This window comes from Benincasa hispida, chromosome 4, assembly GCF_027475165.1.
Source record: "Benincasa hispida cultivar pf3 chromosome 4, pf3_genome.v1.1, whole genome shotgun sequence".
Taxonomy (NCBI): Eukaryota; Viridiplantae; Streptophyta; class Magnoliopsida; order Cucurbitales; family Cucurbitaceae; genus Benincasa; species Benincasa hispida.
In genome coordinates this window covers 17,487,199-17,631,377 of record NC_143481.1, presented here as the reverse complement: position 1 = coordinate 17,631,377, position 144,179 = coordinate 17,487,199, and the positions used below count along the sequence as shown (strand labels likewise).

Genomic DNA, 144,179 nt, shown 5'->3' with positions numbered 1-144,179 from the left:
CAACTTAATGCTTTTTTAACGCAATATTGTATATTTTTATCAAAGCAACCCTACATTTCTTTATAACTTAACACGGTAATAACGTGCATTTCTGCCCGTTATCACACCCCCAAATTTAAACAATGCTTGTCCTCAAGCATAAGCTAAATATTTCCTTTAGAAAGTCGACCGCAATCTCTTTTCTTAGATTTCTCAAGGATGCCTTATTCGAGTCCTATACACCAAAATTTCCTTATTCTTATCCAGGTCTCTTCTTAAAATATTTAGAATTTAGGGGCCGCAAGTTTAACCTTCAAAAAGACTTTACTAGATTCCAGGACATCGCATGATTTATTTCAAAAAAAAAAACTTTTTCACTGGGGTGTTAAATGATTTTTTTTATCCTTGCGTATTTTAGACATTATTATTTGTTTTTCTGACCTTGTGCTGATCCAAGTGCCTCGCCTTCGTTTTGGCTTGCCCCCACATGTGTCATGCGGACATCCAACTACGAGCAAGGCGCTCTTTCTCATACTAAGCTCATGCCCATTTGGCAGCGGAGTTGTGGTCATTTATTTATGTGTTGATCACGATTCATACCTTCGTTTTGGCTTGCCCCCACGTGTGTCATGCGAACATCGAACTACAAATAGGATCCAATCGCAACATTACGATTTTTTTTTTTTTTTTTGATAAGCAAGGCTAAGAATAGCAAGGTCGAAAATGAATACCGCACCCTCAAATTTAAAATGCGGCAATGTCCTCATTGTCAAAAGATTGAAAGAATTTATGCGATGTTCTTAGGAAGTTTCGTAAAAGGTCACTTTGAAAGAAAGCTAGCAGATCATTAACTTCTAGAAATATTTCATGAGGTGATTGTCCTAAAATTAAGTTGACTCTAGTGTATACGAAAAAATAGAAGCATGTGTTTCATCATTGAAATCATAATTGGCAAAGAGAAATAATACGGTGACTTACTAAATTGATCAATGTTAAATGATTGCGGTAACAAAAGAGGATGCGGTGATAAAATTTTCAAAATTAAAATGCGATGCGATAGTGCAAAATTTGGATTAAAGTCAAGGAAAGATACAACCCCCAAATTTGCATTGTCGCCCGCATTACTTGTTGATGCATCCTGCTTTGCGGCGATCTACTTTCTTTGGATTGCGGTGACGGAATAAAGTAGTTGCATCTTCGTGTAGTGCCTTCGCAATCATTTACCTCGATCATTTGCAAAAAAAAAAAAAAAAAAAAAAAAAAAAACATTGAGGGGGTCAAAGGATAACAAAAAAAACAAAGTTAACAAAAAAAAATTCTCTCTCTCTCATTTTTTTTGATATAAAATGAAGACAGATAAATGATATTTGAAATAACATCATAGTAGTGAGAGCTCATGAATCATAAGTAAGAAAAAGGATACTCCAGAAGACTTTGCGCCCCAGATGATTTTCTGTCACATGTCAGTACAGGGGCCACTCGATTTTCCGAATTTCTCAAGTCTACAGAGGTCTTTTCTCGATGAAAATCACCCCCGCAATATGTCTTGACTCTTTGCCCATTAACCTTGAATGTACGGGTCCCTTCCTCATTAATCAGCTCAACTACACCATGCGGGAATATTTCTTTAATTATAAAGGGTTCGAACCAGCGCGATTTTAATTTTTTGGGTAAGAGCCCTAACCGTGAATTGAAAAGTAAGACCTTTTGTCCGACGTGGAGATTTTTGCCGTATAGCCAGTTGTCATGCTAACGTTTTGCTCGTTCTTTGTAAATTTTAGCATTTCCATAAGCTTGCATTCTTCACTCATCAAGCTCGACCAGTTGTAGTTTTCTTGCTTACCCTCTTGCTTTTAAGTCGAAGTTAAGCTTCTTCACCTCCCACAGCGCTTTGTGCTCCAGCTCCAGTGGTAAATGACATGCCTTACCAAACACCAACATATACGGAGACATGCCTATCGGTGTTTCGTAGGTAGTCCTGTATGCCCACAGCACATTGTCCAACTTTGTTGCCCAAGCTTTTCGCTAAGGCTTTACCACCTTCTCCAATATCAGCTTGATTTTTCGGTTGGACACTTCAGCCTGACCATTCGTCTGTGGATGGTATGCAGTGGCCACTTTGTGGAGGATATTATATTTGCGCAGCAATTCTTTGACAGTGTGATTGACAAAGTGGGTGCCTTCATCACTTATTATGGCACGTGGGGCGTCATAACGAGTGAAAATATTCTTCTTCAGGAATTTGGAGACTATCGCCTCATCGCTTGCAGCGCATGCTACTGCTTCCACCCACTTGGACACGTAGTCGACGGCTAACAAAATGTAGTTTTGACCATTTGATTATGGGAATGGTCCCATGAAATCAATGCCGCAGACGTCGAACAACTCCAGCTCTAAAATGATGTTCATGGGCATCACATGTTTCCGTGAAATATTACCCGTGCATTAGCACCGATCACACTTCATCACATAGTCTATTGCATCCTTAAATAGTGTTGGCCAATAGTACCCACTTTGTAATACTTTCACTGCGGTGCACTGGCCTCCAAAGTGCCCACCATATGGTGAATCATGACATTGCGATAATATGCGTTGTTGAGCAACATTCGGTACCCACAGTCGCAGAATATGGTTTGACCCCCTCTTATACAGATTTGGCTCATCCCAATAATAATATCTGCATTCATGCCTGAGCCACCTCTTTTGTTGGTCGGTATAATCTTCAGGAAATTGCTCCCAAACCAGATAATTTACCACGTCTGCGTACCATGCCAATTCTTCAATCTAAAATAGCTGCTCGTCTGGGAACACTACGGTCACCTATAACTGATTGCGGTCACCCTCAGAATTTTCCAATCTGGATAAATGATCCGCAACTTGGTTCTCCATCCCCTTGCGATCAATTATTTCCATATCGAATTCCTGGAGAAGGAGAACCCATCTTATCAACCTCGACTTCGTGTCCTTCATTGTCATCAAATATTTTATCGTCGAGTGGTCAGTATGGATGAGTACTTTTGTTCCCAGCAAATATGCTCTGAATTTCTCCAACGCAAATATTACTGCAAGCAACTCTTTTTCTATGGGGGTTGATAACTTGTAGAATACAAGTTATTTATACTACTTTATTTAGATATTGCGGTTAAAAGAGAGGAAAGTTGTGTCGACTGTATGGAAATTAGCTAAGAAATACAATAATTATAAATTGTCATCAAATACACCCACTGACACCATCAATATGGTAGAAAAAGAATATTTCAAGTCTGTTTTGCAGGAAATCCAGTCACCGTATGCGTTCATAGCTCAAGAGAAAAATACTAACGCATCTACGTCACATTACGCCCATCATTCAGGAATGAATAGACGATCAACGCAATGACGGCACATGTGACAATCGATCCAGAGCTGAACTTCAATCACATGTGGTAATAAAAACAACACCGCATGCGGGCACACGATCGAAAGATGCAAATGAGCAACGCAATCGCGGAGGATTTTGACACGTGTACAACTAACCGTTGTGCCTTTTCAACGGACTGATTGCATAACAGAAGGAATATTTATTCCACCATTTCCGGAATTTCCATAACAATAAAGTGGGGACCACACAAGTCAGAGAGTCAAAGCTTTCATCTATAAATACCCTCAAAGAATTCACTGAAAGATATACTTGATACGGGGAATAATTGATACGAGGCTATTGAGAGAGAGGTTGATCTAAGTGCTGATCAGAGAAGATCCGAGAAGAAAAAAGGCAAGACCAAGAGGTGAGTCTCAGGGCAAATCATTCCAATTCCCTGTCGTAAAGCTCTGTACCTAGATCAACTCTATCGGTTGAGCAAGCCTGAGAGGGAAGTTCATCCTTCTGTTCACTCTATCTACGCCGGCAAGAAATCTCTCCATCTAGATCGGTTTTAAGATATGGCACTCTGCTGTATCTGTTTCTAACTCTTATTCATTAGTTGTACTTCATCTTCTTAGTCTAAATCATTCACAACTATGTATCAGACGCTTGATTTTATAATTAATTGTCATGATCATTCTCATTTCCACATTTCTGTCTATTTTCATTCCTCCATTAATCGCTTTCTCCACGATGTTTTCTTAATCTCTTGGTGATTAATATGAATTAAATAAGTAACTTAATCTGTGATAAAGAAATAAAGATGTTAAGCTAAAGCATGCTAGATGGCATCTTAACCTATGAGAGCAGAAGTGAAGATGCCATTCTGATCTGTCGAGAGAATGTTAGAAGAATGCGTTAACTAAAGCAAGAAGTACTTCCAAAGATGGAAGCAACCTTGCGTTCATTACGTTCATCCCTGTCTCACCACAGAGATGTGGGAACGTGATCGATCACCGAGAGGTGTACGCTAAGGGAAAGCGGAACTGTACTTATATCTTTAACACAATTAAGGAACTTGCGATGCTTATATTAATTATCCTTTCTCCTTCTGTTTCGCACATAAGCTTTGCCACTGCATAACACGATCTTTGTATAATCTTCACAGACAGTTTCAACCTCGGTATCTTGTATCATGTAACCTGTATCTTGTATCATCATAGCTTAGGTTTATTTTATCGCACTTTACTTTTACCGCAATTTACTTTATTATCGCATTTTTATAGCTTACCTTTACTTTATCGCATTTTTAAATACCTGTACACACAACCTTTTATTAAATTGAAAAAATCCCCGATCGCATATATCACAAATGTAACGCATGTAACCTAAAACAATTCCTGTGTTCGACCTCGGATCATATCGAGAAACTTGCGGTGGAACTATACTTGGTTCCAACACAAGGAAACTTGTGACAGCACACAGCTTACTACAAGAACATTCATTTATCACGCATATCTAAAAGTAGTGTCGCATAAAGAAAATAAAGTCATCATTCATCCATGAGTTGTATGGCATAAGATTAGAATACATTGCACGTCAACAAGCTTATGGCATTTTTATGTCTTTACAAGTTTATGGCATTGCATCGCATTTTAAGCCTATCAAGTTTATGGCGCCGTTGCCGAGGACATGGACTTAAATCATACATTACACATCATAATTTTATGTCATCAGTGGTGGAGTTAATTTGAGAAGGGTTTAAAGTCTTTCTCGCATACGCGATGGGATGCAGTATTATTTTTCTCTTCTGCGCTAGTACTGCTCCCATCACATACCCGCTCGCGTCGCACATTATTTCAAAGGGAAGTGTCCAATCTGGTGCGATCAACACGGGCGCGGTCATCAATGCGTTCTTCAAAATCAAGAATGCATTGCGGTAATTATCATCAAAGTCAAATTTTCTATCGGCCTCCATCAATGCACTCAGTGGTCGTACTATTTTTTAAAAGTCCTTGACAAAACGTCTGTAAAATCTGGTATGTCCCAAGAAACTCTTGACAGCCTTTACACTTGTTGGAGGTGGGAGCTTTTCAATTGCTTCAACTTTTGCCTTGTTCACCTCCAACCCGTCCCTAGATACCTTATGCCCCAGCACAATGCCCTCCTTCACCATAAAATGGCATTTCTCCCAATTAAGCACAAGGTTCATCTCCTCACATCTTTTCAATATCTTCTCCAAGTTGTCAAGACAGACTTCGTATGTGTGCCTATATATAGAGAAGCCATCCATGAATATTTCTACAGAGTCTTCGAGATATTCTAAAAAGATGGCCAACATGCACCTTTGGAAAGTGCTCGGCGCATTGTAGAGGCCGAATGGCATGCGAAAAAAAGAAAATGTTCTATACTGGTAGGTGAATGTGGTCTTTTCTTGATGTACGGAAGCAATCATGATCTGATTATAACCGGCATACCCATCCAAAAAGCAGTAGAAGTCATTTCCAGCTAGACGATCCAGCATTTGATCAATAAAGGGTAGAGGGAAATGATCTTTCTTTGTTGTTGCATTTAGTTTACGGTAGTCCATGAAAATACGCCATCCAGTGACGGCCTTTGTGGTATTAGCTCATTATTTGCATTAGGGACTACCGTCATCCCTTCTTTCTTCGGCACGCACTGCACGGGGCTGACCCACGTGCTGTCTGCTATTGGATAGATGATGCCCGCATCTAACCACTTGATTATCTCCTTCTTTACGACCTTCTTCATCACAGGGTTGAGTCTGTGCTTATGTTCAATCGATCCTTTGTGGTTTTCTTTGAGACGAATTCTATGCATACAGTATGCAGGGCTAATTCCTCGAATGTCTGCGAGCGTCCAGCCAATTGCTTTTACATATTTTCTCAGAATGCTCAGCAGCGCATCTTCTTGGTTTTCATTAAGTGCGGAGGAAATGATTATCGATAGCTTCTCATTCGACCCCAGAAACGCATACTTCAGGTGGTTAGGAAGGGTCTTCAGCTCTATTATTGTTGGTTGTTTTAAAGATGGTTGCATTGTTTTTCTTTCTTCATTCACTGTCGACTCAACTTCTTGGGTTGCGATCATCTCATCTTCTTTGTTTTTTTTTCTGTGATCGCATTGCATGCAACAATGGATGAGATCGCATCTTCATCTTTGTTTTCATCTTCAGGCTTCTCTTATTCATTCAAACTCTGTTCATCATCGAATTCATTAAGGTCTTCTTCGTCAGGATATTTCATGGCTCGAATAATGTCAAACTTGAGCTTCTGTCTATTTACGCTCAAGGTGATCTCTCCTTTGTGCACATCAATCTGGGCACGCTCGATTGATAAAAATGGCCGCCCCAAAATGATGGGCACATCTTTGTCTACTTCGTATTTCAAGATGAAGAAGTCTGCTGGCAATATAAATTTGCCGATTGTAACTAGCACGTCCTTCACCTTCCCCTCTGGATGTACCAGAGATCTATCGGCTAATTAGAGAGTCACTGTCGTGGGCGTAAGTTGCCTCACATTCAGCTGCTTGAAAATTGACAGAGGAACCAAGTTAATGTTGGCTCCAAGATCGCATAGCGCTTGCCCAATGTATACTTCTTCAATGGAGCAAGTTATAGTAAAACTCCCAGGATCACACATCTTTGGTGGGATTATAGATTTTGAGCTCTACGTCACAGCCACCGTGGCAAACTTACCAATGCCTCTCTTCTTTGTCACCAAATCCTTTAGAAACTTCGCATATGCGGGCATCTCCTCAATTGCTTCAATGAACGGAATATTAATATGCAATTTTTTTAACATATTCAAGAAGCGTTGGTACTGTAACTCATCATTTTTCTTCTTTCTGAGTCTCTATGGGAAAGGTGGCAACTGTACCCTTACGGTCCTCTGTTCCTTTGACTCTGACGTGGAAGCAAGTTCTGGCTCTATCGCCTCTTTTTCTCCTGTTTCTTCTCGAGTCACTGCAATCTCTGGTTCCAACACAATTGGAGTAGTCCAGCTAGGCTCCTTCTTCTCCTCTGTCAGAGTCTTTTCACTCCGCAACGTCACCATTTGACACTACTCTTTACCCGTACCCCATGGGTTGCGTGGGAGTTCCGTTGAACTCGGAAGGGCCCCTTGCAGTCTATTTTTTAGTTCGCTTGCAATCTGGCCTATCTATATTTCCGGGTTGCGAATAGACATCACTGATGGAAAAGTCGGCATGCGCAGCGGAAATAAGAATCGATTTTACTCTAATTGCCCAAATTAAACATGCAACCCTAAATGAATTAATTAGGGTTATTTTGAAATAATACCTTTGAAGCTCTCGAAACTCTTCTATCGCTGCTCGAACATGAACCGGAAAACCACTATAGTTGACCTACTATCCTCTAGACTCAGAATCGAGTTGTGGGCCTCGATGGATGAAGAACCCAAGAGAGAGAAAAAGAGATGGAAATAGTAGAGTGAATTTTTGGGTTGGGTTTAGGTTTTTCTAGCCCAAATTTTAAAAACCAATTTTTGCAAAATATCCAAAAGTTTTAAATCCAAAATCACAAGCCCATATTTATAGAAAAGGGCCATGCAAAATTGCATGAAATAACTTCATAAAATCCCAACACATAGAATCTACTATCTAAGTGGGCTTAATGTTTCCACTATAAGTCAACACCTAGCCCACTATTTTGTTAGTGGAATTATCCAACAAAAGTTTAGATTTTCCCACTAACTTGAGTCAAAGGGCAAAATAGTCATTTGGTCAAAGTCAAACTTTGACCAAAAAGTCAACATTTTGACTTTTTATGATTTTTCCGTGTTGACTAATTTTGACCTCCCGAGCATGAATCCGTATTCATTTTCTCAAAATTCAAATCACATTTGAATATAAAGTCGGTCAAAGTTTGACTTTTCAAAGTCAAAAGTCAACTCTTTGACTTTTTATATCTTTGACCATTTCCATTATTTCTGAGCTTCCGAATATGAACGTATTCATATTCTTGATATTTAAATCACATTTAAATATTAAAGTCACATCTCTAAATTGAAAAAACCGACCACTATATCACATATTCCTGTCGGTTTCTCTCTCTTCACCTAATTCGAACAATTCGAATTATTCTATCATACTGTTCTAAGTTTATTCCATATGAGCTAGTAGGGGAACCTAATGGACTTATAGATCATGGGCTTCAACAATCCAAGATTAGCTGGCTAAACTCTTTAGATGAAGCTAATCAACATTCGTTAACTCACGGGTCATTCCACTATAGTCCCGTAGTTGCACTCCCCTCACTATAGAAGTTCATATGATATAACCATGATTAGTAAGCTAATCCTTCACAGGTTGTTCGTAATCTCGGCTGGGTCATAAAAACCGTTTTACTCCCGACACTACATCTTATTCCTTAAGTTCCACTAATTCTCTAATGAACAATTGGTTTAAGGTCCAACCTATAAACTAAACCCCTTTCAGGCCAATGAGAGGGTGGGTCCCCTTGTTCAAGACCTGGATTCAGTACTAAAGGGAACAACCTATCTACTATCCCTATAATGGGTAGGAGTGAATTTCGTCTTGCACCCTATGTTCCCAGCTATCCACCTGATCTCTATATGAACGATTCAGGAACACATTGTTTGTATTAACTACAAAGTGGGCCGCATCTATAGTATCCCCAGAAAAAGGTGCCCAACCTTATTCATATACTATAGACCATTTTGGCTATATATTTGAACTTGATCCACATTTATGTCACTACATAAAGTTCAAACTACATTAAATAGCCTCAGGACCTTAGTTTATTGGATTTAAGATTACAATTTCAATAACAACTTTATCGAAAAACAAAACAGAATATGTTTACTAATTTAAAAACTACGAGTTTTAGGACATAAAATCCAACAAACTCCCATTTGGACTAAAACTCCTAATGGAGTATCACAATGTTGAATTTAAGTGAGAAACATATGAGTACAATAAACATATGAATACAATAAACTAGGGCATTCACGCTCAACATAATCTCCTACTTGTCCTAGTTTAGAAACACCGTAGACCTAAACTCTGTAGGTGACCCTAAAAAACTTTAGCCGTGAGGGTTTTTGTAAAAGAATCAGCAATGTTTTGCTCAGAAGGTATCTGGGTCACTACAATGTCACCACGGTGTACAACTTCCCGGATAAGGTGGTACTTGCGTTCGATGTGCTTTCCCCATTTATGGCTTCGAGGTTCTTTTTGAATTTGCAACTGCATCGCTGTTGTCACAATACAAGGTGAAGGGTAGATGCATATTTAGAACAACTTCCAAATTTGTCAAGAATTTCCTCAGCCATACTGCTTCTTCTGCTGCTTCGCAAGCAGCTACGTATTCAACTTCCATTGTGGAGTCAACTATACAAGTCTGTTTTACGCTTCTCCACACTACTGCTCCTCCGTTAAGAGTGAACACTGATCCAGATGTAGACTTTCTAATATCTTTATTAGTTTGGAAATCAGAGTCGGTGTATCCAGTAAGGATCAGATCCTTATCATTATGCACGAGCATGTACTCCTTAGTTCTCTTGAGATACTTTAAGATGTTCTTAATGGCAGTCCAATGATCACGTCCAAGATTAGACTGGTATCTATTGATGATCCCTACTGAGTAGCATATGTCAGGTCTAGTACATAACATTGCATACATCAGGCTTCCAACTGCGGAGGCATAGGGAATATTTCTCATATCCTCAACTTCTTGAGGTGTCTTAGGACATTGTCCTTTTGACAGATGAACTCCATGTCTAAAAGGCAATAGACCCTTTTTGGAATTCTGCATTTTATATCTAGACAACATTTTGTCTATATAAGATGCTTGAGACATGGCTAGTGTCCTATTCTTACTATTCTGAACAATTTGGATCCCAAGAATATACTGCGTATTTCCTAAATCTTTCATTTGGAACTGCGTTGCTAGCCATTTCTTGATGTCAATTAGGTAACCTACTTCATTCCCAATGAGTAGAATGTTGTCAACATATAAAACTAAGAATGCTATAGTAGAATTGACGATCTTCTTGTTAACACAAGGCTCGTCAACATTCTATTCAAAGCCATAAGATTTTATCGCAGTATCAAATCTTATATTCCAAGATCTAGAAGCTTGTTTCAACCCATAAATCGATTTTTGAAGCTTACAAACCTTTTGTTCTTGACCCTGTGCAATAAACCCCTTTGGTTGAGCCATATAGATACTCTTTTCAAGATCGCCGTTTAGAAAGGTTGTCTTGACATCCATCTGCCAAATTTCATAGTCATAAAAGGTGGCAATGGATAAGAGTATTCTAATCGACCTAAGCATGGCAACGGGAGAGAAAGTTTCTTCATATTCCACTTCTTCTCTCTGGGTATAACTCTTTGCCACAAGTCAAGCCTTAAAAGTCTATATTTTACCGGCTTGGTCTCGTTTTTTCTTATAGATCCACTTACAACCAATTGGTTTTACATTATTTCGTTGATTTACAAGTTTCTAGATAGAATTGAAGTACATAGACTCCATTTCGAGGTATATGGCTTTGACCCACTGATCACAGTCCACATCTTTCATCGCTTATTTATAGGTCGATGGATCCTCTATGCCGTCATCAGGTATGACGATTCGTGTTTCTATTAAACCCAAGTAACGGTTAGACTGTTGAACAACCCTCCCACTACGTCGAGGCATTCTCAACTCTTGAGAAGTATGTGACTAACCAGATGTACTAGTTTTATCTACTACTTTAGTAGATGAACTAGCTCTATCTATAGCGTCTTTGGAAATCTCATTCAATACTAGTTTACTGCAAGGTTGTCGACTTCTTATGTGGTCTTCCTCTAAGAATGTGGCATTTGTCGATACAAATACCTTATTCTCTTGAGGATGATAAAACAGACCACCCCTTGTTTCCTTTGGATAACCTATAAATAGGCATAATTTTGAACAATGTTCCAATTTCTTGGGATTTTGTACCAACACATATGCTAGGCAACCCCAAATTCTAAAGTGACATAAACTACTTTTACGCCCTTTCCATAGCTCATAAGGTGTTCCTGAAACACTTTTAGAGGGAACATTGTTCAAAATATGGATAGCAGATTAAAGTGTATATCCCCAAAAGGAATCAGGCAATTGAGCATAGCTCATCATAGAGCGAACCATATCTAATAAGGTTCGGTTTCTTCTTTCTGATACACCATTCTGCTGAGGTGTACAAGGTGCAGAAAGTTGTGACTGGATCCCGTTTTCTATCAAATAGTCTTGGAATCGTATGTCCATATACTCTCCACCCCGATCCGATCGAAGTGTCTTTATTGTTTTACTTAATTTATTCTCAACTCCAGCCTTATATTCTTTGAACTTTTCAAGAGAATCAGACTTGTGATGAACCAGATAAACATGACTATACCTTGAATAATCATCAATAAAACTGATGAAATATTCATACCCACCTCGAGCCTTGACATTCATTGGTACACAAAGGTCCGAATGTACGAGCTCTAAGGGTAATTCGGCTCTGAGACCATTTCCAGTAAAAGATCTCTTGGTCATCTTTCCTTTAAGACAGGATTCACATGGAAGTAAAGAGTTATCTTCTAACTGACTTAAAAGTCCACTATTGACTAATCTCCCAATCCTATTGAGATTTATGTGACCAAGTCTAAGGTGTCATAGATAGGCGTTGGAAAAAACCTTTTGTTTTTTATTCTGAGTTTCTAATGTTCTTAACATTTCAGTATTTAAAAAAAAAATTCTCTAGTTGGTCTTAACTTATATAAGTTGTCTTCAAGTGTAGCAGAACAAATTTGAATACCTTTACAAAAAATGAATGCTTCATTTATATCAAAATATATTGTATATAATTGTTCTATAATAAAAGCGATAGATATCAAATTCCTCTTCATAAGAGGTGCATATAAAACATTTTTAATACTAGATATCCATCTTCAGAAAACAACTTCAGATCACCCACTGCTTCAACTGAGACAACCTCTCATGTTCCAACTTTGAGGGTTATCTCACCTTCTTCAAGCTTTTTCCAAGAACTAGTTTCCTGAAATGACAAATATGATTAGTGGCTCCTAAATCTAGTATCCAGGTTGAACAAATATGATTAGTGGCTCCTGAATCTAGTATCCAGGTTGAAGTATCATATTCCACTAAACATGTTTCAACGACCAGTAAATCATATTTACCTTGTGCCCTTTTCTCAGCTTTCTTCTCTGCAAGGTAGGGACAATTTCTCTTCCAATGCCCGTTTTGGTTACAGTGGAAACATTTTTCTTTATCTGTATCCTTCTTTCCCTTCTTTATCTTGGGAGCCTGCCCTTTTCCCTTCTTTTTCATTTGAGCTTTAGAGGGTCTAGCTTTGTCTTTAGAGGACAATCCTCTTAAAAACTTTTTCATAGTGGTAGCAACATTTGCTTCCACTTCCTTCCCTTTACCTAAAGTAAGGTTTTGGAATCGCTGGAGCTCATTAAGAAGGGTAGTGAGGTTAAATTCTATCTTATTTAAAGACGCATTTGTCTCGAAAGGTATAAAACTCTTCGGAAGAGATTGTAAGATAAAGCTAACCTGGTTAGCCTCATCAATAGGTCTACCATTTACTTCAGCGATATTGAAGTACATCATCATGTCCAGGACATGTTCTCTAACAGAGGTCCCCTCCTTCATCTGCTTCGTGTAAATGTGTTTAATTGCCTCGTGTCTAAGGGACCATGATGGTTCCCCAAACATTTCTCTTAATGAATCTATCATCTCTTTAGCCGTAGCTAAGGATTCATGTTTCTTTGCCAAAACATCAGACATGCTGGTAAGAATGTAAACACGGGCCTTTTCATTGGCTTTGACCCATCGATCATATGCTTTTCGAATAGTTCGGTTAGCATTTGAGGCTAGGGCTTGAAGACATTCCTCAGTTAAGATGAATCTTAGATCCTCAACTACCAGTATTGTGTTTAGATTTGATTTCCATGCCGAATAATTATCGCCGTTTAGTTTCTCGGAAGCTAAGAGTTGAATTATTGAACTATTCATGCTGAAAAAGATAAACATATTCTTTTAGAAAAAACTATAATCACAAAGAAACCAATTTAATTTAGCAAAAACTAATAATGTACCCTTGATTATTATATTTTACAACGATATTTCAAAAGTTTAAAGTAACCTCTACCGAAGGGCTGTCGATTATTCCTCTTTTGAACCAAGACAATCTTGACTAGATGTTAACCCCAGAATAACTCTTTATTCCTATAGCACTTTAGTTATCGCCACTTTGGTCGAGAATATACTAACATCTTAGTAATTCTTGTAAGTGTAACCTTCCATTTTTGGATTTCATAAACCAGAATCAACATGCTCCCGAAAGTGGAAAGTCAATATGAAAACTGATCTAAGAGAGCCTATCCAGATTTGGAGTTCGCGGTGTTCTGAATCCTATAATACAATCCTCCGAAGGGAAAGGTCGCTCCAGGGCAGACATGCAGGCGCATTATAGGAATCTCACGGTGCGACTTAATGGAAGAGATCGTGGGATATGTTGTTACATAACCCTCACCCACTTACTATGAACTACTTCCCTTATTCAACTTGATATTGATCCATGCAAACACTCTCCGAAGGGAGTCCACTCCTAAGCACGGCCCAAAGCCCTGCATGGACTTCACAATGTGAACTCTTAGGGACGCTAGAGCTAAAAATATGCTACTTCTCTCTAGCTGAAGTGTTCTATAACGGTTTAGGGTATAAAAAAATACTTAGAGATATATTTCAGCTAAATTAAACATGTCCTAAGTCTAGGTGATATATCCATGTATAACTACTATACTGGATTTTAACCTATGATGTCTAGGTGATAAACAAATTTTATTACCTCACATTTCTCACGCATGCTCATTAAAACTAAGGTTATTTGACTTAGACGCCAGTTTGATCTCCAGGTAAGAGGTGTTCCGTAAACTGTCATCTTAAGAACCCCCAACCTTAGACAAGATCTCCTCGGGTAAGTAAATAACTCTTTGTTTAACAAGTAATCGACCTATTCTAACTCTTTAGAAAAGTCGATTGAAATTGCACCAATTTAATCCTAGGTGAGCATGCAACTTTTGCCTTTGTTATAGATTTTAAAGTTTAGGTTATTTTATAACAATTATAAAATAAAATTATAACCATTATAACCCTAGAATTATATATCTAAAACATACATTCATACTTAATGATCATGCTTTAATATAACACTTTATATTAAAAAAAAAACATAACATGCATACTATATACATTATAACAATTATAACATATATTAAATGCATGTACATGTTTACCTATGGTGGGATATTAAATCTATATGGCATACTATATGTACAATAAGATTCAAAATTTAATTAAAACATACATCAACATGCATAATTACTTAAACACCCTAAAATGGATTGGTTTTGGCTCTTAAATTAAGCTAACAACTAAATTATTCTAATAATAATTTGATGTAGTATAAAAAACCGCTCTCGAACCATCTTCAAACTCTCGAACCAGCCCAAAAAACTCCAAAAACCAGGTTGAACAAGTCAAACCAGCTCAATTGGACCGGTCTAGACCCTAAACCGAGACGTGGCGAGTCGACGGAGGCGGAGCGAGTCGTGGAGCAGGCGAGCAATGAACGGCCAAACGCGCGAGGCAGCTTCGAAGCAGGTCGGACCAGAGCGGGCGAAAGAACCAGGTCAGGTCACGGAACCAGTCGAATACCTTCAACAATAGCTGGCGCACGCGGGCTACTCCGAATCGGGTCGGGTCTTGGGCTGAGGTTTGGGTCTGGGAGCTTATTTTCGGGTCTGTAAGCAATTTTTCTCCAATTTTGTTGTTGTCCTCTCTCCCGGAATAAAGAAATTATAACCTAATTTCAACTCTAATGACTCCAACAAATTTACAGACCCTTTTTCACACATTAATGCTCATAAACACTTGAGCAATTACAAATTAATACTACAAAAAAAAAACTTAATTTAATTGCCAAAACCTAAAAACCATTTTAGTTTCCAATCTCAATTTTATCTAAAAAATTGATACCCACCACATGCAATTGAGTAAAATTAAAATATGCTCTGATACCACATGATGGAAAAGCTGGCATGCGCAGCGGAAATAAGAATCGATTTTACTCTAATTTCCCAAATTAAACATGCAACCCTAAATGAATTAATTAGGGTTATTTTGAAATAATACCTTTGAAGCTCTCGAAACTCCTCTATCGTTGCTCGAACACGAATCGGACAACTACTAGAGCTGACCTACTATCCTCTGGACTTAGAACCGAATTGTGGGACCCGATCAATGAAGAACTTGAGAGAGAGAAAAAGAGATGGAAATAGTAGAATGAATTTTTGGGTTGGGTTTAGGTTTTTTTAGCCCAAATTTTAAAAACCAATTTTTGCAAAATATCCAAAAGTTTTAAATCCAAAATCACAAGCCCATATTTATAGAAAAGGGCTATGCAAAATTGCATGAAATAACTTCATAAAATCCCAACACCTAGAAACCACTATCTAAGTGGGCTTAATCTCTCCACTATGAGCCAACACCTAGCCCACTATTTTTTTAGTGGAATTATCCAACAAAAGTTTGGATTTTTCCAATAACTTTAGTCAAAGGGCAAAATAGTCAATTAGTCAAAGTCAAACTTTGACCGAAATTCAACTTTTTGACTTTTTATGATTTTTTCCGTGTTGACTAATTTTGACCTCTCGAGCATGAATCCGCATTCATTTTCTCGAAATTCAAATCACATTTGAATATAAAGTCAGTCAAAGTTTGACTTTTCAAAGCCAAAAGTTAACTCTTTGACTTTTTACATCTTTGACCATTTCCATTATTTCCGAGCGTCCGAATATGAACGTATTCATATTCTTGATATTTAAATCACATTTAAATATTAAAGCCGCATCTCTAAACTGAAAAAACCGACCACTATATCACATATACCTGTCGGTTTCTCTCTCTTCATCTAATTCGAACAATTCAAATTATTCTATCATACTGTTCTAAGTTTATTCCATATGAGCTAGTAGGGGAACCTAATGGACCTATAGATCATGGGCTCCAACGATCCAAGATTAGCTGGCTAAACTCTTTAGATGAAGCTAATCAACATTCGTTAACTCACAGGTCATTCCACTATAGTCCCATAGTTGCACTCCCCTCACTATAGATATATTTGTGTCCATATGATATAACCATGATTAGTAAGCTAATCCTTCACAAGTTTTTCGTAATCTCGGTTGGGTCATAAAAATCGTTTTACCCTCGACACTACATCTTATTTCTTAAGTTCCACTAATTCTCTAATGAACAATTGGTTTAAGGTCCAACCTATAAACTGAACCCCTCTCAGGCCAATGAGAGGGTGGGGCCCCTTGTTTAAGACCTGGATTCAGTACTAAAGGGAACAACCTATCTACTATCCATATAATGGGTAGAAGTGAATTCTGTCTTGCACCCTATGTTCCCAACTATCCACCTGATCTTACCCCTAAAATGGGAGGCTTATTGGGCCAGCGATGATGAGCTGCCCTCACCTATGCAGATCTAAGGATAATTTCGAGTGAACATGAGTTCATAGTTAGCTCAGGATTAAGATTAAGTTACCTAGGTCATTAATTAACGAAATAGTAAGTTTTATACATAAAACGGCATTTAGAATGTAAAAAGTGACTATTTCATGGTTCAGTTCTTATGCAAACTCATTGCATAGGATGCCCCCACTCACATATCTCTATATGAACGATTTAGGATCACATTGTTTGTACTAACTACAAAGTGGGCCTCATCCATAGTGTCCCCAGAACAAGACGCCCAACCTCATTCATATACTATAGACCATTTTGGCTATATATTTGAACTTGATCCACATTTATGTCACTACATAAAATTCATACTACATTAAATAGCCTTAGGACCTTAGTTTATTGGATTTAAGATTATAATTTCAATAAGAACTTTATCGAAAAACAAAACAGAATGTGTTTATTAATTTACAAAATACGAGTTTTAAGACATAAAATCCAACTGTCGTTTGGTTTTGAAGCACAGTTTCGTTCTCCTCAATATATTGTTTCAACAAACTTTCCAAAGAGGAAGATTTCGGTGCCTGCGAACTGCTGGCTTGATTACTCGTCCGACCGTTGCTTCGCGGGAAAAATCCGGATGACCATTCTTTTTGCACCACTGATTGGAAATTTTACTACTGATTTTTCCATGCAAAGTTGGGGTGGTTTCTCCACCCAACGTTATACGTGTTAGAAAATGGGTTGTTCTTTACAAAATAAATTGACTGTGGGTTTTGCAGGCATTCCTCCATTGCGTGTCCTTCATCGCAAGTAACACACCTTGCGGTCGTCTGGTTGATTGCGTTCACTTGCCCACTATGCATTGTTGGGCTGTTGATTGCGATTCCCTGTATCAAGCTCATCATCGCAGTCATCTGACTCTGAAGTGATGCGATAGCACCATTGTTTGCGTCACTCTCCTTTATTCTCAATCTTTGATCGCTCTCTCTCCAATCCTCGTGATTTTTAGAGATCGATCAAGGATGTTCTTGGCCTCATCATACGTTTTATCTAGCAGACCTCTAGCGGCTACCGCATTGGCAGCAGTCTGGGAAGCAAGGTTTAATCTGTGATAAAAGATCTCCATTTGCAAGCAGTCTGGTAATCCGTTGTCTGGGCAGTCTCTTACTAGTCTCCTAAACCTCGCCCAAGAATCGTTGAGCGATTCGTCCACGTCCTATTCAAAATTGGTTATTAATTTCCTTCTCTTGGCATTCTGATGATGGAAATTTAGATTACCAAATCGTCAAGGACTTGATAACTAAAATTAAGTGAACGCAATATGCGATGCATGTTCTTAATGTATGCGTTGATTATCATGCGTTGGTGGTTATGCGTTGAAATGAACTATGCGTTAACGAATATATGTGATGACCATGCATTCTTGTCACAAGTTTTCTTACGTTCACGCTAAGTATAACGCGAACGCAAGTTTCTCGGGTGATCCGAGGTCGAACTCAGGGACTTGTAGCTAGATGTATACGGTACTGTGTATGTGGCGGTTGAATAAAAGAATGATGGAAGGGTTTTTATGCTAACACTACTCCTACTCCTAAGTAACAGACAATGCAATGAGAAGTATGCCTGAGAGGTAGAGACACAACAACTATTGATGGGAAATAAATGGATGGAAAAATAGATATAACGTGGAGATGTCTTCATCGCAACCCTTAAGAGTGACCGCAAGGGCAACCTCAGTCAACGCAAGCTATGCAATCATGCTACACACACTAAAAGCCTAAATCTAGGATGTATGCAGTGTGTATGCAAATTGTCGAGATGACCGCATACCACCACCAGCCATTGTCCTCTCCGTAGGGTGCATACGTTGTGTAATAGCAAACGGAGGTTATTCCTAAGATCCCCATTCTTGCTTATGCAAACCCAATCTAGCTCTCTCGAGTATCGATTCTAACCTAGCTCTCTCGAGCCTTAGGTTCTTTCTTTAGACTCTCTCCCAAGTAGCTCTAAAGGTGTGATGGACGCATACATAAGACAAGGTAACCACATAAACTTGGCTGACGCAAGATTATTCCTATCTCTAGTGAACAATAGCTTACATTGCTTAATGCGACCAACCACTTACCCTCTCGGGTAGTTAGTTGTTGCTGACTTTACTCATAGACAAGCATTGCGTCCGCCTATAGACAAGCATTGCTACAGCTTCACACCAAGCAAATAAGGTTTTCTCACACACTCATGCTTCATATCTCTAGTCCGCATGACTAAATATGCGATACTCTAGCAATCTCACTAAGTGATGCAATGAGTCCGCATGACTAAGTATGCGATACTCTAGCAATCTCACTAAGTGATGCAATGAAAGTTAAGGATACTAAGTAAAGAAAGATGGAGATGGAATCGAAGGAAACACATAAATGCATTAAACACATAATGTATTAATTCCTTAATCCCAAAATGTAATACAATGCAATATAAGAAAAGAAGAGAAAATGAAAGAACCAGCAGGAAGCAATGTCTTGCTTCCAGCGGATGTGTGTCAAGGCTATTGGTGGTGCCATGGATGGCGGTGGAGCTGACTCTCCCGAGATCTAGCTCCGGTCGAAGGCTTCGGTCATCACTCAGAATTGATGAAAGAAATGAAGAACTCTCAAGCTTATTTCTCACGCGTTAGTTTGGATCACAGGGATCTTCCCTAAAGCGAGCCTCAGGCGAAAGACCCTAGATAAGTTGAAATTCTACTCGGCGGCTTCTATTTATAGAGCTTGGATCACCGACAGTATTTATAGACTGCTCTAATTCTGAAATTCGCAGCGCGTTAGTTCTTTTTTGAATCTCCACTGCTAACAGCATGGTAGGTGAAATGTCAACATCATTTTTTGGTTTTCCCGAGATATGCGTTGATGCATTCATTCCACCAACCTTGTGTTGATCCATCTATTATGCAATATCATGTAGCCGTGAACGTGCAGTGATCACATTCACTTAATACTGCAACTTCACACGATGACCGCAATCGCTTGACGATCACAACTCTTATTCGATGGACGCATGCGGCTGATCACCGCAACACCGATGCGTTAATCGTTATTCGTTTGCCCTTTGCGATGGAGAGTTTCTCTGCATGCGGTCGTCTATGCAGTAGTTTGGCTTCCACATTTACGTCCACTTCCTGCGAGATTCTCAATGTTAGTCGAGATTCTCATTTGAATGTATAATAACGCATAATAATGGGTTAGCCGAGATTCTCAATGTTGAACGCTGCAAGCTCCTTTTCTAATGAATTCCTAACATAGCCGCATATTCTGCTTAACAGTCTTCATCATTCTAAATAAAAGGCCTAATATGACATGCATTTTTGCATGTCATCACATTCTCAGTTGGTGGGAAATATTTCTTCATAAACTTCTCTACTACTTGTTCCCAAGAAGTAATCTCCCCCAGTTTGAGAGAATACGCCAATTTTCGTGCCTGGTCACACAACGAAAAAGGGAACAAAGTTAGTCGAACTTCCTCGGTAGAGATATTCGAGAACACAAAGTGTTGCAAATTTCTATGAAGCTCCGGAGGTGGGCATGCAAGTCCTCGCCACGCCTTCCTCCAAACTGTCCAACAATCTGGATCATCTGCAGCATCACCAGTTTCAATTCGAATCGCGATCCATCAAGAGCGGGCCTCATGATTCCTAGGGAGAAATCATAAGGGTTAGGCGATGCATAGTCCCGAGTGGGCCTATTGTGATCGTTTGCCAATAGGAAAGGATTCGCCATGACATTGTTTTCATTTGGTGCTCCATTTCCAGGTTGTTTCGCCATATTATCTTTCTCTTGTGGTTGTTGTTGGCGGTTATCTCTCAATCTTCGTCGGAACGTTTTTTCAATCTTTGGGTCGTAATTTGCCAGAGATTGAAAGCTGCAAAGAAATCAGAAAAATTACCGTTAGCACACTGAATCGCCGAAGTCCCCGACAACGATGCCAAAAACTTGATGCGTTATTTTATGCAATAATATAATGAAGGGAAATTGCGGTGATGGGAAATACGTTAAACAAGTTTTCTCAATAGAACCCATGTATAAATTCTGCTGAGTTTCCTAGTAAGTGATAAATTCTAGAAATACAAGTTATTTATGCCACCTTATCTAGATATTGCGGCCAAAAGTTAGTAAATATGCGCCGATCGTATGAAGAATAGCTTAGAATTACAATAATTATAAATGATCGCAATTACACCCACTAACGCCATAAAGATGGAAGACAAGCCGAGTTTTACTTTGTTTTGCAAGAAACCAAGTCACCGCTTGCACTCAAGGCTCACGAGAAATTGATCAATGCATCTCTGTCACATTGCGCCCATCAATCAACAATGAAGAAACGATTACCACAATGACGGCGCAATGCGATAGTCGATCCAGAGCTGACTTTCAACCGCATGCGATAATAAAAACAACACCGTATGTGAACTCACGATCGAAAGATGCAGCTGAGCAACACAAAAGCGGAGGATTAAAACACGTGTACAACTAACAGTTGTGCAGAATTGACGGTCTGATTGCATAACAGAAGGAATAATATCCCTCCATCTTCAGAATTACCATAACAATCAGTGGGGACCACAAGGTCGGAGTCAAAGACCTGCACCTATAAATACCCCATAGATTTTAGAGAAAACTTATGCTACTTGATACGGGGCGAATTACTGCTAAAGTGTTAGAGAAAAGGCTGAGTTGAGTGCTTAATTGAAGATATCCGGGAAGAAGATGAGATAAGGCCAAGAGGTGAATCTCAGATCTATTCTACCAAATACCCGATCGGAAGCTTTGTGTAAAGATCTATGCTATCGATGGAGTAAGCCTGAGAGGGAAGCTCTTCCTACCATCAAATCCATCCTATCCGGCAAGCAGATCTCCATCAAATCAGTGCCAAGACATTGGCACTTGTTTGTATCTGTTCTATCTCTTTCATAGTTGTATTTAACTTTCTCCTTTTCTTTTCATTCACACACCATGTATCAAACTCTTAATAGATATATTAAATGTTTCGATAGCTTTCATATACCATTCTCTGTCTATTTCCGTTCCTCCATTAATCATTTTCTCCATGATGTCTTTTTAATCCCCTGATAGTTAATATGAATCAAACAAGTACTTAATCTGTGTTAAAGGTATAAAATGCGTTTAGCTAAGGCATGCTAGACGGCATCTTCACCTGTGAGAGCAGAAGTGAAGATGTCATTCTGATCTATTGAGAGAGGGTTAGAAGAATGCGTTAACTAAAGCGAGTAGTACTTCCAGACATGGAAGGAACCTTGCGTTCATTACGTTATTCTCTGTTTCACCACAGACATGTAGGAGCATGGCCGATCACTGAAAGGTGTACGCCAAGAGAAGAGCGGAACAGTATTTCTAGCTTCAATGCAATTGAGAACTTGCATTGTTTATATTATTAATTTTTCTCTTCTGTTCATAAGATTTTTTGCCACATTCCATGTCTTTGCATAACTTTCACAGCCAGCCTAGACCTTAGCATCTTGTAACATGAAGCCTGTATCTCGTATCATCTAGCTTAGGTTTATTGTATTTTATTTTATTATCGCATTTTTACTACTTTACTTTATTTTGTTGCAAATTATATACCTGTACAAACACATTTTTAAAGATTGAAAACCTGGTCGCATATATCATGAATATATCACAATAACATAAAATAGTCCCTGAGTTCGACCTCGGATCACACCGAGAAACTTGCGGTGGAATTACACTTGATTCCATCGTAAGGAAACTTGTGACAACGCATGGCATACTACGTGAATATCCATAATTAACACATATCTAGCAGTAGTATCGCATCATTTCGAGCATAGAACATCATCAATCATACCTATCAGTGAATTGTCAACAAGTTTATGGCGTTGTTGCCAGGGACTGGTTAACGGTTTATTGTTTGAGTGTGTTTTTGGTATTTTGCAGGACAGATCTCATTGTACTGGTTATTCAACGTGGAGAGCAGTCTGACGGTTTATGAGTCCTTGTGTTGAACCAGAATTTGAAGCTGACCCTGATATCGAGCGTACTTTCCACGCAAGGGAACGTCAGAACCGAATTAGGCGAAAGAAGGCGGCCAGCATGCGGACAACAATGATAATGCGGTACCGGTTGCAAACCAAGGGGATGTTCGACCAGCTCAGGATCCTATCTTTCTAGTGGCTGATCGCAACATCCCAATGCGTAATTATACGGCACCTAATTTGTATGATTTTTCACCTGGAATCTCAAGACCGACTGTGGAAGAGAATGTGCATTTCGAGATTAAGCTGGTCATGCTGCAAATGATTTCAAAACGCCGGACAATTTGGGGGTCTGCAAGGTGAAGACCCACACACCCATCTGACCAGTTTTGTCGAGATGTGCGGCAATTTTTCCTTACCTGGCATGACCCAGGAAAATATAAGACTGTATATGTTCCCTTACACCTTGAGGGACGAGGCTAAGAGGTGGGCTTACTCACTTGAGCCAAATGAAATCACTTCATGGGAACAACTGGTAGAGTGGTTCATGAAGAAGTTCTTCCCACCTACCGTCAACGTAAGGCAACGAAAGGATGTGTTGAACTTCAAACAGATGAAGAATGAGACCTTGAGCACCGCCTAGGTGCAATTTAGGAGACTGGTGAAAAACTGCCCGCATATCGGGATCCCGATTAAGTCTTGATGGAAACATTTTATAATGGCCTGAACAGAGCACCGCAGGCTGTTGCTAATGCCTCTGCGGCAGGAGGTTTTATGGAAAAGACATACACAGAGGCTAAAGTCATCCTTGAACGCATCTCGCGGAATATGGATGACTAGATCAACGATGGATATGGAGGTCGAGGTGCCGAGAGAAGGAAAAATGAAACAACCATTGTCCCTGCGGAGACAATGACCACGTTGGCCGCGTAAATGGCTGCAGTGACCTCGATCCTCCAGTCAATGGCAATCAACCAAGGAGCCATTGCTCCACAATCAGCATAACCCACTGCACAGACTCAAGTGGCCGCAATCAGTTGTGTCAATTATGGAGGGGCTCACGGAGCTCACATGTACCCATTGAACCTTCAGCAAGTGTGTGCTATCCAGAACAACCCCTTCAGCAATACCTATAATCTGGGCTGGAGGAGCCATCCTAACATCGGTTGGGGAGGCAATCCCAACCAAGGGGGGCCAGTTAATCATCAAGGGGGCAGTAGAGGGAATCCGCCTTTTCACCACAATCAAGGGCAATCAAGACTGCACAACCAGCAACCATCATCATCTAACACCTCGGGAAGCTCATTAGAGATGCTTCTGAAGTAATATATGGATAAAAAAACCGCAGTGATGCAAAAGCAAGCGTCTTCAATAAGGAATCAGGAGATCCAAGTGGGCCAGTTGGCCTCTGAGCTAAGAAGTCGAACACCGGGAACATTGCCCAGCAATTCAAAAGCCCCAAGATCTACAGGAAAGGAGCAATGTCCTTCAGACATTGAACAGGCAAGTCTGATCGCCTGTGGAGATGTGGATTGCGATCACTCATGACAATGCAATTTTCGATCCATATCTCAATACTATGTTTAATACTTTATTGAATTTCTGTCTCTTTGAATTTTGAAGTTTGTCTTCAATTCTTCATTTAATTTTGACTTTATGCATTTATTTCCTCATTTATTTCTTTGCATTTAATTTTGTCTTGTCTTTAATTCCTTGACTTTTTTTCTGTAATTAATGCGTTGAGCTTTAAATGGTGAATGATTGAGTAATAAAGAGAGAATTTATTACCGCAAGTTATATCACTTGCATTGATGAAAAATATATAATAGAAATAGTTGAACAATTAACAACAAGAAAGCAAGGCGATAATGGATGCATCTCAAACCAATAAGGAATGCTTTGCGTTCACCTAACTCAACTGTATTGAGTTGAGGGGTGTGTTGCGCTCGTATATGTCCTTTGCCCATCCTTAGCTGAATGCACTATGTTGAGATATCCTCCAGAAATGTGTTGGTTAAGGGGTGTGTTGCAGGGATATATGCGTTGTTGCCCGTCCTCTGCAAAAATGCAGTTGCATTGGTGAGCACAATGCGGTAATCTTTATCTTGCGTCCATTCAAATAAAATATTAAAGAAAAATTATTTTGGCAATTTGAGGGGGGAGTCCAATCGATCCGTATCCCTAAGCAATTATGACTTGGCAGACAAAAGGACAGCTTTATCTAAAATTCCATAAATGGGGGACGTGGAACGATGCATCTATTGAGCTGCTCGAGGCCTGTCGCCATAAAAAATCGCGTTGGGCCCCATCACAACCCAACCTATAAATACGGTCTCTTCCTTCATTGGAAACTCTTTACCTCACTTTGGCAAACCAGAAACCCTAAGCGTCTTACACCTAGACCTTTCTTTCTCCCCAGCAGCTCAAGTTTTTACCAGACCTTTCTAAGCTCGTATCCATGGCTGACCAAACTCCTACCCAATCTGTTTCACCTTCCACACCTGACCAAGTAGCCATGCGAGAGGCAGCATTCCTGGCTGCCAGTCACAGGCTTGCCGCCTAAGCCCACACTATCTCCAAACTCGCCGGGAGAGCCTGAAGAAACCCTCTAGCCATTAGGTAACCTTTGTTCAAGCGAGGAAGAAGCACCAAAAGCATACCTCGCCAACACTTGTCGTCTCAACTGAAAGTGAAAGTAAGAGACGCGATGATACGGAGGTGTTTGGCAACATCCTAAGTACCTTGGAGCAAGGAGGTGGACAGCCCGAAACAGGGGTTGTAAACCAACCTCTGCCTACGGAGGAGGAGGTGGTAGCAGTGAAGGATGGAGTAGTGGTGGTGGAAGAAGTGGTGGTTGAAGAAGAAGAAACGAGGAATGATGTTCTAGTCCCAGAGACTCAGAAGCCAACTGTCATCGCAGAAGTCTATGATGGACCTCCAAGAAGAGAAGAAGTAGCGATGGCGAGAAAGGAAAGAGAAGAAGAAGAGATTGCGATGGAGGAGGTCAAGAAAGGTGAGGTTGCATTGGAGACCCCTGCCATTGCATTAGAGGAGGTTGTAGGGGAGGCATAACCAGAAGTGGCTGAGAAGAAGAAGAAGAAGATCAAGGGAAAGAAGGCTAGGGAGGCTGAATCTTCTCATCATTGCAAAGAAAAGAAGAATAAAGAGAAAAAGAATGATGATGAAGATGAGGAGGCCAGGAAGGAAAGAAAGAAGAAGAAGAAAGAAGAAAGAAAATTGTGCCAGCGTGACGAGAGGCGCTTGAGAAAAGAAGAGGAAGCGAAATAAAGGGTTGCAAGCCCTGATGAAGAATCAACCTCCGTAAGGGAAGATAGAGGGAAATGGTACAGTTAATGGAATCGGCGCAACCCATACCAACGCAAATAGTTGCGACCGATGAAGGAGAAGAAGTAGAGGGAACCCCTCTAATGCGGCGTCGCAGGGAGAATGCGCCGCAAGGGTCCACAATTGACCCTAAAAAATTAATTTTGGCATTGAAAGAGAAGGAAAGAAAAAGAAAAGAAGAGAAAGAGAAGGAAGAAAAGATGGAGCGAGGCAAGCTCACCATCACAGAAGGGAATAGAAGAAGAAGATTGCAGTTTGAAGAAATGTAAAGCAACAATGAGCTTGCCATACTTGAAGGGATCCGGAAGCGCGAGGAGGAACAGTGTCTGTTGTTGACCTCTGAGCAATTCGAAGAAGAATTTGCGAGAGAAGAAAGAGAAGAAGAAGAAGAAGAGAGAAGGAAGAAGGAAGAAGAAGACAGATTGTTGTTGGAGGAGAAGAGGAAGAAGCGTGAAGCCAATAAGAAGCGCTTATATAAGAGCAAGGGCAAAGAACTCACTGAACGCGAGAAAGAGGACCAGCGCAAGGAACGGGAAAGGAAAGAAAGACAAGAAGCTCGCCTTGTGTTGGCAAAAGGCAAGGCTATAGCAAAAAGCAGCGGACCTGCGGCGGCCAAGAAGCACTCATCAAAGAAAAAGAAAAACGATCATATGTTGATCGAGATGGGCTTCTTTCCTGCGCTGAATCCACTACTTAACCTCATCACGAGCGTAATTAAGAAACATGGGTGGGACATATTCTGCCAGTGCCCATCCATCATCGTGCCTCAGGTAGTGCGAAGCTTTTACTGCGGGCATCTTCATGGAAATAGGGATGCGGTGACCTTTAAAGGAGAAACAGTATCAACGAAATTTATCAGATGAAGGACAGCCCTGATGCACCAGGGAACAAGATTATTGTTGATCCCACAGAAGAACATATGGATGATGCACTAAGGGTACTAATGCAACTGGGCACGAAGTGGTCGGTCTCGCTCAAAGGCATCCGTACCTTGGAGTCCAAGTTCTTGCTATTGAAAGGAAGGCTCTGGGTTTACTTGGTTAAGAAGCAGCTAATCCCAACAACACATGACAGAACTATATCAAGGGATCGAGTCATGGCTGCATACTATATAGCCCGCGGCATTTCTATCTACGTAGGGTAGTTGATCGCAAGGCAGATCAAAGCATTAGTGGGGCATGTTCGGGGGTAGTATTTCTTCCCGTGGATCATTTTAAATCTATGCCTGTCTACAGGTGTAGGCGTTGATGAGGAGCCCATGCCAGAAGTCCACAGCCTCATCAACATAAAAATCTTGAGGAGCTCCTCAAAGATTCTCCACACTGCCTCAAGCTGCCAACAAAGAGGCCTGCGATCGATTTGAATGTGCCTCAAGAACCAAGGCCCAAAAGACAGCGAAGAGAAGATACGGGAAAAGAGAAGGTCCAAGAATCACCAACGCAAAATTTGGAACCTATGGACCATCCTCCCTTAGTCATCCGACTTCAAGCCCTCCGAGCCCGCCAGCGTAACCCTCTTCCTCCTTACATGAGCATTTTACAAACCTTCTTTTTTTCCCCAACTCTCCTGTTGTTTACCCAGCAGCCTCACCCCCACCAACAGCTCCATCTCCGTAACCCATAATTCCATAGCTGCATGTTGATGACCCATACGATTTGGGTGAAGGCACCTCTGCCCAACCCCATAACGATGCTGGCGAGACATCACAGGCACAACCATCCTTTACTTCCATGGCTGCAGAGTTAGCTGAAATGAGAACCCTCTTCTCTCAACAGCAAGAGCTTGTCTCTCAACAGCACCACTTCTTCAATCAATGCTTTAAGGTAGTAATGGAGCGCATTGATGAGATTCAATGCAGTGCTACAACTTCAAGGGAGGTGCTCATCAATATGCAGTGCAGTATGCATAGGATCTTCGTGCACCAAAGACAGTTAGCGGAGCGTAATCAAGAGCATTTTAATTTTCTCACTGCATATTTGCATGGTCCGATGGTGCTTATGCATCTAAGGCAGCACTTATTATTTGACGACGCTTTCTCTGCACCACCTCAACAGCCTCTGCCAGATCCCCCTGCTCCTCAACCTTAATATTTACACTTTCTTCCAATATGATTTTTTTATGCGGCCATTCTTTATTTGTATTAAATTCATTTATTCTTTGTAAGTTAATCAAATTCTTTGACTCTTGTACAGGCAACAGAAAAATTTTTGTAATGCATTCAATTATACTTATTTGTACACTTTGTTAATATTCAATACAATTAGAGTACATGATTCATTATACTTTTTGCTGTGCCTTTTTCTTTATCTTCCTTTGTCAATTTTTGTAATATTCTTAATCTTTTGTTTTTATGATCTTCATTGCGTTGCTATGATGTATTATATGTTTATACTTAGAAACATTTCCCATACTTAGTAATTTCTAACTAACACTTAGTTAATTCTAGTTTGGCAGTACTTTACCTTTTATCTTTCAAAGTTCTGCTCAAACCTTCTTTTTGAAATTTTCTTCTAAGTGTTTGTCTAATCTCTCCAAACAATGCAATGAGAACCTTGCTCATCTTTAAATTTGGGGGTAGGGAAGGTCTGAGCAGATGAGATCAAGAATTATCGCAATTACACCCACTAAAACCATTAAGACGGTAGAAAAGGATATTTCAAGTCTGTTTTGTAGGAAACCAAGTCACCGCTTGCGATCAAGGCTCAGAGAGAAACTGAACAACGCATCTCCATCGCATTGCGCCCGTCAAATCAATACTGAAGAGATGATCAATGCAATGATGGCACAATATGTCAGTCGATCTAGAGCTGAATGTCAACCGCATGCAATAATAAAAACAATACCGCATGCGGACACACGATCGAAAGATGCAAATGAGCAACGCAAACGCGGAGGATTGTGACACGTGTACAACTAATTGTTGTGCATATTCGACGGACTAATTGCATAACAGAAGGAATATTTATTCCACCATTTTTGGACTTCCCATATAATGAAGTGGGGCCGCAATAAGTTGCGTTAATTGTGGAAGGGCCATGTAGCAGAAATGTACCCATCGAATGTCCAACAAGTATGCGCCATCCAAAACAACCCCTTCAGCAACACCTTCAATCTGGGTTAGAGAAACCATCCAAACTTCGGTTGGGAAGGGAATCCTAACCAAGGGGGGCCAAGCAACTATCAAAGTGTCAGTCAAGGGAATCCTCCCTTTCACCATAACTCGAATCAAGGGCAACTAAGGCAATCGCATAATCAGTAACCCTCATCTTTGAACACCTTTGGAAGCTCGTTGGAGGCCCTGCTAAAACAGTATATGGACAAAAATGACGTAGTAATGCAGGCGCGAGCGTCTTCAATTTGAAAATTAGAGATCCAAGTGGGCCAGTTGGCATCTGAGCTAAGAAATAGAACACCAGGTACGTTGCCCAGCAACTCTAAAGCCCCAGGGTCTAATGGAAAGGAGCAATGTCCCTAGGACATTGGGCAGGTAAGCTGAACCACCTGCAGAGGTGTGGATTGCGCTCATTCAAAGAAACGCATCTTCCGGTCCATATCTCACATCTATGTTAAAATGCTTTCTTTAATTCTTGTCTTTATGAATTTCTGAATTTTGTCATTTATTGCTTCGATTAATTTGTTCCATGATTTTATGAATTTAAGACTCGTTAAATTTTCTTGCATTGATTTCTATACTGTTTTTAATTCCTTTTACTTTTCTGTATTTAATGCATTATTCTTTAATTGGTGAATGATTGAGAAATGAGAAGAAATTGATTACCGCAAGTCATAGCACTTGCATTGATGAAAATATATATATATATTAAATAAATAAATAAAATAATTAATAAAAATAAAACAATCAACATCCAGTATGCATGGCAATCATGGACGCATCTTGAACCAACAAGCTCTGCTTTGCGTTCAGCCAACTCAATTGCGTTGAGCTAAGGGGTGTGTTGCGCGCGTATGTGTCCTTTGCCTGTCCTTAGCCAAATGCACTATGTTGAGGTAGTGTTGCACTGGTAGTAATACTGTGCGCTCGATCCTCCAGAAATGTGTTTAGTTAAGGGGTGTGTTGCGAGGATGCATGCGTTGTTGCCCGTCCTCTGCAAAGATGCATTTGCGTTGGTGAACACATTGCATTAATCTTTTCCTTACATCCATTCGAATAAAATATTAAAGATAATTCTTTTTGCAAAATTGAGAAGTCCAATCATTCCATATTCCAACGAAATGATGAAGTCTGCAGACAAAAAGGACGTTTTTCTAAAATTCCATAAATGAGGGAAGTTCGAATGACGGGCTTTTTGAGTGTCTCAAGGCCTGCCACCGCGAAAATCGTGTTGAGCCCACTAAGGCCCAACCTATAAATAGGAACTTCCCCCATCTGTAAAACTTTACCTCTTTTTGCAATCTGAAAAACTCTAGCGCCATTGCATCCAGAGCTTTCTTCTTCCTCAAAACCCAAGCAACCTTTCCAATTCCTTTCACCTTATCATTCATGGCCGACTAAGCTCCCCAACCCTCTGCTTCACCTTTAACCCCTTCCACTGACCAAATCTCCATGCGAGAGGCAGCATTCCTTGCTGCCAATCGCCGTCTTGCTGACCAACCCCACACTGTCCCCAGAATCGTCATTAGACCTCGGAGAAACCCTTTAACCGTTAGGACTCCTCAGTTCAAGAGGGGGCAAAGCATTGAAAGCACCCCACTCTGAACTCCAATCGTCACAACTGAAAGTGAAAGGAAGAGATGCGATGACAAGGAAATTTTTGGAAATATTCTGAGCAACTTGGAGGAAGGAAGAGGTCTGCCCGAGGCAGGGGTTATAAACCAACCACTGTCTATGGAGGAGGTGACGGTGGCAGTGACTGAGGAAGTGGCGATAGTAGAGGAAGTGGTGGAAGAGAAGACAAGAAGAAGCACTCTGGCTTTAGAAACTCCTAAGGAAACTACGCAAGTAGAATTCTATGAAGGACCCATCAGAGTTGCATTGGAAGAGGTTGCGACAGAGAAGCAACAAGAGGTTGAAAAGGAGAAAAAGAAGAAAAAGAAGAGCAAGGGGAAAAAGGCTGGAGAACATGGGCCATCTCATCATCGCAAAGAGAAAAATAATAAAGGAAAGGATGATGATGAAGATGAAGAAGCCAAGAAGAAGAAGAGGAAGGAGAAGGAAGAAAGAAGAGAGCGCCGGCGTGAGGAAAAGCACCTGAGAAAAGAAGAAGAAAAGAAGACGGTTGCGAGTCTAGAGAAGGATGGAGAATCAACCTCTGTAAGGGAGGACAAGAGGGAAATAGCGCATATAATGGAGCCGACGCAACTTGAAACAGCACAAGTTATTGCGACCGACGAAGGTGAAGAAGGAGAGGATACCCCCCCTGATGCGGTGTCACAGAGAGAATGCGTCGTAAGGGTCTACCGTTGACTCTTTATTTTCAATCAACGCATTAGAAGAAAAGAAAATGAGGAGAAAGGAAGAGGAAGAGAGACAAGAGAAAATGGAGCGGGCGAAACTCATCACTGCAGAAGGTGATAGAAGAAGAAGACTGCATGATGAGGAAGTTCGCCGCAATAATGAGATCTCAAGGCTTGAAGAAATAAGGCGGATCGAAGAGGAACAACACCTTTTGTTGGCCTCTAAGCAGTTTGTGGAAGAGTTTGAAAGAGAAGTGAGGGGAGAGGAAGAAGAAGAGAAGAAAAAAAGGCAGAAGAAAACAGGAGAATGAGAGAAGAGAAGGAGAGGAAGCGCGAAGACAACAGGCAGCGCGTAAATAAGAAGAAGGGCAAGGAACTTGCCGAGCGAGAGAAGGTGGAACAATGCAAGGAACGGGAAAGAAAACAAAGGCAACAATCTCGCCTTGCGTTGGCCAAAGGAAAGGGCAAAGCGGTCGCAGAAAGCAGCAAGCCCGTGTTGGCAAAGGCGCATCCATCAAGAAAGAAAGAAAATGACGACTTATTGATGGAGATGGGCTTTTACCCTGCGCCAACGCCACTACCAGACCTCGTCACAAGTGTGATCATGGAGCATGGTTGGGACACATTTTGCCAGTGCCCAGCCATTGTGGTTCTAAAGGTGGTGCATGACTTCTACCATGGACGGCTGCAAGGCACCAAGGATGTGGTGACCATAAAAGGGCGAGTGGTGTCTTTCAGCGCAAGGGACATCAATGAACTATACCAAATGAAGAATAACCTGAAGGCACCGGGCAATAAAATCATTGATGATCCCATGGAAGAATGGATGGAAGATATGCTGTGAGTATTAACGCAACCGGGCACGAAGTGGTCGATTTCTTTAAAAGGCATCAAGACCCTGGCGTCCAAGACTCTACTTCCGGAGGCAAGGCTTTGGGTTTATTTGGTTAAAAAGCAGTTGATCCCAACTTCCCATGACAAGACGATTTCAAGGGATCGAGTTATAGCCGCATATTGCATTGCGCGCAACATTCCAATCGATGTAGGTCGGTTAATCACAAGTCAAATTTGAGGCTTTGTGGGGCACATTTGAGGACAATACTTCTTTCCACGGACTATCTCAAGTATGTGCTTGTCAATGGGTGTAGGCATTGAGGAAGAGCCCATGCAAGAAGTCCACGGCCTCATCAATGTCAACATCCTAAGGTTGCTTCTCAAAGACTCCCCACATTTCCCAGAGTTACCTTTGAAGACAACCACAATTGATCTCAATGCATCGTAAGAACCCAGGCCAAAGAGACAGTGCAGAATCATAAGGGAAAAGAAAAGGTCCAGGAATTACCATCGCAAGAAATAGAAACTTTGGACCCTTTACCCTTAGTAATTTGCCCTCCAAGCCCTTCGAGCCCACCCATACAACCTTCTTCTCCACTCCATGAGCATTCTATCAACCTTCTCCTTACTCCAAATTTTCCAACCACATACCCACCAATCTACTCACCTGCAGCATCATCACTGCAACATTCCATTCCACCGCTGCATATTGATGACCCATACGATTTAGGTGAAGGCACCTCTGCCCAACCCCAAAACGAAGCTAGCGAGACATCGCAAGTGCAACCTTCCATCCCCTCCTTAGCTACTGAGTTAGCAGAAATGCGGTCCCTCTTCTCCCAACAACAACAACTCTTTGTTAACAACAAGCTTTCTTCAACAAGAGATTTAATGTGGTAATGGAGCAAATCGACGATATACAATGCAGTGCTGCTACGTCAAGGGAGACGTTGATCAATATTCAGCGTAATATTTATAAGGTCCATCGCCATCAAAGACAGATTGCGGAGCGAAACCATGAGTACTTTAATTTTCTCACAGCATATCTTCATGATCCCATGGTGCCTCCGCATCTCAGGCAACAATTGAATTTTGAAGAAGCTTCTTTAGTACCACCTCAAAACCCTTCTCCAGATCCTCCTGCTCCTCAACAATAATCTTTACATTTTTATGCGGCCATTCTATACTTTTATTCAATTCATTATTTTTTTAAGTTAACGAAATTCATTGATTCTTTGTATAGGCAACAATTTTTGTATTGCGTTAATTTTTAATTATTTGTATACTTTGTTAATATTCAATACAATTGAGTAAATATTCTCTACATTTGCCTGTGCCTTTTTCTTTATCATCTTTTGTCAATATTTGTGATATTCTTAATATTTTACTTTTGCGTTATTCATTGCGCTGCCATGATGTATAATGTGTATACTTAGAAACATTTCCCGTACTTTGTAAATTCTGACTAATACTTAGTTAATTTGTAGCTTAGCAGTACGTTACCTTTTATCTCTCAAAGTTCTGCTCAAACCTTCTTTTTGAAATTTTTTTTCTAAGCGTTTGTCTAGTCTATCCAGACAACACAATGAAGACCTTGCGCATCTCTAAATTTTGGGATGGGGAAGGTCTGAGCAGATGAGATCAAGAATATGCGGTCATTAAGAAAATGCGTTCATTTTCTATAAAAAAAATAAAAATAAATAAAAAATAAAATTTCAATAAATTCATACAAAACTCCAATGTCAACGCAAGGGAAAACCTCAAAAACATTCCCAACTTATATGAGTAAGTTGTGAAAGGAACCTACTCGTAGTTGGATGTTCGCATGATACCCATGGGAGCAAGCCAAAACGAAGGTGGGTCTCCAAGAACAACGCAGTATGAAAATGAAAAAGAAAAAAGAAGAAAAGAAAAATAAATTCAAGAGACAACTCCTCTAAATATCATGAGTTAAAGTTGAATTGGCACACAACCGTAGTTGGATGTTCGCATGACACCCGTGGGAACAAGCAAAACGAAGGGTGTAACCATGATCAACGATCTCTAATAAATGACGAAGGATTTGACCACCGCATATAGATATATCAAGTTGTTTTGACAAAGAAGAGGTAAACATTCTATTTTTAAAACAAGAAAAGCATTTTTTAGCAGAAATTTGTTATATAGAAGAATAAAGTAGGGCATGGTTAGGAATTAGCAAGGATAGGAGGAAATTGCGTTGTCAAGTAATGTGCCTAAATGTAACATTCGGAGCAACCAATCGACGCAAAAATATAGGATAGGAATTGAGCATTATTGCCTTAGTAGAAGATATGCTTAAGGACAAACATATATCAAAATTTGGGGGTGTGATAACTTATAGAACTACAAGTTATTTATGCTGCCTTATTCAGATATTGCGGCCAAAAGAGAGAAAATATGCGTCGATTGTATGAAAATTAGCTAAGAAATACAATAATTATAAATTATCACAATTACACCCACTAAAACCATTAAGACGGTAGAAAAGTATATTTCAAGTCTGTTTTGCAAGAAACCAAGTCACCGCTTGCGATCAAGGCTCAGAGAGAAACTGAACAACGCATCTTCGTCGCATTGCGCCTGTCAAATCAATACTGAAGAGATGATCAACGCAATGCGACAGTCAATCCAGAGCTAAACGTCAACCACATACGGTAATAAAAACAACACCGCATGCGGACACATGATCGAAAGATGCAAATGAGCAACGCAAACACGGAGGATTCTGACACATGTACAACTAACCGTTGTGCATATTCGACGGACTGATTGCATAACAGAAGGAATATTTATTCCACCACTTTCAGACTTCCCATAACAATGAAGTGGGGACCACAAGTCAGAGAGTCAAAGCCTTCAGCCTATAAATACCCTCAAAGAATTCACTGAAAGATATACTTGATACGAGGGATAATTGATACGAGGCTATTGAGAGAGAGCTGATCTGAGTGCTGATCGAAGGAAATCTAGGAAGAGAAAAAACAAGGCCGAGAGGTGAGTCTCAGTGTGATTTTGTCAAATCCCTGCCAAAAAGCTCTATACTTAGATGCCTTCTACCGGTTGAGCAAGCCTGAGAAGGAAGCTCATCCTTCCATTCACCCCATCGACATCGGCAAGCGATTCTCCATTCCAGATCCGTGCCAAGACGTTGGCGCTTATTTGTATTTGTTTCTAACTCTCATTCATCAATTGTATTTTTATCTTCTTAATCTCTTCATTCACAACCATGTATCAGACGTTAAATAATATTATTGAATGTTTTGATCATTTCCATTTCCACTTCTCTGTTTATTTCCGTTCCTTCATAAATCATTTTCTCCATGATGTTTTCTTAATCCCTTGATGATTAATACGAATTAAACAAGTAACTTAATCTGTGCTAAAGAAATAAAGATGTTTAGCTAAAGTATTCTAGACAGCATCTTCACCTGTGAGAGCAGAAGTGAAGATGCAATTCTGATCTGTCGAGAAAAGGTTAGAAGAATGCGTTAACTAAAGCGAGAAGTACTTCCAGAGATGGAAGCAACCTTGCGTTCACTATATTTGTCCCTGTTTCACCACAGAGATATGGGAACGCGGTCGATCACCGAGAGGTGTAAGCCAAGGGAAAAGCGGAACCGTACTTATGCCTTTAACGCAATTAAGGAACTTGCGATATTTGTACTAATTATCTTTTCTCTTTCTGCTTCACACATAAGACTTGCCACCGCATAACACGATTTTTGTATAATCTTCATAGACAGTCTCAATCTCAGTATCTTGTATCATAAATCTTGTATCTTGTATCATCATAGCTTAGGTTTATTTTACTACACTTTACTTTTACCGCAATTTACTTTATTATCGCATTTTATTGCTTACCTTTACTTTATCGCATTTTCAATTACCTGTACACACAACCTTTTTATAAATTGAAAAATCCCTGATTGCATATATCACAAATGTAACGCAATAACCTCAAACAGTCCTTGTGTTCGACCTCGGATCACACCGAGAAACTTGTGGTGGAAGTATACTTGGTTCCAACGCAAGGAAACTTGTGACAACGCATAGTATACTACAAGAATCTCATAAATAACGCATATCTAGAAGTAGTATCGCATACAGATAATAAAGTCATCATTCATTCATGCGTTGTATGGCGTAAGATTAGAATACATTGTATGTCTTTACAAGTTTATGGCAATGCATTTCGTATTCTATGCTTGAATCATTGTACATCTTATGCCCCCATCAGAACTAGTAGGTGAAAATAGACTATGAGTCAATTTTCCGCTAGTTACTATAATAGACTCTTTATGCATTATTTGCTTTATTGTTGCATATGAGATATGTAAACATGAATTAATTCTTTATGACAAGAAGTTTAATGCATCTACACAAATTAAGAAAATTTTCAAAGATTGAATTGCAAAAGGTTTGCAAAATTGTGATATTCATTTGAGAAATGAATTTCACAATTGGGATTTTGAGTAAAAGGATTTGATATAGTATGAAAAACCATGACTTTGAATAATGACAATGCTCTTGTATAAATAATAAAATAACAAGTGGATATTTATCTTTTATATTGATATTTACTAATTATGAATGAAGTACAAATCAGTATAAAAGTTTGACTATTTAACCAATTTCAAATAGTTGATTTGAAGTGTTTTTGTGTATTAAATGTCCACATAGAGATATTAAGGACATGGTGTTAAGTTTGTCTCATGCATCTTACATTTACAAAGTTGTTGTTGAATGTTTGATGAAATAGCTTTAGTGATAATGTATCATTCTATAGTGTATTATTCTATAGTGAAGTTAATATGTCTAAGGAAAAGTTTCCTAAGACAACTCAAGTATTAAAGGGATGTAAACCTTACATGAGATTTAATTAACGTTTAATATACAGTTGGTTAGTTATATCAGTTAAATCAATAGTATGACCATTGAGTTTGAAAACTAAACCTTATGAATAATGAGATGATGTGTATAAATTCTAAGATTTGATCTTTTATGGGATATATTGTCTCATACAGGGTTTAGAAAAATCTATGTTTTATCCTAAGGGGTGTAAATTAGACTACAAGACAATCTTTTTGCTTGTGAAGCAATAAATTGCATAGCCTTCGCATATCCTAAAATATTTGAAAGTTGTTTCATATATGAACTGGTCCATCCACTTTATTGAAGGATCTCTTACTGATGACGAGCAGAAATGCAAGTTATTGTAGGCCTTTTATTTAGAATTCTAAGGGCTGTTAAGTAGAATATGCGATGATTGTACTAAGAATTTATGAGAAAATGAGCTTGCATCAATCAGCAATGAGAATCACGGCTAATCCACTATTATGCATTATTTTGCATCCAATTCTCTATTTTTGTAGCTAACACAAGAATCGATTGCATGCGGTGAATCTCGCCATCACAAAGGCGTCGCATACACGATCGCATACATTCGACACAAGGATGTTGCGGCCATTAACCGCATGCGTCCATCACATAGAGGTTGCGGCTACGGAATAATAACCATAATAGAGGGATGAACGCAAGGGTGGTGGAATGCGTTGGTACTTCAGAAACCAAGCATGAACGCATACCTCGGGAGCATCAAAAGGCGATGTTGACATTTCATCTACCACGTCGTTAGCAGCAGAGATTTAGAGCAGGTCCATCACGTCGTTAGCTGCATAATTTCAGAGGAGGACCATTAATGCTGTCGACGATCGAGCTCTATAAATAAAAGCCTTAGAGCTTAACTTCAAGGATCCGAGCTTCTGCCTTAGGGCAGATCCTTGTGATCTAGACGAAAGCATGAGAAGATATTCTTGAGAGTTCTTCATTCCTTCAACCATTCCGAGTGACGATCAGAGCCTCGTCGGAGATAGATCTCGAGAAAGACTACTCCACTGCCCATCCATGGTACCACCGGCAGCCTTGACACACATCTGATGGACGCAAGACATTGCCCATCTGGCCCACCATATCTCTTCTACCTCTGTACTATATTACATTATGGCTTAAGAGATTAATACATTTTGTTATGTCTGAGGAAGGATCGTAGTTTGGTCACGGATGATGGTACCCTCCAATCTCTGATCACGGCCACCTTGCCCTCTTCCATACCAATCCGACCACACTCAATCACGTGGCCGAGGAAATTTATGCACTCTTGGGCAAAGGAGCATTTCTCTCTCTTTACATACAACTGATTTTTCCTCGGTTTTTCGAAGACTAGTTGGAGGTGATGTCGATGGTTCTCCAGCGAGGCACTATAGACCACAATGTCATCAAGATACACTACGACAAATTTGTTGAGGTATTCGTGAAACACTGGGTTCATTAAGGTACAGAAAGTTGCTGGAGTATTGGTGAGCCAAAAGGCATCACGAGGAATTCGAAGGCTCCATATCTCGTGACACAGGTCGTCTTAGGTTCGTCTCCTTCAGCAATTCGGACCTGATAATAACCCGACCGCAGGTCTAGCTTCGAGAAATACTTAGCACCGTAAAGCCGATCAAATAAGTCAATAATGATAGGAAGGGGATATTTGTTGCGGATTGTGAGCTTGTTCAAGGCCCGATAGTCGATGCATAACCGGAGGCTCCCATTCTTCTTCTTCTGAAACAGTACTGGGGATCCGTAAGGGGCCTTTGCCGGTCTGATAAATCCCGCATCTAACAGTTCATCTAACTGTTTTTGGAGTTTGGTCAATTCTGGCGGGGCCATCCGATATGCATTCTTGGCGGGCAACTTTGCCCCTGGTAACAACTCGATCTCATGGTCAATACCCCTTCGTGGGGGTAAGGACTTGGGCAAGATTTTAGGCATGACATCTCGATACTCTTCCAAGACAAATAGAACGTCTCGGGGCCTCCTCTTCTGTGGATTCAGTTGATTCTATCGGAATGGCCATGAACGTGGGTTTATCGTGGGCCAGGCTTTTCTTCAATTGGAGGGCTGAGATCATTCTCACCCCATTTGGCTGCTTGATATTGGCTTGAACTACGGTGGGTGTGGATCCAGTAATGACTAGACATTTTGCCAGGGGCATTGGTATAACTTTTTGTTCAAGTAGGAACTCCATCCCCAATACCACATCGAAATCATCCATCTTGACAATTACGAAGTCAACGAGGCCCTTCCAATCTCCTAACTTCACCGGAGTTCTCTTCGCTATCCCCGTAATCGATAAGGCTGCAGAATTCAAAGCTTTCACCTTCCCTGCATCTCTTTCTCAGGTCAAGTTCAGGCGGCGGGCTTCCGTTTCAGTCATGAAGTTATGGGTGGCCCCAGAGTCGACCATAGTGCTCTTGGCCGATCTTTGGTTGACCCAAGAGTCCACATACATGAGTCCTCTCTCTAATGGCTCCGTTGCCTTTCCCATTTTCTTCTGGAGCGTAGATAAGAATTTCAATCCCTCATCTTGGGATTCTCAATTTCTGCAGCTGGTTCGATTACAGTCTCCCCCAGTTCAGCCTTGTCTTCTGAGCTAGAGGCTAATGTGGCTTGAAAAGCATTGAACGTGGTCCGATTTGGATATTCGCCCGCCCTGTGTGGCCCTCTACATATGAAACAAGACAGGGGGCGATTGTAATTGTTATGCTATTGCGGCGGCCCCCGCCAGTTGTTTCCTGATCTCGGTTGGGATGGTTTATGGTCCCCCCTGTGTTCTTGTCTCCTCCCCCAGGTCTAGGAGGACTGGAACGACTGTTTCTATTTCCCCCATTTGAGGAAGTTGACTACTTCCTCACATCTTGTGAGTCAGTGCTAAGGTCGTATAGTCGTTCAGCTGCCGCATAGGTAGATGGGAGATCCTGTACTCTCTGTTCATATAATTTTGATTTCGCCCACGGTTTCAGCCCTTCGACAAAGCAAAAGACCTTGTCTTTCTCGGACATATCTCGTATGTCCAACATAAGTCCTGCAAACTGTTTTACGTAGTCTCTGATGTTACCTGTTTGCTTCAGCTCTCGGAGTTTTCGTCGAGCCAGGATCTCGACATTTTCAGGGAAGAACTGTGAGCGAAGTTCTTGTTTCAATTTATCCCAAGTATCAATTATGCATCGTCCTTCCTGTATGTCTGTAAATTGTGATCTCCACCATAGTTTTGCATCCTCAGCCAGATGCATCATTGCTAGTATGACTTTCGACTCTTCAGTCACCGTGTTCGTCGCCTTGAAGTATTGCTCAAGGTCGAAGATAAAGTTTTCCAAGGTTTTTGCTTCCCGCACCCCACAGAAGGGTTTCGGTTCTGGGATTTTTATTCTGCTTACTGCCATTGCTCCCCCAGATGGGGCTTGGTTCCCTACCGCTTAGATGGTGAGATTCACCCTTGTGCTCACATCCGCTATCTCGACTCTGACGACGTCAAGGGCCGACCGAAAGTCTTTAGAAAAATCGGTTACCATCTGAAGTGTTGCTTTTTGGGAGCCGTCCAACTCTTCGACGAGCTCCTCTATGTGGGCAACAGAGCCTAATGAGCTATCACCACGTTCAAAGCTGTCGGACCGTGCTGTTTTGGTCTCAAGGGTCTCTACCTTCATCATCAGTTCTCTGACGGGTAATCCGTCTAGGCGTCCCACTACCGCATCAATTCCATCGGCTTTCTCAGCAACTTCTTGTAGCCGAGTCTCTAGGAAACGGATACTATCCGGGACCTCTCTTAGGTAGAGCATTTGCTCTTCCATCTCTACCAACCTATCCATGTGGGACTTGTTCAGGTTCTTCGTCGTCGACATGATCACTGATCTTTCCCTCTATGAGCCGACTTGGCTCTAATACCAACTGTCACAATCGCTCTTTCAGGAGCTTCTCTTAGCGATTGTGCGGCACTTGTTCCCGCTCACGAACAAGTCAGCCAATTCGAATACGGACTGCCGGTGGCACACCGAATGCCTCTCACAACCTTCACCCCCGTTTTAGAGAAAACGATTTTAGAAAACGGGTTTGGAGAAAAGGTTTTCGTAAGCAGTTTTTGTGAGTGTGAATAAAGAAAGAAAGATTGTAGTAAACTAGAAAGCAATAAGCAACAACAACAACTTTATAGAGTACTACTCCGAGTATGGGGAAGTGATGGTTAGTCTTATCCCCATATAGTGCATTCTAAACAAAAAGCCAACTGGCACCCTTGCATATGCAAAAGGACGAGTGGTCACTTACAATGAAAATGTAAAGAAAGTAAGCTAACTAAGCTAATACAATACATGATATGAAAGTATGCTATAAGGGAGTTGGATCGGGCATGCGGCCATGGGCAACAGGCCCTGGACAAGCATGACTGTGACACATGGCATGGGTTGCGCGCTTGGCTGCAGGGCAGGGCACCTCGACGCACGGCATGGCTGCTCAAAAGGGTGCTCACCGCATGGGCGTGGCCACTTGATAGTGCGCTCAACACACGAGTGTGGCCACTCGGCAGTGTGCTCAACGCATGGGCATGGCTGCTCGGTAGTGCGCTCAACGCACGGGCGTATCCACTCAACGCATGCGTCCGATCGGGGCTGCTCGACGCATGGCCTGGGCACTGGCCGAGGCTGCTCGATGCATGGTTGTCTTTCCATGAATGCCTTGCCCACCCGTGTGTCTTCCAAGTATCATCTCCCTTTTTCCTTCTTCAGTCGCATGCCTTCACCAACCACTCTTCCAACGCATCAACACCACCCTTCCAACGCATCAACACACAAAATTTATACTTAGCCAAATTTCCAAATTTTTCTCAAAAGTTAAACCTCCAAATTTCCTCTTTTCTTCTAATCTCCACTTTTCCTCTACCATTCCACACTAGTTTCCACATCAACCTACTTATCACACTAGTCTTAGTAGGGAACATACTCAAGTAGAGAAATTAGGATTTTGGGGTTCACAACCAGGCTCTCTACCTTTATCTTCCATTGCTATTTTATATTCAAACTCATTTAAAAAAATGGAATTTACTTCTCTATATCTGTTCACTCTCTGTTATTTACGCATGAGTAGCTAAATATATTGAATGGGTTGAGAAGCACTTAGCTAGCTTAACTGAGGATATTCATTCTATGTGATCATCTTGTATTATGTATGCTTCATTTGTCCATTAGAGATACTCGGGAGGGTAGTCTAAGGATAGGATCTAGGCTTGGAAAAGTCAGGTTAGAATCTAGGCACAGGAGAGTCAGATTAGAACGTATAATCAAGAGATAGAAGCTTAGGAATAAGCACTGTTTGTTGTTAACGCATCGCATGCATCCTAGAGATAGGATATGATTGTGTGCGGTTATCTTACTTTTGTGCATCTTGCATCATCACATAGGAAAAGAGTAGAGACTTAGGAATAAGCTCTATGGACACTTTTGCATTCAACACCTGCGTCCTAGACTTAGGAGCACTGCATTTGCATTGGAAAATGACTTGTTGTGTATGGGTGTAGCATGATCGCATAGTCCGATGCATTCCCAAGTAACGCTAGTTAAAGACCTTCTCAACCCGTTCATCCTCATACTCAGTGCATCTACTTTTCTCAAATTCGCCGCATTTATTTATTTCATTACCGCAACAAACAAAACCAACAACTATTTGAGTTACTGGTTACCACAAGGTTTTCCTAAAAATTACCTCCACAACCTGTTTTCCCAAGCCCCTGAGTTCGACCCTGGACTTATCAGGAAACTCGGTGGGGTTTACACTTAGATTCCACTAAGAAAACTTGAGTGCTCAACGCATTTTCATCATCGCATTTCATCCATAACTCTACATCAGAAAATAACGCATCACATAGCATGATGCTTATCATTTAGGAAAAGCTACACGATCATGTAGGTTTTACTAAACGATCGTTTAGCAAAATCGGCACACTATACGATCGTTTAGTGAAGCTATGCGACCATGTAGGAACTAGTGTGCGATCGTTTAGGCGCAAGGTGGACAATCGTCTAAACGAATAGCGACTATCGCATAGTCTCTCGAAATGCTTAAGCGATCGTTTAGCTTTCACCAGCGCGATCTCTCTAATTTCTTTTGGACGACGATTCAACTATTCAAAAAATGAAAACAATTTTCATTTTAATTCATCGGTTACAATAACCGACTCATTCCCACTAACCTACATCCAAACATGATTTTTGGATTAATTATCATATAATTAACTAATTAATTAATAATAAATATAATCATATTATGTTTTTACCCTATAGTTTGATATCACATATCTACTATAGTATTTTCTCCTCTACTTGATATAAATCATATTTATATATAATTTTCTCCAAAATAATGTATCTCATTCATTTAGCCAATTATATCATATATAATTAACCAGTCCAATTATATCACATATAATCGAACTTCTTCTTGTCAATTTGAACATTTCAAATTAACCTAAACACTGGTTCTCAACTTTATCCAAGCTACCCAGGGGACCTAATGGACCTGTGGCTTGAAGCTCCAACGGTCCGTGAATAGCTGACTAAACTCTTTAGTCACGAGATCCACCATCCGTTAACTGTCAGGCATTCCACTAAAGATCAACAGCTGAACTCTTCTTACCATAGATATATTTTTGTGTCCATCGAATATAACCAATCATAAGTACAATGACCCTTCACAGATGCTCGTAAGTACAGCTGGGCCAAATTACCATTTTTTCCCTGTATTTACATTTCACTCCTTAAGTACCACTGATTCCTCTAATGAACAATACAACATAGTCCAACTATGTGTGAACACCTCTAGGATCAAGATAAGGTGTGTGGCACCACATTATTCAAGCCCCCGAATCGGCCCTTAAGGGAGCTATCTATCTACTTACCCCTGCCTCAAGGAATGAGTGAATTCCATCTTGTGTAGCTAAGTTTCCAAGTCTCAAATCAGACGAATCCCCAAAATGGTAGGTTTGAATCAGCGACCTGGCCACTCACACCCATACAAATCAAAGAACCACCCTCAATGGTAGCAGTTCCCAACTCACTCAGGATTAAAGTCATGTTACCTATGATCATCCTAGTGAAGTGAAGTCTCTGTCATGAATGGTGTTATATAATGAGATGTTAATACTTCGTGGTCAAGTCTTATACAAACTCTTTGTATAGGATGCCTCCACTCGCATGTCCCCAACAAGAATTATTAGGATCAGACCATCTGTGACAAGTCACAATACTTGTGACCATTCTACAAAGCGGGTCGCATCCGTGACATTATCAGAATAAGGTTTCCCTCCTATATCCATATACTACAGACCATTTTGGTTATCACTCAAGACATGATCCACTTATATGTCACCACATACATACTTGAGTCACATACAGGTAACCAGAGATTTTCTATTTATTGGTTTATGGTAAAGCAAATAAGCAAAAATACAAGATGTGAAGAAAATATCATATATTAACAACACACGCGTTCGTACAAACTGTTTACAAACTACAGGATACGAGACTTTAGGGCATCAACCCCAACATTTATGAGATATGTGGTGTAAAGACTAATTATGAGGATATTAATAAATACTAAGTTGTGGAAATAAAAATGAAATGAGAGAAACATTATGGTGGTGACCAAATGGAATTTATTGACATAACATTTTTTAATTATATAAAAAGATTCTTTAGATTAAAGTGTGTGATGATCTCCTAGAATGTCTAAGACTACAATACATGTCTCTAGTGTGCTAGGACAAGTGTAAAAGCATGTTAGGTATAGAGTATGCCTAAGATATATGTCTTATTGGTTTATGTCTCACTGGCTTTAGTGCAAGTGGGAGATTGTTGGGATGTATGCTCCAAAGTCTCGTAGTTAATATGTTATTTGAAATAATGGTTAATTATTTTATATGCTATTATCCATTAAAGAAAGATCCAATATTATTTTATGAAACTTGAACATTATGTGGTAGACATACAGGTGGATCGTGTTCAAGTAATAATCTAAATGGTTTGTAGTATATGAATAAGGTTGGATGCCTTATCCTCGTGACACTACGGATACAATCCACTTTGTAATTGTTGCAAGAATTGTAAAGTATTACAAATGATTTGATCCTAATATTCATGTGAAGACATGCGAGTGGAGGTATCCTATACAAAGAGTTTTGTATAAGACTGGATCGCAAAATGATTGATCTCTCTTTATAACACCATTGACTAAAAAGATTAACATTTCATAAGATGACCATAGGTAACTCGACCTCAATCCTAAATGAGTTATGAACTCATGTCTATGAGGGCAATCATTTGATTTGTATGGGTGAGAGTGGCTTGACTCTCGACTTAATAAGCTTACATTTTTTAGATTTGTCAGAGTAAGGAGCTAGGAACATAGCTACACAAGATGAAATTCATTCCTTCTCGTATTTAGGGTCAGTAGATGAATTGCTCCCTTAAGGGCTGATTCCAGGTCTTGAACATTGAGGCCCCACCCTCTCACTGGCTCGGGAAGAATTAGTTTATAGTTGGACTATAAACTCTTTGTTCATTAGAGGGATCATTGATACTTAAGGAGTTGGATGTCACTATAGGGGTAAAATGGTAATTTAACCCAAGTATATTTACGAGCAATTCACGAAGGGTCGACTTATTGTTGATTGGTTATATTCATGGACACAAAAATATATCTATAATGCGAATAGTGCAATTGTGAGCCTTTTGTGGAGTGACCCGCAATTAATGAATGTTGATTAATTTAATTAAAGAACTTGATTAATTAATATCGTATCATTAGAGCTTCTAATCTGTAGGTCTAAAAGGTCCTCTTGTTAGCTCACTAAGGTAAAGCAAGAATCAATTAATTTTGGATCAATCTGAATTGTTCAAGTTAAATAAGAGAACTAATTGTATAAGATAAAATTAATATAATGTATATGAATACATTATAATATAAAGTTGATTTTGAATAAGATTCAAAATATACTTTATAATATGTGAGAGATAAATATTCAATTAAGATTCAAATATTAATTATATGAATAAGATTCATATAATACTATAGGTTATAATTAATATGAATAAGATTCATATTAAAACTACAGGTTATAATTAATATGAATGAGTTTCATATTAAATCTATAGGTTATGTGAGAAGTTGTTATTTGAATACGATTCAAATTAAATTAAATATATGATATTTAATTTATTAATATATTGATTGTTAATTCATTAATATTTATTTAATTATATATATTAAATTTGATTTAGTATATAAATTATTTAAAATTAAATTTGAATTTAAGGAAATAACTCCCCTAGGAGTTATTCGTGAAGTGTGAAAGAGAGTTATAACTCCCTTTCCAACTACTTCATCTTCACTCATGAAAAGAGGATATTGTTTTTATGATGTTGATTCATTGGTACATATCACAAGAAAATAGAGAGTTTCTCTCTACAAAAAAATTCTTCTTTTCCCTCACAAAAATAAAATAAAATAAAAACTCTCTCACAAGAACTCTCCTTACCAAAATAAGGATCTCACAATCCTTGATCTTTGCCTGAAAACTAGCAAGGATAATGAGTGGTGGTGTCTTGCTATAGGTTTGTGTTCGTTCATGAGTTTGGAAATAAGTTTCGGTGTTCGTGAATTCGTGAAAAGGAGGAGGACTACATTGAAGAAGGTCTTCAAGATGTATTCTTCTCTTTCCCTTAAAAGTATTTTGAATGTGTATATGCTTATTCTGTACATGTTATATATTTTCTCTATTTTTCAAGTTTTCAAAATGAATAATAATGGCATGTGCATCTACATGCTTCCACCTTAGAATTTCATTCCTTCATATATATCCACTGTTGAGAGCTAATATGGAGCTTAGATTGATCAATTCATATAGATTAAAGATTGTTTCAATAATTAGACATTGTTAGGATTGAAAATGACTTAAAACAACAGCAAAACACACATGGAAATAGCTTAGTAATCGACTTGCTGTCAGAAAACTGCTCAATTGTCAATTTTCTGCTATCTTCTTTATGTGGTTGTTATTTTATGCAAACTGTGAATGACTACTGAATTCAAAATGCCCCTTTATTTGTTATACTGATATCAAAATATGTGTACCTATGAGTTTGGATGGTTTGACTTAAATGACTATGTTTTGATCATGAGTTCTTATATTGATTTCTATCAATTATTTCTGAAATCCTGATTTTACATTGGATTTATTAAACGAATGTTTTTCGAATATTGATGCATTATGTTTTGAAGATTTACGTTACGAAAAAGGATTTAACCTAAAATGTTACTTATGAAGTATGTGTGTTTGATGGCAATGGATTGTAAGTGATTTATGGAAAAGATGTGTTTGATGGAAACAATTGTCAAAGATTTATGGAAAGTGGTTTCAAGCCACTAGATCTTGTACTCAGGTTATGGTTACCCTTGTAACATGAATATGTTTCCGTGGCATCACCTAGATCATTAGAGGATCGTCAGAGCCAAAAGGGGCCAAATCTAGAATCTAAAGCTCGAGCCTCTGGTGAAGATGATATGATAGGACCTTGATGTTGGTTTTATGTCCTAAAAACTCACAGTTTGTAAAATGATAAACATTTTCTATTATCAATATACTTGTTATTGATCTCATAAATTGTATAAAAGTCTAAATCTAATAAACTAAGATCCATGACTATTGTATGGGTACTTGAACTTTATGTGGAGACATAAGGGTGGATCAGGTTTGAGTAAATAGTCAAAATGATCTATGGTACATGAATGAGGTTGGGTACCTTATTCTGGTAACACCATTAGATGTGGCCTACTCTGTAGTTATTACAAAGAGTTGTAAAGTGCTACATACAATATGATCCTAATTCATACTTGTTATGACATGAGAAGTGGGGGTGTCCTATGCAATGAGTTTGCATAAGATCAGGACCAAGAAATAAGTCACTCTTACTTTATAACGCCGTTTACTATTTAAGATGGACTATTTCACCTAGATGACCTAGGTAACTCAATCTTAATCTTGAGCTAACAATGAACTTCTGTTTATTCAGGATTGCCCTTAGATTTGCATAGTTGATGGTTGGCTCAACAGCGCCGGCTCAATAAGACTCCCATTTCAGGGGTAAGACCGGATAGATAGTTGAGGACATAGGGTACAAGACGAAGTTCATACCTACCTGATTAAGGGATAGGAGAAAGGTTGTTCTCTCAAGTATGTTCTCTCAAGTACTGAATCCAGGTCTTGAACAAGGGTCCCACCTTCTCACTTGGCTGAGAGAGTTTGGTTTGGTGATTGGATCATAAACTGGTTGTTCATTAGAGGATCAGTAGGGACTTGAGGAATAAGACGTAATATCGGGGATAAAACAGATATTTGACCCAACCGTTATTATGAACAACCTGTGAAGGGTCGACTTGTTGATTATGGTTAAATCATGTGGACATAATATATCTAGAGTGAGGGGAGTGCAACTATGAGCTTTACTGAAATGACCATTAGTTAACGAATGGAGATTAATTTGGTCTAATGAGTTTAGCCAATTAATCTCGGATCATTGGAGCCCATGATAGGAGGTCCGTGAGGTCCCCCTATTAACTCGTAACGGACTAGCTCTAGAATAATGTGATAAGTTAATTTTGAAACATTCAAATTAGAATTAAGAGAATTAGTAATTATATGAGATATAATTACGTTTAATTTTAGAATTAAAAGGAATAGGATAATTTATATATTTAAATATGATTTAAATATATAAAGATGGATATGTGTTAAAATTAATTAATATTTGATATTAAATTAATTAAGTTTTATTTTATAATGAATTTATAAAATTAATTAAATTTTAATTTTTAAAATCAAAATAGATTTACAAAATAAAAATTTGATTTTGAGATAAAACTGAAAAAGGAAAAACAAACAAAACACGAAATGGAAAAAAGGATTTTTCCATTATCCATCTTTTGAAGTAGCTCACACATATTGCATCTTCTTGCCTTTGTCTTCTCTAAGCATGAGCTACAACTCATACAAATCTTCTCTTTGCATGTTGATCTGCAATATAATGAAGAGATTGGAGTGAAAATCGGGCATGCAATCTATAGAGTTTTTGAGAGAAAAATTGGTTTGAAGAAAGGTTCTTCAACAAGGTTGCAGCAGTGAGTTTTTCTCCTTCATCCCTTGATTCAAGTTTGTTTTGAGTCCCACAACTCAATCTAGAGCACCAAGAGAATAGTGGGGAAGATCTTGAGGTGGTCTACAACAAGATATGGAGAAGATAGCAGCTGGAGATGGAGTTTTGAAGAAGTTCTACAAGAGGTATGTCTTGAAACTCACTTTTTCTACAAAAGCATGCTTTATATTTTGCCAAAATTAGTGAATTTGAATGCTTTGATGATCTTTGTGCTTCCACTGTTGTTGATACAATCCTACACTTGAGACCCACTGCAGTACACATATAGGCTATGGATCGTGTGTTAGGGTGCTTAGCCCTTTGGGGGTTGCGTGCACGTAGGACAAGGATATTAATGTTGATATATTGAGACTACTCTACGTCAACTAAGGCTTAATTATTGACATTGGTGTATTGAGATTACTCTACATCAATTAAGGCTTAATTATCGACGTTGGCATATTGAGATTTACTCTACATCAACTAAAGTTTGGATACAATTTGGTGAGGATTTGATGTACTTGTTTTGATGAGATTTTAGAATGATTTACTAAACTTTGATTCTCTGAATTATGTTGAGTTTATGAAATGACATGCTAAATTCTCATTTTATGAGCTATGTTATACCTTTCATGAAATAAAAGTTTCTTTTAGCATGTTTGATGATTTAAATTGAAATGTAAGGTATTTAAAAATGGTTAGTTATTAGGCTTCTAACTCATTCTTTTCTTTTGTTTTTTTTCATTCCCTGGGTAGCAAAAGAGTTTCAGGTGCCTACTGAAGTCGATGTTTGCCACGTCTTCAAAGATTGATTTCCTTGTAATTTCTCTGCATGTCCAAGGATCTTTGGATGGGCATGTAGTTTGTAATCACATAGAGTTAAGTTATGGGTTGAGTTAGGTTGTATACCTGTGTGTTTGAAGAAGGGAGTTGGGGTAAGTTAGTACATATTTGTTAGCTTGTATGGCTAAATGGTTAAAACGTGGTATTTATGATACACTACTCACTCAGTTTTACATGATTGTTAGTAAGTTAAATTTTTGGGTAATTATGATAAATTGTCATGAAAAGTAGGTACAGGTTGGGCGACAAGTGCCATTAAAGGCATGACACTTGTCGTTTTCACATCTCTTTCTAGGGTAAGAGGGTAATATGGGAAGGTTGTAACATATGGTGTATGGAACTCATATATCTGTAGAGTTTATATGTCTGTAGAGTTCATATGTCAGTGTATGAGGTGTTGAGTTCAGTTCACATATTAAGGGTATTTGGTGTAGTTTTTCATGACACAAATAATCTGTTTTTGTGGTGATTATTTTTGTTTGAGAACTTTTTTATTTAATAACTTTACACACACATTATTAAACCATGGATTACACTTTATTTTGTTTTTTTTTTAAGTACACATATATTGTTGAAAATTTTGAGAAATGAGGTTCACAGGTTACTTTTGCATCGCCGTTTCATTTTTTTTTTTTTAATTTAAACAATCATTTTATAAATTTGTGCATGTAATATTTATTGTCGAGTTGAACAAAATTATATTAGGTTCGTTGGAACGAAACAAATTTGGATTTATATTATAAAAGTGAAATATTCTTACAATATAATTATAGTATAATGACCCTAATAATGTCATGTTACATGGTTGATAACAAAAAAATGTAATAAAAGTCACATTCTCTGGCTCATATATGTGTGTGCGCAACAAAAGCCACATTCTTCGGCCCAGTTATATATATAACAAATGACCAAGTCCACACAAAAATTTACATAAACGTCCATCTAAATTCTCTATTCGATGGATATAGTCGACAACTTCCTTTTTACCTTCCAAATCCCACTTTATAATCATTTTGTCATGATACAAGCTTATGTCTGGATCAAATTGGAAAAAAATGTTTTTAAAAAAGTTCTTTTAATTTAAACACTTTTGATAAAAACTATTTAAAAAAAACACTCATAAGTTTGGCAACTCTAACTCAAAAGTGTTTTTATATATAAGTTTGTTTGGTTTGTTATATGTTAAAAACGATTTTATTAATGTCTAAGATACTATGAATTAATAATTTAAAATAATTATTATTAAGTTAAAGCAAGCTTGGTTCAAGGGTAATTAACACGACATTTCATTCTAGAGGTGGAAGGTTTGATCTCCATTCTTACAATTATTGTGTTAAAAAAATAAAGATTGTTGAAGTTGGTGGAGCTGGCCATCGAAGATGGTGGTCGGATGTAGGTAAAGTTGGCTGCGAAGCCTGATTGTGTGATGAGGACTAAATGCAGTGTAATTATATAACTATTTTTCATGGGCTAAAATGATCTTAACTCGAAAGGAAAAGGAAAAAAAAGGTTTATTTATTTTATTTTCAGATGACGCATGAAATTATAAGAAAATAAGCGAATCTTGCAAAGTTTTCCTCTTGGTTTATGGAATTTTGTTTTTCAGGACTTGCAAAACACAAATTTTACACTGATGCCAAGAGAGTAAATTTATTTGCACATTCTGATACCACTTCGAGACGCCATTTCATTTCTTGTGCTATTCGTAAAATTGTAAATTTCAATCAATCTCTCTTGAAGACGCTGTGAGAAGAGAACCAATCGAAGCTCCACAGCTTCGTCCATTCACGTTTCCAGTCCCAGAAGTCGCCGCCTCAATCTTCTGATTATCCTTGATTTTTTTTTTTTCAATCTCTGCGGCGATCTTCAGTCTCCTCTTTGAATCGATCGGTGTCCTTTGCTTCCATCCACTAGGAAGAAGAGGACAGTTCCTGCGCTTGTACATCGTTCTTTGTTCATCCTTGAAGTTGATACTTTGCTCCACAAGCTCGCCAACGTCTAGCTGGTGTGTTGTTGAGGATGATAACTTGATTCTATCTGTATATGGATATTCGGAATAACATCAACCAATATATCAGCTGTAAATTGAAATCAAACGTTGTAAGTTAAGAAGAAATCCTGAATCCGTACTCACTGTGCAAATCCTTCAATTCAGAAACCAACGTCAGGATAAGTGTATTTTTCTTGCCTGTCTCTGATTTTTATTTTTTCTAGTTCTGCCTTTACCTCGATGCACTGAGATTTGCGTTGCTCGCTTACAGCCAACTCTGCTGATTTCTCTTAACGAAGTGAGTTTTTTTTTTTTTCTTTAGTGGATGATTGAATGTGAAATGTGAAGATCTATGATGTTGTGACAAACTGAACTGCGTAGCATACCTGAAAATAACGCTGAGATATCAGTGATTGTTTGCTAATTCGTTCTTTCAGAATAAGAAGTGATGGAATTAGCTCAGTTAGAGGCATTGTGTGAAAGACTTTACAATTCTCAAGACTCAGTGGAGCGAGCCCATGCTGAAAACACTCTGAAATGCTTCTCCATGAATACTGATTACATTTCCCAATGCCAATACATTCTCGACCATGCATTGACTCCTTATGCATTGATGCTTGCGAGTTCCAGTTTGTTGAAACAAGTCACCGATCATAGCCTAGCTCTGCAACTCCGTTTAGACATTCGTATTTTTCGAGTCTCTTGACACCAACTTACTTTTTTATCAGCATGCTAATTTTTCTTTCTAAAGGGTAGTCATGAATGTTACTTGTAGGAGGCTATCTTATTAACTATTTGGCCACCAGAGGGCCTGATTTGCAGCCTTTTGTCAGTGCATCTTTAATTCAGCTACTATGCCGACTCACAAAGTTCGGTTGGTTTGACGATGACCGATTTCGAGACATTGTTAAAGAATCTACAAACTTCCTGGGGCAGGTGATGTGATCTTTAATAAAACCTATGTCTTAGCTCATATTTAGAGCGGGCATTGTGTCCACTTCCCATCTTTTCACTAGCACAAGTAAAAAAAAAAGCCATTAATTTTTAATCTAATTGGCTGTTGTAGTGGGAGAATGTCTCAGCCGGTTTAGGTTTAACGGAAATTTTCTGATCAATAAGAATAAAAGTCTGATATATGTCGTAATTGTAATTAGCCTTGAATGTTATTTTCCACTATGATTATTTGTTAGTTATTAATTGTTTTTGTTAGCTGGTGATTACTGTTAATGCAAGTCTCATGCAATCATCCATGTAGCATAGCAACTAGCAAATATCTTTTAGTCTACATGCAAGTCTCATTGCAAGTCTCATGCAATCATCCATGTAGCATAGCAACTAGCAAATATCTTTTAGTCTGCATTCAACATTTAGGTTGAACGAATTTCCTGTTAAACCACAATTATTAAACATAATTAGTATAACTGTGTAGAAGTATGCTGTGACAGTACAACTTGTACAAAAAACCGAGTTAAGAGGGGTTCCATTTGATTAGCAACCAGCCACCCTTAAAAAATTTGAACTGGAGATTGAATAAAGTTGTTAAACTGAAATTCATCCTGATTCCACCATTTAATATAATAAATATATACAAGCCCCATTTTATAGGATCGTAAAATCCTTGTACTTGTGAAAAATATTCTTGTAGTTGCTCATATTTTTTGAAATTATATTGTTTAAACTATCTTTTTTTGGCTAGTCCTCCACATGATGTCTTTTTGTTTGGGAGACTGGCTCATAAACCTCCTTTTTGCATGCAGGCAACATCAGAACATTATGCCATTGGTTTGAAGATATTGAACCAACTTGTATCTGAGATGAATCAGGTTGGTTTTCTAATTGCGATCCTTCTTTATTTGAAAATGAATATTCCATTTGGGAAAAGGGAGATTTAAATGTTGATTTTTCTTTAGCACGTACTTTTCTTGAAAATACTAAGTTGTTATCATAATGAATAATTTGTTGATGTCGTAGTCATTTATGGAAGGTTCACCATTACCCTGAGTTTGATACTTCTTTGGTGGTAAAATCATAAGAATGAATTTACCACATGTCAGTGTACTATTATAATCTCTTGTGGGTCATTTGATTGAATTAACGTGTGTGATTTTTAAGGAAAAATTTGTGCTCAGCAACACTCTTCCAATTTGGGAGTGTCGCTTCCTTACTTTCTAAAGTTTACTGCTCTTGATGGGCTATTCAAAATGACAATGAAATTTCCACTTCCGCACAGATATAGGAAACAGTCATAAACTAAAGTACAGATATAGGGAACCGTCTTAAACTAAAGTACCTCAACGTTTCCAATATACTTTTAGATAGCTTTGATTTTGTTCAATCTGCCTCAGAGTCAGTCCACTTCTTCTCCCGAAATCCTTTCCTCTAAAGCCTCCACTTAATGCTTGCTGTTAATGAATCATTCTATCCAAGGAATTCACAGGAACTTAACCAAAGCTATCAAGCTAACTCACTACATCATGTGATATTAAGTTTTCAAGCTTGGACTTTTGAGATATACATTAGATTGTTTGTTTTTCCTTTGCAAATTTTAGTGTTGTGTAGTTAGTGGTTTGGTGTTGTGTAGTTAGTGGCTCCAAGATTCTTGGAAGGTTTTTAGTTTTATTTGGTTGCAGGTCCTTCTCCTTAGTGGGAGGGAGACTTATTCTACCTTTCATGTTTTTTGACTATTAGGAGTAGGAAAAATTGTGAATTCTTGAGGAACTTGGGTGATAATTTGGACAGTGTGGATAAGAAACAAGAGGAGCAATTTATTATCATTATTATTTAGTGACATCTTTCATGCATTAACACGAGAATGGAGTCAACTGCTAATGGAAATTCTTGCATTGTGGATAAACACGTTTGTTCTTAGACTTTTGGTCTGTTATGGTTAGGCTGCAGATGGTAGGTGTGACAGTTTAGAAGAAATCTGGGCTCGATTTTTATTTATCTCCACTTTTTGTGATGTGTCAGTTGAATGAATTGATTACTTATTTGTGCTTGGTTGCTTTATATATGTATATAACATGTTAGTTGAATGAGTTGATTATTTATTTATGCTTAGCTGCTATCTGCGTACATGGAAGTGTGTATGTTGTTCTGAAGATTTGTTTTGAGCTGAGATTTTCCTAAATTCTTTCACAAGTTAGTTGTATATAGAATAGAAAAATTCCACAAATCATTTATAGTATATATTTTGTGGGGTGGGGGGGGTGTTCTTTTGTTTGTATCCTCTTTGGCATACATACATACATACATTACTCGTTTCTTATAAGAAAAAGTCGCCACTTTGTGCACAATCACTAAATATAGATGAAAAACCAAACTTTCATAAAGATACATAAAAAATAGAAGTGGGCAATACAAAAAAGAAAAAAAAAAAACGCACTATTACTAATGGTGACTATACAAAGGATCCTATTTAAAAAAATCACAAAAAAGGACTCCAATCAGCTCATGTATGTATTCCTTTTCATTAATGTTATTTGTCATTCAAGGATACGAATATGGTTCTTTCTACTTGCTTCTTTTGGTGCAAAATTAAGCATCCATTTGCCCATTATAGCTTATCTTATTTAACTTAGAAATTCTTGTTGTAATTCATCAATAGGCCTTTCGAGTTTTTGCTCCCCTATTTCATTTATCAATGCAATTGTTTTTATGTAAAAAAAAGAAAAATTTTCATTCAATGTTATGTTTGAATTTTTCTTTATAATTTTTCTACTTGTTGAAGTAGATGTGATGTAAAATAGCATGATTGCACAATTGTACACAGTAACTGCAAGTGTATTTATTTGTACATGCCTATTATATGAACGTGCTTTGCTTTTCCCCTTTTATTCTTTTGTTGGGGCTGGTATTTTAATTAGGTTAAAAGTATTAATCCGTGATTGTATTAGACAATGGCTGGCTGGATATATTTGTTTATTTAGTTGAATAGATTATATGGTTGGAAACAAAGAATTTGAAGACAAGTGCAAAAATTTCCGAGTTTTTAGATGGAGTAATAATTTTAGCTTCCATTTAGGTGTCTAATACTTTATATTTCTTCATTTGAAACATTCTATTTCTATTAAATTCATTTCTATGCTCCTTATGTCTACCATATAAAATGAACCCCTTTTGTATCTCCTTGGATATTTCATTCAATCAATAAAATTGTTTCTTATTCCCAAAAAAAAAAAAAAAAAAAAAAAAAAAAAAAAATCATTTCCATGCTCCCAAACTTTGTTTTTGTATTCTAGTTTTTTAGATAAGATTTTTTAAGCCTCATCTAAATTTTGGTATTTCATTTCTTCTAAATACAATGTAGGCTTTTATTTAAAACAAATGGCTTTGTGTGTAGGTACTAGTAATTGGCCTAGAGTAATTAGACTTGTTACTACTTATTGCTAGGATAGGAAGATTTCTATGTCGATAATTTTCCTACATGGTTTTGAGTTCACTCTAGATCATATTTGTGAGGATTAGAAACTAAACTTTTACTTGTTGATTGTAGGTGAAGACAATTTCAGAAGATTTTAGACAGTGGTTATGTTCAAATACTTGTTGGAGGAAAGCATGTTTATTGGCTTTTTGGGGGCTTTCGTGTATTTAGTTTTTAAATTTAAATTTTTATATTTATAGTGGTGTAATGTCACACACGCGGACTCTCTCTCCCTCCTCGGACCTCATAGAGGATCACTCATCCTCCACATCTTTTAGGTTGTAATGATTGACATTTGATTAATAAAAATTCTCATTTTGTATGAAACAGCAAGTTTGCATTCAGAATCAGTATACCTATTTTGCTGCTCATGTTATGTAGTTCTAATTGGTTGCCTGCAAGAATGTGGATTTATTTCTTTTTCTGCTTTTCAGGCACTTTTAAGTTGAATTTCATATTGCACATAATTATTATATACTTTGTTTAATTTTTTTGAGATCAGCAACTTGTTCTTCTATTGACTTGTTGAATTTTTAGCCTAATCAAGGATTCCCTTCAACAAATCATCGGAGAGTGGCTTGTTCCTTCAGGGACCAAGCGTTGTTCCAAATCTTCCAAATATCTTTAACATCCTTATGTCAGTTGAAGAACGATGGTAACGTGCTAATCTTGCTGAGTTGTCATCATGACAAAACCCAGTATTTTTGAATTCTTTGAACCTTCCTATCTTAGAAATTTAGCTTGTTAACTAATGGATTTTATTTTGTATGGCATACAGTAGCTGGTCGTTTGCAAGAATTAGCACTTTCTCTGTCGCTTAAGTGTTTATCTTTTGATTTTGTTGGGACCTCCATTGATGAAAGCTCAGAAGAGTTTGGTACTGTTCAGGTATTTAGTTTAGTTATCTACCATTTATCATTTAATATTGTTGTTGAAGATTGGAAGTCTTGGGAAGCATAACACCGGCAACAAATTCATGAAATAGACGCTACGTTTGTTCTTTTATGGTGTGCCCTTTATGAGAGTGATGTGAAGTTTCTTAGCGCTCGTTTTTCACTTATAAGTACTCTAGCAGTCTAGTTAAATTTGGTTTGTTTGCTTGCTTGCTTTTCTCCCCTTCCCTTTTTCCTTTTTTTTGAGTTAAGTTTGGTGAGTTGTTTCAGAGTTTTGGCCTTAGGTGGTGCAGACCTGGCAATTTCCTAGACATACTTTTTGCCAGGTTTAGAAGCGATGTGGACATCAATAAGGAAGATCATTTTGTTTGCAAAGTTAAGGCCTTGTGACATATTACTGTTATGGTTGTTTTTTTGTTCGTTTGTCTGTTTTTCCCCCTTCCCTCTCTCTTTTTTTAGTTAAATTTGGTGAGTTGTTTCAAAGTTTTGGCCTTAGGTGGCGCAGACCTGGCAATTTCCTAGACATTTGTTTGCTCAGGTTTATAAGCGATGTAGACATCAAAAAGGATGATCATTTTGTTAGCAAAGTTAAGGCCTTGCAACATATTACTGTTATGGTTGATAATTGAGGTTTGTGTTCAGAAAGGAACTTGACAATTTGAAGCTAAGAGTGGAGATGCCCGTGTACCATCGATCTAGTTTGTTGTTATGAGGTTCTCCAACAATATATATTTCCTGAGTAATGCTAACTGAAGCACATCTTTTCTAATCTCTCTTTTCTGAGGGTAGGAGGAGATCTAGTATCCTCCTCATTTTTCTTTTAACTGGTTGTTCACTGATGAAATGTTTCTTATGCAATAAATATAAAGAGATTGGGATGATCATGGATTATGTCCGGTGGCCTTGCAGATTCCATCTTCTTGGAAGCCAGTTTTGGAGGACCCTTCGACCCTACAGATATTCTTTGATTACTATGCCATTACCAAAGCGCCTCTTTCCAAGGAGGTTTGTACAGCTTCTTATTTATGTTTTTTTTTTTTTGGAGATATTGTGATACCTGATTTGAGATCAAATGAGATCTACTAACTTTTTGAAAATAAAGTTTTGGCATGAAAGTTATTCTTTGTAAATGTTTAGTGGGTACTAGTTTCATTTATTTAAACTTGGCTTAAAATAACTTGCCTTTAGATTAATGAGTGTGTTGTTTAAATACCTATGAACATCTTCAACACATATCATATCAGTTTTTTTTTGCCATTCCCTCACTCAGAGAGTTTACATCAATGAAACCATCAATGAAACGTTTCGTTTCTTGTTAAAAAAATCTTCAACTCATATCAGATGAGTTTGGTTTTGTCATTCAAGATTAATTGTTATTTTTTGAAAGGTATTAAAGAGTGGGGTGGGAGAATCGAACCTCAGACCTCAAGGTCGATAATATAAACTCTATGCCAGTTGAGCTACACTCTTGTTGGCTCAAGATTAATTGTTATCTTACACTAGATTTTGAGTTCCTCAAGTTAACGAAGTAACATTTTGTATTTTGTATATTGAGCATTGGTTTATGTTTTCATATCTTATTTTGCTATGTATCATTGTATATTGAGCGTTGGCTCTTTTCATTATATTAATGAAAAGTTTGTTTCCCTTTCAAAAAAAGTTAACGAAGTAACATTTTGAATTTTCTTATTGTATTCGTTTTAAAAAAAGGACATATATATATATATATATATATATATTTGCTATAGAAGGGCCCTTTTTTACCTCTTTGGATAGATCATTCAATCAAACAATGATATTGTTTCTTATAAAAAGAGTTATGGAGAGAAAAGCAGAGTAAGGAATCCAAGGTCAGAGAAGAAGAGGTTGATGATAAAAATGGGTTACTCCAGGGCCTCTGCTTTCGCTCAAGGAACAACTTGAGAAGGACAAGGATGATGAAAGCCTAAGAAGGTGGAAAGAAAAATTGCTTGGTTGCTTAGAAAGTGATCTGAGTGAACAAAGAGAACCTGAAGCCAAGTTACATTCCATTGAAATTATTTCTAATGAATTTGGGGAAATCAATACTCCATTGCCTCTAAATGAAAATAAAAGTGCTCGTGTTCTTTTCACTTTTCAAGAGGGACTTTGATATCAACTTAGCTTGACGTTTACGGTTATACATAATATTGTCCCAGGCCTGTCTTACTCAAACAAAATCTATAGAGGAGGATTGATAGTCGATCAGATGTAAGGAACTTTATATACTTTTGCTCCTCTCAACGCGAACCATATGTTGAAACCTTGGAGGAGGAAACCACTTCTTCTGGTGTACTTGCAAGGGGTATTTACTCTACAAAGCTGAAGTTAAAAGATGATGACAAACGGTGTTACAAAGATGTTTCTTAACTTTCTCTATGCAAAAAGCCTGATGCTACTTACCCACTTAACCCAGCCCAACATCACAACCCATTTTCCCACCCATTTGCTAACCACGTCAACCCAACTTTGAACTCATCTTCTCAACCAAATCCTTTCACTAACCCAGACCCATACAAACCCTATAATAAACCAAATTTAGCCCTTAATTCCCCCGATAAACAAACAATCTTCACAACAGGCACTAAACACTCCACCAATGATTCTCAACCCTGGACCTCGACTCTGACGAGGGTCTCTCCGACCCCTACCTTTCTACTCTAGTACCATCTTCCCCCTCCTCCACCCCTCACCCTCTTGCCCAATATAACCCCTCTTCTTTATAGGTGATTACAACACAGAACAACCAAGATGCCATCACAGAGGATTACTACATGGATCACTATAAGTGCCTAGATGCCGAACACCTCCTGTATGAACCAACCTCACATCCCTCTGAGTACCTAAAGGTGGTCATACCTTGGCTAAAATCTATGGGTTTTGGAATCCTTCCCCTTCTAGCAAAGCTAACCAAGCAAGCCAAGGAACTGAGAAAACAAAACAAGTGGATTAGAGAGATATCTAACCTTTCGTCGATTATCACATATGATAAGCCATCTTCCTCTTCACAACAAGGTGGGTTGAACACCTCTTTATGATTATTTTGTCTTGGAACGTAAGAGGATTGGAGTGTGCTGATAAAAGAGCTCTTATCAGAAGTTTTATTATCAAACACAATCCCACTATGGTCATTCTTCAAGAAACAAAGACAGACTCGATTGGCAAACTCTTCATAAAAGATCGATTTGGAGTGCTAGGAATGTGGGTTGGGCTAGCCTTGAATCAAATGGGTCATCTGGTGGCATCCTTATGTTATGGAATGAACCATCCTTCTTGATCTCCAATATAACAAAAGATTCTTTCTCCCTCTCCTTTCTTGTTACTTGTGCAGTTGGATTTTCCTTTTGGCTCACAGGTATACATGACCAACTAAAATAGAGGAGAAGCCCCTTTTCTGGGAGCTTAGAGGTTTGTCGCATCTATGCTACGGTGCTTGGTTTTTGGGAGGAGATTTTAATGTTATTTAATGGACTAAAGAAAAATCGAATTATAGAAGACCCACTAGAGAAATGCGACTTTTTAATGACTTCATCGATCAAGAATCTCTTGTGGAACTTCCTCCATCTAATGGTCTTTACACTTGGTCTGATTATAGAGAATCCCCCACTCACACTCTCATTGATATATTCCTTGCAAAGGAGGCTCTCCTTACAAAGTTTTCTAATGCCATGGTAAAATGCCTTGAAAGGGTCAAGTTCATACCATTTCCCCATTCAGCTCAGCATTGGCACAAACAAATGGAGACCGACACCTTTTAGATTCCAAAATGCTTGGCTGCAACACCCTGACTTCGTCCCTATCATTGAATATTGGTGGCTTAATACTCCTTTAAGGGGTCAAACCGGGACATGGGTTTATCCAAAAGCTTAAGGGGGCGTTTGGGGTAAGGGGTTATCATCAAAATATAATAACCACCTCTTGCTACAGTAAAAACTATTTCAAAATCTCCAATTAGCTACATCAATACTATTTCAAAATCCCCAATTGTTACAGTATTTACTATTTACTACAGTTTTTACTATTTTACCTTATTTTTTTATTATTTGCTATAGTGTTTACTATTTCCTTCTCAAACTAAAATAGTTTACACCTCAAACACATACTATTATAATCCAAACTAAAATAATCTACACCCCAAATGCAAACTATCATAATCCGACTATAATAACTTAGGATTATAATAACTAACTCATTGCTCCAAATGCCCTCCTAAGAGTCTTAAAAACATTATCGAAGAATGGAACAAAATCACTTATAGGAGTATTAGCAGCCAGAGGGATCAACTTATCGTGGAATTATCTATTTTAGACTCCATGGATGAATTTGGAACTTTACAGCCAGTTCAAGCTCTGTGGAGACAAAGTTGCAAGATAAAATGGCTGGAAGATTGTGATGTCAATACAAGTTTCTTTCACCGTGTGGCTGCTACCTGAAGAAGGAAAAGCTCCATCCATGAGATACTCTCAGCAGAGGGCAGAAGCTTAGTCATTGATTCTGAAATTGAAGGGGAATTCATACGATTCTACAAGGAATTATACATTAAAAAAGTGGATTGCAGGTACATTCCAACTAATCTTAATTGGGAGCCTATTTCCAATCAACGTGCTGAAGACCTCGAAAAGGAATTCACGAAGGCTAAAATCTTATAAGCTGTCCACGATTTGGGGACGAATAAAACACCAGGGCCAGATGGATTTACAGCAGAATTCTTTTAAAAGTCTTGGAACATCCTTAAATCCGAAATTATGAGTGTTCCAAGATTCTTTTAGGAGAAGTATCATCAATGCTAGCTTAAACGGGACTTATATTTGCCTCATCCTAAAGAAATTAGATGCTAGAATTGTTGGAGATTACCCGCCATATTAGTTTGATTTCCTGTATATACAAAATCATTGCTAGAGTTCTCTCAGAAAGACTCAAGGTCTTTCCATCCACCATCACAGAATAATAGTCCACTTTTGTGTCTGGTAGACAAATCCTTGATGCTTTCTTGATTGCTAACGAACTCATTGATGATTGGAATAGAAAAAAGAAGCAAGGGGTGATCATAAAACTTGACATTGAAAAAGCCTTTGATAAGGTCGATTTGGATTTCCTTGATGGAATCATGCTGAATAAGGGCTTTGGCCCTACATGGAGGAAATGGATTGGGGGATGTATTTTGTCTCCAAATTTTTCTATCATCGTCACTGGTCGTTTGAGAGGCAAAATCCGTGCTACTAGAGGCCTCCGTCAAGGGGACCCCCTGTCTTCCTTCCTATTTATCTTCGTTAAGGACTGCTTTAGTCGACTTATGGCTCACACTGCAAATAGGAATGTGATACAAGGCTTTTCCTTGGGAAAATCATCCTTAAACATACACCACCTATAGTTTGCCGATGACACTATTCTCTTCTCTGACTTAAAGATGAGCACAAGCTTGATGATTTGTTCAACATTGTTAGACTTTTTGAGATGGTTTCTGACCACAATATAAACCATTATCTGGAAAACGAGGAGGTGATCACTTTGGCCAACAAATTTGGTTGTAAAGTTGGTTCTTGGCCTACTGTTTATATTGGTCTTCCCTTAAATGGTAAGCCCAAAACCAAAGCATATTGGGAGCCTATGATTAAGAAGGTAGAAAGAAAGCTCCTCTCATGGAAAAACAATTACATTTCAAAGGGGGGAAGACACATTCATCCAAACAACCATCAAGAATCTTCCAACTTATTATATGTCCATCTACAGGATGCCAACTAAAGTGCCTAATATCATGGATAAACTGATCAGAAGCTATGGAAAGGCAACAAAGATGGCTCGGGTCTTCATCTTGTCAAATGGGAAAATCTCCTTCATTTCATGAAGGAAGGTGATCTTGGATTTTACAGTTTAAAAGACCGGAATAGAATCCTCCTTGCAAAATAGATTTGGTGATACCAATCTGAAAAATCGGCTCTTTGGAGGAAGGTTATTGATGCAAAATATGGAACCATCCCTCTCAACAACAATCCTGGAAGTTATCTCCCTTGGAACAGCTAGGGGTAATATCTCCTTTTGGAAGGACACATGGCTTGTAAATGCCCCCCTAAATAAAAAATTTCCCCTGATTTTCAATCTCTCTCAGAACAAAAATGGGGTAGTCAAGGAATTCTGGGATGCAGAGTCGGGATTTTGGAATTTAAGGTTGAGAAGACACAAGAGATTCAGAAATTGAGGAATTTGGAACTCTTATTCACTACTTGTCAACAGTCTCCCTTTCTCAAAATCCAAACAAAGGAATTTGGAAGCTCGATCGGAATGGCATCTTCTCCAATAGCTATCTTTTGCAAGATATTGCCACCCCCCCTCCCCCCAAAACCCACACAATCGTGCACACCCCTTGAAGCCACAAAAAACGACTCTTCTCTCCCCAAGGTGGATTGAGGAGGAACTCCTCAATCATAGCAACAACTCCCCTATGTCGAGCGAACGAAAAGCCCCTTATGGCATTGTCTCCTCATTGGTGCTTTATGTGCAAACAACATGCTGAATCTCAAGGACACCTTTTGGTCTCCTGTCCTTTTTGCTAGATCCTTTTGGAATCACATCCTTTCTACGTCCAATTGGGAAGCGGTCCTCACGAAAGACCCTAATCTTCTCTTTTCATATGCCCTTAGTGGACACCCCTTTAAAAAGGAGAAAAAGATGATTTGGAAGAATTTTATAAGAGCCTTTTGCTGGAATTTTTGGCAAGAACAAATAGTAGAATCTTTCAAGAAAAAGAAGTCCCTTTCCATAGATCTTTTGATGCTATAGTTAATACGGTTGTGAGTTGGTGCAAATGTTCCCCCTTATTTCACCGGTATAACTTTACTTTGCTCCTTTCCAATTGGAAAGGTCTTTTGTAACTCTCAACTTTGGTCAATCAACTTTCGCCGTTTGCTTAAGGAGGAGGAAATTTTTGAGTATCAGGGATTGCTTGGCCAAATTTCAGTTATGTGATAGAATACTTTGATAGAAGATCGTGGTCATTGGCAGAAAGTGGAATTTTTTCAATAAAATCTCTCTTGGCACATTTATCTCCCTCTTTCCCTTCGGACAAGTTGTCTTATAAGGCGTTATGGAAGTCCAATTGCCCAAGGTGCATCGACATTCTCGTGTGGATAATGGTTTTTGGTCACCTAAACGTTTCCTCAATAATGCAACATAAACTGCCTTCTAGTTGTTTATCCCCCTCCATTTTCCCTTTGCATAAACAGCACGGAGAAGATCTACAACACCTCTTCTTCACTTGCCCATATTCAGTGAACTGCTTGTGGAAATTATTCACTATCTTCAACATTTCATGGGCGATTAGTAATGATTTTAGAGGAAATGTACAACAGGTTTTAATAGGACCACATTTCAATAGAAATTCTCGACTGATCTGAATCAACGCGGTCAAGGAATTGCTGTCTGAGTTGTGGTTTGAGAGAAATCAATGGGCGTTTCACGATAAACCCCTTGGCTGGATGATCGATTTAAAGTTGCCCGTAAGAATGCCTCTTTGTGGTGCTCCATGTCCAAGCAATTTGAAGGCTATACCATTCAAGAATTTTGCTTAAATTGGCGATCATTTATTTTTACAGCATAATATTTGCTTCTTGTATCGGTTTAAGTCGTACTTCGGTTGCTCCATTTATGATTTTTTGTGGTGTTTTGTATTTTTTTCAACTGAATGTGGTCATCCTTGTATCTTTGTTCCTCCTTTGTAAGGGCTGTGTTTTAGCTATGTCCAGATGTGCCTCCTGATCCATAGGTCTTTTATTTTATACTCTTTGTATAATTCTCTTGTACTTTGAGCATTAGTCTCATTCAATTTTATTAATGAAGTGACTTGTTTCCTTTTAAAAAAAAAATCATTTGTATTTTCTTAATCAAAATATTTCTGCCTTTTATGAATCCTTGTCTCTCTCTCTCTCTCTCTTTTTTCCCTCTAAAAAATCTTTGTTTCCTGATGACTATGGCTTCCATTTGTTGAGAAACCAGGTGAAGCTCCTCAAGTTGATTTACCTATTAGTTTTGTATTATTGTTTCTCAATATGAAGGTATACATGTGGACCAGAAAAATGAAAAAGTTCAATTGAAGGAGGGTGCTTTTTGAAACGCCGTTTTTTTGTGGTTTGATGGAGTGTGTGCTGTGTTGTGAGATATTTGTGTGGGTGGGGGGAGGAATAACAGTGTTTAGAGGTGGGGACCCTACGAGGTTTTGGGCTTTTGGTATCCAAGCTTTTTTGTAATTATTCTCTTGGTAGCGTCTTACCTACTTGGAATCCCTTTCTTTAAAAGAGGTGTTTTGGTGGGTTTTTTTTTTTACTTTTTTTTTATTTTATTTTTTATTATGTGCTTGTATTTTGTCATTTTTTCTCAATGAAAGTTGTTGATTTCATTAAAAAAAATTTGGAGGGATGGTATACAATTTGGCAACTCCCCTGATTGGGTCTGGAACAGCCTTGGGGCTTCCTTGTTAACACATATGGTTAAGGTTACCCACCTCTCGCAGGTGGAGTTGTAATAGAAAGAAGAAAGAAGAACAAAAGAAAAAAAAAACCCACCACAAAATGTGCCTATAGGAAGGAACTTAACTACAAATTACAAAAAGGCTCCAGTTATTGAACATGAGAAGCAGCAGTTGAGTGGGCTTCTCTCTCCCACTTTTTGTCCTCTGTTTGCCTTCAAAATTCTCCCCATATATGGACCTGACCGCTATCTTCTTCGGGTTCCTTTACTTTTAATTCCTTTATGAATGATTTGGTGGGCATTGTTGATCCTCTTTTAAAGGACCTTTATACTGTGATTTGTGGAAGGATAAGTTTCCCAAGAAGATTAAAATTTTTCTTTGGGAGCTTAACCTTGGCTATCAATATGGCCGATCACTTACAAAGACGTATGCCTTCTATGGTTCTATCTCCTTCCTAGTGTATTATGTGTAGATCCTACGTGGAGACTTTCTGCCATCCTTTCATGTGTTGTTCGTTTGCTTCCCGTTTTTGGAATACCTTGTTGGATGCTTTTGGATGGTCTTTTCCTTTTTCTAATGATTCTTTCCGGTTTCTCTCCGCTACTTTGGTGGGTCACCCTTTATGTGATGTGTGTGTTTTTCCTTTAAAGAAACAAGAATGGATGAATTTTGCAGCAGTTATCAGAAAATGGATCATACTCAAATCTCAGAATGCATCAACCAGCAACCCCAGAAAAAACACTTGATGAATGTGTTGGTTTGGGATTTTGAATCAAAACTTCGGACTGAAAGAAGATCAGATTCATAGTAAAGTAAACTACTGAATTATTGTGAACATAAATCATTGTTCTCAATGAAATAAGTTAGATTTGACAGAAACAAACATACAAATAGTGGATGAAAGTAATAAGAAATTTTTATCTTACAGGGTTAGAAGAAGATCCTCTTTTTCTGAAGAGCAAGGAACCAACAATTTCTTCAACAAGCAAGGCCGATCTTCAGTCTCTTGGGAGGACACCCAAAAGGCTTTGTAATTGAATTCACTATCTTCTTTTCCGATTCCAAAATCGTCTTAATCCACCTGTTCTCCATTGCAATTCTGTTCATCTTCGCTTCTTTCATCATCTCCATCTTCAAACTCTCCATTCCCTCTAATCTATCTGTGAACAATCGAATCTCCGCCACCGATTTCGAGCACATCTCTTTCCCCTCGTCTGCCGTCTCTCTGGTCACATTCTCCTCTGGAGACCTAGAAACCCTAATGTTCCTTTCTTCTTCTTCTTCTTCTTCGTATTTGTCGTCATCTTCTTTGTCTTCGTCTTTGCTTGAATTTCTAGTTCTCCTTCATGAAGAGGATCCATCAACAACGATCGGCCACCGGAGTATGTTGCTAATGCTCTTTGATTTACTGTGATTATTCCTCTCCTCCTCCTCCTTGTAATCGAAGCTGTAATTATCAAATTTCTCAGCAATTTCGTAGTTATCAAATGGTATCGAAGACATCGGACAAGCAGACATTGGAAGCGGACTGCGTAATAGCTGCTCATAAGATCGACAATGCGATGAAGATTGGGTACAAATGGAGAGATGGTGTTTCTATAAAAAGGTTATTTGGCTTGCTTTTGGTCGAGCTTTTTTCTGGATTTTGTGGGGTGCTTGGAATGGTCAATTCTTTAGAGATGCTTCGTATACCTATGATCATTTTTTGGAACTTGTTTTTATCTAATGTTTTCCTTTGGTGTAAGAATAAGCACCCATTTACTCCTTATAATTCTTATTTAATCTCCAATAGGAGGCTATTTTTTACCGATTGGTGCTTGAAATTTTTCTCCATATTTCATTTATCAATGAAATTGTTTCTCTTTTCCAATGAAAATTCATCCACCACTATTGACAGCCCATCAACCTTTGATCTCACTCTTACCTTGGTTCCATTTGGCACAAGTAACATCATTTTGATTAAAAAAAATCCTTAGAGGTCTACAAGCTGAGGTTTCTGCTTACTGTGCTCTTGCTGCTTTCCAACTCAAGAAGGCCATTATGCACTGTGAAGACTCCGAACAAGCATTAAATATGGGTAAACACAAAGCTCGGTAGAAAATTGGCTCTTTCCAGTTTCTCTACTCTCCATGTGTAGCCACAAAGAATACCACATTGGCCAAGCTGTTCCTTCATATGGGGGATGGATCAAAGTTCATGGTCTCCCAACAGACAAATGGGATATGGAAACCTTTTATTTAATTGGAGATGCTTGTGGAGGCTTATTGGAAGTGGCTAAGAAAACTCTTTTTTGAATGAACATTATAGTAATCGGCTCTAATGTAAAAAGTAATCACCCGGGTTTCCTTCCAGCTAGGATCAATCTCCCTTCTTCACTTGTCACGGGTTGTTTTGTATGGATCGACCTCTTTTTTTTTTTTTTTTTTTTTTTTTTTTTAATAAAAAAATGTAGACTACCACATTGGTATCGTTAGGAAGCCCCTCCCAAACTGATGGTAGCTCCTTGAGAAATCTGAAGTTGTACCCTAGAGAAGTGCATCAGTCATTGTAGTCTATCAACATCTCCCAAACAGCAGTCGTATCTCCTGATTTTTCTTCCACCGATAAGTCCCCTCTTTGTACCTCAACTAATATAGTGATAGTTCCAACCCCGATGGGCCTCTCTTATAATTTGGCTTCCTCCTCCATAGCACCCACCCCTTTATCCATGGTTCATCCAACTTATGAAGCATTGACCAAACCTCCGTTTGTCACATTTGACCTACCAAACCCTTTTATCATTTCAAAAACTCACCCAAAAAGCTTATCATTAATCACAAGTAAACTAATTTCATCTCAGGTACCAAGCATTCTACAGTCATCATTTCTTTGACCATTGATGTTGCTATTGAAGCCTTCCTCTCCAGTCCTCTCCAAAGCGAACTAGATTCCGCTACTGCTCCGTGGTTTAATTATTACCCTCCTCCCCCATGTACCTTAGGCAAGTTTCCCTTTAACCCAATTCCACACCTGGTCATTTTGGTTCCTTGGTTTGATTAATACCCTCCTCCCCACGTTCCTTAGGCAAGTTTCCTTTTAACCCAATTCCCCACCTGATGTTTCTATTGAACTTCCTCTCCAGTCCTCTTTCATCTAGTTTGACCTATTGGAGAAGTCTTTTGTAACTCCTTTGGTTTGGGCATATGCACTTCTTTTGTAAATTTCATACATCGATGAATTTTTTTTTCTTATCAAAACTCTCAACCTCCTTGGAACACCCATGGAGAGTCATTTAGACATCTGACCTAGTTGTAGACCACACCTCTCTAAAAACTCTCAACCTCTAATAAATTATCTTATATCGCTCAAGCCAAATGTTCGATCAGCAAATACGGTGCCTACTAAAGACTTCCCGTTGGTGGAACTGTACCTTGAGAAATTTGGTTAATATTCCTGGTTTATCTTTTTCTTGTAGTCACGAATGGCATAGAGACGATGTTTCTTATATCCTTGATTGGAAACATACTAGTTATTCATCTATATTCTCGTAATTTCTGGATTCATTTGCTCATTTATTTTTCAGTTTAAACATACTTTCTTATGGATTTCCAAACTTTCTTCTAGGCACTGGAATGCTTGGTGCGACTAGCTTCTGTAAGACGTTCTTTGTTTACTAATGATGCTGCTCGTTCAAAATTTTTGGCTCATCTGATGACAGGAACTAAAGAAATCCTACAAACTGGGCAAGGTGTGTTTATTATTGCACCCTCTAATGTCAATATATGTATATGTTTGTGGTTCATTTTATAATTTTTTCCCTTTATTTTTTTATATTAAATTATTATATTTGGGAGGGGAATTATCCAAAAAAAAAAAAAAAAATTGGGAGGGGAATAGTTTGGTGGGGACAAACTAGAAATCATTGTCCAAGCATGACTTGCCTTTGGGCTCTTCATTAAAAAAAAAAAAAAAAAAAATTCTCGGCAAGGACAGTCTACTTATTTTTGTATGTATTTTTTCATTTTTGTGGGGGTGCCCTGCGACTGCGAGTTACTTGAGTTTTCAGTCACCTTTTGCAGTGTCCTTGTAGCATGGTTATTAGTATTAGTATTATTGTTATTATTTTTTTTCATGAAGAGGATACCACACTTTCCACCATCCACTAAGAGAATGAAAAGAGGCTAACCCTCAAGATTAACAAAAAAAAAAAAAAAAAAAAAAAAAGAACGAGGGTAACAAAAATGGTTTTGTTTTATACCCTTGTGTGGTTGGAGTTTGTACTACTGATGGTGCTTGAATTTCTGGCTATATACTGTCATTATTTACGTTAATAAATGGTGAAATTTGAAACTTGTGGAAATGATAAGATTATAAGAATTCTGTGTATAAAAGATGATTATTGTGCATGGCTAACCAGCTTTTAACTAGCTTAAGTATCATGATAAGTTTGCCTTTGTTAGCTTCATTCTAATTGTTGTAATCTTGAAAAGTTGTTTGCTCCTTTTAAACCTATTCTCTCTCTCTCTCTCTCTCTCTCTCTCTCTCTCTTCTTTTTATTTCTTTTTTGCTTTGGTTTATATTTCATTCATTCATTTTTTTTTTCAATTTATCTACTTTTTATTGAATTCTAATGGAATGTTTCTCATAAAAAAATCTACTTTTTATTTGTAATCTAGGTCTGGTTGATCATGATAATTACCATGAGTATTGTCGTCTTCTTGGACGTTTTAGAGTGAATTATCAGGTATTCTTGTTCTTCACATGCTCTGTAGCTACTTTAACTTGAAATATGTGCTTGTATACGAATATTTTTTTTCGAGATGGAAATTAATCTTTTCATTGAAGAAATGAAAAGAGACTAATGCTCAAAGTATATGGAAACAATAACAAATACATATGCTTCTGCCTCAGGAAAAAAAACCCGTACATATGCAAATACAAAAGAAATCTTAAGACATCATCCTTTAACTAAGTTGGAAAGACAAAAGAATTCCAATTTAAGCATAAATCTCGAATAAAAAAGATCTACGAAAAACTTTGAAAGGGAACACCAGGAAGAAGCATTGATCCTAGCAATTTGAAAACGATCCTCCATGCCAATGATAAGACTTTGATTTCTTTTGAACCAAATTTTCACGAGGATTTCTTTGACCACATTTTCTTTGAAAAAGGATAGTCTCTTCATTATAATAATGAAATGAGACAATGCTCATATACAATAAGGAAACAACGAGCAACAAAATCTAAGGACCAGGAGATGCATCCGGGTATTTCTACTAAGTTGTCACCCCTTAGCACCCTCATCATATCCAAAACAACCTTAAGATCAATCAAATGCCTTTGACCGCATTAGACTTTGGCTTTAAAGAAGGGCCAACCAAAATCTGAATAACATTTTCTTTCAAATCCTCACAAGACACCTCCTGAATATTAGAAGTGGAGAACAATCAGCCCCCAACAACAACATGATAATCTGCAATTGAAGAATAGATGTCGAAGATCTTCTCTATTCTCCATACAAAGAGGACAAATAGAAGACAGTAACCTCTGAGACAAAAGCTTTCTTTGAAGAGTGGATGAGCAATTCGAATATACATGTCTATTTTAGTTAGCTGATGTTATGATGGCTAATTCTGCAATATCTTGCATTTTTTGTGTCTGTTTTATTTAGGGGACTTATTATAGCAAAAAGTTCTCTTTTTTTCTTTGATTTCTTAGGGGCAGACAGTCTCATGAACAGACCCCCTGAACCTTTTGAAAATCTCTATGAATGCATTGATTACATTTGGGGCCAGTAGCTGATGGCTTAACAATTAGTATGGTTTTTATAGTTGGCTCCTCATATCTCAGTTCTGCATCTGCTCCCGCATGCAAGCATTAATTTGTCGTAATATGTCATGTGTTTGTATCTGGTTATGACATAAAGGAAAAGGGAAAAGAGAGTAGAAGGATTGGAGAGATCAAAGCAAAGTCATATAGTCTAACGGGGTTAGAGTAGGTAATGGTTTACTTCACCTAGAATGTGGCAAGAATGGTTGAGCTGTATGATATGCCACAATTGTGGCTACCATGCTGATGTAGGAAGAACTAAATTAATTAGGGTTATTCCTTGATTAACCCTCCTTTAATATCCTCGATAATTTGGGATTTGAAATCAGCTCTCTTGTTCCCTTTCCCTGCCCTCTCGTGTTATTTTTTATTTTGAATAAGAGGCAAAACGTTTCATTGATATAAGGTAAAGAGACTAATACTCAAAGGAAACGACCTCTATGAGGGAGTGAAATTAAAAAGAGCATTAAAAAACAGTCTCAAATGTAGTAGGTTGGTAGGGTGGAAAGGACTGATTTACAAAAAGTAGCTCTTCCACCCCTTGATAAATTATATCTTCTCCACTTGTCAAGTTTCTTATGCACTTTATCAATAACCAGCTGCCAAAAATCCACTTTTTCTGGATGCCCCCCAAGGGGAAGGCCCAAATATGAGAAGGGAAGGTGTGATAGTTGACAATTCAGCCGTGAAGCTACTGCCCTCAACTTGAAATCTTCAATATTAATCTCACAAATGGCAGATTTTTCCCAATTAACCTTCTGACCGGAACACCACTCAAAAAGTGCAATGGTTTTCTAAGAGTGTCTAGTATGTCATCGTCATACTTACAAAAAAGCAAAGTATCATCAACAAATTGAAGAATGGAAAGCTGTACCTTGTCTTTTCCAACCACAAAGCCTTCGAACAATCCTTTTTCCCGGGTTCTGTCAACCAAAACAGTCTCAAATGTTTACAATGGAACAATAAAAACATGCCAATGAAGACACATATCATGAAAAGGGAAATCAACAAAAATTTAAAGAGAACACTAAGAAGAAGTCTTTAAACGAGTTGATTCTAACCGATTTGACCAGTGGAGGAGCTTGTTCTTGAAGTTTTTTTGATTTCTTTGTAGCCATTACTTTATTAATTTTAGATTTTTGTACAGTATTGTTGCTTTTAGATTAAAATATTAGTCTTAGTTTGTGGGTTTTGATTTGGATCATTAGTTTGGCAATTGAGCACCCCCCGCCCCTGAAAAAGCTCTCTTGTCTCTCCTCCTCTCTTCCTTTCCTTGACCAAATTTTTTCCGTCCAGCTCCCCTCCTCTCTCCTCACTATCCAATAGCCTCCTACATCTTTGATCGCTCACCATGATTTTTATCTTCTTATTCTCCTAACAACTGAAGCTTCAACAAGACTGTATCATGGAGGTCAAAAGTTGTAAGGTAAAAGAAGCCCATTTCAGTGTACGGTTTAAAGCCGGAAAGTTTTTTGTTGAAGATGTGGAAGTCAGCAAGCATCTTATCCTCTCTAAATCGCAACTCAACTGGTTCGTGGATAACATCTCAGATTTGATTAAGAACCCAATCTCGAGTTTCTTTGTAAGGAATGGAAGAGATGAATCTGGTGCAACAAAATTATCCAAGATTAGCAACCCATCAGGTTGGTTAATGAGATGTGTAGTTTGGCCATCATCAGGAGGTAGATTTTTTATTCACACTCCAATGGGTGATTCAATTCAAGGTTGGCAATCCTTTGTAGATATGCTCAGAGACTTCTTGAAGCTTAAAACTAATTATCACTCGTTTCTGAATCAAAGAAAGGCATCATTTTGGTGTGCAAATACAGTCCAAGGATCCAACTAATTTCTGAATCAATAGTATTGAATCACAAGAATGTTAGACTCCAAGGAAACCCTAAATTGCTTCCTAACTATTTCAATGTTGTCCACTCTTCCCTCATTCCTACTCAACAAGCGCTTTTCCATCACTTCCTCAGGACAATCAAAGAACAGGACAACAGATGGCTTAATGCGTGTAACAACTTCAAATGCAGCACGATTTTCCTCATTACAAGGGAATCCATCAATAAGAAATTTTTCATTGCCACTTTCCTTTATTGCTCGTTAAGCTTTATGGTGACCTCAAAAGGAACAATTTTCCCTTCTTTAATCATGTTTTGAATCATCAGGCCATTCTCAGAACCAGATTTGATCTCTGCCCGGAGAGATCACTAGCACTGAGATGAGTGTACCCAAAGTGTTCGACGATATTTGAACATTGAGTACCCTTATCACTACCTAGTCTGCCCGAAACAAAGACAACTATAGGCTTCTTCTCAGCTAAGCTTCCATTAGTTTCCTTGATTGGAGCAGCATCAACGACAGTCCCCATGACACCGATTTTAAAGTGAACAAACTATAGTTGAAAATGGAGTGCGTGGAGGAGAGAGAGATTTGAAGAAGAGGAGGGGAAACACAAAAATAGTAGTAGTATTGTGGTTGCACGTAGGAATTACCATAGTCACAAAAGTGAGTGGTCCATCCAGGATGGGTGCAAGGCTCAAGCTCTCGATGACTAGGGTGACTCCTCAAGGCAGTGCTTGTTGGCATCGGGCTACTTTGCAGTTGCCTTTCAACCAACAGTCGAACAGATGAAACAAGATTATCAAGCATACTTCTGAGCTGAAAAATCTGCTTGGCCTCTTGTTCTCTCTTTGGTAGCTTGCCTTGCTCGCAATGCATAGTACATACTGTATATTCCATTAGCCATAGCAATCCTAACACAAGAAAAGAAAACAAATCAAAAGCAAAAGAATGCTCTAACAAGAAACTTAACATGACGAAACATAAATGGCGCACTCCTCGGCAACGACGCCATTTTGATCTTCCCTCCTTTTCGGTGTCGTTTTATTCCCAAAAAGGATTGCAAATCAAACAAAATTTAAAAATTACCGAATCTACTCCTATTACTAGAAAGACGTAGGAATAATGGTAAGTGGGATCATTAAGTTAATTTAATAGTTATAGCGTAAATGTGGGGGTTTGGTGTGGATAAGAAATAAAGCGTGCAAGAAAAGTCAAGATAAAGTGGGTGGGGAGTAAATTGAGTTCCTATGCAATTTCCTATCATTAGGCTATTTTGATTTAACTCATTTTCGTTCATGTGTTTCACAACAACATGCTTGACTTGACCTAAATAGCCTCTACAATGGCGGACAACTAGCTAAGACCGAACCATGCAAACGACCTAAGTAATCATTAAAACCCCAATGAAGGTCAATTAATCTAAATGTAATTAATCCTACAAAATCTTTAGCGGTCACGAAGAATCAATTAATATTTGCAGTACGCCTTAGGTTTCTATTGTGTGGTTAATTAATTGGAAAGCCCAACCTAATTAACCAGGTTTCTTTAATCTAATTGAATCATGTAATTTAAGACTCGAGATTAGACTACAAACCCTACTTATCGATTTAAGCCAGATGAAGAATGAAGACATCGTGCAAGCCTAAGATCTTTAGCATACAACATACATTCAAGGTAAAGAGCATCAATCTAACCAAGAACATACATCAAGAGATTAAACAAATTCAAAGATGCATAAATCAATATGGAGTTTATACAAAATAATCGTAGTTACATAGGTTTTACTCCGAAGAACAAGAAAACTTACCTCAACTTCTCCCTAGACAAAGAAAGAAGAGGGGAAGAGTTTCAATCCATGATTACAACCCAAAAACCCCAAGTTAATCCTAAGCTAAGATGCAAAAAGATAAAAGGGAAAAGAAGAAATTGAAGCTCCCCTTCAACCTCCATCAAATTTGACATAAAGAAAACCCTAAAGAAAAAGAAGAGATATAAATAGAGACTGAGGCAGTGCAGATGCATTACGATAGGAATGCAGTTGCGTTTTGGCTTTTTGTCCGAGCACAGCGCACAACGCTGCTGCCCTGAGGTGGGTGCTATTTGCGCTGTGGATGTCCATCAAAATCCTTCCAGTGTCCTCACCCTTCTCTGACGCTCAGTTTATTTCAATGGAGGTAAAACGTTGTTGCATACTCGATCATTTCTTTTGTATATTTTTTTTTGAACAAGAAATAAACCTCTTCATTAAGATAATGAAAGATGTTACAATGTGAATGAGAGGATACAAAAACAAAAGAACAAAAGAACGGATCAGCAAGTGCACCTGGATATCTCAACTAGGTTGACACCTCTATAGCACTCTCATCATATCCGAACTAAAAAGTAAAGCAGTGAGGATAACAACTGAATAAAAATCCTGAGTAAATCCATGTCTGGTACAAAGGCTTACACAAGAATGAAAGTCTGAAAAACAGAACCAATACATATAGCAAAAGAGCTAAAAAGATAAGAAAGGGGAAAAATGAAAGCGTTCCAATTGAGGCTGATGTCTCGAATGGAGAAATCTTCAAATTCTTTGGAAAGAGAGCACCAAGAAGAGGCATTAATGCGGGGGTTATCGAATTTATTGGACCAAAGAGAAGTTTTGTCATGAAACACTCTTTGATTCCTTTCAAACCATAATTCTGATAACAATGCCTTGACTGCGTTGACCCAAATTAATCTTGGCTTCTTTTTCAATTTAGGACCGATCAGAAGTTGAAGGACGTTTGCTTGAAATCATTATCAAATACCCAACTGGTATTGAAGCAATTGAGCAAACATAGCCGACATTTTTCTACAAAAACACACTGGAAGAACAAGTGTAAGAGAGTTTCAGAATTCGCCAAACAAAGAGAGCAAACTTGTGGTGAGATATAGTGGTTAGGGAGCTTCTTTTGCAGAATATCCGCGCAATTAAGCAAACCATTCAGCATTATCCAAATCAAAATGTTTATCCTCCTTGGGCACTTTGATTTCCACAAAGCCGACTCTAATTGATTTCCAATTGGAGAGGCGAGGGATAGGTGTATAACAAGGGATTTTATTGGAAAGGACCCATTTGATTCTAAGATCTATCTTCTTTTGTCAGGAAACCAACTAAGTTTGGAGGTGGAAAGCTTTTCAGTAAGGAGTTGGAAATTATCTGACTCTTCTTCCTTTAGTAGTCTTCGGAATTGGAAAGACCATGACTCTAGTGCCTCGTCCCAAAAATCATGTACAACACCATCGGGCTTGGTAGAAATGATGAAAAGACTAGGGAAGGAGGCTTTTAGGGGAATGATGTCCAGCCATGGATCGAGTCATAAAGCAACCCTTTTACCGTTGCCTACTTTTAAAACAACCAGAGATTCTACTTTTAACCAAGTTCTTGAAATGTTAACCCATGGGCTTCTTAGGCTGCTGTTAACTTTGCCATTAGTATGCCAGCCGAACATGCTTCTTCCGTAGATGCTTGTTATTACTTGTCTCCATAGGGAATTCTAATCGTTGATAAACCTCCACCCCTATTTAGCCAGAAGGCTTTGATTTTTAATTCTCAAACCTCCAGTGCCGAGCCCACCATCTTTTTGTAAACGAGAAACAAGATCTCATTTTACTAAGTGATTTAATTTACTTCCAGAGTGTCCTTCCCAGAAAAAGTTTCTCAAAAGCCTTTCTATAGCCCGAACCACCTTTTTTGGCATCAAGAAAATTGACATATAGTATAAAGGGATGTGAGAAAGTACAGACTTACAAAGGGTGGAACGTCCTCCTCTAGAGAGATAGTATCTCTTCCATTTATCCAATTTGCTTTGGATTTTATCAATCACTAGTTGCAAAAAAGCCAATTGTTTGGGATAGCCACCTAACGGAAGGACGAGGTACATGAAGAGGAGGTTGACAGCCGAACAATTCAGTCTGGATGCTTCTGTTTTTAGCTTGTTAATATCGATATTGATACCACTTAAAGCTGATTTGTCCCAATTAATCTTCAGCCCTGAACACCACTCAAAGAGTTTAATTGTTTTCTTTAGATTTTCAAGCTTCTCCTCATCATCTTTGCAGAATATTAACGTATCATCAACAAATTGCAATAAAGAGACATGAATTCTATCTTTGCCCGCTAGAAAGCCTTCAAACTTGCCTTTCTCATGAAGTCTGGTTAGTAGTGCACTTAGAACCTCACTGACTAAAAGAAAAAGAAAAGGCGAAAGAGGGTCGCCTTGCCTTATTCCTCTTGTAGCATGAATTCTACCTTGTGGTCTTCCATTTATAAAAATTGAGAATTTTAGGTTAGAAACACAGCCCATCATCCACATTATCCATCTTGAATCAAAGTTCTTTTCAACAAGGATTTTTTCAAGAAACTCCCAATCAACACGATCAAAAGCTTTTTCTAGGTCAAGTTTTAAGATCCACCCTTTTTTCTTCTTAGAACGATAGTCTTCAACCACTTTGTTGGCTATGAGGATTGGATCTAGGATTTGCCTTCCTTCAATGAAGGTACTTTGTGAAGAATCAATTATACTTGGCATTACCTTTTTGAGCCTCTCAGCTAGTACTTTAGTGACAACTTTATAAGTCAAAGTAGTTAAACTGATTGGTCTGAAATCACGTACCCGGACAACATCATTTTTCTTTTGAATCAGGCTGATGAAGTTCTCATTTATACATGAATTTAGCTTCCCATTACCATAAAAATCTTCGAAGAGTTTTAGGAATTTGTCTTAGAAAAAAATCCCAGAAATTGAGGAGGAATTTGGCTGTGAAGCCATCCGGGCCAGGGGCCTTGTTTTTGCCCAAAGAATTTAAAGCTAGTCTGATTTCAACTGTGGTAAATCTGACTGTTAGCATTGAATTCTCTGAACTAGAGACTTTAGACCATTGGAAGTTGATAGGGATGGATCTTGGGCCAGGAGACTTGGTGTACAAAGAGGAGTAAAAGTCTAATATTAGGCCTTCAATTTCGTTGAAAGAATGAGTTGCAACATCTTGGTCATTTAAAATTTCGGAGATAAGGTTCCTTCTCCTCTTTGAATCCAATAATCTATGGAAGAATTTAGTGTTTTCATCACCTAAGCTTAGCCAATTAAGTTTGCTCTTTTGCCCTAGGTTCCTTTCATCAATTCTGTAAAGGGAAAATAACTTAGCTATCGCCTATCAAAGAGGTTCTCATGCCCCTTTCTATTTCCAGAATACCGTGGTCTTCGGCTGGTAGGTCAAGCTTATCTATTTCTTTAAGTAGCACTTCCTCCCTTGTTTTTCTTTTTGTTTCAAAATCTGCATTCCAAGTTTTTAAGCAAATTTGACTTCCTTAACTTGGTGGAGATCACAAAACCAACCCAACCATGCTGATCTCCCGAGCTCAAGGTGTCTTTAATAACTCTGCAACTATCTTTGATGGATAACCAGCTGTTACAAAATTTGAAAGGGGATGGTCCCCATTCAAATGATCCTGCTTCAAGAAGTATGGGGAAATGATCTGAACATGTACGTGCTTGTCTTGCTGCTCTGGTGTTTGTAAAGGAATCATCCCAGCTATTAGAAATCAAGAATCTGTCAAGAAGCGAACGAGAAGCTGTGGGACCTTCTCTTGACCATGTGAATTGGCCATAAGGGGGATTTCCATTAGTTTTGCTAAGTCAATGAATTTGTTGAACTTTTTCATTCGTTTTGTTGATCTCCCTTCTGGAAACCGTTTTTGAATCCTTGTGATGTTAAAATCGCCACTTATACACCAAGATTCGTAGCAGTAACCTGATAGTGAATGTAATTCCGGCCATGTGTGTTTTCTTTCTTTGTAATCATTGGGGCCATACACATTCATAATCCAACAAGTTTTCTTACATATGGTGATGCATTTAACAGATAAGGAGTAGCCTCCTTTAAGAACCTCTAATACCGAGATTTTACTTTCATCCCACATGGTTAATATGCCACCTGATTTGCCCTGCGCTTCCACAAGCTCCCATCCGATGTCTTTGGAGCTCCAAAGTTCCTTTATAAGTCTAATATAAAAAAAGTCTTTCTTAGTTTCTTGAATTAGAACCAAATTTGGATTGATTTTCTTGATGCTTCTTCTTACAACCATTCTTTTGGAGGCATCACCCAGGCCCCTTGTGTTCCATGATAATATTTTCATGGTAATCAATCGGGATTAACCCAAGATCAAGTCACAATCTTCCACTATCGAGATAAGATTGTTAGGAATTTCCTTTTTGTCAATAGGCTTTATGAGTGGGAGGATGTTGCAAACTGTTTTGGGTTCTTCTTCTGATTGAAAGATGCATGGCAAAGCATTGTGATGATCCTTACCGAGATCTTCCTCTTCATGGAGCGATTTAGGGGCTAAGCTGTCTATTTCTTTACTACTGATGCTGAGTAAAGAATCTTCGTCAGAATCATAGTTTTGGTTAACTACTTGTTAAGACTTGGAGGTACCTCGCACAAAAGCCACATTTGAGCCTCCAACTTTGAAGTCAAGATAAGAAAAAGATCGAGGGGTATAGGGAGGATATTCTGATCTGTTAATAGAGCAGGTGGGAATTTGCACCTTGATACAACAACTTTCTAGCAAGTCTGCATTTATCATGGATGTCCAGCCATTTCGGAATGAAGTTTTCTTCCTTATGAAATGCTTTCGGTAAGGTTTTAGGAGGTGAGGCTTGCTTGTGGGATTTGATGGACGATCGGAGAGGGTTAAGGGAGAGATCTTGGCCTCCTGTTAATAATAAACCAAGACTTTGGAGTGGGGGAGCAGAAATGGGCCCTTGGACTTCCTTTAAGAATGATGATGATTTTGTCACAATGGGGCCCAAGAGCTTGAAAATGATCGGTATATCTGAAGGTGAAGGGTTTGTAGCAGTCGATTGAACTTCCTGCCCACCTATGATGTTTGAAACATCACTCTCGGCTCTTTTAGGCCGTTGGAATTCCACCGAATTAATGATATTAGCAAAGCTTTTATTTGAAGTGGTTTTAGTAGTAACCAAGGGTGCGGCTGTTGGACTTTCCCTGGGATTATTTAAAATCTCTATAGACTCACTCCTCATTAAAGACTCTTCCTTCTCTCTTCTTAATGAATTCTCGACATTCTCTTTCCGCAACGTGTTCACACCTAACCGGTTAGGACTTCCGAAAAGTTTGGCTTCTGTTTGAAACTTTCCGGCCTTTTCTTTCGACAAACTGACCCCCTTTTCTTCTGACAAACTGGCCCCTTGAACAAACTTTTCCGGCGGACTGTTATTTTTAGCATCCGATTGATCCATCAAGACCCTTGAAAACAGGGGATTTCTTGAGAAATTCGAGTGGTTTACTGCTGTTTCAAGGAAGGACCAATCTGGATTCTTACTTGAATAGTTCACCCCTTCATCTTTCATTACTTGGTTTAAACGAGCCAAGTCAACCGAATTGGAGAAGTCTTTTTCCCTAAGTTCCTTCTTAATTTTGCTTGGAGGATCCAAAAACTCTATATCTCCATAGTGTAGAAAAATGCTTCCCCTGTTTTCCTCTGAGATTTCTAAGGTTGCTGGCAAAAACCCATAAAGGTTCTTCTTAACTTGAATTTTGGCTTTAGCCACGTTAAGTAGGTTTAGTGTTTCAATTGCAATGGATTCTAACCCTCCGAAGTAGGCACCTATTGCTTCAAATGTCTGCTTACACCAATAATCCAATGGTAGGTTTTTAATGGATATCCATCTTCCATATCTTTTTATTGACCTTGGTCGGCTGTGTAATGATTTGTTCCACCTTTCGAATTTCAAGTGAAGATGTCCTACCCTTTGCCAAATTCCAGGTTGTTCTATTAGGTCTCCTAGATTCCCCTTTTCCAATTTTATTAGAGCGTTTTCCGTTGAGAGAGGATTGATGATAACTTTAGAATTGAACTATAGCTTTAGTTCCTTGGGGACTTCCTGCCAATTATTGAATTCAAATAGCCTTGTGACTACCCATAAATTACTGAAATCTTCCTTGAGGACTTCTTGTTTTTTTTTAATCCAAAACTCTGTCTTGCTTTGTTTTTTAGTAGCCAGAGCATGGAGGGGGCTTTGTTTTGAGTTGCTTTCCATATGTGTACTTTGAAACAGTGATTGTAAAGCCGGATTTGTTGTAGACTTTCTTCTCCTCACTATATCCACAAATCTATCTAAGAGCTTCGAGTGATTCTTTAGCGCGATGAGATCGTCTTTTAGCTTCAGGGAGCCACTTAACATGTTAACAAAAGAATTCCAACCTGAATTAAGGATACCCGATGGAACATGTATGAAGAATCTTCCTCCAGACGTTGGCCAAACAACACACCTTAAAAGCCACTTTGAAGAGATGCGAATCTTTGTTAGTTTTGTTACGCCGGAAATGTCTTGACCACTTTTGACAAAGAAACTTGAGGTTGGGAGCTTCATGAGAACTGAGATGTTCTCCACGAACCAGAGGAGTTGCGATTCAGACAAAAATAGGTGCTTCTTAGCTTCCACATCTTCTATGATGAATTTTCCTTCTTGGAGGTGAGCACAGAAATGAACTTCATTTATCCTACAGCTTATGATTTCCAAAGATGAACTGTTCTGCAAATCCGGGGATGGGTGTTAACTGCCTTGGGTAAGGGGGCTAGGAGGGAGTTTTTCTTGGCCATGTAGATTGGGTGTGGATGGAGGTATCAGGGAAGAAGAGAGGAAGAGGAAAGGGGCTAGTCGGAGCCTGATCGGAGGGGCAAATAGAGCGGAGCTATAGAGGGATGGGAGAGGAGAGAGGGGAGAGGAGAGAGGAGAGAGCATCCTCCACAATCGCATCGATCATTTCTTCTGTATATGGAAAGGCATCCACGGTTTTTGGGTGGAAGATATGAAAAGAGATCAGGAAATTTTCTTATCAAAGTTAATGGCTCAATGGTTGCACACTAGCTTAAAAAGGCTCTTGAGTGGTCTGACTTTTGAATTTTTCTTACTTAAGGAAAGAGTAGATCAAGGAGTTATTCATCTTGCTAAATTTCGTTATAAAGAAAGGTGGTTTATAGAGTGTGTGGTATGGCCTTCAATAGGTGGAAGAAAGAACATCCACATCCCTTATGGAAATGGCAAATCTAGTTGGCAAGAATTTGAGGAAATGGTGAGTTTTTGTATTAAAAATCTCCAGAAGAAAGCACCAGAAGCTTGATGCTCTATTCCAATGCACTAGGAACAAGGTGAGGAGAAGAAAGCCAATTTCAGCGCCCAATTTGCCCCTGTTTTAAAACCCGTCAAACAGAGCAAACATTCTTATTGGATTAGCAAAAATTCTGATGTTTTTAAGGCAGACTTTAACAACCTTTGGAGTTTTGCAAGATTATTTGAGTTTTACGAATGGCCAAAAATGGTTAAAACATTGAAGTTATATTTTGAAATGGATGTCATTATCAACCCCCTGTCGGCAGAACATGCTTTAATCAAGTTAGAACAGGGGAATTTGGAAGAGCTCTTAGATCATCCAGGGAAATGGCAGAGTTGTGCTCAATTTCATTTGAAATTAAGAAATGGAACAAACAAGTCCATGGTCGACCGAAGGTGATAAAGGGATATGGAGGTTGGATCTCGATAAAAAACTTACCATTAGATTACCGGAACAAGCAAACTAATGGGGCCTATTTTGGAGGTTTAGAAGCTATTGCAATTGAAACCTTAAATTTTTTAAATGTTACTGAAGATAAAATTCAAGTTAAAAGGAATCTACGTGGTTTTATGTCATCTACCATAAAAGTGGCAGAGGAGAATAAAGGAAGCATCTTCCTAAATTTTGGAGACAGAGAGCTTCTAGAACCTCCAATAAGGTCAAAGGAGCACTGTATGTTAAAAATTTTGCCAACCCAATTGACTTAGTTCGATTAAATCAAGCTATGAAGGATGAAGAAATAGTTGTAGATGAGTTGAATCAAGACTGGGCATTCCTAGCAGGTCCCTGTAACCCCATAACTTCTCAAGATATTCTTTTGCACCTTGTTCAAAGGAAAATCAAAAGTTTAAGGTGAAACAGAGCTTGCCGGAGAAGTTGCCGGAGTTCAGTCACAAGATTCCTCTGTCAAGTGGTTCCCATTCGCAGTTGGAAATTCCTCCCATCAGAAGCTCAATCCGGTTAGGTGTGAACAAAAATACAGTTTTATTGAGGAAAGAGAATTCAGGGGCGCCTCGAAGTCTAGAAGGAAGCCCAAGAGACACTTCTGGTATTAGCACGAACAAGCCTTTTCAAAAGTTACCCGTTGATGGCTCTGCAAAGGAAGTCCAAAAGGCCAAGACTTATGAGCACACAGCTGTACCTAACACCTATCATCCCCCGATCATTGAATCCATATCAAAAGTTACCTCGAAGGTAGCACAAAGTGACGTTTCTAATTCCACAACTGAAGTGGCCGTCTCCTGCAGTAAGAATGTGAAAGATAATACTCTCAGTTCCATCTTCTCTCAAGGACATCAAGAAGATGATACTCTCCAACGGAAGAAAAGTCCCTCCCTGGGTAAGAGAAAAACGATAGGCTTTGCGAACAAATCAATCTCGGACTCCAAAAACGAGCACATTGGCCGAAGCTATTTCCCAAACACTTTGCCAAGAAGAAGACCTCCTTTAACTCATGGACAACAATCACAAATTTTGATCTCCTCAAAGAATGTTGTACTAAAGTTCACATCGCCGACATGTTCACAAACAAGTTTGAAAGTTCTAATTTACATTAGTGTTCCTTTACTCTTTCATAACTTAAAATACTAGGCTCAGATTTATCATTCGTGCGAGGTTTTCCAAGCCAATCTTCATCCAAGTCAAGTCAGAAACAACAATATTATGATACAGAATCCATTGTAAGTGCAAGTAGTGAAGAGTTTGAGAATTCAGAGGTAGAAGAAACACAAGAGAATTCCAATGACTTGGATGAATATGGCAAGGAATTGATTCAGCTGTTCAATTTAGAGACAACACCCTCAGTGGCTAATTCTGAATTCTCCTCATTCCCTCCCCTCAGTAAGAAAGACATACCTCAGAACCTGCATTCCCTATTGGAAGACTGTGAAATCATCCTTGGATGATCATGTTCGTTCGGAAATGGCAGGGGCCTAGGATCTGCTGCCAAGCTAGCAGGGTGGCCTCGATGAAGATAGCTTCATTGAATACTTCATTGAATATAAGGGGAATAGGAGACAAGACAGAGAGTGACCGTTAAAAGATTTTTGAAGAAATTAAATCCGGAACTAGTGTTAATTCAAGAAACAAAGAGAGTTATGTTTGATAGGGCATTTATCAAAAGCATATGGAGCTCAAAGGAGGATGGATTCACATAGAAGCAATTGGTAGATCACGAGGTATCTTAACCATATGGGCCGAGGGGAAGATCTTAGTATTAGAGGTCATCAAAGGGGAATTGTCCTTATCAATCAAATGCCTGTCAATATGCAAAAAAGTGTTCTAGATAACAAATGTTTACGACCCAACGGATTATAGAGAAAGAAACAGGTTTCTGGCAGAATTATCATCATTAGCTAGTCACTGTGTAGAGCCATGGTGCATTGGAGGAGACTTTAACATGATCTGCCGTGTTCAAGAACGATTCCCTATTGGAAGAATGACTAGAGGAACGAGAAAATTCAATAAATTCATCGAGGATACAAACTTGGTGGAAAGTCCCCTTTCTAATGGAAGATTCACTTGGTTAAAAGAATGTTTGTTAGTTTCACGATCCCTTATTGATCGGTTCTTCATATCAAACAATTGGGATGAGGTCTTCGACAACTCATGAGTGGTTAGACAAGCAAGAATTCTATCTGATCACTTTCCCAGCAGGAGCATTCGAACGGGGTCCAGCCCCATTCCAATTTTGCAATAGTTGGTTAAGCTTAAAAGATTGTTGTCGTTTGATTGAAAGAAATCTGGGGGTAGACAGTCAGCAAGGTTGGGCTGGCTATGCTATTTCAGCTAACTATTGAAAAGCGCTTTGAAAAAATGGCACTCAGATTCATAGAAAAACAGGAAGAGCAAGGAAGAGTTCTTGCTAAAAGAAATTGAAAGAAGAGAAGTTGTAGGTGAAAGCACTGATTTTGATGAGCAGGAACAAAGCATCAGATTGGCAATAAAGGAAGATTTAATACATCTTTACCAAGTGGAAGAAAGAAACCTCCTACAAATAGCACTCAATCCACTTCCTTTAAAATGGATCAGCTTCCCGAATTTATTTCGAATAGCACTCAATCCAAATGGATCAGCTTTGGACCTTTGGGATTATTCCACTTCCTCTTGGTCCATCACATTCAAAAGGATTTTAAAAGAAGAAGAGATTATAGAGTTTCAGAATTTGTTGAGCATTCTCGGGGAAAGTACGGGATTGCCGAGATAAACGTTTGTGGTCTCTTGAAGCACATGGCTCTTTTTCAGTCAAATCATTAGTTACTCATCTCTTTGGTCTCCCCTCTTGATCATCATTTTAGAATGCATTGTGGAAGTCCAAGAGTCCTCGGAAAGTCAGTATTACAGTCTGGATCATGCTTTTTGGTCTCCTAAACTGCTCCTCTGTTTTGCAAAAGAAAATGCCTTCATACAGCTTATCTCCTAACTGGTCTGCTTTTTGCAAAGCTGATTGGGAAGATCTTCAACATCTATTCTTTGATTGCTGCTATGCTAGTAATTGTTGGTGAGCTCTTTCCACTTATTTTAACATTGGTTGGGTATTTGGAAAGGACTTTAGGGAGAACGCCTTGCAGATTTTAGTAGGGCCAAAACTCAAGAAAATTCCAAAACTTCTGTCGAACAAGGCAGCGAAAGTGGTGCTTGCTGATTTATGGTTTGAAAGAAATCAAAGAGTATTCCATGATAAGGAAACTTCTTGGTTTGCTCGCTTTGAGACAGCACGGTTGAATGCCTCCTTGTGGTGCTCTCTATCACAGGATTTTTCAGACTACTCCATTCAGGACATTAGTTTGAATTGGTGCCTTCATCTCCTCGGACCTTTAGTTGTTTGACACTGGCAGTTTTCAGTCTTCTGGTTTTTAGGCCTTTGTCTTGTTTTTACAGGCTGTAAACTGTAATTTGTAATCTTGCACGGGTGCTGTATGCTTCTGTTTGTTTTCTTTCAGTAGTTTTGTAAGTTCTTAATTTCCTCGTAATTGTTTGAGCCTTTGTTTGGCTGGGCTATTTTTGGGCCTTGTTGGGTCTGTCTTGGTTGTACTAGTTCTTTTTGGATATGATGAAGGTGCTAAGGGGTATCAACCTAGTTGAGATGTCCGGGTGCACTTGTTGATCCTCAACTTTTTCTTTTATTGGTATCACTTTGTACATTGAGCATTAGTCTAATTTCATTATCTTAATGAAAGGCTTGTTTCTTGTTTAAAAAAAAAAAAAATAAATAATAGTCCTTTATCCTTTTTTATATATCTTTTCCTTTCATAACTTGTTTCTTAGTTGGAATTCTCGTCTTATATTTACACATTATTTTGTCATATTTTTAAAATAATAAAAATAAATGTCTCCAAAACTAAAAAATAATATTGCATCGACTCTGTTAATCCTAATAAGGTGAAGAACATTTTACTCCTTTGGAAAACACATGGTCCATATTGAATATGGAGAACTCTCATGTATTCTTTACATGATTCATAACATAATAAAGGTTAGAGTTTAGACTTCTTGGAGAATTCTCTACTTAGAACACTTAGGCTACAGTGATTTGGTATCAAATCAACTGCCTGGTCCAACCATGGCTGCCGTTGGTGGAATCAAACAACACTTGGTGATGCCGATCCCAATAGGAAGCTTCGTGAGCTATGCTCTTTAAAGTAGAAAATTTCAAATAATCATCCAAAAATGGAGTACTATAATGCTAAAAGAATGTTCCAGACTAGGGTATTTTGGTTACAGAAAAAGACCAAGAAAGGCGAAAGCCTGTTCAGGAACACTTAATAATTATCCCTAATCCAATTCTGAGGCTAAAACACTTGAACACAATTTCTATAGAGGCTGATCCTTGGGTTTTATGCTTTATGCTCTTTGTACATATCTCTTATACTTTGAGCATTAGTTTCATTTAATTATATTAATAAAGAGGCGCTAAGGGGGTGTCAACCTAGTTGAGATGTCCGGGTGCACCTACCGATCCTTAGGTTTTATGCTTTATGCTCTTTGTACATATCTCTTGTACTTTGAGTATTAGTCTCATTTAATTATATTAATAAAGAAACTTATTTCCTTTTCTAAAAAAATTATATTAATAAAGAGACTTGTTTCCTTTTATTTAAAAAGAACACAATTTCTGTATCAATCCTAAAGCATTGGAGGAAATAAAAGGAGTGGTAAATGTCCAATGTATTTTGCGTAGAATTAATCAGAATTTGTATAGATTTTCAAGAAGACGACTAAATTTGGGCAGGCTAGAATTGCGAATATTCAAAGTAGCACTCATGAAATTCAAAAACCCTTTGAGATGCACTTTTGTACCAGAAAAAAAAAAAAAAAGGCTGAAAATGCTCTCTCCTCTCTCCTCCTCTTCTCCTTTCCCCCGCACCCCCCCTTCCGACCACCCCACCGGAGCCCACCATGCCTTCCTCAACCTTCCCTCCCTCTGACCGCCTCTCCCTCCCCTCCCCTTCTGTTCTCCCTCCGACCCCCTCCCTTCCCCTGACCTCCTTTCCTCCCCTGTTTCAACCCTGCTCTCCAGCCTTGGCTTTGCCATACCAAATCACGCTGGTATTTTAGCTCTTCAGTTAGTCCCAGACTCCATGGAGGTGAAGAGTTGCAAAATAGGTGTCCATTTCTTCTGTATGTGGAAAGTGAGCAATGGATTTTTCATAGAAGACTTGAAAAAAGGACAAAAAGTTCTCTTTTCTCCACTAATGGCGCAATGGCTAGAGGGTAACTTGAAGAGATTACTGTATGGCTCATCTTTCGAATTTTTTCTCCTTGAAGAAAGGGTTGATCAGTGTGTCATTCGCCTCTCCAATTCCGGGGAAGTAGGGGCTGGTTCATAGAATGTGCAGGCCCTCATCGGGTGGAAGGAAAAACATTCACATCCCTTTTGGGGATGACAACTCAGGCTGGCAAGAATTCAATGATATGGTCAGTGGCTGCCTTAAGAATTCCTCATCAAACTTGTGTTCTTTTGAGAACAAATCCCCCCCTTCAGTTGTAGACAAGCCATCACTGAGCCCCCCTCTTCAGCCACAGACTTCCCCAAGGAACCAGAGTTCCTCAGTCTCCCCTGTTTCGGTGGTCAAAAAACAGAATAGGCAGCATCAATGGGTGATCAAGCAAGCTGATGTGCTCCAACCTGATTTCTCTAACCTTTGGATTGTCTCACATCTTTTTGAATTTGATAATTGGCTTGACATTTGTAAGGCACTCAAAGACCACTTTCAATCTAATGTTATTATCAATCCTCTATTTGCAGAAAATGCCCTGGTAACAATGGACCGAGACTCATTAGATGAACTAGATAACTTCTCAGGCAAATGGCAGAAATTTGGCTCCTTCCATCTGAAATTCGAAAGATGGAACAACTCCTCCCATGGCAGATCAGCTTATGTCAGAGGTTATGGGGGTTGGATCTCTATCAAGAACTTACCCCTGGATTATTGGTGCAAACAGACCTTCGAGGCCATTGGGGGATTAAAAAGCATAGCTATGGAGACACTTAACTTGATCAATGTTTCAGAGGCCAAAATTAAAGTGAAGGAGAATCTTTATGGTTTTATCCCAGCAACAATTGAAATATCAAATGAAAAAGAGGATCAATCTACTTGAATTTTGGAGATATCTCATCATCCAGCCCTCCTAGTAAGGTAAGTGGTGACTTATTTGAATCTGACTTTACAAATCCTATTGATTTAATTCGGATTAATGAAGTTAAAAGTGATGAAGGCTTTTTTTTGATCCATTAAATTCAAAATTCAACTTCCTACTTCCCTCTAATTGCAACAACATTAAGTTCTCTAGAAGTCCATGAGTCTTTGTGGATAATAAAGAAAGCAAGATGAGAGAGATTGAATCCAAGGCCAAGAAGTTAAGAGGCCATTCGAAATCTGAGCCGCCCCCCATTCATGCCTCACGCCTTTGCCTTTTGATCTTCCCGAGCAACCACCTTCAGCGTCGTCTGCAGAGGACAAAGTCTTAATTAAAGAAAAAATTACAGAGGGGTGCAACCCTTCAACTTCCCTAAAAAAGGCGCCAAGAATGATCTATTGATTAAAAGTAAAACAGAGGGTCGTGACCCTTCAAATTCTTTTCACAAAGGCGCCAAAATTGACTTGGGAAAACCCGGTCCAACCCTTCCTAATCAGAATGCCGGTTCGTCTTCAACCAAGATTGAGAAGTCTGTTACTCAAGATTTTATCACAGAGAAGCCGAATGCCTTGGTCTCCATTCCTTCCTCCCATAGACGGATCCAAAAGGTGAAAAAGATTAAGACACTCAAGCATCACATTTCTGCAAAATCGAATTCATTTGGGTTGAGTCCTTTTCCCAGACACTTCATCAGAAAGCACACATCCTGTCAAAACCCTTGGTCAACCATCTCCAACCCGGATATTCTTGAAGTAAGTTGTGCTAACCTACAAGCCAACCCTCAAACTTTGAGGCCTGGTAGGGAGAGTCCTATCCAACCTTCTCTACATTGCACCTGAAGTGATAACATCTCTTCAGATAGCCAATTTCCCAGCCGTAACAAGTTTATTTTCCTCTCTTCATTCTCCCAAGACTCAGATGATGACTTGTTAGCTAGTGTGAGTAGTGAGGAACTGGATATTAATGATGATGAAGATAAAAAAGAACTTGATGACAATCAAGAAGGCATGGACTTCTCCCTAAGTCAACTCTTCCTTCCCCCGGATGAACATTCACAGGTTAGTGAAAGCATTTTCCCGACCTCCCCCCCTCCTCTAAATTTGTCACTTGTACCACAGAATCTACACTCCATCATAAAAAAGTGTGATTTCATTTTAGCTTGATCAAAAGGAAAAGTGTTGAAGAATCCTCGGTGAGCCTTAATGAAGATAGTTACTTGGAACACAAGAGGTTTAGGGGATTCATCAAAAAGACTACTTCTAAAAAGATTTCTGAAAAAAGTCAATCCAGATATTGTCTTTATCCAATAAACAAAAAAAGACAGAATTGAGGGCTCATTTATCAAAAGCCTTTGGAGCTCAAAAGAGGTAGGATGAGTCTTTGTGGAAGCTAAAGGAAAATCGGGAGGCATACTCACAATGTGGGATGAGAGCAAAATTCTAGTATCTGAAAGCTCAAAAGATGAATTCTCCCTTTCAATCAAATGTCAAACGTTAAACAAAAAGATCTGCTGGATAACAAATGTATATAGTCCTTGTGATTACCGTAAAAGGAGAAGATTGTGGGCAGAATTATCCTCTCTGGCAGAAAAATTTGATGATCCATGGTGTATTGGTGGAGACTTCAACAGCATTTGAAGAAGGCATGAGAGATATCCAGTTGGTAGAGCAATGAAAGACATGAATAACTTCAATAAGTTCATCAGATTAAACAACCTGCTGGAACTTCCACTCTCAAATGGACAATTCACTTAGTCAAGGGAAGGTAATGGTGCTTCAAGATCTCTCCTAGACCGTTTTCTTGTATTAAACACATGGGAAGAAGTTTTCGATAATTCAAGGGTTGCAAGACAAGCTAGAACCATGTCAGACCACTTTCCTCTTACCTTAGAAGCAGGAGCTTTTGAATGGGGGCCCTCACCATTTCGGTTTTGTAACAGTTGGCTGAGCAACAAGGATTGCTGTAAATTGATTGAAAAATCTCTGAAAATGAAGAAAAAACATAAATGGACAGGCATTACTCTCTCCACCAACTTCAGAGAAACAAAATCAGTCCTAAAGAAATGGTTTCATGACTATGAAAAAGAGAAGAAGATGAAAGAGGACAGCTTATTAACAGAAATTCATAGAAAAGACTCTCTAATAATGGGAGTATTCCCTCAAGTCAGTGATGAAGATGCAGCCTTTTCCTTGAAGGTAGATCTACTAGCCCTTTACCAATTAGAAGAAAGAAGCCTCATAAAAAATGCAAGTTAAAATGGTTAAAAGAAGGAGACGAGAACACTTCTTTCTTCCACAGATTCCTATCTGCCAGAAAAAGAAAAAACTTGATTGTAGAATTGCTTAATGATCAAGATATTCCAACCAAATCCACCTGGGATGTTGAAGACATTATTTTGGCCTTCTACTCATCTTTATACTCAAAAGATAATGATCCTAGAGTCATGCCTATCAACCTTGACTAGTCAAGAGTCTCAAGAAGTCAAAATGAGCAGCTGGTTGTAAGTTTTTCTGCTCTAGAAATCAAGCTAGCAGTGAAAGGGTTAGGAAAGAATAAGGCACCAGGGCCGGATGGCTTCACACCAGAATTCTTCATCCATTTTTGGCATCTTCTGAAAGACAACCTTATAAAAATGTTTGATGATTTCTACAGCAACGGTAAGCTCAATTCATGTATTAAAGAGAACTTTATTTGTCTAATTCCAAAAAATCTGATGCAGTGAAAGTCAAAGACTTCAGACCAATTAGTCTCACTACCCTGTTGTACAAAATAATAGCAAAAGTCCTAGTGGAGAGACTAAAAAGAATCATGCCAAGCAGAATTGCCCCCACTCAAAGTGCGTTTATTGAGGGAAGACAGATCCTAGACCCAATCCTAATTGCAAATGAAGCAATCGACTATAGATCGAAAGGGAAGAAAGGATGGCTTCTAAAGCTTGATTTGGAGAAAGCATTTGATAGAGTGGACTGGTCATTCCTTGAAGAAGTCCTAATTGGAAAGAATTTCAGCTCAAAATGGATATCTTGGATTTTGGGGTGCATCACCAATCCAAAATTCTCCATCTTTATCAATGAAAAGCCTCATGGAAGGATAGTTGCATCTAAAGGAATTAGGCAAGGAGATCCCCCTTCTCCTTTCCTCTTCATCCTTGTGGGAGAAGTCTTAAATGCCTTAATCAACCGGTTACATGAGAAAGATCGCTTTGAACGCTTTTTGGTTGGGAAGGATCAAGTCCACGTTTCAATTTTGCAATTTGCCAATGACACCCTTATCTTTTGCAAATATGATGATGATATGTTAGAATCTCTTCGAGCTACTCTTGACCTTTCTGAATGGTGTTCTGGACAGAAAATTAATTGGGAGAAATCATCTCTTTGTGGTATAAACATTGGCCAAGACATGCTGAAAAGTTCAATTGTAAAGTAGAACAACTTTCCCTTCTCTATTTAGGACTTCCTTTAGGAGGTTACCCGAAAAAGATTGATTTCTGGCAGTCTGTTATTGATAAACTTCATGGAATTCTTGATAAATGGAGAAGATACAACATTTCAAGAGGAGGAAGAGCAACCCTTTGTAAGTCGGTACTCTTAAACCTCCCCACTTACTACATGTCTTCCTTCTTGATTCCTAATAGAGTGTTGCATATCTTAGAAAGAATTTTGAGGAATTTCTTTTGGGAAGGCCACAAAGGGGGTAATCTAAATCATTTAGCCAAATGGGAACTTGTGTCCAAATCTTATGAAGAAGGTGGCCTCGGTTTGGGTGGATTAAAAGAGAAAAATCTAGCTCTTTTAGCAAAATGGGGTTGAAGATTCCAGCTTGAAAGCTCTTCCCTTTGGTGTAGAGTGGTCAAAAGTATACATGGCAGTAGCATTTTCAGGGGTCACTCCTCCGGTAAGGCAGTGGGCTGCCTTAGAAGCCCATGGATCAACATTTCAAGAGCTTGGTTGAAGGTGGAAAATCTGTCGGTGTTTTTCTTGGGCAATGGGCTTAATATTGACTTTTGGTTAGATACTTGGATGGACAATCTTCCCCTTTCATCCAGATTTTCCAGATTATTTAGATTGGCCACTCATCCAAATGGCTTTGTGAGATAGCATTGGGACCACACCACCAACTCTTGGAGCATCTCTTTTAGGAGGTACTTAAAAGATGAAGAGATTACTGAATTTCAAGATTTGTTAAGTCTCGTCTCTAGCCTAAAGGTGCAAGATCGCCCGGACTCAAAGGTTTGGTCTTTGGATCCCAATGGAGCCTTCTCGGTTAAATCTTTAACCAACTTCCTTCGCAAAGCCCCCCGAATTGATCCTCTACTTTATGAAGCTCTTTGGAAATCAAAAAGTCCAAGGAGAATAAACATAGTCCTTTGGATAATGGTTTTTGGGTCCCTAAACTGCTCAAGTGTGCTGCAAAAAAAGCTTGCCTCTCACTATCTCTCCCCCAATATGTGTGTGTTTTGTGTAAGAAGAATGGGGAAGACCAACCGCACCTATTTTTTAACTGCGTTTATGCACAAAGTTGCGGGATTTTGCTCTTCAATATCTTCAATTTGAGCTGGTCCTTTGGAGCAGAATTTAGCCTAAATGTGCAGCAGCTGTTGATAGGGTCGGCTGTCAAGAAATCGCACCAGATTCTGTGGGTCAATGCTGTCAAGGGTGTTTTATCTGAATTATGGTTTGAACGGAACCAAAGAGTCTTCCAAGACAAGGAAACCCCGTGGTTCTCAAGATTTGAAGCTGCCAAGTTGAAAGCATCTCTTTGGTGCTCCCTCTCAAAATCCTTTGGAGCATACTCTTGCCAGGAAATCAATCTAAATTGGCATTCTTTCCTTTTTCCAGCTTTCTGAAGTTCTCATTGCTTTGTTTTTAGTTGTCTTTGGTTGTCTTTTGTTATGATTTTCCAGTTTCTCTCTTTATCAGTTCAAGTATTGTTTCCCATTGTATCGTTTAATTTTAAGGCTTTTCTAGAGTTAGGATGTGATGAGGGGTGCTAAGGGGGTGTCAACCTAGTTGAGATGCCCGGGTGCACCTGCCCTTATGAATTCCTTGTAAATTGAGTATTAGTCTCACTTCATTTTCTTAATGAATAAAGAGACTCGTTTCCTTTTTTAAAAAAGGGGAAATTCAAAAACACTTTGAAGCTGTGAAACCATGCAAGAAACAAACCAAACGAAAAAGCAGTGAAGAAAAATTATGGAACGCACACAAAACACCAAGCAAAGAAGAAAACATGTTCAAAACTTTAAGCGAATGGGATGAAGATGGCGTGATAAAAGATGGAGGTGATGTGGGCAAAGAAAATGCGATTGAAGAAGAAGGAGAAGAAGTAAAACGTTTGGGCAAGGAAGATGAAGCGATCGAAAAAGGAAGTCAAAGTGTAACTAACAAATTGTCCTTGTACTGATGGATGATTGGAGGTGGAGGCCTAACAAACTGTTGGCAAGTAACTCTGTCCATTGGCTCAAAGTTTGGACGTTAGTTTTTCACAGCATATATGTTTCTTAGCCACTGAACTGCACTGTAATTCATATCTGTTCTTTTGCTTGCTCTTTGACATATTGGTATCAAGTTTTCCCGCAGGATTTGGTCATCTGCTTATCTGTTTTTTTTATTTTTCATGGATATTCTAAATTATCAAATTGCAAAGCTCCCCTATGACTGCAACTCACATTTGAACGATTGTTTTGCAGCTATCTGAGCTTGTCAATGTGGAGGGCTATAGTGATTGGATACGTTTAGTGGCAGAGTTTACTTTGAAGTCCTTGCATTCTTGGCAGGTCTATTGAAATAGTTGATTCTATATTGGAGTATTCTCTGAATAATCTGTATCTATCTTCCACTAATCGTATCTGTGTACATCCCTAATGAAAATAATGGCCTGTTGCCAGTGGGCTAGCAGCAGCGTTTACTATCTCTTAGGTCTATGGTCCAGATTGGTAGCATCTGTTCCATATTTGAAAGGCGATGCTCCGAGTTTGTTGGATGAGTTTGTGCCTAAAATAACTGAAGGTTTCATCACATCAAGGTTGAATTCTGTGCAGGTGAGTGACCTGTCTTTCTTTGTCGAGACTTGGTGTTTTTTGCTTGCGAAGGTAAGAAGTCTTTATAATGTGCAGGCTGGATTACAGGATGATCTTTCTGAGAATCCATTAGACAATGTCGAAGTCTTACAGGATCAACTGGATTGCTTTCCATACCTCTGCAGATTTCAGGTCCAAGCCGTCTTGTGTGTTTTTTCATTCTTTTGTCTTTTTTAATTGAAACAATAACTTTTATATCTTGTGCACTGGAATATATAAATTTAGCTTCAGCTTTACATGTTTTGATTTGGTGCCTTTTGCCTTTTGACCTTTTGCATTCACCTGAGTTGCAGTATGAAACCAGTAGTTTGTGCATCATAAATATCATGGAGCCCACATTACGAACATACACGGTAAGGTTATTGATGGGAATGGCTTTGTTGAAACTTGAAATCTTATTTTGCTTGGTGGTAAAGTTGGTCGCTTATATATCTTTTTGTTTGACTGGAATAGGAAAGAGCTCGGCTTCAAGGTAGTGATAACAGTGAACTTTCTGTTATTGAAGGCAAACTTGCATGGGTTGTTCATATTATAGCTGCTATCGTTAAAATAAAACAATGCACTGGTTGTAGGTAAGAAGACTTTTCAGCTTCACAGGATGGTAGAAATTTCATTTCATGATGAAATCGATGGTTTTTCCTAATTTTAGTTGTTACTGTGATCAGTGTGGAATCGCAGGAAGTTCTTGATGCTGAACTGTCAGCTCGTGTGTTGCAATTGATAAATATTACAGACAATGGTCTACATAGCCAGGTATGTTTGACATACGTGCCTCATGTTTCTATAATTCTCACCAATGGTACATGCAGTACGTGAGTAAGGAAAACTAGTCATTATTTGAGCTAGTATCTAGACGTCCAAACCACAAATCTTTATGATTTACCATGTTGATAGAAACCCAGTCACTATATTGAAACATAAGAAACGAAAGGAAGTTTTGGGAGAGCTTTATTGTTCCTTTTTGATAACTTTCTCTCTTATATGTTTCTATTTACCAATTGGCTATTTTTGTTTCTTTATGTATGTTCTTTGTTATCATCTTTGAGCATTAGTCTCTTTTCATTCTTTTAATGAAAAGTGTGATATCCTTTAAAAAAAAAAAACAGAAGGGTTGGGTTAATGAAGTAAAGAAAGTAAAGACAATTGTTTTAAATGTTGGGCTATTGTGTACCCAATGCTCACTAAAGCGAAACATACATTTTTTAGGAAAAAGATTGGAGGATGAGAAAGTAGCATTTGAAGAGGGTAATTAGTGGCCCTCAAAAGGCAAAAAAGAGCATTTGAGTTGGTTCCTTTCTGGGAATCAAAGAAAAGTATCAGAGCCTTCTTAAAAGTGGTAGCCCGCATGAACTATAGTAGGTTATCCGAATATCCCCAGGGAAACCACCAATTGAACCAAGTTATGAACCATGGTTGTGGGTAAAAGGGCACGGGGAAAAAGTGGTGTTAGAAATGCATGCAGCTAAGAATCCATCCATAGATTGCACCACACTTCTCTTATCCTCAAATATTATTGTGTGCGCGATGGGAAACACTAAAAATTCCGATATCCTAAAGCCCCAAAATAACAAAAAACCCATAGAGAAATGGGATCCCCATGCCACAGGGAGGAGTCAAACGAATGTCCTCCAGTCTAGGTTAATGACAAAAGAAGAGTAGTTGAAAGATTTATGTAAGGCATCCAATCCAACCAATCTTGTCACAAGCATTTTGTAAACCTCCAACTCTTAGATTTTAGAGGGTGAAAATATTAATCTATATTGATGTTTCATATGTTGAACATAGGTTTTCTTATATAGAAAAGAGACCCATCACAAATAAGGAAAGAGAATAACAATACAATACAAAGGAAAATATTGACAATGAAAATATACAATAAATGTTGCTAAATAATAGGAATTCCAACACCAACCATCATTTTTCTCTTTCTTCAGTAACCTTTTCTGCAGAAAAAAGGGCATCCAAAAATTGTCTTTCACTCACAATAGTCAACTGGTTAATAGAGTTGGTGCTAGGAAGGATACTTTTCATTCAATGAGAAGTTTAGCAATAATTTTAGAGTTTCTCCGCACATTGTTTTGGTTGTAGTTCCCTTTCGGCTGAAGCTAAACTTTCTAGGAATTTCTCTCTTTGAGGTTAGTTGAAGGTTGTTGATGCATCTTTTGGGTTCTTCATTTTCCAACGTTCGACCTCTTTGTTTTATTGTTCACGTAGTCTTGCAGCCTCTCCTTTTTATGTTCATTTCTCAAGCTTAGCTGGCGTTCACGTTCTTCTGTTGGTTTGAGAGAGTTCAACAGTTTTTACAGGATAAGTCTCTTCCTTGGTTTGCTCATTTTGTTTAAGCTCAGGTTTTTAGCCTCTTCATGTTCGATCCGGATTGTTTTTAGTTCTCCTGCTTCTAGTGGAATTACCTTTTGTGCAAATTTTATACCTGAAAATTAATTTACCTTTGCTTTCTGCAGAGGTACAGTGAAGCAAGCAAGCAAAGACTTGATCGAGCTATTCTTACCTTCTTCCAGAATTTCCGTAAGTCTTATGTGGGTGATCAGGCAATGCATTCCTCCAAGGTAATTAATAAATATATCATTCTGTTCTATATGAAGGTTACATGTCACATCTATTTATCCTTTTTTCGATTGCAGCAGTTATATGCGCGGTTGTCTGAACTCCTTGGACTTAATGATCATCTTCAACTACTGAATGTGATTGTCAGCAAGATTGCAACAAATCTCAAGTGTTACACTGAGGTGAAAGATTTACTCATTCTTTATATTTATAATAGCTGTGTTATGGATTTAAATCAGCCCTTTATGTATGTTCCCAGAGTGAGGAGGTCATTGATCACACCTTGAGTTTGTTTCTGGAGCTGGCATCTGGGTAAATCCTCTTAAACGTGTTTTAGTTAAAGAATCTAAATCATACATTATAGATTGCTTATCACTGTTTCATCTCCTCCCTCTCTCTCTCCCCCCTGTCTCCCGTTTGTCAGATATATGACAGGGAAGCTGCTTTTGAAATTGGATACTGTTAAATTCATTGTTGCAAATCATACGGTACTACTTCCTCAAAGATATCTTTTCTTTTAGTTCCTTACTCATCTATCTGAGCTCGAATTATATTATATCCTTCACACATTTCATTTAAAATTTTAGAGGGAGCAGTTTCCTTTCTTGGAAGAATACAGATGTTCACGCAGTAGGACAACCTTCTACTACACGATTGGCTGGCTAATTTTTATGGAGGAAAGCCCTGTTAAATTTAAATCCTCAATGGAACCACTGTTGCAGGTTAGATTCTCGAATCTCTGTCAATTATACATGTACCGATGTGCATGCTTGCTTACATCCCATGCATGGCCGCAAATGTGCATATCCATCTTTCTGCCTATTATGCATCTCTTTCTTCCTCTAACTCACCTGCCAATTTTTTTTTTTTTTTTTTGGGGGAAATCGTATTCTAAAACTCTTAGGTTTGAGAGATTCAGAATACTTTATTCCATTCACTAAAGAAATATATATATATATATATATATATATATACATACATACATATACAAGAGCACAAGAGTAACCAAAGAAGGGAAGCGCAGAAAAAGTCATAAAAGGAAAATATAACAAAGATATTTACAATAATAAAATATCCCTAATATTAGAACTATAACACTTTCCCTCAAGTTGGAGCACATATGTTAATCATGCCCAACATGTTACATAAATAATCTATATGTGTTCCATTCAAGGCTTTCGTGAAGATATCTTCTAATTGTTCTCCAGTTTTCACATATCTTGTAAATACGAAAACTTGTTGAATTTTTCATTAAAAAATGGCAATCAACTTCAATATGTTTAGTCCTCTCATGGAATACTAGATTAGATGCAATATGAAGTGTTGCTGATTATCACACCACAATTTTATCGGTGTGGTGATTTCAAATCCCAACTCAACAAGAAGTTGATATATCCAAATCAATTCACACACAGACTGTTATTGCTCCCTATATTCTGATTCCACACTTGAACGTGACACCACATTTTGCTTCTTACTCTTTTAAAAATCAAATTACCACCCACAAAAACACAATATCCTGAGGTAGATCTTCTGTCTTCATTAGATCCTACCCAATCAGCATCTGAGAAACAATCAATATTAGTATGACCATAATTCTTATATAATAAACCACGTCCGGGAGCAGCCTTCAGATAACATAGAATCTATTCTTATGCAGCTCAATGATCAACTTGAGGGCATGACGTATACTAGCTCACAATACTCACTGAATAGGCTATGTCAGGAGCCACTGTAGATAATCAAGTTTTTCCACTGACCTCTTATATCTTTCAAGATTTTTTAGTAATTCCCCATTTTTTATGAGCCGTAAGTTAGACATCATTGGTGTACTACTTGACTTAGCCCCTAGCTTCCTTGTTTCAGTCAACAAGTCAAGTATATACTTTCTCTATGATAATAGTATTCCTTTCTTGCTTTTTATTACCTCAATTCCTAAGAAGTATTTCAACATGCCCAAATCTTTTGTATGGAATTGACTATGGAGAAAGGTTTTTAGGGACTAGATACCTACAACATCATCACCAGTAATCACTGGTAAACTATGGAGAAAGGTTTTTATGGAATTGAGGGCATGACGTATACTAGCTCACAATACTCCCTGAATAGGCTATGTCAGGAGCCATTGTAGATAATCAAGTTTTTCCACTGACCTCTTATATCTTTCAAGATTTTTTAGTAATTCCCCATTTTTTATGAGCCGTAAGTTAGACATCATTGGTGTACTACTTGACTTAGCCCCTAGCTTCCTTGTTTCAGTCAACAAGTCAAGTATATACTTTCTCTATGATAATAGTATTCCCTTCTTGCTTTTTATTACCTCAACTCCTAAGAAGTATTTCAACATGCCCAAATCTTTTGTATGGAATTGACTATGGAGAAAGGTTTTTAGGGACTAGATACCTACAACATCATCACCAGTAATCATAATATCATCAACATATACGACTAATAGGATGACACCACTCTCAGATCTTTTGAAAAAGACCGAATGATCTGACGTGCTCTTCTGTATTCCAAAGCTTTCAATCACCTGACTAAATTTGCCAAACCAGGCACATGGACTTTGCTTTAATCCATACAAGGATTTACGAAGGTGACACACCTTTCCATTCTTTTCCTAAACAACAAACCCTGGTGATTGCTCCGTATACACCTCTTCTTGAAGATGACCATTTTTGCTAGTGGAGAAAAAGTATCAGCATAGTCAACACCATAAGTTTGTGCGTAGCCTTTCGCTACGAGGTGTACTTTTAATTAAGCAACAAAACCATCAGGATTGACTTTAACTGCAAACACCCATTGCAACCGATAGGTTTCTTTCCTATAGGGAAAGAAACTAAATCTCAAGTACAATTGTCATCTAAGGAAGTCATTTCCTCCACCATTACGACACACCAACCAAAATGAAACAAAGCTTCATGAACAGTTCTAGGGATGGAGACAGACTCTAAGGATGTAATGAATGAACATGTAGAAGGCGAAAAATGGTTATATGGCGCAAAAGAGGAAATAGGATGAGTACACTTACGTTTACCTTTACGAAGAGCAATAGGAAGATCATCACTTATTTCCGGATCCAATGACGAAGAAGACTCTGGTAGAGGGTGTACTCAGAGGTTTAGAGAGAATGATAATTCTTATTCACTTAATCAAGCTGAAGATACATATGTATAGGTAATTAAGAAACCCTAATCTAGGAGATATGAAATTACAATAAAGGGCACCTAATTAAATTTACAACATAAATACATATCATAACACTCCCCCTCAAGCTGAAGCAAATATGTCAATCATGCCCAGCTTGTTGCACACATAACTTATTCTTGTTCCGTTTACTGCTTTAGTAAGTAGATCTCCCAACTGATCACCAGTCTTCACATATCCTGTAGATATCAACTATTCTTGTATTTTCTCGCAAATAAAATGACAGTCCACTTCAATATGTTTAGTTCGTTCATGAAACACAGGATTGGATGCAATATGAAGATCTACTTGATTATCACACCATAATTTAGCTGGCGCAGTAACACTGAAGCCCATCTCAGACAAAAGGTGATGTATCCACATTATTTCACACACAGATTGTGCCATTGCTCTATATTCTAACTCAACACTCGAACGGGAAACTACACTCTATTTCTTACTTTTCCACGATATCAAGTTACCTCCTACAAAAATACAATATCCAGAAGCTGATCTCCTATCTTCTCGAGATCCAGCCCAATCAGCATCTGAAAAACATTCAACTCTTGTATGATCATGATCTCTATAAAAGATTCCACGTCCAGGTGCAGTTTTAAGATAACATAGCATTTGTTCAACTGCAAGCCAATGATCCACAGTAGGGGAAGACATAAACTGGCTAACAATACTCACAGAATAAGCAATGTCAGGTTGTGTCACTGTTAAATAGTTCAACTTCCCAACTAATCTCCTATATCTCTCAGGATCTTTAAACACTTCTCCTTCCTTTGTAAGTTGCAAATTTGGCATCATCGGAGTACTACATGGTTTGACTCCTAGTTTACCTGTCTCAGACAATAAATCAAGTACGTATTTCCGTTGAGATAGGTAAATACCTTTCTTGCTTCTCATCACTTCAATACCCAAGAAATATTTTAATGATCCCAAATTTTTAGTATGAAATTGAAGTCTTGAGAGAGGATATACCTGATACATCATTTCCAGTGACGATATCATTAACATATATAACAAGCAAAGTAATACCATTGTCAGATCGTCGATAGAATACAGAATGATCAGATGTGCTCTTCTTCATACCAAAACATTTGAGTGCTTGACTAAACTTACCAAACCATGCACGAGGACTTTGTTTTAGACCATACAAGGATTTTCGAAGCCGACATACCTTATTAGTCTCCCCTTGAGCAACAAGCCCAAGTGTTTACTCCATATAGACTTCCTCATGAAGATCACCATGTAGAAAAGCATTCTTAATGTCAAGTTGATGGAAAGGCCAATTGTAAGTAGCAACTATCGAGATAAACAGTCGAATAGAAGTTAATTTAGTAACAGGAGAAAATGTGTCAGAATAATCAGTCCCATAAATCTGAGCATAACCTTTGGCAACCAAACGAGCTTTCAACCGAGCCACTGTCCCATCAAGATTAACCTTGATAGCAAACACTCATTTACACCCAATAGCCTTCTTTTCATCCGGACGTGAAACTAGATCCCAAGTACCATTATCCAAAGCAGTCATCTCCTCAATCATTGCACTATGCCACCCAGGATGAGATAAAACTTCATTGATAGATTTAGAGATAGAGGTGGAACCAAGTGATGTAAGAAAAGAATAAGTGGGAGAAGACAATTGGTTATACGAAACAAACAAAGAAATAGGATAAATATAAGTGCGTTTACCTTTTCGAAGGGCAATGGGAAGCTCATCACTCAGTCCCGGATCCGATGTCGAAGAAGCCAGTGGTGGAGGGCATGGATCTGAAGGTGGTTGTGGAGGACGCCTGGAGTAGACTCGAATAACTAAGGGATCAGAAGGAAGAGATACAGAGGAAGGTGAAGGAGAGGATGATGGAGAAGAAGTAACCTCGTAGATAAAAAGATCGTCATCCTCCCTCGGACACGGACTCAACGGTGATGGACTAAAGAGTAATCTTCTAAGAATGTAACATCCGGAGATACAAGATACCTGTTCAGAGTAGGACAATAACAATGATAACCCTTTTGAACACGTGAATAGCCTAAGAAAATGCATTTCAAAGATTTTGGATCTAATTTAGTACGATTTGGACGAATATCCCAAACAAAACAAACACGACCTAAGATCTTAGGAGCAGCGGGAAACAAAGATTCTGTAGGAAAAATAGTACGATAAGGAATCTCTCCATTTAGGACAGAGGAAGGCATTATATTAATCAAGAAGCAAGCAGTAGACACAGCATCAACCCAAAAATTCTTTGGAACATGCATTTGAAAGGATAAGGCATGGGCTGTTTCAAGGAGCTGTCTGTTCTTTCTTTCAACAACCCCATTTTGAGATGGGAGTGTCTGCACAAGAAAATTGATGAATAATGCTTTGACCACACAGGTAAGATCCAAATACGTGAAAGAAATATTCACCAGCATTGTCAGTTCGCAAGGTTTTAATAGAGACATTAAATTGATTTGAATCTTGGCATTAAAAGCACAAAAATGAGACAATAACTCAAAACGATTTTTCATTAAATATAACCAAGTTACACGAGAATAATCATCAACAAAGGTAACAAAGTAACGAAAACCTATTTGAGACACGACAGGACAAGGACCCAAATATCGGAATGAACTAACTCAAAAGGAGCACTAGCTCGTTTATGAACCCTTGGACTAGAACTAAGACGATGAAATTTTGAAAATTGACACGAATCATAATTCAAAGATGATGAGGAACGAAATTCTGGATGAAGTTTTTTCAGCACAAACAATGACGAATGACCCAAACGACAATGAACATCAAACGGGGATATTACTCTAGGACAAGCCACAACTCTCGGTATCTGATTGTCGAAGATGTAAAGACCTCCCGACTCATGTCCTCTACCAATAATCTTCTTCGTCATATGATCCTGAAACAAACAATGACCAAGAAAAAACGAGGCAGAGCAATTAAGGTCACGAGTAAGTTGGCTAATGAAATTAAATTAAAGGACAAATGAGGCAAATGCAAGACAAAGGACAAAAAGAGTGATGGAGTGAGAGAAATGGTGTCGGATCCAAGGACAGAGGAGGTTGATCCATCTGCCAAGGTGACAGAAGACAGAAGACAGATGCATAGAAAATAGGTTAGAATTATCTGTCATATGGGCAGTGGCCCCAGAGTCTACAACCCATTTGGTAGATGATGTAAGAAGACATTTCGTATTACCTGTCTCGGCAATGGTGGCAACAGGATTAGATGAAGAAGATGCCTGCAATGATTCCTGGAAAACTTGAAATTTAGAAAAGTCATCAGCAGAGATGGTAACAAATTTCTCAGCCATATCACTGGTGGAAGCTATTTGAGTATGCTGAGATTGTTGATTCTTATATAACAATTTCCGACAATCACGTTTCATATATCCTAGCTTACGACAATAGTGACATACGATCTTTGAAGAATCTGATTTCCGATTATCATAACTAGGTTTTTGAAAGTTGTTAGCCGTTCCTAAAGTGCCACAAAAGGTATTTTTATTCTTACTCATAAGGGCACTGTTCGGTTGAGAAACATACGAATTGGACTGAGAACTCTCAATATGAAGAACACGACTGAAGGCTTTCTCTAATGATGGAATTTCAGAGTTAGAAAGAATCTATGTTTTAGCCATTCCAAACTTAGGAGAAAGCCCATTAAAAAATATCGTAACAACCATCTTTTCTCGCTAAACTTGTTGAACTTTGGCATCAGGACTAAACGGCAATAGTAAGGCAAGTTTAGCTGTTTTCTTAAGCCTCATAAAATAACTTGTAACAGATTCTGCTTTCTGTTCCGCTCGGAAGAATTGCATATAGACATCAAACATTTTATGAACATGTTCTTTTCCAAAGTACAGAAATTCTAAAAATTCTAAGAGTTCTTTCATAGAATCACAATGATCTACCAAACCAACAACCTCACCCTCAATAGAATTCTTAATCTGAAGATAAAGTTGAGCGTCATCACGAAGCCAAGCCTTTTTCTTTTCATCTTTCAGTGGTTCCTCTATCACATGATCATCCATATCTGTACTAAGCAAGTAAAATTGAATCGTTTGACGCCAATCATAGTAATTTGATCCATTTAATTTGTGTTCAGTTATCTTCGATGCCAAGGGAATTACATAGAGACGACCATATACTTCACTTCATCCATTATGAGCTAATAAGTAATTTGTAGACCTCACAAGTAGAAAGAACAAACCAAAATCGAAATCAAAGGCAAACAAAAGAGCAAAACTACTCCAAGCTGAACAAGACAACAACAAACCTAAGCACAAATGGGTATTTTATCCAAATAACTCACAACCAAGCAGATTTCGATGAAACCAAATGCACAGAGTGATCAGAAACGACGAGCCGAGAAGAACCCAACTGGCCAAAAGTGGAGACGAAGCTCCATGCGCCGGCGTGTGGCGAAGGAGGACTACTGTTCCAATGGCGCGTGAGCTCCATGCGCGGCTGTTTCCGGCGACGGACGGCTGCAGACGTGATCAGATGGTGAACGCACTTCTCCTGGGATGGGTGGTGAGACAAACGACCACTCAAAACTTGGTGACTCAACTCAAACCCTAACCTTGTGAGAAGCGTAAACCCTAACGTAACCGTCGAACAAATATTCTAACCTTAGATGGCTTTGATACCATGTACTCAGAAGTTTAGAGAGTGATAATTCTTATTCACTTAATCAGGCTGAAGATACATATATATAGGTAATTAAGAAACCCTAATCTATGAGGTATGAAATTACAATAAAGGACACCTAATTAAATTTACAAAATAAATACATATCATAACACAGGGCATGGAACTGCAGAAGATGAACAGGCTTCTACTCAAGAGTTGAGAGACCCTCGACGTAGTGGGAGGGTTGTGAGAAAGCCTGACCGCTATATGGGTTTAACTGAAACCGAAGTCAACATATTTGATGATGGCTTAGAGGATCCATTAACATATAAACAGGAAATGGATGATGTTGATGAAGATCAGTGGATCAAAGCCATGGACCTTGAAAAAGAGTCTATGTACTTGAATTCAGTTTGGGAACTTGTAGATAAACCTAATGAAGTTAGACCTATCGGTTATAAATAGATCTACAAGCGTAAAAGAGATCATACAGGGAAGGTACATACCTATAAAGCCCGGTTAGTAGCAAAGGGTTATACCTAGATTGAAGGGGTGGAATATGAAGAAGTCTTCTCACTTGTTGCTATGATCAAATCAATCAGGATACTCTTGTACATTGCCACTTTTTATAATTATGAAATGTAGAAAATTGCAAGACATGGAACTAAAGGAGGTTGTCGTCAATTGTAGACCTTAGCAATGGATGAATGAATAGAGGTAGACATAGGTGGAGATGAATCAAGTAGAGGATCAAAAAGGAAAACAATTGTGTAGACAAGGAAATCATCCTCTGACTCCTTGTACTTCCTCTAACTCTTATTTGAATCCCTATAACCCTCGATCTTTTTCTTATCTTGACTTCAAAGTTGGCGGCTCAAACATGGCTTTTGTGCGAGGTACCTCCGAGTCTCAACAAATAGTTAATCAAAACTATGATTCTGACGAAGATTCATTACTCATAATCAGTAGTGAAGAAATAAACAGCTTAGTCCCTGAAACGCTCCATGAAGAGGGAAATCTTGGTAAAGATCATCACAATGCTTTGCAATGCATCTTTCAATCAGAAAAAGAACCCAGAAGAGTTTGCAACACCCTCCCCCTCATAAACCCTATTGACAAAAAGGAAATTCCAAACAATCTGATTTCGGTAGTGGAAGATTGTGACTTGATCTTGGGTTAATCCCGAGTGCTTTACCATGAAAATCTTATCATGGAACACAAGAGGCTTGGGCGATGCCTCCAAAAGAATGGCCGTAAGAAGAAGCATCAAGAAAATCAATCTAGATTTGGTCCTAATTCAAGAAACTAAGACTTTTTTGGTATTAGACTTATAAAGGAACTTTGGAGTTCCAAAGACATCGGTTGGGAGTTTGTGGAAGCACTGGGCAAATCAGGTGGCATATTAACCATGTGGGATGAAAGTAAAATCTCGGTCTCAGAGGTACTTAAAGGAGGCTACTCCTTATCTGTTAAATGGATCACCATTTGTAAGAAAACTTGTTGGATTACGAATGTGTATAGCCCTACTGACTGCAAAGAAAGAAAACACATATGGCAGGAATTACATTCACTATCATGCTATTGCTGTGAATCTTGGTGCATAGGTGGCAATTTTAACATCACAAGAAGGATCCAAGAACGGTTTCCAACAGGGAGATCAACAAAAGGAATGAAAAAGTTAAACAAATTCATTAACTTAGCAAAATTGATGGAAATCCCTCTTAACAATGGTCGATTTACATGGTCAAGAGAAGGGCCCACAGCTTCTCGATCGCTTCTTGACAGGTTCTTGATTTCTAATAGTTGGGATGGTTCTTTTGCAAAAACATAGTAGCAAGACAAGCATGTATCTGTTCAGATCACTTCCCCATACTACTTGAAGCAGGTTTATTTAAATAGGGACCTTCCCCTTTCAGATTTTGTAATAGCTGGTTATCCATCAAAGATAGTTGCAGATTGTTGAAGACACCTTGAGCTTGGGAGATCGACATGGTTCGGCTGGTTTTGTGATTGCCACCAAGCTAAGGAAAGTCAAGATTGCCTTAAAAACTGGAATGCAGATTTTGAGACAGAAAGGAAAAAAGGGGAGGAAGTGCTACTTAAAGAAATAGATAAGCTTGATCTACAAGCGGAAGACCACGGTATTCTGGAAATAGAAAGGGACATGAGAACCTCCTTGAAAGCTGAGCTACTTTCCCTTTACAGAATTGATGAAAGAAACCTAAGACAAAAGAGCAAACTTAATTGGCTAAGTTTAGGAGATGAAAATACCAAATTCTTCCATAGGTTCTTGGATGCAAAGAGGAGAAGAAACCTTATCTCCGAACTCTTAAATGACCAAGAAGTTGCAACTCACTCCTTCAAGGAAATTGAAGGCCTAATATTAGACTTTTACTCCTCTTTGTACACCAAATCTCCTGGCCCAAGACCCATCCCTATCAACTTCCAGTGATCTAAAGTCTCTAGTTCAGAGAATTCTATGCTGACAGCCAAATTTACCACAGTTGAAATCAAACTTGCTTTAAATTCCTTGGGCAAAAACAAGGCCCCCGGCCCAGATGGCTTCACAGCTGAATTTCTCATCAAATTCTGGGAATTTTTCAAGGACAAGTTCCTAGAACTCTTCGAAGATTTTTATGGTAATGGGAAGTTGAATTCATGTATAAAGGAGAATTTCATCAGCTTGATTCAAAAAGAAAAAAGATGTTGTCCGGGTAGGTGATTTCAGACCAATCAGCTTAACTACATTGACTTACAAAGTTGTTGCTAAAGTACTAGCTGAGAGGCTAAAAACGATAATGCCAAGTATAATTGATTGTTCACAAAGTGCGTTCATTGAAGGAAGGCAAATCCTAGATCCAATCCTCATAGCCAACGAAGTGGTAGAAGACCATCGTTCTAAGAAGAAAAAAAGCTTTTGATCGTGTTGATTGGGTGTTTCTTGAAAAAATCCTTGTTGAAAAGAACTTCGATTCAAGATGGATAATGTGGATGATGGGCTGTGTCTTTAACCCAAAATTCTCAATTTTTATAAACAGAAGACCACGAGGTAGAATCCAAGCTACAAGAGGCATAAGGCAAGGCGACCCTCTTTTGCCTTTTTTTTTTTTCTTTTAGTCAGTGTGGTTCTAAGTGTACTACTGACCAGGCTTCATGAGAAAGACAAGTTTGAAGGCTTCCTAGTGGGCAAAGATAGAGTTCATGTCTCTATATTGCAATTTGTTGATGATTCGTTAATATTCTACAAAGATGATGAGGAGAAGCTTGAAAACCTAAAGAAAACAATTGAACTCTTTGAGTGGTGTTCAGGGCTGAAGATTAATTGGGACAAATCAGTTTTAAGTGGTATCAATATTGATAATATCAAGCTAAAAACAGAAGCATCCAGACTGAATTGCTCGGCTGTCAACCTCCCCTTCATGTACCTCGGCCTTCCGTTAGGTGGCTACCCCAAACAAATGGCTTTCTGGCAACCCGTGATTAATAAAATTCAAAGCAAATTGGATAAATGGAAGAGATACAATCTCTCTAGAGGAGGAGGTTCTCCCCTTTGTAAGTCTGTTCTATCTCACATCCCTTTATACTATGTCAATTTTTTTATGCCAGAAAAGGTGATTCAGATTATAGAAAGGCTATTGAGAAACTTTTTTTGGGAAGGGCACTCTGGAAGTAAATTAAATTACTTAGTAAAATGGGATCTTGTTTCTCGTTCACAAGAAGATGGTGGGCTAGACATTGGAGGTTTGAGAATTAAAAATCAAAGCCTTCTGGCCAAATGGGGGTGGAAGTTTATCAACAATGAGAACTCCCTATGGAGACAAGTGATAACAAGCATCCATGGAAGAAGCATGTTCGGTTGGCATACTAATGGCAAAGCTAACAGCAGCCTAAGAAGTCCATGGGTTAACATATCAAGGACTTGGCTAAAAGTAGAAAATCTGGCTTCTTTTAAAATAGGCAACGGTAAAAGGGCTGCCTTCTAGATCGACCCTTGGCTGGACATCGTTCCCCTAAAAACCTCCTTCCCTAGTCTTTACATCATTTCTACCAAGCCCGATGGTGTTGTACATGATTTTTGGGACGAGGCATTAGAGTCATGGTCCTTCCAATTCCGAAGACTACTAAAGGAAGAAAAGTTAGGTAATTTCCAACTCCTTACTAAAAAGCTTTCCACCTCTAAACTTAATTTGGTTCCTGACAAAAGAAGGTGGACTTTAGAAATCAAATGGGTCCTTTTCAGTAAAATCCCTTGCTAAACACCTATTCTTGGCCTCTTAAATTGGAAATCAATTAGAATCGGCTTTGTGGAAATCAAAAAGCCCAAGGAGGATAAACATTTTGATTTGGATAATGCTGAATGGTCTGCTTAATTGCGCGGATATCTTGCAAAAGAAGCTCTCTAACCACTATATCTCACCATAGGTTTGCTCTCTTTGTTTGGCAGATTCTGAAAATCTCTTACACCTTTTCTTCCTGTGTGTGTTTGCAAAAAAATGTTGGTTATATTTGCTCAATTGCTTTAATACCTGTTGGGTATTTGATAATGATTTCAAGGCAAACATCCTTCAACTTTTGTTCAATCCTAAATTGAAAAAGAAGCCAAGATTAATTTGGATCAACGCAGTCAAGGCTTTGTTATCAGAATTATGGTTTGAAAGGAATCAAAGAGTGTTTCATGACAAAGACTCTCTTTGGTCCAATAAATTCGAGACCGCCCGCATTAATGCCTCTTCCTGGTGCTCTCTTTTCAAAGAATTTGAAGATTTCTCCATTCAAGAAATCAGCCTCAATTGGAACGCCTTCATTTTTTCTCTTACTTGAAACCCTTAATCGTTTCTAGCTCTTTTGTTGATTGTATTGATTCAGATTTTCAGATTTTTATACTTGTGTAAGCCTTTGTACTAGGCACGGTTTTAGTTAGGTTTTTTTATTCAGATGTCATCTTTACTGCTTTACTTATTATTACGATATGATGAGAGTACTATGGAGATGTCAACCTAGGTGAGATGTCTGGGTGCACTTGCTGATCTGTCCCTTTGTTTTTGTTTACTTTCATTCACATTGTAACATCTTCCATTATCTTAATGAAGAGGTTCGTTTCTTTTTTTTAAAAAAAAAGAAGGTGAGGAGAAGAATGAGGAATGTTCAAAGAACGTGACATCAGGAGAGACAAGATATTTATTTAGACTAGGACAATAACACTGATATCCTTTCTGAACACGGGAATAACCAAGGAAAATACATTTTAAGGACTTTGGATCCAGCTTGGTATGTTGAGACCGAACATCCCGAACAAAGGAGGTACAACCAAATATTTGGGTGGAATGAGAAACAAATGTTGTCTTGGGCATAAAGTATGAAAAGACATCTCACTTTTAAGAATGGAAGAGGCCATGCAATTTATTAAGGAACAAGCCGTGGGAACAACATTAGCCCAAAAGAATTTTGGAGCATGCATCTGAAACATTAAGGCTCTTGTTGTTTCAAGAAGATGACGATTCTTTGTTCTGCAATCCCATTTTGAGATGGAGTATCAACACAAGAAGATTGATGAAGAATGCCATGGGCATCTAAATAAAACTCAAGTGCATGAGAGAAATATTCTCTAGGATTTTAATAGCACCGCTAAACTGAGTTTGAATTTTAGCATGAAAGTTAAAAAAATGAGAAAGTAACTCAAAACGATTTTTCATTAAATATAATCACGTTACACAAGAATGGTCATCGAAAAATGTAACAAAATATCGAAATCCTCCTTTGAGCTCAATAGGACACGAACCCCAAACATCGGAATGAATTAATTCAAATAGAGCACTAGCTCGTTTATTAACCCAAGGATACAAACTCAAACGATGAAATTTAGCAAACTGACATGACTTACAATCTAAGGAAGACAAATGCTGAAATTGCAAATAAAGACTATTCAACACAGAGATAGACGGGTGATCCAAACGACAATGTTCTTCAAAGGGAGACGACGTACTAAGACATGTGATGGCTGTAGGTATTTGTGGTTAAAAAATGTAAAGACTTCCAAATTCACGTCTTTTACCAATAGTTTGCTTCGTTGTAAGATCCTGAAATAAGCAATAACTAAGAAAAAATGGAGATACAACAATGAAGATCACGAGTGAGTTTACTGACCGAAATCAAATTAAAGGAGAATTGTGGTAAATTTAAAACGGAGGACAAAGAAATTGTTCAATAAGATGGATGGTTCCCGATCCTAGAATAGGAGTGGAGGTTCCATCAGCTATAGTGGCATTAGGTGAGCAGGTAGATATACAAAGGTTAGAGAATAAACTGGGGTTACCTGTCATATGGTCTGTAGCGTCAGAGTCAATGACTCATGTCGAAGTGGAGGAAAGAAGGCATTTAGAGATGTTACCTATCTCTACGATGACAATAATGGGAGTAGAAGATGATATCGTCAATGACTCTTGATATTGTTGAAATTTGACAAACTCCTCTGCATAAATCGTAATTGACTTGTCAAGATTATTAGGAGTAGAAGCTCCTCCACAAGTTAGAAAAGAAGCCTTCTCATTTCCTACTCTAAACCTGACGGATATTCCCCAATCTTTACACTCCATCCTGAATGATTGCAGTATTGTCCTAATCTGAACAAAGGGGCAAGAAGAGTCAAGCGAAGGCTCCTCTCATAAGGTGTGTTATAATGAGGATAGTTTCTTGGAATACAAAAGGGCTAGGAGATTCTTCAAAAAGATTGACTCTTAAAAGATTTCTGAAAAGGATCAATTCGGATCTAGTTTTGATTCAAGAGTCAAAAAAAAAAAAAAAAAAGAGTTTCGAAGGAGCATTTATCAAAAGCCTATGGAGTTCAAAAGATGTAAGGTGGTCCTTTGTGGAAGCCAAAGGAAGATCTGGAGGATGCTCACAATGTGGGATGAAAGCAAAATTTTAGTATTTGACACAATCAAAGCTGAATTCTCCTTAACAGTCAAGTGTCAGACAATAAACAAGAAACAATGTCGGATTACAATGTATATGGCCCCACAGACTACAGAGAAAGGAGAAGATTGTGGGCAAAACTATCTTCCCTTGTTGTAGAGCATGTAGAACCTTGGTGCATTGGTGGAGATTTTAACAACATTCGAAGAAGTTGTGAAAGGTTCCCAATAGAAAGAGCAACAAGAGACATGAAAAACTTCAACAATTTCATTAGAATGAACAGCCTATTGGAAATTCCTCTCTCTAACGGTCGTTTCACTTGGTCTAGAGAAGGAGAAGTTGTCTCGAAATCACTCATTGATAGATTTCTAGTATCAAACAATTGGGAAGGAGCTTTTGAAAACCCAAGGGTTGCCAGGCAAGCAAGAACCATGTCCGACCATTTTCCCCTCCTCTTAGAAGCAGGAGCTCTTGATTGGGGTCCTTCTCCTTTTCGCTTTTGCAACAGTTAGTTGAATATCAAGGAGTGTTGTAGATTGATTGAAAGATCCCTGAGCATGGAGGAACAACATCACTCGGCAGGTTTTGTACTATCCTCAAAACAACCTTAAAAAAAATGATGAAGGAGGAGGAAGGTATTATTAAAGAAATTCAAAGAAGGGATCAATTGGCAGATGAAGAGGACCCTCGTACTAGGGAAGAAAATGTAAGAATAGTAGGAAGAAAGAAACCTCATTCAAAAAAGTAAATTAAATTGGCTAAAGGTGGGTGATGAAAACACTTCCTTCTTTCATAGATTTCTAGCTGCAAGAAAGACGAAAAATCTGATAGCAGAACTGATTAATGACCAAGGTTTACCAACCAGATCCTACCGTGACATTGAAGATCTCATTTTGGGGTTTTACTCCTCTATTTACTCAAAATGTGAAGGATCTCGAGCAGTACCACTTGATCTTGACTGGGCTAGAGTATCAAGAAACCAAAATGAGCAACTTGTACAAGATTCACAGCCCTAGAAATCAGAAAGGCGGTGAAAGGGTTGGGAAAAAGCAAGGCACTAGGCCTAGATGGTTTTACAGCCGAATTCATCCTCAGTTTTTGGAATCAACTAAAGGATAACTTCACAAAACTGTTTGATGAATTTTACTGCAATGGAAAGCTCAACTCTTGTGTTAAAGAGAACTTCATTTGCGTAATTCAAAAAAAGGTAGATGTGGTGAAAGTAAAAGATTTCAGGCCGATCAGTCTTACAACCCTTACATATAAAATAATTGCGAAAGTATTAGCTGAAAGACTCAAAGGGATCATGCCAATAGCTCCTACTCAAAGTGCTTTCATCGAGGGGAGACAGATCCTTGACCCATCCTCATAGCTAATGAAGCCGTCGAAGATTATAGATCCAAAAAGAAGAAAGGCTCAAGTTGGACTTAGAAAAAGCTTTTGATAGAGTGGATTGGACCTTCCTAGAAAAGGTGCTTTATGGAAAATTGGGATAAAAACAATTAATTGAACGTCAAATCCATAAAGCTCTTCAACCAAATGGCTTAGTGTCGGATCATTGAGATAAAAACACTTCCTCTTGGTGCATTTCATTTAGAAGACTATTGAAAGAGGAAGAGATTTCAGATTTTCAAGTTTTGTTAAGCTTAGTTGCACTAGTAGAAGTGAATGATTGCTTCGACAAATGCTCATGGTCATTGGAGTCCAATGGCTATTTCATGGTTAAATCACTAGTTACTCATCTTTGCAAAGCCCCTCCAATCGATAAATGTTTAAGACAAGCACCTTGGAAGTCTAAAAGCCCGAGGCAAGTAAATATAGTCTTATGTTCTCCTTTGACGATGGAGCTATCAGGTTTTGAACTCTAATCTTTAACGCTGCAAATGGGTTCCTTGAATGAGAAGGAATCGTTTGAAATGGTTTTGAAAACTCCACTCTTTCCATATTAAACAAATCGTTGACTTCTTCATCAATCATAACCTGTTGCAGCCTCTGTAAATCAATCGGGTTGGAGAAATTCTTAAAAAGTAGGCTGCCTTTAGTGATTTGGGGAGGGTCAATGACTTCAACGTCTCCAAAATTTTAAAAAATGTTACCTCTAGTAAAATCTTAGATTTCGATTGTGGATGGCATGAAACCACAAAAATTCTTCTTCACTTGTATCTTTGCTTCAAACAATTAACTAGATTAAGTGTTTCTAAGGCAATGTCTTCTAAGCCACCGAAATGAGCACCTATAGCTTCAAATGTTTTGCTACTCCAATAATCCAGTGGGAGGTTTCTTATTTTAATCCATCCTCCAAAACCTTTTGTTAACAATGGTCAGCTGTGTTTGAATTTGTTCCAACTTTCAAACTTTAAGTGGAACGAACCAATTTCCTGCTATTTACCCATTTTCTCAACGAATTCCTTGACTGAACCTTGATCTAAATTGATCAATGCATTCTCTGCGAATAACGGATTTATGATTACTTTGGTTTGGAAAAAAAAACCTTCAGCACTTTAGTGATCTCCTTCCAGTCATTAAAAAAAAAAAAAAAAAAAACAAACAGCCTTGAGACAGTCCACAAGTTATCAAAATCCTGTTGGTATCCTTCCATATTCTTGTGCACTCAAAATAAGTTTGAGCTCTGTTTTTCGTTCGCCAAAATAGGGGATGTCATCTGCCTCACCAGATTATCGTTGCGAGTGCTCTGTTTTCCAGACTCCGAAACAGAGGTATGAGAATCTTCACCATTTCTGTGTAACTTGATCTTTGTAATTGAAATGAATTCTCCTCAAAAACCTTACTATGCTGCTTGGATAGATTAGAGCTTGAAAATTGATTCCTTTGCCATAACCTGTACTCGTGTTTCATCTGGAAGCTTTGTATGATTTTAAAAAAAGCAAGCCAACCCTGCTGCGAGTGGCCTGATAGCACATGGATGAAGTGTCACCCACCTGTTGCCAACCATACTGTGCATCTCATAATCCATCCTGACTCTACTCTAAATTTCGATATCCTTGTCCTTCCGTGAACATCACTGCCATTCTGAAGGAAGAAATCTTTTTCAGACCTTCGAGGTATTTCCATGATGGCCTCCGTGGACCAGCCCATTTGCAACTTCGTTACTTATTTTCTGTGCTTCGACATCTTCAATTTGGAAGAAGCCATTCTCAACCCGGATGCAATAAAAGAAGTTGAGGATTTTGCAACTTTCCACTTCCATCGCAGCCGTTGAAAGGGAAAAAGAAAGGTGGTCGGAGTGTGCATTGCTCGGAAATGTCGCTGGAGATGGAGGATACCGGAGAAGCTTGAAAACGGGAACAGGGAGGAAGAGGGAGGAGAGATGAGAAGAGTGAACCCCTGTACCAATCTAGAAAACTTTTATATTTTTCAGTCATCAGTCCTATGAAAAGTTGGATGACCTCTATATCTGGAGCGACTCTGCAAAGTGCTTTAGAATTCTGTCTTCTTATTTGTTTCTTTTTCCAGACAGTCTTTCTTTTCCCAAACGAAGGAAAAGTGAATTGTTCTCTACAAAAAACTATAAAAATCATTCAAATTGGGAAAACCTTTCGAAATCTCCATGTATCCATCTCTCTCTCTCTCTCTCTCTCTCTCTCTCTCTCATACATCAATGAGATTGTTCCTTGTCCAAAAAATCAATTCAGTGTCAAGTCTAAGGACTGAGATCATACATAGTACTGGTATTATTATTATTATTATTTTGAGTATGTATGTCGTACTAGTAGATGTGAAGAACTAATCAAAATGAAAATATATACTAATAAAGTTCAGTTACTGCATGTGGAACATAATTAATCAAAAGATGGAATATACTATTGTTTAGGAAAATTGGTCTGCTTGCAGCTTATTTATGAATGTGTTGTCCTTTTGCTTTGCACCTTAGAGATGAAAGTTGATTTTATAACGATGATGTGGTGGTGGGAAGGTCTATCTTCTCATATAATTGGCTTTTTATAGCTTTGGTCAATTGAGATTCATGATATTTTAGGTCTTTATCAAATTGGAATCAACTCCTGACTCGATGTTTCGTACGGATGCGGTAAAATATGCACTTATTGGGTTGATGAGAGATCTCCGAGGGATTGCTATGGCCACAAATAGGTAACTTTGTTGAAAGTTTATAATTATCTCAATCAGTGTTTTAAAAAGCCTACCCAGGCGTGTGTCTAGCACTAGCGCAAGACACAGTGCATAAAGGCACACATTAGGCACATGCCTTATGTGAAGCTCTAAGGCATGAAGCCCAGGGACTTGGGGCGTTTTCATAATTTTGATAAAAAAATAATAATTAGGCTCTTCCTTCTCTATTAACTAAAACAATAAAATAAAATTTACTAAGCTTGAATGCAAAATTCCTTGTACCTTGAGCTTTGAAAAATACTGATCTCAATCCATTGACCTATTTATACACTCTCCTTCATATTACAGTCGCAGAACGTATGGGCTTCTATTTGATTGGTTGTACCCTGCACATATGCTTCTCCTCTTGAAAGGCATTTCTCAGTGGACGGACACACCAGAGGTATTTGATAGATAGTTAATTATTCACAGTTAATTTGTTGACACTATCATTTTATAAAGGTGGTTCGCGCATACTTTGATATTAAGAGTCCTTATTTAATAGAAAAAGGTTTGTATGTATGTACGTATTTATTGAAAAAGTATGGTGTACAAAGACATAAAAAGTCTAAATTAAATAATGATAAATAATCTACAATAGCTTAAAAGATATAAAAGCATTATTTAGATTAAAAGAAGAAAATGGTGTTTATATACTTTTTAAAGCATATACAAAAATTAAAAAACCTCACGCCTAGAAAGGGAAAATGTAAATCATATTAAAAGAAAAAAATAAAATCACGCTTAGTTAAAATCAAAAGAAGGAAAATAAAAAAATACTTAGTGAAAATAAAAAAAAAGCTAAATGGAGGAAAAAAATCAGAGAGTTAAGAAAAAGCCTTCTCTTGGAAAAATTGAGATCAAACATAGGCAGTGGATGATATCCATGGGGCTTACACCATTGTGCCGTGATATTATTTTGAAATTACAGTGCAATTACCTATACTAATTTATAAATTGTTAAAAGCTCGGGTTGGGCCCAATGTAGATCCACCATTGTATGCTTTAAAAGATCATCACACTAAATGTCTAAGACCCTATTAAATATTTAGTTTTCCTCATTGATTTTGTTGCGTTTGTGGAAAAGGGAAGACCTTCATGTGATTGTTAACCAATGATATTGGATTTTCTTAAGGGAGTGTTTGGGGCAAGAAGTGGAGTTGTGAACTCCGTGGAGTTATGAAGTTTGAGAAATTGTGAGCTCCTGGGGCCACAGTGTAAGGAGTTAATAAGGTATAAAATTGATAGTTTTTAAAAGTGGACCCACAAACTCCCGAGCGAAACAAGTGACTTCACTCCCCTCCTACTCCCCCAAATCCTTGGGCCAAACAGCCCCCAGCTGGATGGTGCTTTTCTAAATTTGATTCAATATATAGAAGAAATTTAATAAATTTATTTCTTTAATTCAAGGAAAAAAACCTTAATTTTAGAAATTCTAACTACTTCTGTTGATGTCGAAATCCTAGTCGCCACTTTTGCACGACGTGCCTCTCTTTTGATTGGACAGTTCACAATTCTTTGACGGTAAGTGTCCAACCTTCTAGCATTATTCCAATCACTCTCTCAGCTGTTAGCAAGTCTTCAAGCGTTGTTGTCCGTTAGAGACTATTCAAACATATCTGAAAGCTCAACGGGTGGATTTGAGGACTCAGAGTTGCTCAAGCCTTCTACCATTCCAGACTTCTTATCATCGTTGTTGGTGTTGTACGAACATTCTCCTGTCTCTTTCATCTTCCGTTGTTTCCCTAGTTGTCGTCTACTGCCTGTTCACGTTTGTTTGTGGCTGTGCATACGAAATAACGGTTAATTCGCCTTCAATGTGTTCATGGTCATATATAAGGAAATTTGGTAGCTTTGGTTCGGTTCACTTTTTGGTTTGGCTCGAGGTTCGATTGGGCTCAAGGTTCGAAATAGATTTGGTTTAGTTCAAATTTGGTTTGATTTGGCTCAAGGTTCGGTTCAATCAGACCTTTTTTTTTTCTTGAATGAAAACAACACTTTTCATTGATGAAATGAAAATAGACTATTGCTCAAATTACAAAGAGACTAAGTAAATATGAATACTAGGGATTAATAGGTGCACCCGACTATCTCAACTAGGTTGAACACCCATAGCACCCTCATCACAACCCATAACAAAATATAGCAATTACATTAGAGTACTATATGTCATATAGACATAATTACGTTGCTTGGCTCAAAATATTATATTTTTCCTTGGTTTGGACATGTTTCTTTCTAACCCAGTTATTTTTTTCTGATTACTATGATTCAAGTTCCCTTACTATTGAACAAATTCATCGACTCCTGCAATTGCTACAGACCAATTTCTAATGTGGTAATCTTTATGTTTCCTTGCAACAAATGGGTAACCATCCTCAAAGGTCTTTTCTTTCAATAATTCATCTCTATTGAGTATTGATTTCAGACCTTCTTGTACGAGACTGGTTTTTCTCATTCACACTCTTTCTTGTGGAAATGAAAGAAATAGAATTGTTGATGATAGTATCTCTTCTGTTGTACACAAGGAAACCATTAAACTGATTTATACCCTTTTTTCCAGTTTGTTCTGTTCCTAAATTAGTGTATAACATCTTATCTATTTTTTAACATTGTCAAGATTCTAATTATTGTGTCACTTTCTTTGAATCTCATTGTATTTTTAGCATCATGACTCGTGAAAGAAATTTGAGATTTAAAGAAAGTGACACTATGATGAAAATTTTTTCAAAGTTTTCTAAGGTATTAAGATTCTTAGAAAAGTGAGGTTCTTTTATTGGCAAGTTCTTCTTGACCGTGCTAACACGATAGATTGGCTTAAGAGGAAGATGCCCTCACTTGTGGATCCTTTCTTTTGCATTCTTTGTAGGAAAGTAGAGGAGGACCTAAACCTTGTTTTTGGACGTTGTGAGTTTTTCAGCTCGGTTTGGGCTCTTTGTTTTGGACGTTTGGTGTTCTGGGGGCTCGACTGAGAGATGCGGGGGTGCTGCTTGAGGAGTTTCTTCTGAACCCGCCCAATAGGGAGATGAGCTGTTTCCTTTGGCTTGTGGGGGTGTGCGCTATTATTTGGTTGGTGTGGGGTGAGCGGAACAATAGGGTTTTTAGGGGGTGTGGAGAGGGATCCTAGTGAGATTTGGTCCCTTGTGTGTTATCATGTTTCTTTGTGGGCTTCGAATTTGAAGACTTTTTGTAATTATTGTATAGGTGTCATTTTGCATAGCTAGAGGTCCTTTTTATAGAGGATTCTCCTTTTTATGGGCTTTCTTTTTGTTGTCCTTGTATACTTTCATTTTTTTTCTTAATGAAAGTGGTTCTTTTCATTAAAAAAAAATAAAAAAGTTTTTTAAAAGATGAGATTACAAACTAATTTAGGAACACGAAGAAAAGATGGTAGAGGAAGAGTATTTGTCAATTTATTATTTCTTTTATCTGCAATAGGAAAAATTAGCATCCACAAATCATGAGTTACCTATTCATATCAAGGAAACACAAGGATTATAAGATAAGAAATTAGTTCATAGCAGATGAGGATTTGATGAATTTGCTCCATGCCTAAGAAAACTCGAGTCCAATAATCACCAAAAAGTATTAGTTTGATTAGAAAGAAGAAATCAAATAAATATATATATATATATGTGTGTGTGTGTGTGTGTGTATGTATATATGTATACCTCTAGAGTAAAAAATATCATACCATACTTCATAAACACTACAGATACTAGGGATGTAATCAGCTTGCTTTGAGTGTCAAACCAAAGCCAAACTACTATAAAAAATATAACTGAATTGATTGAACCGAATAACCAACAATTTAGTTGGTTCGACTGGTGATTCTCTGTTGGTCAACAGCAACGCACATGAATGTTGGGCTAGGCATGTGAGTTACAAATGGATCATTTTGTGCTGCTTGGCTAGATGAAGGGATCATTATATTTAAGTAAATAACTGCATGTATGGGAGTTCAGACTGGTGACCTCTAGGTTTCAAGTGTGTGTTTAACGTCAACCCAACTGAACGCATTAGTTGAAACGTTATTTGAATTTTAATTATATATACTAGCAGTTGGTCTGGTATATTTTCAATTTAGCCTTCACCAAACCCAAACCCGATGACATACATTTGATCTCTTCTTCTTATTTACAAACCAAAACTGCAAAACCGAATAGGTTTCAACCCAAACTGCAGCTTAATGCTTCATCATAGTGTCCACTTTTCAAAGCTTTTAAAGATTTATCCATACAAGACATTAGCCTTAATTGAAAAGCCTTCATCTTTCCTTTGTCGTACTACTTGGAGGGACTTGTCTAGTGTTTCTGTTAGTTGTATTTAGCTTTTATGTCATTGTGTTAGCTTCAGGTTTTATTATATTAATTTGCTGGTCCCAAGCTGTTTTTGGGACTTTGTTCTTGGTTTGTCCTTTTGGGATACGATGAGAATGCTAAGGGGGTGTCAACCTAGTTGAGATATTCAAGTGCACTCGCTAATCCTATTGTTTTGCTTTGTTATTGTCTTTTCATTATATTATCATTCACTTTGTATTGTCTATTCATTATCTTAATGAAGAGGCTTGTTTCCTTTTTCACAAAAAAAAAAAAAAAAGATGACATTGGTTTTCAAATGGGTACAATAAAATTTCCATTTTAATTGTTTATGTTGATATTATTTTCATGGATAATATAGTTATCTTAATAACAAACTTACAAGTGAATTTCAAATCAAAGACTTGGAGCCTTGAAGTATTTTTAGGATGAAGTTTGCAACATCTAAAAAAAAGGTATTGTGTCAATCATGGGAAATATGTTATTGACTTATTTCCAGAAACTTGTATCAAATCAAATTTAAGTCTTCAGTATGAGATTTCATTCATCAGTGAACTAGTTTCTTATACAAAAAAAAAAGGTAAAGGACAAAGACTTGTGGGTGGACTCACTTATTTACTTCACACACGTCTAGACATGGTATTTGTAGTAGCTATGGTAAGTTAATTTATGCACTCACTTGAAGTCACAGGATCCTGAGGTATTTGAAAGGAAGACCAAGTATAGGTACATTAAAAAATATGACCAACTTCAAGTTGAAGTATGATGATGTGCATAGTTTTGCTAATGCTGTTAGGCTGTTCTTTTTAATTCGATGTTTTGTAGTATGCTTGCTGGGAAGCTGTCTTTATTGTATCTTTGTTCATTTTATGTCTTCATCGTAAGAGTTGTGTTTCAGCATTGAATCTTTTACTTTGAGATTAGTTTGTAGGATATGATGAGGGTACTAAGGAGGTGTCAACCTAGTTGAGATGTTCGGGTCCGCCTTCTGATCCATAGGTCTTATGTTAATGCTCCTTGTATAACTCTCTTGTATTTTGAGCATTAGTCTCTTTCAATCATTAATAAAGAGACTGGTTTCCTCTTCAAAAAAAAAAGTTGAAGTATGATGATGTAGTAGGATTAGAGTAAACTAGGGTATTATGGTCAAATCCTTAATTGAATATGATTGGAATTCGTTTCTATGGTTGATTAGAATTATGATTAGTTTCTTGGTTCATTAGGATTAAGATTAGGATTAGGATTAGGATTAGATTGCTTTCCAATTCTTTATAAATAGAGAAATTATCTTCTTGTATTGGCAACTTTTAATTGATAATAAAGACTTCGATTTGATTCTGGAAGAAAGTTCTCCTCTTATCTCTTAGGCTACCTCAATTTGGTATTAGAGCAGTTGTCTGGGCCAACGTTCATTGCCGCCGATGGAAAACCGGAAAATTCTTGGCGACACAGATCACAGGAGGGGCTTCATGAGCTATACTCTTTGCCGACTATCGCACATCTAATTAGGGGGAACCCTTGAAATTCCAAGAAAGAAAAAAGAAACCGAAGATTTTGCAAGATTTTGCAAGAATGGAGTATTACTGACCAAAGATGTCCAAGAAAAAATACAGCAAATGATATAGTCAAGAAAATCAAATTACTTCCAAAAACAGTGCTGGAATTCTGATTCGAGTGATTCCAAAGAAGAATTCCAGCATACTAATTTTGCCCATGCCTAATTTTCTCAAAGAACCTATCATTATCCACATTGGAAATTTGATTCCTTGATGACATTTCTTTCTATGGAAATTTGGGACGGAATAAGAAGATGAAAATATTGACAAAGGGACCAACAATTCAATCAAATCCGTTTTTCAGGAAAAGTCTTCAAGAACCTCCTCAAGGAATTCAAGATCTGCTAGCAAGAAACAACATTATAATCAGCCCAACAGAACTAATGAAAACCAGCACTTGGGAAGAGATTTTGGAGGTCAATTACCGAGATATATGATGGAAGATTTAGAATCTTTAGATGAAGGCTTTGTTGAATATCATAAAAACTTGAATATGGCTCGAAGAAGAAGATTTTATGATGAAAGAACACCCATGAATCATCCCACCACAAATTTGGAGGTCGACAAAAAAAAAACAAAAATATCCAAATAAAAACATCTATCAAGAGGACTTTCGAAAAGGAATGGATGAAATTTGGATTCTTTGGGGGAAAATTCAAGAAAGGCAGAATCATAATCTTCAAGATTTTTCCAGAAACCATCAAGAATAGAGAGATTGTTTTCTTGTATTGGTAACTTTTAATTGATAATAAAGACTTTGATTTGATTCTTAGAGAAAGTTTTCTTTTTTATCTCTTAGGCTACATCATATGATGCATATTAGGTTGAAGTATTATTATTGATAGAACATCCACTTTTGCTTGTTGTTCTGTTCTTGGAGGAAACTTAGTTACATGGAAGAGTAAAAGTCAAAATGATGTAGTAGCCAATGTTGAAGTGCCTAAACCCATGGAATTTGCGAGGATTGATTAACAAGATACTTGAAGTACAATTGTCTCAAAAGATACCTATATAGTATATTGTGACAACAAGGTTGTCGTCGCTTTAACTCACAACTCAGTTTTGCATGATCAGACAAAGCATGTTGAAGTTGTCAAGCTTTTTATAAAGAAGAAGATTGACGTGGGTAACGGATGTCTTCTGACGACAAACAAATGTCTGATAGTTTAATATGCTTACTAAAGGTTTTTCAAGACAATTTGATAAATTTATCAATAAGTTTGGTACATCTACAAATGGGCTTGGGAAAGTGTTGGATTTTCTTTATATCCTTGTAATATTATCTATGTATTAGGTGTTTATATCTATTATTCATATTTGAAATATTTTATTGATAGATGGCCTTCCTTTTCTATAAGAAAACCTTGTATATTTGATTCACTATAGAAGAAATTTAGTAACTCCATTTCTTCCTAAAATTCAAGTTTTAGTTCTCTTAAGAAGTTAAAGTTGATGCACCATGTCAGTTGAAAATTACGGGGCAAGATAGTGTTCAGCTCCGTTTCTGGTCTTGAAATTATCGGAATATCTCAACATTTTGATTCTATAGGGAACAAAACTTTTGCATCATATTTTCTGGTCATAAACATTGAATGCATTTCACTGTTCTATTTATGACCATGTCTTCTCTCCTCTTGATTTTACATCAAATGTTTTTATTTAGAATAGAACGTCTGTTGAATTATAGTTGATAATATACAGGTAACGACCCCATTATTAAAATTCATGGCTGAGTTTGTGTTAAACAAGGCACAACGCTTGACTTTTGACTCATCTTCTCCCAATGGCATACTTCTTTTCCGAGAAGTCAGCAAACTAATTGTTGCTTATGGATCAAGGATTTTATCTCTCCCAAACTCAGCTGATATATATGCCTTCAAATACAAGGGAATATGGATTTCATTGACTATTTTAACTAGAGGCAAGTATATAACCATCTTATTACTATAACTTTGTAGACTTTTTTTTTTTTACTATTTGTGTGGGTGGTATATTTTTCTCTCTGTCTTAAATTCAAGTACTGGAAATTATAATTTCATTTTGAAAGATGCTATCAACATTTGTCAGCCACTAATTTTACCTTTGTGAGTGCCTGCATCCATTTTGTCATTTCTGTTATGTCTTGTTAATCTTTGGGTACCTTATGTGGTAGATAGACTTTGCCTGCTACATTTGCCTCTTGTACTAAGTTCACATTTCTAAGTTCACTTGTATTGTTAGGTTATTCATGCAATATAGTACATTGTAAAAGGTTTAACAATATAGTACATTGTAAAAGGTTTTGCTGTTAAATTTTGTTGTGTAGATTGAAATGAAAATCAGATGCTTGTTCTCTAAAAATTTTAGGTACTATCGCAGGAACTTATGTCAACTTCAGATGCTTGTTCGTAAAATCAGATGCTGTTAAATTTTGTTGTATAGATTGAAATGAAAATCGTGTGAAATTCAGATGAGCTATGCGTAGAAGGTTTTGCTGTTAAATTTTGATGTGTAAAATGAAATGAAAATCAGATGCTTGTTGTCAACTTCAGATGCTCGTTCTAAATTGAAAATCAGATGCTTGTTCCTAAAATTTAGTAAGTATTTCTATGAATTGCACAGCTCTTGCTGGAAACTATGTCAACTTCGGGGTTTTTGAACTCTATGGTGACCGAGCACTTTCTGATGCACTGGATATTGCTTTAAAGATGACACTGTCAATTCCTTTGGCTGACATATTGGCATTTCGAAAGGTGTGCGAACTCTTTCCTATAGCTTATGATTTTAGTTTCATATACGTGATCATAAGTTGTGCTTATCATACATGGATCAAATTTTCATATTCTAAAATTGATGCATAATAACTTCATTATCTGTATTATCAAATAATATATTTTTTTCATCGTATATATAAAACTAAAATTATCTATTTTATCACCTAGTTCTTTCTCAGTATTAGCATTAGTAAAAGTACTTTTGAAAAATTAGGTACGTACATTGTATTTTTATATTAAATTTGTTTGTTAAAAACTATAACTGAACTATTTTTTTATATTATTTTTGTTCAATAAAAAGTATAGCTAGATTTTGTATACATACAAGAAAGGTAATAAAGTTTGGAATAAGATGTATACAAGTTTTTTCTGACACTAAAAGAAATATAGTTTCTTTTTGTGAGATTTATTCTTTTTACAAAATAGTGAAAATTGTTTGATGTAAGAAAAATGGGGTTAATTGAGTAATTGGGTAATAGTCTAGGTTAATTCTCTTTTTTACCCCACTTGTATTAAAACTCTATAAATAGGAGTCTTCCCCCACGTATGGAGAACGAATGAATAATACTTTTCTTTCGAGAATTCTCCAAGATGCGTAGTTTACATCATTGTTGTTATTTATTTATTTATTTTTCTCTTTTTCTAAATTTTCCATTTCTATTTATATTTGATATACAAAATCAATTTTAAAGAACTAATTTGAAATGAAAATTATGTTTCCGAAAAAATAGCTTCTGTATATATTTTTAAATAAATAAAATACCATGCACTAAAAGACTACCTATCCCCACCCTTGTCACGCCTCAGGTTAAGAAAGCCCATGTAAGCTTGGGCCCAAACTGGACTTAACATAGGCACTGAGGGGGCTTAAAACCCATTTGCCAACGGAGTAATATTGCTTAACTTTAGAATCAGAAGGAATTTTTACCTAATAATATTAAGATTTTAATATTGAGGAGGGCTCCAGCCTCTCTAGCCCTTAGTAAATCTACCATTGCTCCAAGGTATTGCTTAACTTAATAAAGAGTTAATCATAAGTTGCACTAACTTCTTGTTGCTTAACCTAAATTTAATCGTAGCTTAATTTCCTTTTTTTGGGGGGGATAAGAAACAATTTTATTGATTTATGAAATAATCCAAAGGATGTGTATAAGATCCGGAGTGCAAAAGATGGGTCCAATTTGCAACAAGAAAATTTAGGTTGGGATCTTTTTGGGGTTGTATATCTTTCTGCTAAACAAGAGCATTAAATATAGAAGAATCAAGGATCTTTTGAAGACTTTAAACTGTTTTTGAATATCCGATTTTTTCTCTTAGTGTAGACTAAGAATCTTGGAGAATTCTTGAAGTAGAAGTATTATTCAAGTTGTAATGAAATGATAACAATGCCCTTCAAATAGACCCAAAGGGGGACGGCCTTTTTTTTTTAATGAAAACAACCACTTTCATTGAGGAAAAATGAAGAATACATGGGCATACCAAAAACCAAGTCCACAAAAAAGGGTTCCCCTTTTGCAGGAAGGGACTCCAACTATACAAAATTGTGCCCACTTCCACACAATGTTTTAAAAAACTTGAGGTGGTCTTGAGGCGTTTTCCCACGGGGAGGTGAGACGTAAGCCTTGAGGCGCTATGAGGCGCAAGCCTCGAAATATCCTTCCTTTTTCCAGACTTTTGCTTGGATGTATGCTTGTCACAGAGGTTTTAGAGATGATCAAGGAGTTCTTCCTCAATACACCGTTTGGGGAGAGAGGGTGTTTTCTCTGGTTTGTTAGTGTTTGTGCTATTGTTTGGGTTTTGTGGGGGTGAGAGGAATAGTAGGGTGTTTAAGGAGCTTGAGAGGGAAGCTGGGGAGAGTTGGTATCTTGTTCACTTTCATGTCTCACTGAGCTTCGATTTCGAAGGTTTTTTGTAATTATTCGATTGATATAATCTTGTTTAATTGGAGTCCCTTCTTGGTGTGGGATTCTCCTTTTTTTGTGGGCTGATTTTTTGTTTGCCCGTGTATTCTTTCATTTTTTTCTCAATGAAAATTGATTGTTCTATTAAAAAAAATTAGGTGTAAGCCTCATTATAGATATAATAATAATTATAAAATGTAAAACTTTGTATGCTTACTATTATAGTGCCATAATATAAGAGTTGTATGATTACATCATTATTTTTTTAAAAAAAAATAGAACAAAGAGACATAAAGAAAGAAAACAAAACAAAACATTTTAAAAAATAAGAGGAAAACTGCGAAAATGCATATTTTGTAATTAGAAGTAGAATTAAAAACAATATATGTTGAGAAGTTGTAAAAATATAAAATAGTAGAAACAAAGTTTGAAATAGCTGCAGCACCACAAAAAAGATAAGACTAAGGAGAAGAAGAAAACCAGTTTTTGTCTTTGCTGTGATAATGAACAAAAAAAATCGGCAAAATTACAAAAAAGAGGGGAAACGGTGTTTAAAGAGTAGGGGGAAAAAAAAAAAGCTAGCCTTTTTCTTATGGATTAGAAAGCTAACTTGCATGCCGTCTGCTATTATTTTCTTATCCAACTGAAGATAATTAGAGTCTACACGTGTTGAATGGAATCCCACCACCGCCAACATCCCCTATACAAATTTATTGTTTTAATTCTTTTACCCACTTTTCACTTAGGCTTACACCTTTCACGCCCCAAAGGCAGAAGCACTGAGGCTTACGGTTCTATCTATTATAATTCTATTGTTAGAGTTTTCCATTATTATAAATATTTTGTTATATTTTCTTTTTCTATGCTTTATACACTTGTATATATTCATATCTTTGGTGAATGAATAGAGTCTTCTGATTCTCTCTCAAACCTAAGAGTTTTACATGGTATCAGAGCCCTCTAAACAAACTTAAGGTTTTGTGAACCTTTGGGTTTAAGAATTTAGAGCCCGTTTGTGTTACGTCTAAGGTTTTGTGGAGGGGTGAGTTCACAGTCGCCGTCTTCGGTTCGTTCGCCGCCGTTAGCCGCTGCCACAAAAAAAAAAAAAAAAAAAAAATAGTTTTCGACACCGTCCAATCCGTCGAAAAGCCCAGCCGCCAATCTACAAAACCCCAAAGTCCGGATTCCATCTAACTAGCGCGTGAGGCTCACGCACCACTTTTTCCCTTCTGCCGTCAATCCATGCGCCACCTGTTTTGGTTCGTCTTCTGTGGGTTTCCTCAGTTTTGTCGACTCTCCTTGGTGGTGTGTTTGTTTGGGATATATAGATATACTCACTGCTTGTAAAGACGTCTCTTCGGTAAATTAGGGTTTGATTCTCTTCTGTCCGGTGTATATTTTTTGAGGTAATGGCTGATAAGAAACTAGTAGTCATGTCTGAGATTGTTCCTATGGTGTCAAAAGTAACTGAACACAAGTTGAATGGATCCAACTACTATTCATGGGGATCAAATGTTCGCCACTTTATTAGGAGCATGGAGATGGATGATCACATCACTGAAGAGCCACCAATTGATGCTAATAAAAAGATTTGGTGGCGGGACGATTCAAGAATGCTTCTACAAATCAAGAATTCTATTGACCATGAAATCATTGAACTAGTAAATCACTGTGAATCAGTCAAGGAACTATTGAAATATTTGGATTTCCTTTATTTAGGGAAAGAGAATATTAATAGAGTGTTTGATGTTTGTAAGACTATCAACCTGATCAAGGAGAAAAATCTCTTACAAGCTACTTTATGGAGGTTAAAAATACATGTGCGGAATTCAATGCCTTGATGCCAATCAGCACGGATCCAAAAGTTCTAATGGCTCAACGTGAAAAGTTGTTTACCAGGAGTTTTTTAGTAGGTCTTGCACCTAAATATGAGTTGGCCAAAGATCAAGTGTTGTCAAGCTCAAATATCTCATCGTTGGAAGAAGCTTACACTCGAATACTTCCTATCGAGAAGATACAAGCAGTTACATCATCTGATTCTAGTAGTGCTTTGATTGGGATCATAAATGATTATAAAGGTAATAAGGGGGTTGAATAAAATAGCTCTAAAGATCATCCCAATAATCAAAGATCAAATCCAAGAGGTATTGTTTGCTATTATTGTCATAAACTTGATCATACGAAACGTGAATGCAGAAGATTGATGAATAAGGGTCAGAGGATGCCATCACCCCTTGCACATGTCACCTCTACTCCTGATAATCTTGACAAGTCAATTACGATTTCTTCAGAGGAGTTTGCTAAATTTCAACAGTATCAAGAGTCATTGAGGGCATCATCTTCTACTCCCATTATGACTATCATAGAGACAAGTAACATTTCTAAATGCCTTCTTTCCTCCACATCAAAATGGGTCATTGACTTTGGCACTACAAACCATATGACAGGTAACCCCAGTTTATCTCTAACCTTTGTACATCTACCTCTTCACCTAATGTCACTATAGCTGATGGAACCTCCACTCTTGTTTTAGGATTAGGAACCGTCCATCTTACTGAATCAATTTCTTTGTCATCAATTTTAAAATCACCACATTTCTCGTTTAATTTGATTTCGGTCAGTAAACTCACTCGTGATCTTCATTATTGTGTCTTCTTTTTTCCTTGTTATTGCTTATTTTAGGATCTTACGACGAAGCAGACTATTGGTAAAGGGTGTGAATTTGGAGGTCTTTACATCTTTGAACCACAAACACCTATAGCCATCACATGCTCAAGTGTGTCGTCTCCCTTTGATGAGTATTGTCGTTTGGGTCATCTGTCTATCTCTGTGTTAAGTCTTCGTCCACAACTTCAACATTTGTCTTCTTTAGATTGTAAGTCATGTCAGTTTGCTAAATTTCATCGTTTGAGTTTGTATCCTTGAGTCAATAAATGAGCTAGTGCTCCTTTTGAATTAGTCCATTCTGATGTTTGGGGTCCATGTCCTGTTGAGTCCAAAGGAGGGTTTAGGTATTTTGTTACATTTGTCGATGATTATTCTCGTGTTACATAGTTATATTTAATGAAAAGTCGTTCTGAGTTACTTTCTCATTTTCGTAACTTCCATGCTGAAATTCAAACTCAGTTTAGTGGTGCTCTTAAAATTCTACGAAGTGATAATGCTAAGGAATATTTCTCTCATGCACTCAAATCTTATTTAGATGACCATGACATTCTTCATCAATCTCCTTGAGACAGCCAGAGCTTTGATGTTTCAAATGCATGTTTCAAAGTCCTTTTGGGCTGATGTTGTTTCTACAACTTGTTTCTTAATAAATCGTATGCCCTCTTCCATTCTTAAGAGTGAGATACATTTTCGTACTTTATGCCCCAAGCAACATTTGTTTCCCATTCCACCCAAAATATTTGGTTGTACCTACTGTGTTCGGGATGTTTGGCCTCAGCATACCAAGCTGGATCCAAAGTCCTTAAAATGTATTTTTCTTGGTAATTCCCATGTTCAAAAAGGGTATCGGTGTTATTGTCCTAGTCTAAATAAATATTTCTTCTCTCCTGATGTCACGTTTTTTTAACATACCTCATTTTTTATCTCCGTCTTTCTCTTCGAATAAGAGTCAGGGGGAGCATAAGGAATTAGAGGATGATTTCCTTGTCTACACAGTTATTTCTTCTTCCGATCCTGTTCCTGATTCATCTCCAGCTGTGAGTACCTCTACTCTTCCACCCATCATTAAGGTCTATACTCGACGACAACCTCCTTCAGTTCAATGCCCTGTACCAGAGTCTTCTTGGTCATTGGATCCAGAAACGAGTGATGATCTTCCTATTGCTCTTTGTAAAGGTAAACGTACATATGCTCATTCTATTTCCTCTTTTGTTTCATATAACCATTTGTCGCCTTCCACATGTTCATTTATTGCATCCTTAGAGTCTGTATCCATCCCTAAAACTGTTCATGAGGCTGTTTTTGGTGTGCCGCAATGGTAGAGGAGATGACTGCCTTAGATGATAATTGTACTTGGGATTTAGTTTCTCTCTCAGCAGGAAAGAAGGCTATCGGTTGCAAATGGGTGTTTGCAGTTAAAGTCAATCCTGATGGTTTTGTTGCTCGATTAAAAGCGCGCCTTGTAGCGAAAGGCTACACACAAACTTATGGCGCTATGCACAAACTTATGGCGTTGACTATGCTGATACTTTTTCTCCTATAGCAAAAATGGCATCTGTGAGGTTGTTTATTTCATTAGCTTCAATCAATCATTGGCTTTTACATCAGCTTGATATTAAAAATGCATTTCTTCATGGTGATCTTCAAGAAGAGGTGTATATGGAGCAACCACCAGGGTTTGTTACTCAGGGGGAGAATGGAACGGTGTGTCGTCTTTGTAAATCATTGTATGGATTAAAGCAGAGCCCACGAGCTTGGTTTGGTAAATTTAGTCAGGTGATTAAAGCTTTGGAATGCGGAAGAGCACGTTAGATCATTCGGTCTTTTTTAAGAGATCTGAGGGTGGTGTCATCTTGTTAGTCGTATATGTGGATGATATATTGATTACTGGTGATGATGCTTTAGGTATCCAGTCCCTAAAGACCTTTCTTTATAGTTAATTCCATATAAAAGATTTGGGTATGTTGAAATACTTCTTAGGAATTGAGGTAATAAGAAGTAAGAACGGAATACTATTATCATATTATCACAGAGAAAATATGTACTTGACTTGTTGACTGAAACAGGGTAGCTAGGGGCTAAGCCATGTAGTACCCCAATGATGCCCATCTTATAGCTCACAAAAGATGAAGAATTGCTAAAAGATCCTGAAAGATATAGGAGGTTAGTAGGAAAACTTAAATACCTTACAGTTACTCGACCCGACATAGCCTATTCAGTAAGTATTGTGAGTTAGTACATGTCATGCCCTACAGTTGATCATTGGGCTGCATTGGAACAAATTCTTTGTTATCTGAAGGCTGCTTCCGGGCATGGTTTATTATATAAGGATCATGGACCATGGTCATACTAATATTGAATGTTTCTTAGATGCCGATTGGGCAGGTTCTTAAGAGACAGAAGATCAACCTCAAAGTATTGTGTTTTTGTTGGTGGTAATTTGATTTCTTGGAAGAGTAAGAAGCAAAATGTGGTGTCACGTTCAAGTGCAAAATCAAAATATAGAGCAATGGCACAGTCTGTGTTTGAATTGATTTAGATTGTTGAAATATGTTAAATTAGCCCTAAGGGCATTTTTGTCTTTTTACTATATTTGCTAAATTAGGGTTTCACATTATTCTATTTATATCTAGGGTTGGGTCTATTGTAAAGTGACATAAAAATAATAAGTTCTTTTCTATCGTGGTTTTTCTTCCCTGAATTAGGGTTTTCCACGTAAACTCCTTGTGTTGTCCTCTTTCCCTATTTCAATATAGATATATCAACTTCTTGTTGAGTTGGGATTTGAAATCAGCACACTGACAAAGTTGTGGTGTGATAATCAAGCAGCACTTCATATTGCGTCTAATCCAGTATTTCATGAAAAGACTAAATATATTGAAGTTGATTGCCATTTTGTACGTGAGAAAATTCAAGAAAGGTTGGTATCTACTGGATATGTGAAGACCGGAGAACAATTAGGAGATATCTTCACAAAAGCATTGGATGGAAGATGTATAGATTATCTATGTAACAAGTTGGGCATGATTAACATATGTGCTCCAACTTGAGGGGGAGCGTTATAATTCTATTGTTAGGGTTTTCCATTATTGTAAATATTTTGTTATATTTGCCTTTTCTATGCTTTATACACTTGTATATTCATATCTTTTTTAAAAAAAAATGAAACAAAACCTCTTCATTAAGATAATAAAAGTTGTTACAAGATAATTACGAGGACACAAAAGCAATATAAAAGGATTAGTAAGTGCACTCGAACATCTCAACTAGGTTGACACCTCCTTGACACTCTCATCATATCCTAAATAGAAAGGTAAAGATGACAAAACAATGACACGAAATCCATGCCTAGTACAATGAGCTTACATAAACTTAAATAGACTGGACAAAATAAAATCAACAAAAGAACTAGATATATTCAAAGGTTTTTAAAGTAGGAGGAAATATGAAGGGAAGCTTTGTCATGAAACACTCTTTGGTTCCTTTCGAACTATAACTTTGATAACAAGGCATTGACTGCATTGATCCAAATTAATCTCGGCTTCTTTTTCAGTTTAGGACCAATCAACAGTTGAAGGATATTAGCTTTGAAGTCATTACCGAATACCCAACTAGTATTAAAACAATTAAGCAGATAGAGCCAAGAGTTTTCTGCATACACACATCTGAGGAATAAATGTTGCAGATTTTCAGAGTCTGCCAAACAGCGAGAACAAGCCCGTGGTGAGATATAGTGAGTGGGAAGCTTCTGTTGTAAAATATCTACACAATTTAGCAGCCCATATAGCATTATCCAAATCGTAATGTTTATCCTCCTTGGGCTTTTAGGTTTCCACAATGCCATTTCTAGATGTTTTCATAGATGTTTGACGAGGGATTTTACTGAAAAAGAGCCATTAGATTCTAAGATCCAGCGTCTTTTATCTGAAATCGTAGTTAATGTAGAAGTGAAAAGCTGTCCAATAAGGAGTTCTTCCAACTCTTCTTCCTTTAGTAGTCTTCGGAAGTGGATGGACCATGATTCAAGTGCATCATCCCAAAAATAATGGACAGCTCTGTCAGGCTTTATAGAAATGGTGTAAAGTCTTGGGAAGGAGGTTTTTAGAGGAATAAAATCCAACCAAGGGTCGTTCCAAAAGCAGCCCTTCTACCGTTGCCTATTTTAAATGCTGCCAATGTTTCTACTAAAACTAAGTCCTTGATATATTAATCCAAGGGCTTCGTAAGCTACAGTTAACTTTTCCATTGGTATGCCAACCGAACGTGCTACTACCATGGATACTTTTTATCACTTGGCTCCACAGAGAGTTTTCATCAATGATAAACTTCCACCCCCATTTAGCTAGGAAACTTTGGTTTTTAATTTTCAGACCTCCAATACCGAGTCCACCATCTTCTTGTGCACGAGTGACAAAGTCCCATTTAACTAAGTGATTTAGTTTACCTCCCGAGTGCCCTTCCCATAAAAAGTTTCTCAATAGTCTTTCAATAATCAGGATCACCTTTTCTGGCATCAAGAAAATTGACATGTATAAAGGATGTGGGATAAAAACAAACTTACAAAGAGTAGAACGACCTCCTCTAGAGAGATGATATCTTTTCCATTTGTCCAATTTGCTTTGAATTTTATCAATCACTGGTTGCCAGAAAGCCACTTGTTTTGGGTAGCCACCTAACGGGAGGCTAAGGTACATGAATGGGAGGTGGACAACCATGCAATTCAGTCTGGATGCTTCTGCATTCAGCTTGATATTATCGATATTGATACCATACCACTTAGAGCAGATTTGTCCCAATTTGTCTTCAGCCTTGAACACCACTCGAAGAGCTCAATTGATTTAGCTTAATTGATTTCTTTAAATTTTCTAATATCTCCTCATCATCTTTACAGAATATCAATGTATCATCAACAAATTGCAAAATGGAGATATGAACTCTATCTTTGCCCACTAGGAAGGCTTCGAATTTGTTTTTCTCATGAAGCCTATTCAATAGTGTGCTTAATACCTCACTGACTAATAAGAAGAGAAAAGGTGGAAGTGGGTCGCCTTGTCTTATGCCCCTTGTAGCTTGGATTTTCCACATGATCTCCCGTTTATGAAAATCAAGTATTTTGGGTTAGAAACACAGCCCATCATCCACATTATCCATCTTGAATCAAAGTTCTTTTCAACGAGGAATTTTTCAAGAAAGGCCCAATTAACACGATCGAATGCTTTCTCTAAGTCAAGTTTTAAGATCCACCCTTTTTTCTTCTTTGAACAGTATTCCTCTACCACTTCGTTGGCAGTGAGAATTGGGTCTAGGATTTGTCTTCCTTCAATAAAGGCACTTTGTGTAGTATCAATTATGCTTGGCATTACCTTCTTTAGTCTCTCAGCTAATACTTTTGCAACAATTTTGTATGTCAAAGTAGTTAAACTGATTGGTCTGAAGTCGCGTACTTGGATAACATCTTTTTTCTTTTGAATCAAGCTGATAAAGTTCTCTTTTATACATGAGTTTAGCTTTCCATTTCCATAAAAATCTTCAAATAATTCCAGGAACTTATCTTTGAAAAAATCCCAGAATTTTGAGGAATTCACCTGTGAATCCATCCGGGCCGGGGGCCTTATTTTTACCCAACGAGTTTAAAGCCAATCTGATTTCAACTGTGGTGAACTTGGCTGTCAGCAAGGTATTCTGACTATGGTTGACTTTAGGCCATCGAAAGTTGAGAGGGATAGTTCTTAGGCCAGGGGATTTGGTGTACAAAGAGGAGTAAAAGTCTAATATTAGGCCTTCAATTTCCTTAAAGGAGTGTGTTGCAATTCCTTGATCATTTAGCAGTTCTGAGATAAGATTCCATCTCTTTACATCCAAGAATCGGTGGAAGAATTTGGTATTTTTGTAATGACTCGATCCCCTAGGACTTAAGTTAGGCCGTTACTAAATAAATGCATGCATGGAACTTAAAATGACACTCTGTTATGGTGAAATAAATGCTAATTAAATAAGGTAAGTTCAAAAGACTTTCATTAAATTTAAACATTAAAAACAATAGTAGGGTACCCATAAATCATAAATGATAATAAATAAGTCTGAAAACGATTCTTAATAGTAAGTTTTAAACATCAAAACTGAAAGTTAAGAAAAACATGAAAAGAAATCTAAATCTCATGAGCGGAAGCATAAAACTAATCCCAATGACTCGATCACGAATTCCGCTTGTCCGTCGCCGGTGCATCTCTACCTTTACCTGAAACAACAACATGAGAAAGAATGAGTATAAAATACTCAGTAAGTAACCCCACTACTGGGGTCAGGTTAAGCATCTATGTCTTCTAGATGCCTACCTCTGGTGGAACATATAAACTGTCCTAGTCCTCATGGAACACATACATACATGAAAAACTGAGTTCTATCCTACTGTAGCTAAATATGCCCACTACCTTTGGTGAATCCCAAAGGAAACACAATAACTAGTGAATCCCGAAGGAAACACAAACTGGTGAATCTCGAAGGAGACACAATAACTGGTGAATCCCGAAGGAGACACAATAACTAGTGAATCCCGAAGGAAACACAACTGGTGAATCCCGAAGGAAACACAAACTGGTGAATCCCGAAGGAAACACAATATCTGGTGAATCCCGAAGGAAACACAATATCTGGTGAATCTCGAAAGAAACACAATATCTGGTGAATCCCAAAGGAAACACAAATTGGTGAATCCCGAAGGAGACACAATAACTGGTGAATCCCGAAGGAAACACAAACTGGTGAATCCCGAAGGAGACACTAACTGGTGAATCTCGAAGGAAACACAAACTTAGTGGCCATTCTAACTAATCAGTAAAATTACTATCATAGGCTCGACACCATAATTATCACAATATGGTTCTATGACATACATATGTGCCTCAACATCATGGCTCTATAATATACACACATGCCTCAATATCCACAGATCACATACAACCTCATGAAATCAAATATCATCTCATGCTAGCATTCAAGTATCTATGTGCACAAATACATCTTTCAGATCCTCAAGCAAGAACATACATCGGTTATACTAAACTATCAGTTCATCATGCTGTCATTCTACCATAACATTCATCCATCATGCTAGCATACATCCAGTGCCTGGCCCGTGGGCAGTTCCAGTAGTAAGATTACTTACCTCGAAGTCAAATTCAGATATTAATCTAGCTAATGATCTCCAACAAAATAAGTCCTGAATTGAGTCCCCTAATAAAGACATAATACTAAATTTCAGTCTTTGGAACCAGGCCCCAAACATACAAATTTAATCAAACGGTCACCAAATAACTTACCCAAACAAAACTTGATCAACAAACACTCGCAGGATTTCGACTTCAAAATCTCCTCTTAGCAGATTTTAAAACTCAATGGATGACGACTTAGAACCTTCAAAATACTTAAAATTAAACCATTCTTTTAGTCCAATAATCAATAGGTGGCCGACAACCAACAACAAGGATCACAACGCTTACCAAACTACTTGCCGAACGAACTCGAATCCGCTGGACAGCACGTTGCGCACTCTGAAGTACTCCAATCTTGAATCTAAATTCCAAATATAATCGGCATCAACCAAAAAGAAAACCAAAATTTAATGGGCAATTGAAAACCTTTTAAACTCAACCGCGCTTACCCAGAACTTACCGATCTTTATCAATTTTCTGCAAAACGAAAAATGGTCTCTAGCTTAATGGTCAATGCCTCAAAACTTCCAAATCTTGAATCTAAGTTTCACACCAAATAGAGATTACTAATTTAACTCAAAATCAAATGGGTGAATTTCACCTCCCAAATTATAAGGAAAAATAAGTCTTACCCAAGGTTTTTCTCAAGATTTTGGCAAAGATCGGGCAGTAGCGGCTGATGGCGTGTCGGCTCATGGCTACCATAGATAGGCAGCGGGTGTTGCTGTCGGACGGCATAAATTGTTTAGGTTAGCGGCTGGTAGTGAGGGTCTTGCATGAGGAGGGTTTGCGAGAGTGAGAGAGAAGGAGAATTTCTAGTTTTGCAGATTTTATTCAGCAGCGATTACAAACAAACCAGAGCTTCAAACAACGATCCAACCGTTCAAAATGAAATTCTATATGTCTCGAACAGACTGACCAAATTTGAGCACGATCCAACGGTATTTTCATATAATCCTCCGACTCATTTCTTCAAAGTAAGTATTTCCATTGAATCACAAAGATAATTATTGAAGTCAACTCACAATCTATCCATTTGGTCAATTTTCAAGTCTTTTGAATTAATACTATTAGGGGTTCTATCTCAAAACCAATTAGCAGCTAGAGAAATGATCCAACTTTCTTATTAAAATCATGAGGCTCCTTTATTTTTATAATGTGAGATCCTCAACATGTCCCCTCAAGGTTGTGCCTCTTTGGGTTTACCATTCATGGATCGGATCTCAATTTTTTTTTTTTCTGGTCCATTCAGCCGTTTGGCTTCTTGGGATTCGATTTTCAAAATATTTGCCTTGCACTCTTCTTTTATTTTAACGGTTCATTTTTCTTTGCAGCTGACCAGGGCCTATTTTGCTTTTCTGGAGGTTATGTTCAGCAGTCATATTGTTTTTATTCTAAATCTTGACAAAAACACGTTCATGCATCTAGCTGGTTCTCTTGAATCCGGCCTGAAAGGACTGGATACAAATATCTCATCTCAGGTATGGTTATGTATAGTCTTCCTATACTTGTTTCTTTTTTTCTTCTTCTCTTTTTGGTTTATTTTTTATTTTTACTTCTTTTTATAGAAATAAGAAACGAAACATTTCATTGAATTGATGGAAAGAGATTGTGGCTTCAAAATACAACAAATAAAGGATAGAATTCCGGAAGAATAAATGCATGCCAATTTAAACTAATGTCAGAAGTCTTGGAGAGAGACCACCATGAAGAAATATCTTTTTTATTATTCTTTTTTGTCATCTTGAAGCTTCAATCTAGCAGATTCAAAATGAAATTTTGAGTTCTAGGTAAGGATAAGTCGATTTTCTAAAAAAGAAAATAGGCATGTAGTATAAAGGTATACTTGATAAAACTGAGTTACATAATGTTAAACAACCTCCACGAGAAAGATTGAAGTGTTTCCATCTATCCAAGAATTGAGAATGAACTTTATCTTATCCAACAATGAAACTCTCAAATGGCTTTTAGGATGCATATCCTCAATCAATGTACTAAGAAATAAAAATGGTGAAAGTGGTCCTTCTTGACGAATGCTATGAGATTCTAAATTATTCCTCTAGGTCTACTATTTATAAATACGGAAAATTTAGGAATGCATCCATGAAATCGGTTCCACTGAATCCATTTTTCCCTAAAGTTTTCGAGTTTCAGCACTGCTTCCAAAAAATCCCAATCAACATAATCAATTGCTTTCTCAATATCATTAATTCTTCTTTATTACTTTTTTTGTTAACCAATGTTTTACATAGTGTGTACACGTACCTTGAGGTCTTTTAATTTCTGTTGCAGTGTGCGTCAGCTGTTGATAACTTGGCAGCTTTCTATTTCAACAACATCACTATGGGAGAGGCCCCATCTTCACCTGCTGCTATTAATCTCTCTCGCCACATTGTAGATTGTCCCACTTTGTTTCCAGAAGTAAGAAACTTTCTTGCTATCATGCAGAAGAATTTGACTTTCTTGCTATCATGCAAATTTGTTCAAGTCAAGCAGGCATCTTGGTTCTGGTTTCTGTAGTATTTGATATCAAGCTAACCGATAGGGTGTCATTACAGTGAGGAAATAACTGAAATGGATCAAACCTAGTAGCTTTCAGTTTTTAGAACAGTAATTTATTATAATCTCTCAGAAATATCTCAACATCAGATCCACATCAATATATCTTTTCTTATATCGAAAATTATTATTAACTCATCAAGATGAGCCCATTTGGGAGGGGAGAATTCATTAGATATATCTCAAGTGACGGCTTTTGATTGTGTTTAGTTTATCTAACCTGTTTGTGCGTTTGTTTCATATGTAATCTGTAATCATTCTTCTGAGAAACAAGAATATGTTTATCACGTTTGCAGATTTTAAAGACCCTTTTTGAGATCCTTTTATTTGAGGATTGTGGTAACCAATGGAGTCTTAGCAGACCAATGCTGAGCTTGATACTCATAAGTGAACAGGTATAATGGTTTATACTCTTTCCATTTATTAAATCTTAAAAGTTAGTGAGCAGGTACAATGGTTTATACACCTTCCCTTGCTTTTTGTCTCTCATTTGAACAATTAAATGTCGGTGCATCCACAATGATGCATAGAAGCTTATAATGGATGATTTATTTCTAACATGTTATTTTAATTAGAATTATGATAAAGAATTACACCGCCTTTTATTCCAGAAGTTCGCTTGATTCCCTAATTCCCCCTGACCCTCAGTCTGTAACCACCAAAAAAATTATTTTAAGAAATGCGAACTACAACCTTTACATTTTTTTCATATCTTCATTGTCTTTTCGTCCTTTTTGATTATCTTCCCTATTGTGTATCTTCTTAAAATATCGTATTTCTTTTACAAGCCTTCGAAAATCTTTTATCTATTTTCTTGCATTCAAACAAAATTTATATTGGGGACTTATTATATTTGTTAGAAACATCAAAATCATTGAGTGAACAAAAGCTGTAACAACTTAGAGGTGGGGTAGAGAGAAATGGGGAATTTTTGCAGTTATTATTATTGTTGTTATTAATATTATTATTGTGGGTATGCGGATGGATACCTAGAATTTGACCTCTAATGTTATCCTTCTTTGCAGATGTTTACCGATTTGAAGACCCAGATCATGGCTTCTCAGGCAAGTTGTCATTTCTCTTTTTAAATTGAAGTGCAATTGACTGGTGTTGATTGATGTTGAAGGAAAGTACCATTAAACTTAGATGTTAGGAGAGTGTGGATAGAAAATAAATGAATGAAAAATAAAGGTATTATGAATATTCGTCGTATTTCATAGATTTGGTTTCTGATACATATTTGGTGATCTTTTCTTTCTTTCTGAAGAATGTGCAAGGTAACTTTAATTCCAGCTCTCCTGTATGTGGGTGAGAAGGAAAAAAGTTAAAAACTAAAATTGAAACTGACCTTTCTAATGATCATTTGTTGTGTCAAAATGCAGGCCGCGGATCAACACCCTCGCCTTTCCATCTGTTTCGAAAAACTAATGGCAGATGTAACGCGAAGTTTGGATTCAAAGAACAGGGACAAGTTCACTCAAAACCTGACTGTGTTTAGGCATGAATTTCGTGTTAAATAGTTTTGATTCCATGTGATGAGATTTGACGATGAATTACGCTCATGACATTCATTCACTTGGGGGTAGGGAAAGATGATAAGAAAACAAAAAGAAAAGTATAGAGATGAAAAAGAAGAACAAGTTCTGTCGGCTGATTGGCATATACCCTGAATCAAATGATCAGAGCGCTTTTTCATAGTAGTAACGTCGATATTGGTAGAAGACCCAGAAGCGAAGCAGATTACTTAGAACTGCACAGGTCTCCATAGTGAGAAAAGGTATGTTTTGTGTCCCCCAATTATGATTCGTCTTTTATGTTTGTGCTTAATAAGGTTGGTATTGGAACAATTAGAGAGCTGAAATGGTAGTAAGGTCTGGATATCTGAAAAGGGTGGTTTGGTATTTTGTTCTGTTAAGTAGATGCTTATATTAGATCAATTCTTTTTAGACGACAACAGTTTTTCAGGTGTCTTAGGGGGTGATGTAATGTACAATAATGTCTACATATTCTTTATACCTTGTTGATAATAGAAGAAAAGCAGATTTGTTTTGTTTTTTCTTCTCTTTTTCTTTTCCCTTTTGTGAGAATGTTCCTTGATTGCTAATTTTAGCTGTTTTAGTTGTTTCATCATATAAAGACTGCATGAGTGGTTCCACAGTGCTTGAAGAATTATATATATATATATTGACAATATGCGGGAAAGGAGGAATCAAACCTATGACTTCGAGATTGATAACCACTATGCTTATTTTAATAGAATTATGCATATTTTACTTGGTTATCAAGTATGGTTGGTATATGAATACTTCAAAATTTATCTCAAAGAAATCATTTGTTTTCTTTTTAGCAAAGTAGTTAAAATATACAAACATGGGTAGCATCTTATTTGATGGGTTTAAATACTACTTTGGACTTTTTAGTTTTGGTTTTTGTTCATTTTAGTTCTTATACTTTCAACTTTGATTCATTTTGATCCTTATTACTTTAAAAATATTCATTTTGGTCCTTGACTTTCAACTTTGGTTTTTTGGTCTTTGAACTTTCAATAAAGTGACCATTTTTATCATTTAAAAGTGAAAATGAAGGCCAAAATGACAACTTTTTAAAAGTAAGGACCACAATAAATTAAAGTTAAAAGTATCCAGACTAAAATGAACATTGGTAAATTACATGGATCAAAATGAATCAAAGTTGAAAATATAGGTATCAAAATAAATAATTTGAAAGTATATGAACCAAAACAAAAAATACAGAGATTGAAGTAGTTTTTAAACTAATAAGATGGATACTTTGATAATATCATTACGAAATTATTTGTTTATCCATGGTTTCAAATTTAATCTTATTTTTCCTAGACTTTTAATTCTTTAAAAAAAAAAAAAAATCAAAACAAAATTTATTGTTGGTGTTATTATTATTTGGCTCCAAAATTGTGAAGGTAGGGGTTCAATTTGCAATCCCTGTTATTATCATTCAGGGCTATACTCGAATTACCTCAACTAGCTTTCACTTGTATGACTATTTGTAAATAAATAAAATTAATAGAACTTAGTAATCGAGACTGTATTTAAATTTTCATGTACAAGTTTGAACTATGTAGATTAGAATGTCACCTCTAAATTATTGAAGTCACCTGAAATTCTTTCCTTTATCCTCTACCAAAAGGACCTTTAATTTCAAATTGCGGTCTTTTTTGTTTATTATAAGTTGAAGCTTCTTTTGAGTTTGAAAATGAAAGAGTACGTTGAGGTAAATTAGGTCCCGTTTGATAAAGGTCTCGTTTCATGTTCTTATTTTTTTTTTTTCTTGTTTCTTTTTTTTTTTATTTTTTAGAACTAAAAACAGGAATATGTTTTTTATAACTATTTTTGTTTTTTTTAAAAAAAAAGAAACATAGAAATTTGTTTGATAACTATTTCTTGTTTCTTGTTTCTTTTTTTTTTATAGTTTAAATATAATTTAATTGAGGAAACTTTTCACAGATAGAAAAAATTCATGGGTTAGGTTGAGGGTGTTTTTTGGACCAATTCAAAAATTCAGGTTGGTTGGGTCGGCAATCTAAAAGATCTAAGTAAAGTCTTCAACCCAACCCAATCCTAAAAGGTTGGGTTGGGTTGTTGGGTTATAATTTATTTTTATTTTTAATTAAAAATATATAAAATAGACTAATAACTAAAATCTCATAAAATTCAAATGTTAAATACCAAATATTTATGATATTTATTATAAACTTTAGACAGACAAATATCATAACAGGTTTAAAAGAAAAAATATTAAAAATTCACACATTAATCAACACAAATTTATTGAACTTTAAACAAAGATAAATATATATAGGTATATATGTATATATTTTATTCATATATATAAAATTCAGGTCTAGTTTGGTCAATCCAAATTTTATTTTAGTCAACTCACAACCCAACCCAACCCAACAAAATAGAAAAAGTTTAACTCAACCCAATTCAAGAACAAAACTAATCCAATCCAACCCTTACATTTTGGGTTGGGGATCATTGATAGGCTTGTATCAATTTCAATCAC

General features: G+C 37.7%; 1 protein-coding gene and 2 pseudogenes across 19 annotated transcripts; 2 read left to right on the top strand and 1 right to left on the bottom strand.

Annotated features, from left to right (window-relative positions):
• Positions 1 to 51,961: 51,961 nt before the first annotated feature.
• On the top strand, positions 51,962 to 142,189 carry LOC120076320 (ARM repeat superfamily protein). 17 transcript variants are annotated; one of them, XM_039030097.2, is made up of 30 exons: positions 51,962 to 52,591; positions 52,678 to 52,704; positions 52,844 to 53,092; positions 53,182 to 53,342; positions 54,164 to 54,229; positions 57,367 to 57,484; positions 57,608 to 57,717; positions 58,632 to 58,727; positions 69,805 to 69,928; positions 70,857 to 70,924; positions 95,351 to 95,437; positions 95,549 to 95,701; positions 95,777 to 95,872; positions 96,034 to 96,093; positions 96,194 to 96,312; positions 96,406 to 96,493; positions 98,203 to 98,307; positions 98,383 to 98,487; positions 98,565 to 98,617; positions 98,730 to 98,793; positions 98,893 to 99,027; positions 117,039 to 117,151; positions 117,479 to 117,572; positions 124,746 to 124,965; positions 125,646 to 125,776; positions 138,911 to 139,057; positions 139,869 to 139,997; positions 140,432 to 140,530; positions 141,161 to 141,199; positions 141,518 to 142,189. In XM_039030097.2, the coding sequence occupies exons 3-30, from the start codon at positions 52,855 to 52,857 to the stop codon at positions 141,653 to 141,655; spliced, it is 3,156 nt and encodes a 1,051-aa protein (XP_038886025.1). In that variant the 5' UTR covers positions 51,962 to 52,591; positions 52,678 to 52,704; positions 52,844 to 52,854; the 3' UTR covers positions 141,656 to 142,189. The 17 variants fall into 17 exon arrangements, with proteins under 17 accessions (XP_038886025.1, XP_090168910.1, XP_090168911.1 ...); XM_090312774.1 differs by having other exon boundaries at positions 52,004 to 52,591; positions 98,386 to 98,487; XM_090312777.1 differs by having other exon boundaries at positions 52,009 to 52,516; positions 52,631 to 52,704; positions 98,386 to 98,487.
• Positions 59,353 to 60,667, top strand: LOC150036549 (rho GDP-dissociation inhibitor 1 pseudogene; annotated as a pseudogene). Its single transcript, XR_016529146.1, has 2 exons — positions 59,353 to 59,359; positions 59,538 to 60,667. The product of XR_016529146.1 is annotated as a rho GDP-dissociation inhibitor 1 pseudogene (transcript).
• LOC150036548 (UMP-CMP kinase 3 pseudogene) lies at positions 73,864 to 75,775 on the bottom strand (annotated as a pseudogene). Its single transcript, XR_016529118.1, has one exon. The product of XR_016529118.1 is annotated as a UMP-CMP kinase 3 pseudogene (transcript).
• Positions 142,190 to 144,179: the final 1,990 nt, after the last annotated feature.

Excerpts from the sequence above, each read along its gene's own strand:
- LOC120076320 (XM_039030097.2), top strand. The coding sequence starts at position 52,855 with ATGGAATTAGCTCAGTTAGAGGCATTGTGTGAAAGACTTTACAATTCT. Across the intron at positions 95,438-95,548 it reads AGTCCTTGCATTCTTGGCAG|TGGGCTAGCAGCAGCGTTTA; the intron begins GTCTATTGAAAT and ends GCCTGTTGCCAG. Across the intron at positions 139,998-140,431 it reads GTCCCACTTTGTTTCCAGAA|ATTTTAAAGACCCTTTTTGA; the intron begins GTAAGAAACTTT and ends TCACGTTTGCAG.